Source organism: Dendropsophus ebraccatus, chromosome 1, assembly GCF_027789765.1.
Source record: "Dendropsophus ebraccatus isolate aDenEbr1 chromosome 1, aDenEbr1.pat, whole genome shotgun sequence".
Classification (NCBI taxonomy): domain Eukaryota; kingdom Metazoa; phylum Chordata; class Amphibia; order Anura; family Hylidae; genus Dendropsophus; species Dendropsophus ebraccatus.
The window spans coordinates 197,580,416-197,700,221 of record NC_091454.1 but is presented as its reverse complement, the minus strand read 5'-3'; the positions used below and the strand labels follow the sequence as shown (position 1 = coordinate 197,700,221).

General features: G+C 44.5%; 1 protein-coding gene and 1 long non-coding RNA gene across 4 annotated transcripts; one reads left to right on the top strand and one right to left on the bottom strand.

Moving 5' to 3' along the window:
* Positions 1–26,129: 26,129 nt before the first annotated feature.
* Positions 26,130–40,408, bottom strand: LOC138766529 (uncharacterized). 2 transcript variants are annotated; one of them, XR_011358723.1, is made up of 3 exons: positions 40,228–40,408; positions 26,529–26,657; positions 26,130–26,427 (listed from the first exon to the last, which is right to left on the bottom strand). It is a non-coding gene; the product is annotated as an uncharacterized lncRNA (long non-coding RNA). The 2 variants fall into 2 exon arrangements; XR_011358724.1 differs by lacking the exon at positions 40,228–40,408 and adding an exon at positions 27,009–27,044.
* A 9,366-nt stretch (positions 40,409–49,774) lies between these two features.
* Positions 49,775–95,220, top strand: ZMIZ2 (zinc finger MIZ-type containing 2). 2 transcript variants are annotated; one of them, XM_069944104.1, is made up of 19 exons: positions 49,775–49,865; positions 73,324–73,398; positions 73,817–73,931; positions 74,107–74,312; positions 76,704–76,893; positions 77,175–77,438; positions 78,501–78,674; positions 81,535–81,609; positions 83,461–83,632; positions 83,719–83,860; positions 84,245–84,455; positions 86,820–86,925; positions 87,033–87,190; positions 87,353–87,420; positions 88,354–88,422; positions 89,330–89,574; positions 91,152–91,330; positions 92,960–93,163; positions 93,438–95,220. In XM_069944104.1, exons 2-19 carry the CDS (start codon positions 73,349–73,351, stop codon positions 93,543–93,545), a joined length of 2,736 nt encoding a protein of 911 aa, XP_069800205.1. In that variant the 5' UTR covers positions 49,775–49,865; positions 73,324–73,348; the 3' UTR covers positions 93,546–95,220. The 2 variants fall into 2 exon arrangements, with proteins under 2 accessions (XP_069800205.1, XP_069800197.1); XM_069944096.1 differs by lacking the exon at positions 49,775–49,865 and adding an exon at positions 50,103–50,267.
* Positions 95,221–119,806: the final 24,586 nt, after the last annotated feature.

Genomic DNA, 119,806 nt, shown 5'->3' with positions numbered 1-119,806 from the left:
AACAGATTCCGACATACAGGGGGATGTCCATCCCGCTGCGAGTTTGTCTGGCCATAAAGTGTACTGGGCAGGCATCCGCAGCGGGTCTAGCTGCAAATTCACAGTGAGCAATCCGCTGCGGATCCTTTCCGTGTGAAGGCACCCCAACAAGCAGTAAGCTTACCCTACAGGTTCTTATGTCCGTTACTGATAAACAGCGCCACCCCTTTCCTCGGGTTGTGTGTGGTGTTACAGGTCAGCTCCATTCACTTCAATAAAGCTGAGCTGCAAAATCCAAACTAAGGACAGGAGAGGTGCTGCTTCTGGAAAAAGCAGCCCCTTTAAGAGTATCAGGGGTTGAAGCTCTGTTTGGGAGCTTGATTCTCTATAACAATTTATGAAATCACTAAATTTTGAACCTAAAAAAAAAAAAAAAAAAAGATTCATGTTGACTTGCATTATAGTTGACACTGCTGTAAGGTTCACTTTTGGCTGCTTTGTAGCTCTGCACTACAATTGCACGGCAGTAATCGGTGGGAGTGATCAATTTGGAGGCTGCTATATCCATCTCTTCTGCTTTTATTCTTTTTGCCCTTGTTCTGCTTGCATAGGTATAACCAGTATGAATACAAGTAGCAGCTAGTAGGTAAGTGGATCAGATGAGAATCGACCTTATCAATGGGAAGCTTTGACATCCTGTTTGGTGGGGATAGAGATGCGCGAACCTTGAGCATGCCCAGCTTGTTAGAGTATTCAGCATTTGAATACCAGTGGATAAAAAAGTAAGATGCAGCCTGAAGGCTGCCTGGAAAACATGGATATAGGATATAGGCTGTATCCTTGTTTTCCCAGACTCCCTAGGGCTGCATCCAACTTTTTTAGCCACCGGTATTCAAATGGTGCGTGCTTGGGCTTAACAAACCTGAGCTTGGTCGTGGTTCGCTCATCTCTAATGGAGAACTATTATATGCATTGGGCCCATTTTTCTTTAACATACTTGAAGCTTGTGTCCCGGGAAAGCTGCTTAGAGATGAATGAATGAATGTACGTAACGAATCCGATCTCAAACACCAGCAGACAATTCTTTGTTTAGAAAAAGTTTAGATTCCCAGGAAAGGTGTGGTTTGAATTTTTTAGGGCGTTAGAACATTTAGAAAGTAGAACTACTTTTTCTAGACAAAAAAGCTGATGATTACATTTAAAAAAAAATTTTTGTACAATGTAATTGTGTGTGCGAGCGCGTGAATTTCTGTTGAGTGCGCTTGAAAAAGCACCCCTTCTCTACCTGTTTTTTAGTGTTTGATCTTGCAGTGGCGCTAGACCCTATACTTTTGACATTGGGATATTAAAGGGGAAAATGTGGTTGCACCAGGTGCAGACTGGGCACGGAGTTGAACATTTTTGAACAACTGCACAAAAAGTTGTGAAACTTGCCCGGTTTGCGCTAGTGTTTCTTCATACCTCTGCAATGACTGTCGGACGAAAAATTGTTCTTGTCCTTTTCATACACATGAATGTTCGGGCTGGTTCCTGTGTTCTCAATGGGAAGGAGTAAGCTGTGGCCAGACTTCTCTTGCAGTAGATTATACCTCTGAGAACACAGGTTGGCCAGTGAAATTCTACCAATGTAATCTGTCGGAGATTTGGGTGACCCCTATACTTGACTTGACGGGTATAAAGTATATGGGGTCCTTGAAGGGGTTATCTGGCCCTAAAAAAACTTTTTATATAATACTGCCCTTATATAAAACAAAGCCAACATCTTATTCCTCTGGTGTCCCGCTGCAACATTTCCGGGTACCCCGCTGACTTTTGAGACTGATTTGTCTTGGCAGTGACAGTACTCTCAGCCAATCACTGGCCACTGAACTGGTCACACTGTTGGCTAAGTGGGCTGTCTTGAAAGTGCCAACTGCATCAATCAGCAGGGGACCTGGAGATGCCACAGAAGGACATTGTTAAGTTGGTGCTACTGTATTGACACTCTGTGTTTTGGAGCTCCCAACATCATTATGAATGATGACTCGGGGGGCTTCGAAGTCTGGCCCATAGCACATAATCCGTAATTACGGACCGTGTTTGGAAAGTTTAAATGATGTGTAAATCCACATTAGAGTAGGAAATTCCAGTGATCTGGCCCCTTGGAATGAGGCCTGACTATCCGTGCTGGACTAGCTGGGAGTCAGTATTTTAATAAAACTGCCGACAGTATGGGGTCTTTATGTGCAACGTTGGAGAGGGGGATGTCGGGAATCAATTTGAGAAACAAGTCGAGCACAGTCAAGGAAACTGCAGCCAAATACAAGGCTGGTGTGCAACTGATATGAGTGAATGCATAACTTGGTATTCCTCAGCACGGGTGGCTAGTCCCAGTGCCAGTCTTCTCTAAGGGAGACAGGTGCAGTACTAGCAAAAGCATAAAAAATTGTATAATTTAGTAGTGGAAAAACATGGTCAGATGAATCCAGTAGCATGATCTATGGACCCTCCCTGTCTGGTGTAAACAGTTTAGGCTGGTGGAGGTGGGGAAATGCTTTCTTGGCACACCCTAGATGCTTATACCTCCAGGTGGGGGTTTGGGACAGTAGGGAATTTTGGCTGCCCAAGTTTATCCCATCATGGCGGCTGCTCCCCCTGACAGACACTGTTAGCTTCACAATGTACAATGACACAAGGGTCATATACTCATGGACTGGTGCTAAGCTCTAAAGAGCTTCTCTGGGACAAGGTAGACTGGCCTATACAGAACATATCACTACCTTTATCTAATGTATCACGACTTAGGGGCTATAATGTCCACATATTCCTGTAGAGCAATATCAACATCTAGTGGATGCTATACCATGACGTGACATACTAAGCTTCTAAAGGAGGTCCTAACACGCTACCTGATGGAGGACTCTAATAAAGTGGCCATTCAGTGCATAAATAAAGTTATGTCTTTATACCGATTGCTCTTATGGAAGTAAGAAAACTTTCCCTTATATGCTTCAGGGTTCATCTATGGCTAAACAATAAGAACTTGTGGAACCAAGGCCGGGAGACTGACAAAGACGCAGTGGATCTTAGGCCTTATTCTCCCGTTGTGTGCAACGGAACCCCCGTTTGAATCTTTGCAGTACTGTACTGAATCAACTGCGCAGCTGTGTCAGTATTGTACTGTAAAGATTTAAACAGTTTTTAGAGCTCCCGGCATCGTAATGACACCTGTTCAGTTGCACACAATCCGTATATACGAACTATGCATGGAACATGGGAATAAGGCTTTAGTATGGCCATGCATGACATTTTTTCTAGAGAACATTGAACATTTTTTATTCCAGGTATTGAGGCTATTAAAGGGGTTATCCAGTGCTACAAAACATGGCCACTTTTGTCTCCAGTTTAGGGGTGGTTTGCAATTAAGCTCCATTTACTTCAATCCATCCAAACTCCATCCAATCTGGAGACAAGAATGGTGCAAAAGTGGCCATGTTTTTGTAGCACTGGATAACCCCTTTAAAGGGGTTATCCAGCGCTACAAAAACATGGCCACTTTTCCCCCTACTGTTGTCTTCAGGTCAGGTGCGGTTTGCAATCAAGCGCCATTTACTTCAATGGAACTGAGTTTCAAAACCCCACCCAATCTGGAGACAAGAGAGGGGGAAAGTGGCCATGTTTTTGTAGCGCTGGATAATCCCTTTAAGGGTAGCTTCACACACACCGTATCGCAGCGGATTTTCTGCTGTGAATCTACAGCAGATCCACAGCTGATTTGATCTAAATAACTGAACACGGCATCAAATCTGGTGTGCGTGAAGGCACCCTAAAGGGGTTATCCAGTGCTACAAAAACATGGCTACTTTGTTTTAGAGACAACACGACTCTCGTCTCCAGTTCAGATGCGGATTGCAATTGAGCTCCATTCACTTCAATAGAACTAAGCAGCAAAACCCCGCCCAAACTGGAGAGTGGGGCTATCTCTGGAAGGAAGTGGCCATGCTTTTGTAGCACTGGATAACCTCTTTCATTCTAAGCGAGCCGCGTCATACAGGGCAGGGAATTCCCTCCCACTGGGGGCGGGCCGGCCGACCTCCAGTTCTTGAGCATTGGCCGGTACCGCTGGATCAAATGGCGCCGTGCACAGGAATCGGGCGGCGGTTTCCTCGTGCCGGCGCCGATCGATCCGTGGGTTCAGGTTAAAGAGGATGTACCGGGTGGTACATCCTCTTTAAGGCTATGCTCCTGCTCATTTTTTGGGGCTGAAAAAACCAGAGCCATTTTCCAATTGGGCAGAAGAGGCGGCCCATGACTTATAAGGGGCCCCTCTGCTCTCTAAACTGACTGTAAAACACCGACTGACAAAGGAGCGACGATCAATTCTCTCCTGTGTCTATCTCTTGTAAGAATGGGGCCACAGACTGTCTTCCCACACCACTGCACTTACTAGAGGCTGCGCTATCCCTTTGATGAGAGTCTGGCGGACCCACCGCGTGATTACACCATCATAATTATTGTGCATGTCTGTGTTGAGTGGGGCCTCAATAGCAGTATTGGCTAGCTAGGGGTGGTCCAGGGGAAGGAGTAGGGTGGCTGGGGAGACGCAAGGTTGGGGGGGATTGGCCAGTGGGGGGCAGTTTATAGCCCTGTTTTCTTGGAACATTAACATCCATAAATAAACCATTATTTTTTGGTATATAAACTTCCCCAAAAGATGTCTTTTGCACTCAGGGTGGGGCTACAAGGTAATTCCCAGTGGTGTGACCAGGAATTAACGTGTTCACTACCTCTGTCATGTAACTGCGTCACTCACAGAACTCACACACGGATGGATAATTTGCCACTGCAGGATCATGGTCACGGCCACCTGTGAGTTGCAGCGTCACCCCATTCACTTGTGTGAGTAATGGAGCCGCACAACTGTATGTAACGTAATCTGTACCTAGCCTAAGGGTGCCTTCACACGTACCGTATCGCTGCGTATTTATCACCGTGTTTGGTGCGATTTTTACATGCGAGTTGTGATTTTCATGTGAAAATCAAAACTCGCATGTAAAAATCGCACCAAACCCGCAGCGTTAAATACGCAACGATACGGTACGTGTGAAGCTACCCTAAAGGAAAGACTGAGACGTCTAGTATTTATAGCAAATCTACCATTTCCTACCCTAAGTGATTTTTTTCCCCTGTTCCTGCACTTGGCGTTAGTATTCATGTGACAGCATGGTGGCTGAGTGGTTAGCACTGTAGCTGTGCAGCGCTGGGGTCCTTGGTTCAAATCCCACCAAAGGCAACTTCTGCAAAGAGTTTGTATGTTCTCTCCGTGTTTGCGTGGGTTTCCTCCGGGTAGTCTGGGTTCTCTCACACCCAAAACATACAGACATCAAAAATTCACTTCGGAAATTATACATTCACTTTAATAATTGCAAGTAAAAACCTGAACGTGTGAACACACCCTTAGAACTTGCAGTCATCGCGATATTCAGCTGTATACAAATACCGTAAAATTCTTAGGACTTTTCAGTATATACTCTGTAAACTTTTTCGCTTCACACTGCAAACTAGCAACAAATTCCAGAATCTTGGAGTCTGGCCAGGATTATTCCTAGTTGTGTTGTATCATTGTGATTATTCGCTCTAGCATTGACTTACTTTGTCTAGACTATCTGGCCATTAGGTGGCGCTAACGCATAACAAAGTGCAGATGTGTTGGTCAAACCTAGGTTACCGCAGTGATATCAGGAGGGGAGGGTGGTTGCACAAGAGCTGTCAGAGGGCGCCGCAGACTGTTTTATGCCAGTACTTAATAGCAGGGGAGACCACACGCACTTTAAAGAGCAAACAACCTGAACTGCTGCTGGCTGGCTAGGGAAGACAGCAATAATAATAACCGCCTTTATACAGCGCCAACATATTCCATAGCACTTTACAGAATTCTACAACCTCATACAAAGCCCCCAAGCAATGAAATGAAACATCACATGACTGCGTATTCAATTGGCGACCAGTGAATCGTGAGCACAAACATTAACTAGCGCTAGGTAATTGGGTACAAATGTGAATGCCACTCGAGACGAGAGCTATTACGGCATGTCAGGCATAATAAGTGGAAGTGACAAGCTCTATCAGAGTCGTGTCTGTTCTTTTCCTGTCCGCCTCCCGGGGAAATGTTCTGTATCAAGCCTCAGGTTAATTGTTTCAATGCTCTCGGTAATGGAGTGTGGCTTCGCATCCTTCTAATGGGTGATGCGGCAGCGGAAAGGGTTAAAATGTTATCCTGCTGACGGTTTCTATGGAAACAGCTGGCATTGCAGAGTGCCAAAAGGAGGGGCAGGTGGCGCGCCCTCTCTGGCACGGTGTGCCCCTGCTTTTCTATGTATCTCCCTATCAATGTTTTTCCTCCATTTTTCATTGTTCTTGAGCCGTGGCTCTTCTCCTCCCTTCCCCTTCCTCGCTTCTCTCCCTCTCCACCCTTCCTCTCCATTCCAGGTTCTGCAACTCCCACCGCCCCATTGTTCGCAATCTTTCCTCCTGTCTCTTATTATCTTCTCCCCAAGTTCCCCCCCCCCCCTCCTTACCACCCTGCGTGTTTCTCCGCCACCCCTGCATCTTCCTCTGCCTGTCTCACCCTACAGCATGTTAAGTTTGATTTTTTTTGATTGTCAGGTGATCTCATGCATTAACCTGTTCATTGCCACCAGCTCTCCCATCTATATATATATATATATATATATATATATATATATATATATATATATATATATATATCCCCTTGCATCCTGTGCTGTATACCTGCTGTCCCTCACACCCGCTATATAACTCCCCACATCCATTAACCCCTACAAGGCCACGGCCTGATCAATGCCACCGTCCATTATCCTCAATGATTATGTGCCCTTCGGATAATTGTCTGGCGTCTCTACGACTAGCGCCTTTCCAGCGTGTTACCGATGCCCTTCTTTTTTTTTTTTTCCTTTCTAACCTTGGCGGGCACGGTTACATTAACATTGTGATTACACGGGCACCGCGTCACACTAAGTTACATTTTAATTACTGATCCATTGGAGATGCCAGCAGGTAAACCAGTCATTACGTTGTAAAACGGTGCAGGCAGACTCCATTACATAGTAATTATAAGATGCCCAGACAATGGGGCCCCTTAAACTGGCATCAGTCAGACTGCTCCCATTTAGCGGCTCCCTCCCATTAGGAAGCTGCATTACTGTCTGTATCCATGGCAACCCAAGTCTGTCAAAGCATGGAAGGGGGTGAGGGGGCGGGAGGCAGCTAGATCTGGCAATGACTCTTCATTAGCTCTGTAATCCCATGCTTCCTTCATCTCCCTGCTCTCACCTCCCCAGCCATCTATCCGATATACACCTCACCGCCACCTAATGCAAACATTGTACCCAGAGGTTGTGACCATACAGTGATTGCTGGCCTGCCTCAAAAAAAGCCTCAAGGAAAGAGGGAATCCTCTAAATTAGATGCCTGCACCCTTTAAGTGGTGCCTGAAGAGCAGTATACAGCTCGCCATATATACTTCACCACCTTAGTATTCTATATGCACTGGCAGAGATGGCGCCTTCAGTCCTTTTATTCACCTTGGTTATCAGTTTCTGGCGAAGCCTACGTAGGCCGCCGCCCAGCTTTTCCAGACTCCTAAAAGGAGCAGATATGGTAGTATAACTTGGCACATCTTCTGTTCTCTAAACTGGGTGACTGTCACAGTGATGGTCATTGCAGATCTGCCAAGTTTTACTACTATTTTTGTGCCATTCAGGAGTCTGGGAAAGCTAAGTGGCGACCTATGGCTGTCATTACCTGTGCCCGTCACTAAGGGCACAGGTAGTGGTAGACATAGGAATGTCACATAGCTTTCCCAGACTCCTTAAGGGAGCAGATTTAGTAGTATAACTCAGCGGATCTGTAAACACCACTAAGGGTGCAGATACTGATAGCTATAGGAATGTCATCCAGCTTTCCCAGACTCCTGAAGGGAGCAGATTTAGTAGTATAACTCAGCGGATCTGTAAACACCACTAAGGGTGCAGATACTGATAGCTATAGGAATGTCATCCAGCTTTCCCAGACTCCTGAAGGGAGCAGATATAGTAGTATAACTTGGCAGATCTGTAAATACCACTAAGGGCGCAGGTAATCATAGCTATAGGAATGTCTTCCAGCTTTCCCAGACTCCTGAAGGGAGCAGATATAGTAGTATAACTTGGCAGATCTGTAAATACCACTAAGGGCGCAGGTAATCATAGCTATAGGAATGTCTTCCAGCTTTCCCAGACTCCTGAAGGGAGCAGATATAGTAGTATAACTTGGCAGATCTGTAAATACCACTAAGGTCGCAGGTAATCATAGCTATAGGAATGTCATCCAGCTTTCCTAAACTCCTGAAGGGAGCAGATATAGTAGTATAACTTGGCAGATCTGTAAATGCCACTAAGGGCGCAGATACTGATAGCTATTGGAATGTCATCCAGCTTTCCCAGACTCCTGAAGGGAGCAGATGTAGCAGTATAATTCGGCAGGTACTGATAGCTATAGGAATGTCATCCAGCTTTCATGCAACCTGATATGAGAAATCTGCATGCTACATACAGTACATATGATGATGTGCACTAGTATATAGTACACGGATACAATGCATTCCACATACCAGCTTTATATCTATCCTCATCTATCTCCAGCGTCTGTCCACCCTGCTGATGCAATGGCAGGGAGATATCTAGTAAGTGTATCACAGGTAGCTATGTAGTGATTAATGGATGAACAAGCGGAGAGTTTTTGTGTCTGTTACATATAGCGAGGAGAAATATTTTCTATTGTCAGATTGTATTACTGGGTCTATACTAAAGCAAGTGTTACTGATCACTAAAATGAACAGGAAGAAGAGCACAGCTAAGTGCTTCTCTCCCTTATACAGTTCCTACCAGAGGACAATGTCTGAAAGTCACTGTCCTTACACTTAATATGTGCCAGCGAGTACACTTAAAAGTAAAGTAACTAGACTGACTAGACCAGTTAGTCCGCGCTTACAGGCAAAGAGCCATGACTAGTCACGGGCAGCTCCATACCCAGATGACTAGTTGCTGCCCATCTCTCGTCCTCGCACGGCGGAATAAAACATCTTTTTCCCTGCTATAAAGCTACAGCCGCAGATGTGGCTGGCAGGTTTGGGGAGATGCACAGCAGAGCTGAGGGGATCATATCGGCACAATCAGGCTGTTTTCTTCGCTTTAAAGGTCCTTATACACCTTAGAGTAATGTTGGTGGTATCTGCTGCAGGTTCAGCAATCGATCTAGGGCAGTAATGTCAAACTCTGGCCCGTGGTGCCATTATTTTTGGCCCGCCATGCTTTTCCATTGCTGTTTTAAAGGGGCTATCCAGCGCTACAAAAACATGGCCACTTTCTTCCAGAGACAGCCTCACTCTTGTCTCCAGCTTGGGCGGGGTTTTGCTGCTCAGTTTCATTGAAGTGAATGGAGCTTAATTGCAAAATGTTTTTGTAGCACTGGATAACCCCTTTAAATCTTGCCTTCCTGACGTCACAGCAGATTATAATATGGGTGGTCCGGATGGCCACATAGACCACCCATATTAAAATCTCTTAGGCCGCAGGCTACTATATAAGAGACTAGTTTAGGAACTGGCATCTATATAAGACACTATTGGGGAGGGCTGGCTACTTTATAAGACTATTGGAGAGGACTGCCCACTATATAAAACTATTGGGGAGGGCTGGCTACTAAATAAGAGACTACTTTAGGGATTGTTTATTACATAAGAGACTATTGGGAGGGCTGGCTACTATATAAGAGACGATTTGGAGGGCTGGCTACTATATAAAACACTATTGGGAGGGGGCTACTATATTGGGCACTATCGGGAGGGCTGGCTACTATATTGGGCACTACTAGGTGTGCTGGCTACTATATGGGTCACTATTGGAAGGGCCAGCTACTATATGGGTCACTTTTGGGAGGGCTGGCCACTATATGGGTCACTATTGGAGGGCTGGCTACTATGTGGGGCTCTAATAGTAGGCCTGGCTAGTATGTGGGGCACTATTGGGAGGGGGGCTACTACATGGGGCACAATTATGGGATTACCTACCACATGAGGAATATAATGGGTAACTACCATGTGGGGACAATTACTTTAGGATAGGCAGTGCACTTTTCATTAAATATCAAGACTGGCCCGCGACTTTGTCCAATTTTTTAATTTTGGCCCACTGTGTAATTTCAGTCTGACACCACTGAACTAGGGTGTATGGGGCTGTCTAGAACTACCACTGACAGATGATGTTGTCTGTGATTTTCCAACTTTGTTCAGGAAGAGATAAGCCACAGCGAGGGCTGAATTTTCCTGTGTATGGGGAGGATGGGCGACAGGTGGGAGACATAACTGATCATTTGGCCGCCAGTTATTGAAGGTATATGGCCATCCAGTTTCCCTGCCAAAAAGTACTCCCATTAAGAAAGCCCCATCCAGAAAATGCTCCCATTGATTCTAATGGAGCCCCATCACAGAGGGGAGGGGGTTTCGTCACGCTGGGGGTCAGTGGGCCAGCCCCAAGTGCTTCTTGGTAATACACTGGGGCCGTGCACTGGAACCGGGCAGCGGTTCAAAAAAGGACTGTGGCACCGACCTGTTCACGTAAAGAGGGGGGGGGGGGGGGGGAAGAAGTGTACATTCGCTTTAACTTTTTCATTGAATTAGCTGCCACAACTTCTTCTAGCAGAGAGATAGTGTCACTGCTCTTACAGTAAAGAATCCCCATCTGTGATGACAGTGAAACCTCCTTTACATGTAGAGCAGAGTTGGGGAAACTATATCCTTGGATGTTCTTCTCCTTCACTGGATCCGCCACCATCCAGTAGTGAAGTGAGATTAGCCTGTCCTGTTATACTGCCCCCCTCTGGTGTGTCCCTGGTTTGCAGTGACTGTCTGCATCATAACCATACAGGAGAGAGCACAGGTGGAGTAAATGCCCCGCAGTAGGGGAGCAGGCATTTCTTGTTACCAGATCACAGAATAGCGGTTTTATAAGTAGCGTGAGGCTTAAGAGGCCGACAGTGAAGGTTTTTCTCATAAATAAATACGTGTTGGATCTTCGGAGAAAAGGGAAAAAAAAAAAAGGAAAACAGCAGCGCATTGGAAAATTTCCAGTGGGCGAGAGTCAGAGGGGACTGAAAATGTGCATGTAAATGGCAAATGGATGAGTCACCGCAATGATTCCTTGTACGCAGGTGGAGACACAGTCAGAGAGTAGATTACATCAGAAATCTGTGCCTGGAAGCCCACGTGATACTGGAAAAACCAAGTGCGTGGAATTATTCTGATAACCATTGTGCTCAGGCCGGGGCCTTACTTACCATTTGCTTCCTATATATATATATATATATATATATATATATATATATATAATATTTTTACCAATTAGCTCAGTGGAAGATGAAGGGGAGAATTGTGCACACAATGGCGGCAATTTACATCAATTTGCAAACCATTTTTAGTTACCTCCAACCTCAATGAAGTAAAGTGATCATAACTAGCTGCAATGGATCCAACCCCTCCTCATAGAATTCCAGTGCGTTCTGAAGGTATTTGCATCCCTTCCCTCCTTCCACATTCTGTTACATTACAGAATTATTTTTAAAGGGATACTCCAGAGAAAAAAATAACAAAATCAACTGGTGTCAGAAAATTATACAGATTTGTAAATAAAAATATCCATTCTTCCTGTACTTATCAGCTTCTGTATGTCCTGACACAGTGCTCTCTGCTGACACCTCTGTCCCTGACAGGAACTGTCCAGAGCAGGAGATGTTTTCTATAGGGATTTGCTACTGTTCCAGACAGTTCCTTACATGGACAGAGGTGGCAGCAGAGAGCACTGTTTTAGACTGGAAAGAATACACCACATCCTGCAGGACATACAGCAGCTGATAAATACTGGAAGTCATTTATAAATCTGTATAACTTTCTAAAAACCAGTCAATTTAAAAACCTTTTTTTTTCCCCCACAGTATCCCTTTAAACAAAGAATATTTCTCTGCACGATACACAGTACTAGGGTATGATACTACAAGCCTGGCGCCGCCATGTTTATGGATTTTTTCCTATTTCTCTGTAGATCCCCTTTAGCTCTGACATGCTGGATGATGAGTGTCGATTTGCAGCTATTTTCAGGTCTTGTTTGATCGAGTTCAAGTCCGGACTCTGGCTGGGCCGCTTAAGGACACTGACAGATTTGTCCCAATGTCACTCCTGCATCGTCTTGGCTGTGAGCTTAGAGTTGTTGTCTTGTTAGAAGGTAACAGGAACAAGTGACACCATACTTAAATTAGGTTAGGTGTAAACACATGTTGGTGTGTGATTCTGTGGTGTGTGCTCGACCGGCCACTTGCTAGATGGTATTGTGTGACTCCGCTACTGTGGTGGTTGGTCGGTGGAGTATAATGGTAGGCTGTCGTGACGCCAGTGCTGCTCCAGCACACAGGTATGAGGCACACCTGCTTTTAGTTCTTTGTTGTTGGCTATACCCTTTCCCTAATGGTCAGTGACCTGCCGGGTTGTGATGGGTCCCTTGGGCGCTTATCACGGTGGTCCGGAGTGGAGTTATGACCCACCCGGACTGTCGGTACCGCTACCCACAGAAAGGGGAGATGACCCAAGGATGGTGTAGGTGCTTGTGTAATAACCACTGAGCCCCGGTAAAAATATATAAACTCTTTTTTACTGAAGGAATACTTTAGCGTACAAGCAGACAATAATCTTTTGACTTGACTGGACTAGATCTGCGTTGAGAACTGTAGAGGTAGAATAGCGGTGCTGACTTGGCCGCGTGCTGAGAAGGTAGATTTAGTTCAGAGAAGTGGGGAGGAGTAGGTTGTGAGAGTCCCAACCTTAATTAGTAATGTGCTCTGACGGAACTTTAGAAGAAATAGAAGTAGAATACTTGAGAATACTTGAAAGAAGAATACTTGTGCCCGTGTTTCGACCTCTGACGCTATACCACCTTTTGCCCTGCAGTGTCAAGTGGCCCGTCCTAACAAGGTGACACAAGCCCCAGTCCTTGTTATCTGAGTTGAGCAAGGTGTCCAAAGTAACCTGGTTTCACCAGTGTTGTGAAACAGAGTACGTAGGCTTGTAGCAACTTTGCTCTATCCGGATCAGTTCCTCTAGCTGGTAGGATAATGTCCTGCACCTTTAGAGATGTTCACAGCGTGGGTTGGAGTGATCCCTGACTTGTCCTCTCTTGAGTTGTTTAGCACTGTCTAGTAAAGATAAATGTTGCTTTAAAGAAAAGAGTCTCTGTATCTCCCATGAGCGTCTTTACACTACCACACTCCAGACTAAACTACTCTGGACTGGCTACGTGTGTCTACACTTCCTCTTCCCATGTGACAACTTCCTACAGGGTGTGTAACAGCTCCTGTGAGCGGTGGAGAAAAGAGTGCAAAGAGAGAAGAGGATAGAGATAGGTGAAAGGGAAGAATAGCTCTCATTGGTGCGCAGATAACAAACAAACAATAACCCCTTGTTCACTACAGCTGTGCAATATACTAATACAAGTATACATACTAGCGACACCTAGTGGAAAAACGTAAACATAACTTCATTTCCACTTGACTTTGAGTTCAGGCTTTTGCGAGGGATGTTCAAAGTTTAGTATTAAAGGGGTTATCGGGTGCTACAAAAACATGGCCACTTTCTTTCACAGACAACACAACTTTTGTCTCCAGTTCAGGTGCGGTTTGCGATTAAGCTCCATTCACTTCAATGGAACTGAACAGCAAAAACCCGCCCAAGCTGGAGACAAGAGTGGTGCTGTCTCTGGAAGCAAGTGGCCATGTTTTTGTAGTGCTGGATAACCGCTTTAAAATATTTCAATTTTCACGTTGTTCACTAGAAAATCCACAATTAGTTAACACATCCTTGTTTCTGTACTTGTCGGCTTTGCTGTGTAGAATAGGACATAATCTGCAGATGGTGGAAGATGTAAAGTGTACATCACAGTGTAGACTTTGCAATTGCAGCTGACCCCAGTGGTTAAGGTGGTGGTGGAGACATCCCATGAGTAACTCACCAAGATGTGGGACATTTCTATGACTCTACAAACATGCAGCACTAGTTGCTTGTGCACGCAGGTCTAAACTGTGACACATACGACACATACACTTTAATATGTCACTGTCATTTTAGAAAAAAAAAATGTGGTGTAAAGGGGTACTTCACAAAAATATTCTTTCAGATCAACTGATGCCAGAAAGTGCCAGAGATTTGTAATTTACTTCTATAAAAAAAATCTCAAGTCTTCTAGTACTTATCAGCTGCTCTATGTCCCACAGGAAGTGGTATTTTTTCCAGTCTGAAGAGCAGGAGAGATTTTCTTTGGGGAATTGTTGCTGCTCTGGACAGTTTCTGACATGGACAGAGGTAGCAGCAGAGAGCACTGTATCAGAATGGAAAGAACACACCACTTCCTGCAGGACATACAGCAGCTGATAAATACTGGAAGACAAGACTTTTTATTAAAAGTAAATTACAAATCTCTGCCACTTGTTGGAACCAGTTGATTTTAAAGATTTTTTTTTTTGTGAACTACCCCTTTAAGCTGATGTGGTCCGTAATGCTTGTTATCTATTAGTAACAACTTTGCCGGGGTATCCTAAACCATTATAATAAAAACAGGTCACTCTATTAAATAAGGTATAATAGTCTTTTAGGCTATGTTCTCACTTTGGGAACATATTGGTGGAAGGCGGCAGTCTCGTAATGTAGACGATAATAATCATGATTTTTTGCAGCCGTCTATATTACGAGACAGCCTCCTTCCACTAATATGGTCCCGAAAGGGGGAAAATAGCCTAAAATGGTTGTTTTAACCAACTTTCTTCCAAGTTAATTCCCGATGTATTTGTACATCACTTCATTTACCAAAAAGGACTCCTTTCTCCAGAGAAAAAAAATATTCTTAATCCTAGGCCACTTTGTGTCTCACTTCCCTTCAACCTGTTGTCCACTGCTTGTTGTTAGGGGAACTCTGTCTCTTGCAACAGAGAGACCAGGACATTTTTTCATGTTTTTTCTGATATATATATATATATATATATATATATATATATATATATATATGACTTTTAGTTTGTCTATGTGTGACTTTTATGTGTTTCATATGATGTGATTCAATAAAAATTCTTTTACTTTTTCTCATATGCCCATCTTTGGTCCATTTCTGGTCCCAGGTTTAAATGGGCAATAATCAAATGACAAATAAAAAGTCGTTCCTTTGTTGTTAATAGCATCTTTTAAGCTGACCTTTTGTCGTTAATCGTTTGCAAATTTTTTAGTGTATGTACACAAAAAAAGTTGAATGTGATTGTTACCACAACTATCGCGGTGTGTATTGTGGTGAGCAATTTCTAGCTCTCGTTTAGTGATCATTTATCGTTGATTGGAGAACATGAAAATCGATTTGTCTAATAGGACCCTAAATACTTTCTATGTATAACTATTACCTCCTAAATGTCATCCCCATCCCCTTTAGTCAACAGGTGTAAATCGCTTGGACCAGGGCTGATGTTAATCGTGCCTTGCACTATATACTGTACTCAGTACATCAATGACCCTCTTCTCCCCTTCCTATATTACTGCGCTAAAATCATCTGCCAGAACGTTCTTATCCTGTATCTTTAGTGTATCTTTACCAGCAGTATGTCGTGTCCTGGCATGGCAAAGAAGAGTAAGGGCTGTCCTGTGATTGGTTAGAGAAGTAAGGATAAGGAAGACCCTGTGTGAGTACTACTGGCAAAATCAAACGCTCTGGTCCTACCTGCTAAAATCGAGCGAATAAGAAGTTGCTGTACACCACAGGGGGGACTCTCAGCAGCTCAATAACAAAAGTAAGAGCCCAAAAATTGCCTTGTTACTGCTGTAAGGGGTTAATGCTACAAATCCGTGCAGGTTTTATACATTTTTTTGAAAGTACAAGTGAGGAATTAGAGGGGGTCTTCTGCTGTTCAGGATGCTCATCTTGTTCAGTTATAAAGAGTGACTCTAGCTTGGGAGGACGTGTACTGTGCTATGTTACACAGACAACCGTAAAGGTAATCGAGAGTGAGTGTGCGTGATGATCGTTTAATGTAAAGAGGTGAATCAACCGAATGATCAGCAATAACGGCTGATGATCGTGTCAGTAATCGTTTATACCTACATAAAAGTTATCGCTGTTCATGAGGACCTTGTGACACAAACATGTCTGATCTATAGCCGATATGTGATCGTATTAAATAGGTAAATTATCAATTCAAAAATATATATATTTCTCTGTAATCACTATAAGGCCCCGTTCACACTACGGAATTGGCGCAGAGATTCCGGGTGGAATTCCTCAGCGAGGACTGGGTGCCAAATCCTGCCTTCTATCAGTCACAATGGGCGGGCCCATCCGCTCTCTACGCCTCTCGGCTCAAAGAATTGATTCAGCAGCAGGGGATCAGGGAGGTGAGTATCACTTCTTTTTTAGTGGCCCAGTTGTCAGTGCTGTTACCTTGTAGTTCTGGAGTCCTAAATTTACATCCCACCAAGATCAACATCTGCATAGAGTTTGTATGTTCTCCCAGTAGTTTCTTCCTATTCTACAAAACATACAGGTAGATGAATAATAGAAACATTGGGTGGCTATGTGCTCTGTGTTGTGGCTAGTTACAAGTATGCTTGTTTGGATGACTGGGAATCTAGCCCTCATCCTGTAGCATAGCTATAACTTTTCAAGGTCTGAATGCTAATGTATATAATAAATATATAATAGCTAGTTATTTCCAGCTATGTTATCCGTGAGCGGTAATGTGGCTTTTAATTCAAACTAAAGCTATGTTCATACAGCATATAGTCAACGGCCGTTGTCGCTTTGAAAATTTCATTGAAATCAATGCACAACGGGCTTAAATAATTGACATAGCAAACAACTGCCGTTTTTCAAAACATTGTGTGAACAATGGCCGTTGTTTGCATTGATTTCAATGCAACCCATTTTACTATGGAAAGAACGGCCGTTCTTTTCATAAAAAGTATGTTGTGTGAACATAGCTTACAAATGTATATGAGCAATGCAATTTTCAGCAACATGACATGTTTTTGTAGATATTATTTAGCTTGTTTTCTCAGTAAGACGCTGATGGCATAATGCCAGTATACCGTGCAGGGGTCCAACCAATAGATAAAGTAGCGGAGCGTTTTCAGCACTGCTCATATTTCTGTAGGAACCTTATACTTTATGGCATTCTGCTACCAAAGTGTTATATTACATTACTGTGTGCATTCTTCCTGTACTATGACATCATATCTGTGCTGTGACATCACTGTGTACATTATTCCTGCACTGTGACATCCAAAGCAAAAATGGATATCAGCAGCACCCTAGTCCACCATATTATTTAAAAGGGATTATCCAGGATTAGCTGCTATCTTCCAGAAACAGCACCACTCCTGCCCTCAGTTTGTGTGTGGTATTACAACTCATCTCCATTCACTTCAATGGAACTGCAATACCACGCACAGACTGAGGACAAAGGTGGTGCTGTTTCTAGAAGAAAGCAGCTATGACTTTCTAATCCTGGATAACCCCTTTTGAAACTTGCTGCCCTCTTAGGCCATGTGCAGACTATGTATTAGCTCTGAAAAGTTCATCCCGGCCGGTTTCTTTTCATCCACAGCATACTATGGAGCTTGCGGCCGCAGCCACTCGCTCTATAGTGTGCACTGACATGGGTTTCTGACATGTCAGTTGTTTGCGGTGCCGCTAGGGATCCCGGACGGAGCATATACTATGTGTATACGCTCCGGCCGGGATCCCATAGACAGGAAGGTAACGTATATTTTTGTAATAATCATGGCCGTTGTACAACGGCTGTGGTTTTACGAAAATATACGTTGTGTGAACATAGCCTAACAATTCTTTTCCGACATGTCATACTTCTATCCCTCTCTGGCGAAGCTGGATGACAGCCAGTTTAGCTGCCTCTATGGATCCAACATAGATTGTCACCCAGCTTTCCCAGCCTCCTGAATGTCTAAGCTATCCCCGTATAATGGTGAGTATACGGTATACACTGCGGCCAGTAACGGTTAATGGTGTCACAGCTGAACTGATAATGCAGACGTCTTGCAGGGAAATGATGACGCCTTCGATTAGGTCGGGAAGGAGTTTTTGTCTGTGGGAGGTTTTGGCCGCTCCTCTCCCACAGCGAAGGACCAGACACAAAATGTGACATTCCTGGCTGGTGAATGGGTTCAGGGCAGGACACGACTGCCACTCTCATCCAGATAGAGTCTGGATCCACCCTTACACAAGTGCAGCAAACAGATCTTGATATAGGAATGTTCTGTCTCCCGTGTACGTGCCTTTCTTTATTACAGCATAGAGTTGGAGTCAAATGTTCAGGTCTGATCAGGTTTTTTTCCACTGAACTTTATTCAGGAATCCATCATCTAAAAAAGAAAAATCTCAGAACGCCGCCATATAAAGCTGAATTGTACTACCATAGTGTGCCTTAGACTCTGGGCTGCCATCAGTCCTGGTTTAGGAGAGGGCTCGGCATTCACAATTTACTTTTTATTCACTTTTTTGCAGCCATTTGTGTTATGTATTCAGAGCTGAGGTGTTGTAGCTGTGTTCTAGCCCCCAGGCCATAGGAATACATTTACTAGTGCTACTTCCCTATGCACTTTGCTATAGCAATAGTGGAAGGAGAGGTAGCTTATACTTAGCCGCACATTAATATAATAACACTATATATAAAGGTATACAGCATGATGACATCATTTATTATAGACATGCTAGAGGCGTAAAATGAAGCTCCTGGGCCTCAATGCAAAATCCGTAACGGCCCCCTCCTGTCATGTGCTATTTATAATACTGGTGTGGTAAGGGGCCTATTGGCCCCCTAAGGCTTCAGGGCCTTGGTATGAATGCAATCTCTGCACTCCCTATAGCAATACCCCTGAACAGGGCCCAAGCTCTTTAAGCTGTATCTATGGTGAACGAAAACATTCTAAATTAGTTATTTTGTCTCCATTAGGCTTTGTTCACTTTGACGTTATGGCTTTCCCTATTTAAAGGGTTTTTCTGGACATTTAAAGGAAGCATTTTTTTTACTCATTGAAGTCAGATACAGAACCAGACATGTTCTTATTTTTTTCTATTTTCTGATTGTATTTTTTAAAATTCATATTCATTTTTTAATTAACTAATTTTATAGGGGCAGCCATCTTGCCTGAGCTGTTTTAGCAGCATTTACAGTGTTACGGCTTGAATATAAACACGATAGTCTGGAGCTGTGGAGCCGACCATATTCAGTGTAATATGAGAGTTTTCTAGGCATGCACTGTGACCTGTGCAGAAGTCATTTCAAGTCGGGGAGGCTGAGCTCAGAACAGCAGCCATTGTGCATAGTGGTAGTTTCTCTATTATTTATGCATTGGTGTCACCTGTCACTGTAATTTTCTCTGTGATGATACAGAAGATACTGCTGGAAAGGGATCTGTACAGGACAAGAAGTATCAGCTTTAAGTCATCAAAATGGAAACTACAAGACTCCAGGATTATTTTATAATATAGATTATAAAATCTATAAAATGGAAAATTAGAAATAACATCAACATAAAAATATACGTATAGGGGGAGATTTATCAAACATGGTGTAAAGTGAAACTGGCTCAGTTGCCCCTAGCAACCAATGAAATTCCACCTTTCATTTTCAAATGAGTCTTTGAGCAATGAAAAGTGGAATCTGATTGGTTGCTAGGGGCAACTGAGCCAGTTTCACTTTACACCATGTTTGATAAATCTCCCCCATAGTATAAAAACTTGATTTAAACAACAGTTTATTTTCTGATGACACATTGCCTTTAGTATTGATGACCTCTTGTTAGGATAACATTCACTTTAATGAAACATATGGTGATGTGCCTTGTAAATAATTAGGAGGTCGCTGCATTTGCCTGAGCGCCAAGGCCCCTTCAGCTGATTGAGTCAGACCCACTTACAGATAGGTTGTAATGTTAAAGGGGAACTCATTTATTTATTTTCTATTAAAAGTACATTAAGGCTGGCTTCACACTACATATATTTCAGTCAGTATTGTGGTCCTCATATTGCAACCAAAACCAGGAGTGGATTGAAAACACAGAAAGGCTCTGTTCACACAATGTTGAAATTGAGTGGATGGCCGCCATTTAATGGCAAATATTTGCTGTTATTTTAAAACAACGGCTGTTATATTGAAATAATGGCAGTTTTTTACTGTTAAATGGGGGCCATCCACTCAATTTCACCATTGTGTGAACAGATCCTTTCTGTGTTTTTAATCCACTCCTGGTTTTGGTTGCAATATGAGGACCACAATACTGACTGAAATATACGTAGCATGAACCCAGCCTAAAAGTTATATAGATGTGTCTATACACTGTATTACCGTATCTGTGCGGTTCTGCCACACTGGTAGCTGATAGAAATCCAGGAAGTGAAGAAAAATGGCCCCTGTGCAAATCCACATTGTCTCCTGCTCCTTCTGCTATCACATTGTGTGTGTTTGCTGAGATCAGGCTGATGATGCAGACAGGGGGCAGGGCATGATGTCACAGGAGGCGGGGCTGGATCCCCCAATCACCTGAGTGATTCACCATCTCTGACAGGCCAGAAACAGGTGCTGCTAGGACTGTGGACTGTGATAAACAGCTGAGGGAAAGCATTGCATTCTGGAACCAGTACTGCATTCTGGGAACTGCTCAACCAGGAAGTACAGAAACACAATCAGAACAAACCCCCAAACAAATGGATTTTTGATAGTTTCAAAACTGGGGTAGATATGTAAGTAATGCTATATGCTCCTGCAGAAGTTTCATTTTTTTTAACCTCTACCTGGAGTTCCCCTTTAATGTTTTGTTATGGAACCATTGATTGTTTGTCTACAAGGCTTACATACTTCTTACTATCAAGGGGTAAACAAAAACCTTATGGAATAGTACCGTTACATCAGAATTATCACCCCTCCAAAGTCACACACTGGGAATGAGTAACAAGCAATTCTTCTCCTTTAATTCTATTAAAGAGGAATGCAATTTGCATAGAAGTTATGCCTCCACCATTATAGCTATATCATATAGACATGTAAGCTCTTTTTCCTGTGTATTATACTTTGTTAATTTTTTTTTTTGTAGTTGTCATTTTGTAGACCTTACACAACCTGATGACCAGGATTATTATGTTACCTAACTGTGAATGTTACAGGGGAAAGTGGAGCTTATGGCTGCACTATCACTTATCACGAGAGTATGGCACACAAGCGCTGTGTCTGAAGAGGAGGGCAGCACAGCCTGGAACTGCAGCAGATGTCATGGCACAAGGTGGCGGTGCTGGAACGCAGTTAAGCTGTGATGTCACACTTCCAGTGGCAGAGCCCCTTAAAGTGTAAAATAATAAACCCTATCCATACCTGTCCGCGTTCCCGATGCTCTCCTCGCTTCTGCCCTCAGCCGACAGCCACAGCTGGAACTTCTGAGCTGGTCTCTGAAGTGACAGGCTGCTCAGCCAATCACTGGCAACCGTCACCTCAGAGACCAGCTCAGAAGTGCCAGTGGCGGCTGCGGGGAGCGGGCAGAAGCTAGAAGAACATCGGCGAGTGTATACATGTATGTATAAGGTGAATTTATTTATTACTTGGAGCAATAATCTGCTGAATCGGCCTGATTTGGTGGATTATCACTGTGTAATAGGCCCCCTACACTGTCAGGTTATGTTCAGACTGTGTAAGAGACCGGCTGTTCCGTGACCCAGCCAGGTCACGGAACGGCCGGTCTCTGAAAAGATCATCCCGGCTGATACTGCAGTACTGGCCGGATGATCTTTGCAGCCTCAGAGCTCTGATGCGGCCGCATCAGTGTGCGCCCACATCATAACTCCGCACAGCACACTATGAAGCAAGATGCCGGAGCCATTTGCTCCATAGTGTGCACTGACAGGGTTTTCTGTGGCCGCAGAAAACGGACATGTCAGTTTTCTACGGTACCACGAGAGATCCCGGCCGGAGGGTATACAATGTGTATACGCTGTGGTCGGGATTCTATAGACTAGGCAACGTATCTTTTCGTGAACAATGGCCCTACTTTTACGAAAAGATCCGTTGTGTGAACATAGCCTAAGATAGTAGGTTGAACTTGATGGATTTATGTCTTTTTCTACCATTATAGTAGGAAATATTCTAAGACTTGATCTACAGAAGACTTTCTTTCCCACTAGGTGTAACAGCCATTCCATTATACTGGAGATCTGACTGGTAGGTAAGGAATATATAATAAAGATGGTGAATGTAATCCAGGATCTGGGGTCTACAGTTCCCAATGGCATATAGGTCAACTGGTGGTCCTGAATTCTATGGGTTGTATGGAAGAATAAATACTCTAGTTTATGATATTTAAGGAGGGGCTTTTAAGTCAAAGTTATATTATTCAGATTCTTGATTGGCTGGTAAAATCATCCAATACTTTGCACAATCTGCTAATCCAGCATCCTGCTGGACTAACAGACTTTTACTATTAATATATGTCTTAACGACTCCCTTGGATTTTTCTCATGGGAAAGCATTTAACGTGAGCTCCGCTTTCCTTTCATGGAAAATACAGCGGACTTGTGATTCCCGTTTTGTAGCTCCTGCCTTGTGCGTCCACGCTGCTTTTCTCCGTAGATCAGGGAAGGAGTTAATCTTTGCCTCCTCCTATTAATATGCAGTTTGTGCCAGAAAGAAGTACGAGAACACAGTGTTCTGAGCTCTTACTAGCCCACATTGACACAGCCCCCCTATACTCACACACACTGTTTCTAAATACACTGGGTCCCCTGAAAAACAAGAATATCATGCATGCCATTACTTCCTGACTATACAGGACTGATCTGCAGACTGGTATATATCTATATACAAGGAGTGATGAGGGTCATAGTCGAATACGGTAAAATTCCTGTAGTCTGCCATAGGACGTCTGCAATGCCCAGTGATGCAGTATCCACAAAATAGTCCCATGATCACTAGATGGAATTTTCACGTTCCAAAGCTGGAAGCATTTAAAGCATTATAGGTCATTGGAAGGAAAAGTGTATAAACCTCCAGTGCACCCACCAGATAATGGCCCTGGGTAGGATTATGAATGGGGGTCGCCATGTAGGAAGATGTGTAGCGTTCTTTGGTGGGATGGTTCTACAACATACAAAAATATTCATCACCAGTGGAGAATTCTAGGATCTTGAGGCCCCTAAATACAGGTCAATTTGCTTGTCTGAGAATGTAGGAAAACAGCAAAAACAAACAGTAAAACAAAAAAATCCTTATTAGGGGAACAATATCATTTATAAATGCCAGATGTAGCAACATGTTCATTTCCAATATGCTTTGCTACCAAGTGTATGGCTACTGCAAGAAGCAACAATGACGGCCAACCTGGAGGAGATGGTTTATAATGGCAGCAAAAACTCTTAGGATAGAATATTCATTGGATCTTCATCCATGATGATTGCATGCATCGTTAATACGGACAATATGGCCCCTTATATTTCTTACAGGGTTGTCCAAGATTAGAAAAAAATGGGTCTAGTTTTTTTTCTGGAAACAGCCTTATATCCTGGCTGTGGGCTGTGTCTGGTATCACACTTCATCCTCACCCACCTAAGTGGTTTTCATTTAATTTTAAACGTTTTAAAAATGTGATAGCCTACGTGATTCCTAACCTATTTGTAAATAACATAATTTATCAAAAATGACTCCTTACCCCAAAACGAAAGCTTTACAACTAGATTTCTTTGAAATCCACTATCCACTCTCTGTTGCTAGGGGATTTCTGTCTCTAGTAACAGGCAGACCCAGAAAAAAAAACACAAAAAGTAAGGGACAGGGGTTAACTACCATTTGAGAGAGTGAGGCTTCTTTCTAATCTTTGACCACCCATATAAAGGTCAGGGCAGCTGACTCCGTGTGTAAATTCCATCTTATGTAACCCCTTCATTGTTGCAGCTGTTTCTTGCATTTGTGCTTACACAACACCTTGCAAACCCACTGAACCAGTAACCCCCTCTCCCTCCGCATGTCATCTATATAACTGTTCTGTGTAAATCATTCCCACACGTCCCCACTGTCATAGCACAACAGTAAGGACTCATTGTTTTACTGTGCTGTGATTGGCTAAACAACTAAAGGAGGCAGTACCTGTGTTTGTACTACTGACAAACAGCCCAACTTTGATCCCACACCCTGGAAATGGAATGTAGAGAATGAGAAATATCTGTGCACCATGGGAGGGAAAGTGAGGAAGCAACTGGCACTACTTCACAATGAGCACTACCCTGCAATGCATTAAAATCAATGGAAACATTGCCTTGAAACATAGCTCGTACTGGATTTCCCAGTGTGGGGATCCTACCAGGCGTATGGCAAGGTGGTTGTAAGTCAGATAGCCTCTTTTAGTATGTATAAATAGCTTACCCAAGAATGATCAGGTTTAGCACACGTCCAGATGGATGGCTACAGTAAAGTAATGTATTGTATTATGCAATATTGAAAGTCTAAATCCAGTCTTCGGGTTTAGCTGTGGAAGACTTTAGCTGCGGGCAGAGACAATGTTTATTCAATTACTTACATGCATTACACTTGGTGTATATAGGGATCAATGCACACATTGTGCCTGAATGAAAACTGAACCCGCCTGCAATATATCAAGTGCTTAGATAACTACAATTTGTTATATTATAGGGATTGTGCCATTAGGACAACCCCTGTCTATATGTTCTATGTCCATAAACTATACAGATGTAAAGAAAAAAGTCCCGTATCTATGTCTATGGGTTGTCTTTTTTTAAGTAAATGGTCTATCATTTTCTATGGCTGTTTGATTATCCAGAATGTCCGATAACTCAATACCTTTCAGGTCCTGTTAAAGGGAAAGTTCACTTCTAACACCTAGATCCATTCCCCTGGGCACCTGAAGTGTTAACGTATGGTAGTAAGATGTCTGAGTGCTGCGGACAGATGCAGACGTGCTTGTTTTCTTAGCTGTGTTGTCTGTGTATGCAGTTCTCAGGACCAGCTATTTACTTGATCCCTATGTATGCAGTTAGTCCTGTAAGCTTTTAACACTTCACACGCTGGAGTTTATTTGGCTATGGGGCCAAAAAGTGAAACTCCTCAAAGTACAGGAAACCAATATAAAAATAAAATCATAATTAAAATGGGTCCCATCATTACTAAATATTATACACTCACATGATTAAGATTGAGGCTGCGGGTACGTGGAGGTGTGATGCCTCATAGCTGGCAGAGCTGGCCCATGCATAGCTTCATGGAAAATGTGATAGGAAACACCACAATGTTACCTCCTTAACTATGACCGTGCTCCCATTAGTTTCCATGATACCAGGTAGGGTGAGTAAGATTATGACTGGAGCTTCAAATCCTAATTTCTCCAAAAATAAGGAAGGAAGAACAAGGAGGAACAAGAGAGCAACAGGTTTTTTAAAAAATATTTTTAAAAATATTTTTAATTTATTTATTTCTTACACTTTATAAATCCCCCTAAGGGACTTATTTATGCAATCATATAGCTGATCCGACTGATCGGAGGTAAATATTACTGCTCCACCTGTCAGGTAAAGTGATCAGTCAGTGACAGGTACTGCTCCTGTCACTGAGTCCCTTAAATGCTGCGAACGCTACAGATTGTGGTGTTTAAGAGGTTAATGGCAGACGGCTGTGTGATCGCGGCTGCCTGTTTTTATGCACCACTTTTGGGACATTAATGTGTGTGGGGCTGATCACACTGAAGCAGCCCTGCACACAAGCAGCATTGCTGACGTGAAGTGGTTAATGTCACAAAGAGCTGTCTTAGTCAAGCAAAGTGCAGCAAATGACTTCTGACACTAGGACTCAACATTAGGAAACGACGGTAAACTTTACGGTACCCAGCCGCGACGAGGCGTGCATGCGCGAAACGGCTGTCGCTGGTGTGCATTCGTTTGTTTGTCCTCCCTTACCTATACGTGTTTCAGTTATGAATTCATTGTGATTTCTACAATAAAGTAAGAAGACAACAATTGCTGGTGAGTGCTGCTTCTCTTTATTATGATTTTGATACTTTGGTTGGACTGCTACTGTTATACCTGAGCACCATTTGTGTCATGATTGATTTATCCTCCTCAGGAGTTGTGGATACAACCCCCCCCTTGTATATTGGACAGAGTGGTAGTGCCAAACCAGAACTTTCTTGTTGTTTTTCAACTGTAAACTTTACTTGATTGTCTCTGTGTAGCAATACAGACAAAAACCTCAGAGGTAACACAGGCTGTAAAATGCATGACTTGCAGTAGACAGTAGAGATATGGTCACAGTTCCCTTTAGAAATCCCACCTGAAGGGTATACACAGAAAAGATTATTCTGACGTGAAAGCTTTAGGTACTAACTCTACTGACTGATGAAATTTGGTTAAGCAAGAGAGTTAATCTGTTACCTTTCTCGCAGCCAATTTTCTCTGTCCGGAACAGGAACAGATGCTTGAACAGAACTTTCTTTACAGTGTGGACTGTAGGAAGTCTTGGGCGACACCTCTTAATTCCACACAATGAGGCCCATATCCGATCTGTAACAATGAGAGCAAATGAAACAAATTTTAGAATAACTTGCTAGCAGCAGGCTGACTGGTATTGAATTAGGTTCAGGGGCCCCATGTGGTAAAATCTTCTCTTCCATTCAGACCTCACTTTCCCACACTTACTGTAATGCTATAGCTTGTTACATGCTTTAGCAGGTTTGCAGTAAATTGGAAACTTCTGCAGGCCTAAGGCTTGGAAACCAACTGAAGTCTACTTAGCTGCAAAGCCAGCAGACACCTCCTTACACTTATCTGGCCAGAGACAGACTCCCTGGAATGTTCCATCCCTCCAGAGAGTGGGGGCTGGACTTTTAACTTCTTGTAGTTATAAGTTCTAACCTGTAAAGCCGACCTGGGATACTCCTCAATCAGAGCTCACTTGGCAAGGAAGCTGCCAGAGAAAGTGTCATATGACCATATCTTTACTTCCTTACATGTGACCAATACACAGCAATGTTATTTCTTGCACTGACAGTATGCTTCAATGTATTCTGTCTAGCATAAAGTAGGTGGGGCACTGCAAATATATTTTCAAGTTCTGAGTCAATCGGGGACCATTGTTCATTAGCGCCATTATTTAATGGAGAGGATCTCCTTGTCAGTAAGAATTTGGGTGAAACAGACAACAATGCAGTGGTTTGCATTCAAGATACTCACATACACCCAAAGAGATCTAACCTGAGGTTGAAGAGGATGTTAACCAAATAGAAGCCCCCACTGAGAATATATACCAGATATACCAGCACTGATATACTCATCAAAAATTGGCAGGACTAGACTGCTCTGCTGGCAGATTATGTCTCCCTGAACGATAGGATCGGGCAGTTGAAATCCAACATGCTCAACCCTTCCCTTTACCAACATCAGGGGAGGCCACACTACATGTTAGACTGTCGGCTAAACCCACGGAAGGCGGTGGTCTCTGCCAGCCATAAGGGGGTACTCTGGGTGGGAGGGAGCAAGAGGGGGTGGATGAAATTCACAACGTCCACTTACCACCCCGATTCTATTGCTGGCGCCCGCATCACGCTGCTCCATTTCCCTGGTCCCCGGCTGCTTCCAGGTCTGAGACAGGGCTTGAGACGTGAAATTTCAAGCCCGCTCAGCCATTCAGTGGCAGAGGTGGGCCCGGAGTACCCCTTTAAAAAGGTAAGTATAGTAGATTTTATTTTATTTTAAACAACCCCTTTAATCTTGTTCAGTCGAGGTAGATGCTCTATATTGTAAACCATTACTCCAAAACTAATATTCTGCACCCATCAATGCCAAGACAGTAATGACAGGCTGAGCCGACATTTCCTATGTGTCCAGATAGAGAACACAAAGGTCTGAGCTGCAGGACCAGCATCATTCGCATCCAGCATCAGGTAAGATATATATTTAAAATGTTTTATTAAGCCCCTATAAGGGGAATAACTGGGACGTGGTTTCCATAGTGTTCGGCTCATATTCCAAATGCATATATGAAGACAAAACCGATAATTTACCCAATCGTTTAACAATTTTGAAGCAACGATTTGGTGTTTATAAAGATCAGCCTTTAGACGAAGAGAAAAATCGCTAGAAAAATCATTATTGCGATCGTTTTTAAGATCGCTTAAGTCTATGTCACACATAGGGTGAATCTTTAAAAGACTGTTTACACGAAGCGATCTGCGAATTTTTAGCGAATGACCTACAACAATTTGAGAAGATGTTGGAAGATCACAATGAACAATTTCTAACTCGTCGCTTGATCGTTCGCTGTGTTTACACGAGCTGATTATCGCTCAAATGCGATTGTTATAGTAAAAATTTGAACGGTAATCGTTCTGTGTAAATGCATCATAAGTTGTGCTGTGGAAGCCACATCTACATGGCCTAAAGATTCAAGTTGGCCTAATGCCAGCTGTTATCTATTAGATATGGTCCATATATAGCAACCAGTATCACTTACCACTCTGTGCCACAGGGTCTTCTTTACCTCTGGATGCCTTGACCCTAGCCTCTAGTAAAGAACATTGTAGAGCAAGTAATTGAAAGGGTCTAAATTTAATTTAGAAGTCTGATCTGGGGCCTAATCTCTTTAGAGGTCTCGTCTGTGGTCTGAATTAGAGGGGTTATCCAGTGCTACAAAAACATGGCCACTTACTTTCAAAGACAACACGACTGTTGTCTCCAGTTCAGGTGCGGTTTGCAATTAAGCTCCATTCACTTCAATGGAACTGAGCAGCAAAACCCGCCTAAGCTGGAGACAAGAGTGGGGCTGTCTCTGGAAGAAAGTGGCCATGTTTTTGTAGCGCTGGATAACCCCTTTAAATATGTTGTCCAGGATAAAACAACTGATCCACAGAATAGTTGATCGGCAAGGTGCCGGGATCACTACACTACACAGGGAATGGAGCCAACTGCTTCTGCCTTCATTCTTACTGTGGTCGAACAGCTCCGAAATAGGCTCTCAATTGTTTTGTCCCAGACAACCCCTTTAATGTTGGGATCCTGCCTATGATCTTAGTTTATCCAGGGGTCTGGATTAATCTCGGAGTCTGAACTTATTGGACCTACATGACAACATAGTGTTTCTCTGGGGACTAATATGGTGGCGCAGTATATCTATGGGGCATTGCAGTTTGGAGATGCTGGACTGTTGTACTTTATTTTACATGGGTGGCCTCATCCTAACTTTAACATGACGTTCTAGGGGGGAAGGGGTGCAATCAAAAGTTTGCTACGGTGCTCAGCAATTTGTAGCTATGCCCATTCTACTAATAGGGGTGTTAGGGGGGCTCTGGGTTCCAGATGTGGATTGAATTATTTACCTACACCAACCCTATTCCACTTATATACACTACATTCACTATTTAAAGTGTAAACCAGGTCTTCCAAAAATGATCTCATAGGTTCGTTAATGGAAGTAAATTCCACTTACACAACGAAGTCCAAACAATTCCTAATTACGAGGGATAATTATCCACGGGATTATACATTTTCATTGCATAACCTTCTACCTGAGGTGACAACTTGTGTTCCATAAAAATACTAATGATGTGCACCGGCCGCCCGATCCCTCCGGTAGAGTTGGATGTTCTACTAATGACACATGACTCACAGAGGATTGTGTTAATATTTTCCTAATTATTTGGCTTGTGGTGGTTTTTAGCCTGTTCATGACCCGGGCTGTACTAAACATCATATTTTAGATCTCGACTATAGTACTTAACTTTCCTGGTCTGTGTGTCAGTTTACATTGACACGAGCCCCGGTCTCAGTGCTCTGTGAGTCGAAGGAAGCAGAAAAGACTAAAGAAGTAAGACAGCAGAATAACACTTACACAGCAGGAGAATAAATTGGTCCTTAAAATAAACTTCATCAGCCTGGCACTGTGACTCGTCTGAGCGAAACCTCCCATGATCCCTCGGCAATAGGCGGCCCCCGTGTTAAGCAGAGACAACATATTGAGCCAATGCGTGTAGATTATATGTGAACATATTGCCGCCACATGTATCCCAGTGCTGGTGGAAGGGCTATGGGCTGACTTTGTGGCACCGTTCTCTTTACGCCAACATCTTTACACAAAGGGTTGGAGAAGGAGCCTTGGGAGCGTCATGAGTAATATAGAGTAAGATAAAGACTCTGATACACGGTTATTTCTGGCACATTACACCTTGTTCCACGGGGCTCAATCTATTTTTGGAGGGTGGAAGGAAACTGAAAAACCTGGAGAAAGCTTGGGCCAACATGGGGAGAACTAACTTAATGATCATGTTCTCCTTGGCTGGATATAGACTCAGAACCCCAGTTCTGCAAGCAATGGTGCCAACAACATAAGCATGGGGGTCTATCTTATAAGGCTTGAGACAGCTGTGCCAATGTACAGCACCATCACCATTTGTACCTGCATCTTGTGCACAAGATATGGGGGTTACTACCCAATTGCGTAACAGGGGTCTATAACAAAATTTATAATGGGATCCCATTCCACCTGGGTTGAACCACTTACAGCAGTATGTTCAGAAAGGCTTATGCTTTAGTCTCGCTAATACATGGGGTTAAAGCTGTCCGATAGCTATCTTTTCCAGTTACACATGGATGATTGGCTTGGTGGAGTGTCTATTGCTGCGTTTACACGTAACGATTATTGTGCAAATTTGCGCGATAACACTCGAACGATAATCGTACGTGTAAATGCAGCGAACGATCAAACGACGAACGAGAAATCGTTCATTTTGAATGTGTTCGAACATGTTCTCAAATCATCGTTTGTCGTTCGCATAAAATTCACATATTGTTCCGTGTAAACAGTCGTTCGCCGATTTAACCAATGCGTGAGATAGGCTTAAGCGATCGCACATGATTTTCCGTACGATATAATGTACCGTCTAAACGCTGATCGTTATGGCAAAAAAAATTGTTACTCCGACATCGTTAATCGTATGATCGGGCCAATTATCGTTTCGTGTAAACGCAGCATTAGTCTATTAAATAGGCAGAGGGAAGAAAGATGCAGCCAGACTCTTCTGGCGTCAGCCTACTTCCTGAGAAGAAAAAGATTGGGCAGCTGAAAGCCAACTGCCTCATTCTTAAAGGAGAAGTCCAGTATAGCGGGAAAAAAGATTCAACTGCAGGGCATGGGGGGAACATAACAAACTATTTCAACTCACCTCTCCAGTGCCAGATTGCCACTCCGCAACCCCTGCCAGGCTCTGGGATTGCCAGCAGAGCCAGCATCACAACCTGGATGATGGACAGCCCACTCAGTCAGTCAGTGACTGGGGTGGGACACCACTCCAGTCACGGATTGGCTGAGCAGGCTGTCCATTAGCTGAGATGAGCATTTTCTTCCGAGTCGTGATGCCAGGTGTCCCGGAGTTGGTCACTCGGCGTATCACGGGCACGGGAATAGGTAAGAAATACTGCTGGCAGTCACATATTGGAAATGGATGGACTTTTCCTTTAAATTTGCTGTTATCTACCATTAAGGGGAACAAAGAGGTGCCTATACTTATTAGATGGTTGGCTGGTCCTGACAAAATTGTTTGATTCAGCCCACATTTATATGTGTTTTGCAAGTTTTAGAGACCTATTATATGGTCCAATATGGGGCCATGGAAAGACGCAAGCGAGCACCAGTCAGCAATATCAGTGCTCGGATGCAGTGCCTTCAGACATGGTCAAGCAAAAAACAAAAATGGAGGACAAGGCACTACTACATCAGTAAAGTGGGGTGCTCAACCCAATATGACATGAAGAAAACCATATAGATCAACAAACAAAGGAAAAGCCATGTCACACATACAGGGGTGGCACATCCCCAAAGAAAATGATGAAATAAACTGTATGTGAAAATGAAAAAATGATACAGATTTTATTAGTACACAAAAACTACAAAGTGCAAGACATACATGATAAAATCAATTAAAACCACAACATAACCAGGACATACCGACATGTATAGGTATGGTGAATCCCCCCTATGGCTAAATGGTATTGACTCACAACAAAAAATAATGTAATAATGTCAGAGTATAAACAATAATGTCTGTATGAATGACTGAACTCTATGGACACAAAACAAAGGATAATAACAAAAGAATAAAGCAAAATATGAGAGCCTAATAAGTAAATCAAATATCACCATGGTCAATCGTGATTCTGGCCCACACAAATGATCACTGTATTGTTTGTGGGGCCATGTAAATATATTGCTGTGGTGGGACGCACATCCCATTTATACAGGGAGATGTGTGGCCAATAGTGTTATATTTTAGCATGGCAAAAAAGATGTGATCAGCAAACAAGAGTTTTTCCGCTTCCCAGCTGATCGCTGACACTTTCATGCTGGCCGATTATCATCTGAAAGAGTGTTTCTAGCAACGCTAATTGGGGGAGATTTATCAAACATGGTGTAAAGAGAAACTGGCTCAGTTGCCCCTAGCAACCAATCAGATTCCACCTTTCATTCCTCACAGACTCTTTGGAAAATGAAAGGTGGAATCTGATTGGTTGCTAGGGGCAACTGAGCCAGTTTCACTTTACGCCATGTTTGATAAATCTCACCCATAGCCTTTAATTGGCCTGTGTAAAAGGGGCTTTAGGCACACAGTAAAGTCATACTACAGTGATATCATGGTACATGGTTAATACTCATAATAATGTACAGAGAAAATGCACACAGAGCCATAGAGAGAGAATATCTACAATACTGTCAGAGCATAAGGATAGTGCACACAATGAAATCACAGTATATTACCATAATGCACACAGCAATGTCACAGTACAACTATACAAAGAATAGCTGTGTCACCCTATTAAGATAATAGGCATGCAGTACAGGAATAATCTACTCAATGATGTTGAAACAGAGGTTATGTAAACAGTCATGTCCCATGCAAGTATAATGCAAATGTAATGTCACAGTACAAGAATAAAATGGTGATGTCACGATTTAAAGGGGTACTCCAGCAAAAATGTTTGCTGATGTTTTCTTTCCAATCAACTGATGCCAGAGATTTGAAATTCTATAAAAAAAAATCTACAGTATTTATCAGCTGCTGTATGTCCTTAAGGAAGTGGTGTAGTCTTTCCAGTCTGGATATCAGGGTATTTGCTACTGCTCTGGACAGTTCCTGACATGGACAGAGGTGGAGAGCACTGTGTCAGACTGGAAAAAATACACCACTTCCTGCAGGAGATACAGCAGCTGATAAGTACTGGAAGACTGGAGATTTGTTAATAGAAGTAAATTATAAATAACATTTTCTGACACCAGTTGATTTGAATTGTTTTTTTTCCCCCCTGCTGGCGAACCACTTTAAAGAATAATACAAGAAGTGACCCCACAGAGAAGGGACCATACACACAGCATAGGTAATCATCTCCATAAAAACTTACAATATGTTTTGTTCCCTTTTTCCTTAAGTTTTGACCTGACAGACAATTATTTCCTCTTGAGTTCTAGCACCAGCTCAGTGGCACAGCTATGGGGAGCCATTGTGCCCCCACTTATGCTAATATGCTCATGGGCTGGTGGAAGGATATGATGGTGTTTAAATAGGATGTACCATCAGGTACACTCTCTTTAAAATTACACATGAATCAAATGGTGTCGGTGCCGCGGCCCGGTTCCCGAGTACGGCGCCGTTCTATTCATGGTTACCAAGGGGTTAAACACTGGAGGCAGGCCGGCCCACCCCTAGTGGAAACCCCTGCCCCTCCATGATGCCGCTCCATTGATTCGCCGGCCAGCCCACCTCCAGTGCTTCACCCCCGTCCCGGTAACCATGCGGCACTGTACGTGGAAACTGGGGGCTGCAGTTCACAAAAAGGACCGTGGCACCGGCTTCCCCGTACCGGCGCCATTCGATTTATGTGTAATTTGATGGTACATCAATGATGATCCAGTGTGGAGCCCTCAGATTCTGTGATCGCTACACCAATTATATTTTTATTCTCCGATCTGGTAGCAAACCAGTCCTGGGGAATCCTGTAGCAAACCTGAACTTTAACATTATGGGTTTGAAATTTTAGAATTTTATATAAAAGAGATTTCATTCTAAAAATTCTTACAAATAAGAAATTTTCCATAAACCTATGTGATTTGTGGCAGCACCTTTAGGCTTCTTTAGGCTTGACGGCTTCATATGGACAAAATCCGTCGACATATTAACATATATTAGTTAAGTATGAGTGCCAAAGTAATGGAGAAGTGAAGTTAGCGACAACTCTCGGATGCGGTAAAAATCAACTGTTTTATTTAGGTTAAGACACAAGGCACACATACGTTCCATAGAGTTAGACCAATGGTCATCCAGATGATGCGCAGTAGTGTGAAACAACCGTCCCTCGAATGGTCGGTTGCGATTTTTAATGATTAGCGATTAACGATAAACAATCGCAAGCTAGATTGTTTATCAGTAACCTTAAATCGTTCACCGTATTACACAGAACGATAGTCGTTAGTGAACGAATGCGGAATTACAGCGAACACATATGGAATTACTGAACGATAAGCGAATGATTAACAATGATTTTAGGGTCAGATCTAAATCAGTGATCAACGACACACAAACGATTTTTCGATAGTTGTCTGCAATTACACAGGACAATTGTTGTTTAAATGTGAACGATATTGTGATTTTCCGTGCGATAATCCCCCCGTGTAATAGGGCTCTAACTTTATGGAGCGCATGTTTGTGCCTCGTGTCTTGACTTAAATTAAACAGTTGATTTTTAATGCATTGGAGAGTTGCCACTGTCCTCATGGTGCGTTTACACAGAAGGATTATTGTTCGAATAACGATCGCATTTGAGCGATAATCGGCTCAAGTAAAGACAGCGAGCAATCAAACGACGAACGAGAAATCGTTCATTGTGATCTTTCAACATGTTCTCAAATCGTTGTTGGTTGTTCGCTGAAAATTCGCAGATTGCTTCGTCTAAACGGTCTTTGACAGATTCATCCTATGTGTGAGATGGGCTTAAGCCATCTTAAAACGATCGCAATAATGTTTTTTTCAACGATTTTTCACTTTGTCTAAATGCTGATCGTTACAAAAATTTAATCGTTGCTTTAAAATCGATAAACGATCGATTGGGCAAATTATCGCTCTGTGTAAATGGACCATTAGTATTTGCTTCAAAGTATGAGGTGGTCATCATAACTGTCGGACAAACAACCAGTAAGCCATCTTTCTCGGCCACTTGTCCTTCCCATACACAGGAATGTCCCTGTATTCTCTATGGGGAAGTGAGCTCTGACTTCGGCTTATCTCTCCCAGAACAAAGTAGTGAGTGGTGTTTTTCCATCACGGCCGAGCCTACCTCTACTGACATCATCTGTATGTGGTCAGTCAGGAGACCCCTACACACCGTATGGCTATGTTCCCATGTAGTATTAGACCAGCCGGAACGGCCGGACCCTGAAAAGATCATCCCAGCCGGCACTGCAGTACCCGCCAGATGATATTTTACGCTGCAGAGTTCTGATGCGGGCGCATCTGTGCGCGCCCGCATGAGAACTCCCCACAGCACATTATGAGGCGTGCGGCCGCAGCCGCTCGCTTCAAACAGAGGTTTCTGATATGTCAGTTTTCTACGGCGCCGCAAGAGATCCCGGCCGGAGCGTCTACTATGTGTAGATGCTCCGGCTGGCATCCCATAGAAGATAAGACAGCGAGTCCTTTCGCATAAAGTACGGCCGTTGTTGCCGATTGCAACAACGGACGTACTTTTACGAAAAGATACGCTGTGGGAACATAGCCTATATCAGCAAGGCGAATGACCTTTACAGCAGAAATCAGTATACCTGTTTTTATTGTATAGGATAACAAAGTCTGCTGTGCTTTAATACACAGAGGCATCCCGCAACAATAACATATATTTTTTCTGTTATCAGGGGAGCATGTGGATAAACAGTGGCATGTATTTCTCCTTTGAGAGTAGAATAGATATATTGTATACCCAGCGTCGGTGCAGGATTGTATGGGTTCCTTTCCCTGTACAGCTTTTATCTCTGGAATGTAGTCTGGTGGAATTTCCATCCCCAGCTGTTTTCTTCCTGATGTGAAGGAAAGGCTGATCCTCTCTCTAGTGAGTCCGAAGCATCCCACTACTGCGTATTACCACACAACTAAAGGTACGTTGCCAATGTTGATGCGGATTTGGCACAATACATTGCAAAGCTTAAAATCTGCAGTGAAAATTTGTAGAAACAATTGGCATGCAACGGATTTAGGCTATACTGTTACAGTATACGACCTAAAATGACCTGTCCAGGCAGGCATCAAGGATCCATGATTCAGGTAGCATGAAAGTGATGACAGGTTCCCTTTAAAATGTCATCCCCTTTGCTGCTACTGCTCCTTCAGCTATGTGTGGATATAGGCTAATACACCACAGGTGTTACTATTATATACACCCTTCAGAAAAGTCTGTACTTATTGTATAGAGGTGGTGATGAAAGTAGTACTAAAGTTTCACCACTAGATGTCGCTGTATTAGAGATGTGTATCCAAATGCTGCACAGCTGAACTGTGTAAAGGTTTATTGTTTGCTTGTATGTCACATGGGTCTGCGAACCAATAGGAATCTGTTCTTCTTCTCTCCTATCATATCTCTCTTTACTTCTTCTGTTTGTACTCTTCACCCACTCACATCGCACATTAGTTACGCTGAGGAAGGAAGTCACATGGGTGTAGGAGGTGCATGAGTCTTTCGTGTTGGACATTGTAGAGGAAGGACCAAACTACACAGCTCTCTACAGTGGTCAACTCCAGGCCCTGGCCCTCTGCCAGGTCCCCTCCTTAGGTCAATCTTAGCTAGAACTTCGCATGCGTAGGACGCAAGACAACACATCGTTTTTCTTCTCAGTAACGCTACCCAACACTATGCAGTGTTAGGCCCCTAACAAGAGAGGACAAGTCAGAGACACCCTCAACACACGCCGTGGACTAGGAGAGTCACAGAGCAGGACAGTATCCACAGACAACAGTAAGCTAGGAACTGATCCGGATAAAGAATAGTTGCTAAAGCCCAGGAACTCTATCTCGCAGCACGGTTGTCAGCAGGAAATCCTCAGCATTCCGCTCATCCCAGGTAACAAGGTCTGGGGCCTGTGTCATCCTCTAGGACGGTTCAGCCAAATCTAGTGGGCATCAGGTGGTGTGAAGACAAGTCATCAGGTGGTGTGAAGAAAAGTCAATACAGAGGCACAAGTATTCTTCTTCTTCTAAGTATTCTTATACCTCATCCTCCAACATCCCGGCAGAGCACAGTACTACTTGGGTTGGGACTCTCATGACATCCTCCTCTCTGCTACTCTGCTTCTTTGAATTTCTCAGCACGCTACGCAGGCAGCACAACTGTATGCCCTATTGTATTCTTATCACAGGCTCAGTTGTTGTAGTTGTCAAGTATTTGTCTACAAGTGTTTTACCAAGAGGAACATCATAATTGTGTAATCTGCTGCCAGCACATGCTTTTCTAGTAAACCAGGCTTATTTATGATAACAAGACTCTGTGATCATTCGCCTTGCACTGACACAGTATATACCGTAACCTTGGGACACTTCCCCTTTCTGTGGGTGGCGGTTCCAATAGTCCGGGAGGGTCACTACACCACTCTGGTCATCAGTGATTACACTAACCCAAGGGACCGTAGCAGCCCAGCAGGACACTGACCACAGGGGAAAAAGGTACAACCGGCCTCATAAAATAAAAGCAGGTGTGCCATCACCCCTGTGTGCCCACCGGGCATTGGCGTCACGAATTAACACCTCGAGGTCTGGCTGTATCTCAGCCAACCACCACCGGAGTGGCGTCACACTTCGCCATCTAAGTGACTAGCCAATCATCCGACTCAACATCTACCGGGGGCTTACACCACACATCTCCACCATGGCTTCCGAAAATAATACCTAATCCATGCTGCTGATGAGGATGTTGGGAGTTGTGAGTGCTGATGAGGATGTTGTGGACCTGTCAGGCTGGAGACCTGGGCAGAAACCACCCTCACCCATCATAAAACTTCAGATACTTACCCACTCCTCCCGGTGATGTTCTGGATGCCGGTCCCGTTGCTGAGAAATCGGCACTGATCATCTTCAAGCTCATTAATGAGAATGAGCATAGGGGAGTCTGATGTCCACAGGAAATCACTGCGCAGTAATGTCCTATGGATGTCAGACTCATCTCTGCTCATAAGCATGATAAGCGCAAAGATGAACAGCGGCGATTTCTCAGCAATGGGACCGACATCCAGAACATCAGCGGGAGGAGTGGGTAAGTATCCAAAGCTTTAGGAAGGGGTAGGGTGGGATGTGTTCCCCCGGTCTCCAGCCTGACGGGTTCCCTTTAAGGTGCAGCTGCATACTGCAGAAATAGTGAAGTTTGTTCTCTAGTAGAAAATTCAATGAATTTTCGCAGCGATCCCTCAGTGGGAAATCCATGCAAATATGCTAATATTCTAAAGTTAAAAATGTCAATGTCAATCTGAGGGTTTTTCTTTTTTTTAATTAACTGGTGTCAAAAAGTTATATTGTAAATTATTTCTGTTTTAAAAATCTCAATTCTTTCAGTACTTATCAGCTGCTGTATGTCCTGCAGGAAGTGACGTTTTTTTATGCATTCTGTCACAGTGCTTTCTGTTGCCACCTCTGTCCATGACAGGAAACTGTCCAGAGCAGGAGAGATTTTCTATGGGGATTTGCTACTTCCTTCAGGACATACAGCAGCTGATACGTACTGGAAGACTTGAGATTTTTAAACAGAAATAATTTACAAATCTGTATAACTTTCTGCTAAAAAAAAATCCATTGTGGTAAATCAGCACTGAATCAATCACGTGTGACCCTAACCTTGTTGTGGTATACTGTCCGTATATACCTATACAGTTCTGTATATATATATGTACCTTGTGTTAGCATAGTGTCAGCATGGGGACACAGGGGCTGGCACAGTCAGGAGTAAGCTGGATCTCCTCACTTACAGGAGGCGGAGAGTTTAAAGGTCACCCAAGGTCGCAGCTCACATGGGCAGGAGAAGTCAATATAGTTATTGTGTGTCTGGCTCCCTGTGTGCACCATAGCCTGACAATGACGATACAGAGGATGATGGACTGAACACGAGTAGCACATTTTCCTGAGCGGTCACATATCCGGGACGCAGCACAGAAGGGATCATACACTTGATCTCATGAACTCGTGTCAACTCCGGCTGATCCCGCTTTAGCAGGATTTGCCCTTTCATCGCACATGGAGAACATTCCCTGCACTTTCCTTATCGCTCGCTTACAAATTAGATTTTTATGCTGCAAATTTGCTGACTGATCAAAAGCGAAATTGTAGAAGTCAATGGGGCCGATCCCCCCGCAATGACGCCCAGCGTGCAGCCTTTTAACAGAGCCTAGATTAATCTTTAAAGGGACGTTGTAAAGATCTGATATATTACTAGTTCATACATTAATATTTAGAAACGGAAAATCTGCAGATTTATTGCTCCACCTCGCTGCCGCTACCGCCACACACATACATCTAAGGAAAATACAGCGCTAAGATAACAGTCACAACCTGAGTGCTCTCAAGACTATCAGTGGTTGTTGCTCCAGAGGCGCTTGCTCCAATGTCCTCAGAAGTGCTGTTTTTTTTTTTGTTTTTTTTTTTAAATCAACTGGTTTCAGAAAGTTATACAGATTTGTAAATTACTTCTTTTAAAAAATCTCAAGTGTGCCATATTACTTATCAGCTGCTGAATGTCCTACAAGAAGTGATATATCTTTCCAGTCTGACACAGTGCTCTCTGCTGCCACCTCTGTACATGTCAGGAACTGTCCAGAGCAGGAGAGGTTTTCTATGGGGATTTGCTACTGCTCTGGACAGTTCCTGACATGGACAGAGGTGGCAGCAGAGAGCATTGTGTCAGACTGGAGAATACCACTTCCTGCGGGACCTACAGCAGCTGATAAGTACTGGAAGACTTTACATTATTTAAGGGACAACTACGTTATCCCCCCCAGTAATTATAACACATTACAAAATTATATAACTGCCCCCCACCCTCCGGAAGTATTAAAACGCATACGTGCCTTTTTACTGTCGACCACGGCCGGCACCATCTTGTATCAATGACGTCTTCACAGCGGGACAGCCCCACTGTGAGACATCAGCTGATTGGATGAGCAAGCTGTCAGTCATCTGACGATGCTGGCCTAAGAAGGATGAAGTGCTGGGGAGAAGATGCCACCGACAGGAGCTCCGGGGACCCGCGAACCTGGGAATTTCAAACAGAGACCGACCCCGGAGGTGAGTATAGACATAGCATTTGCATTTTTTTTTTTCAAATTCCCACTGGAATTGTCCTTTAATAGAAGTAATTTACAAATCTGTATAATTTTCTGACGCTTGTTGAGTAAAAAAACAACAAAAAAAACAACTTTCAGATTGACATTTTTAACTTTCTTCTTCTCCTAGTACAGTGCATCTTACAATATAATAGTAGTCATACAATATGTCAATTGTCTTCACTAAAGGGCCTATTCCACCGGACGATTATCGTTCAGATTATCGTTAAATCGTTCGAATCTAAACGATAATCGTTCGGTTGAAATGCAGTTAACGATTAACGACCGAACGAAAAATCATTGATCGCTTTATAAGACCTGGACCTATTTTTATCGTTGCTCGTTCGCAAATCGTTCACATTGATTAAGACGTCATGCGCAGTAGATACGAACGCAGTAGCGAAGAAATAGCGAAGAAGAAACGATCGCAAATACGATCATAAGTAACGATTATCGTTCCATGGAAATGAGTAAACGTTTTCAGGCCTTTCGCAATAGCGGTCGTTTGAGATTGTTAATCGTTAACGATTATGCGAACGATAATCGTCTTGTGGAATAGGGCCCTTAGGCGATAACACCAGGGGCCTCATAGTAACAAATTCGTATACATTCATGATTATACCTGGTTTTCCTAATGTACAGGAATAACGTACACAGTGATGTCATGATAATGGAACAATTCACATTCTGATGTCACAGTATAAGAATAAAGCACACAATGATGTCACAGTACAGAAATAATGCAGGCGGGGATATCACAATGGTGGGATATATCACACTCTAGTATCACATTGTAATAATGTAGTAATGTTTTATCACATGCATAAATGCACAGGTATAGCACACGCATAAAAAAGATCACGATGGAAAGTGTGACATCACAGCGCAATAAAGAAAAAAAATAATGATGTCACTACGCAGGTACCATAAAGACATCATTACAGGTCAGGAATAATGGAAAAAGTAACACTCCTGTCCATCAGCCATAGTCATCAGTAAGGGTACTATTACACCAAGCGTTTTTTTGACGACTAACAATAAACAATCTTAAACGACCGCTACGGCAAACGACCCAAAATCGTTCACCCAATTACACGGAATGATGATCGTTATTTATTATCGCTCTTGTGGTCGTTTAGTCGTCGCTATTGCGTACCTTTTAGCTATGACTTCTTAGTCCACCGAACGATGTGCAAACGATCAAACGATAAAAATAGGTCCAGATCCTATTAAACGATCAACGATTTCTCGTTGGTCGTTTAATCGTTGCCTGCTATTACACGAAACCATTATCGTTCAAATTTGAACGATCTAACGATTTTTTGAACGATAATCTTCTTGTGGAATAGGGCCCTAAGTGCACCTTATGTCTCAGAGCAGATGGGCCCCTTGGCTCCACAGCAGATGCTATGCCTGGTAGCTATGCCCATGATCTGTGCACCACCTCTTTCTAACCTGCAGATGTCACTCTTGAGTCTGCTGGATATGTGGAGTTCAGACTAATGACCAAATTCTTAATGTAATTAAACTTGTCTTCAGGATAAAATTGTGATTTTACCCAAATGATAACGGGCAGCTTTTATGTTTTGATAACAATCCACGTAATGTCGGGATGGACTGGTGCATTCTAGGCCAATCATATTGGGTTATTATGACGGATGCAAAATATCTGACAGCCTCTTATCTTTTACATGCATGCACAAAAAAGTCAAAAATTTACATACATGATAGTGGTGGAGTTCAGTCATTGTTTGGCTAACGCCTGCCGATAGTTTGGTCCCTGTATACTGAACATTTCTGCAGTTTTTTCAAATAATTCCTATTTACTAAAAAACTGTCCTTGCCTAATCCTGCTCACAGAGATAGTGGTTTAGTGCAATGCGCCTAGTCTTTGGGCAAAACACACTGGTGCAAAGCTCAATCCTTTTGTTCTCTGGGATGTAAACTGCTGCTGGAGGAGTCTGGCAGTGGCTTATTGACCATTTCTCTATTCAGGATACATGAGAGAGCTAAGTGTGTATGGAGAGATGTCTGTATGTTTGAATTAGAATCCGGGTACATACAGGTGTGCCTGCGTCCAATTCACCTTAGACGAAAATTTAAAGTGTGACCGGAGCCGCACTTTACATTGTCTGCACTGTCAGTTTTGTGCGGCCACAAAGAATCCCAGTCGGAGTGTATACACGCCAACATTTCATTGAAATGTATTTTTTCATTTAATAACGGCCGGTGTTACAATCTGCAGGTGTTGTTTGAACATGTGACTCTCCATCTATTGCAGAACTACAACTCTCAGCATGCCATTCCCCATCTATACAGTAGTACTCACATCCGGGTATCTGGACATCCGATTAATTTAGGGGGGAATCAACAGTCTTAATAGATTATTCATAGGATTAAGGGGTTCTCAGGACCACAGCCATGAAGATAGGGTGTGCCCAGAAACACCCTAATGGAGCCCAGCAAAAGTCCTGCATGAGCAGAGGCAGCTCATTTCCTGGGTGCACATAATAATGAAACACACCTATGCACACCTAGGAACAGGATTATTCTTACGTGTCTTCTGTGTTCCTTACAAGTTTATTATTGTTGGATTTAGGTGTACGTGTTTTTCCATTGGTGCAATGATAAGTCCCGTTAAAGGGGTACTCCGGTGCAAATGTTTTTCTTTCAAATCAACTTATGTCGGAAAGTTATATAAATTTTTTATTGACTTCTGTTTAAAAATCTTTAGTCTTCCAGTACTTATCAGCTGCTGTATGACCTGCAGGAAGTTGTATATTCTCTCCAGTCTGACACACTGCTCTCTGCTGCCACCTTTGTCTGTGTCAGGAACTGACCAGAGCAGCAGCAAATCCCCATAGAAAACATCTCCTGCATAGTTCTTGTCATGGACAGAGGTGGCAGCAGAGAGCACTGTGTCAGACTGGAAAGAATACACCACTTCCTGCAGGACACCCAGCAGCTGATAAGTACTGGAAGACTTGAAGTTTTTAAAAAGAAGTAAATTACAAATCTATATAACTTTCTGATACCAGTTGAAGAAAAATAATATATATACATTTTCGCTGGAGTTCCCCTTTAAAGCATCAGCAGACATATACATAGTGATAGTATACCAGCTCCGTTTACACAGTGCCCAATGCAGATGGTGCACCAGCTTAGTAAAATGAAGTTACTAGTGCTCCAAGGCAGCAGAACAAATCACCGCTCATAATACATGAGAATGGCTGCTAGGTAGTAGCAGAAGACAAATGAGCCTGGCATGTCAGCAGAGCGTGCCCACCAGATGCCAGTCCATCACCGCCAGCTTCATTGCAGATCAGCTTACTGTACTATTCACTCAGAAATATTGCATTGTCCCGCTCATAGAGTAAATGGATGTGCGCACATTACCATAACTCACATGACGTCGTATAGTTCCTGGCACTTTGTATGAGTTACTGATATAGATGTTCATATTGTTGCCAACAGAAAAAAATAAAAAAAATTCCGCTAAGTGTCAGGCACTAGAGTTATAGGAACAGCGCCACCTGCAGGGAATGCTGTGTGCAAAATCAGGGCAAAAAAATACATAAAGGGGAGATTTATCAAACATGGTGTAAAGTGAAACTGGCTCAGTTGCCCCTAGCAACCAATCAGATTCCACCTTTCATTTACCAAAGAGTCTGTGAGGAATGAAAGGTGGAATCTGATTGGTTGCTAGGGGCAACTGAGCCAGTTTCACTTTACACCATGTTTGATAAATCTCCTCCAAAATGCTCACTGCCCCCATGATGGGTACCATGCTAAGGACAATGTGAACCAGCTTCAGGCCTCAAGCCTTGTATATGACTTTACATTGTCATGAATAGCTGTCCTAGGCCACAGAAATGCCAGGGTGACATATCTGTGGTTGTGGTGTAACGCGTCTGCCACAAGGGTTTTCTCTTATACAGGGTTAGGGGCACTAAATCTCCTCAGCTCAAAGGGATCTGGAGGGCAATGAGATGAAAATCGGACATGATATACTGTGTTAATGGATTATTAATTTTTTTTTTTATTCAAAAAGTCACCTATAGGTGGCGCTGTAACTATGCAAATCACACTACAAATATTCACTACGTCACCCTTGGTTTTCAACCATGCTCCCCATTCACAAAACCACGTTTTCCACCACTTAAAGGGGAACTCAACATAAGGAAAATTTGTTTTCTATTAAAAGTACATTAAAAGTTATATAGATGTGTCTATACAATGTATTACCGTATCTGTGCGGTTCTTTCACACTGGTAGCTGATAGAAATCCAGGAAGTGAAAAAAAATGGCCTCTGTGCCAATCCACATTGTCTCCTGCTCCTTCTGCTCTCCCACCTTAGGAGACAAATCTTCCATGCCTCTGTCTCACATTGTGTGTGTTTGCTGAGGACAGGCTGATGATGCAGACAGGGGGCAGGGTGTGATGTCACAGGAGGCGTGGCTGGATCCCCCAATCCCCTGAGTCATTCACCATCTCTGACTGGCCAGAAGAAGGTGCAGCAAGGACTGTGGACTGTGATGAACAGCTGAGGGAAAGCATTGCATGCTGGAACCAGTACTGCATTCTTGGAACTGCTCAACCAGGAAGTACAGAAACACAATACAGCAAAAAACCCAAAACAAATAGATTTTTGGTGGTTTCAAAACTGGGATAGATAGGTAAGTAATGTGTTATGCTTCTACAGAAGTTTTATTTTTTTAACCTTTACCTGGAGTTCCCCTTTAAAGGGGTTATCCAGCGCTACAAAAACATGGCCACTTTCTTCCAGAGACAGGGTTTTGCTGCTCAGTTCCTTTAAAGTGAATGGAGCATAAAGGGGTTATCCAGCGCTACAAAAACATGGCCACTTTTCTCCCTCTCTCCCTCCAGATTGGGTGGGGTTTAAAACTCAGTTCCATTGAAGTAAATGGAGCTTAATTGCAAACCACACCTGAACTGGAGACAAGAGAGCGGGGAAAGTGGCCATGTTCTTGTAGCACTGGATAACCCCTTTAACAGCATGTCAATAAATGCTGTCCAGGTGGCGGCGTGTCACACGGTTCTTGTAGAGACCCCATAACCAGAAGTCACACGGGGTGAGATCAGGTGAGCGAGGAGGAGGTTACGCTGTTTGGAAAGAACAGCTGATCACCTGTGGATCTGGGAAAGCTTCAGTTTATGCAAATATAATACAGTTACTACTACAGCGCCACCTAATGGTGACTTTTGGACCTTTTTTATTTATTTTTTTTATAACGGTGACCACGTCATCTAAAGACTAGCGTTTAGCAGAACAAACATAGTCACTAGTAGATTACATTTGGTTTATTAAAGCCGATGGATATACTGTGGTATATATCAGAATATCTTATTGACATATACCAGCAGCGTAAACCCAATGGGCGATGTGAGTGGCGTCTTAGAATGAGTACTCCGGCACAATGTAACAAGCTCTATGTCAGTGAGCAATGGAAATTACCTCCAGTGACAGACACAACCACAGATGTCTCCTGTGACAAATACCCTCATAACAATATGTGCCAGCCACCGATGCCTCCTGTGCCACTCCCATGCATTTCTGTCTGGTTTAGGGAAAAAGAAAACATCTTCCAATACCCTATGCAAGAATTCTGAGATATAAGGGGCCCTCATCCTTAAAGGGGTATTCCACTCAAACATAACTTTTCATATGTTGCTGCCCATGGTGAGTAGTAAGCCTTGATGCAGTAATATGTGCAGGGAAAAAAGCACTTTATGTGCATTTCCCGTAATAAGTGTATATTGGGGATTTGTATAACTTTTTTTTTTTTTTTTGGGGGGGGGGGGGGGGGGTAATACAATAGTTTAGTAAAAATTTTCACCAGACTTTTCCTTTAAGAAATAAATATATGACCACTGAGACCCAGCACTTGAGAGTGGGTGGTCGTCATGCATGCGCACTGCTTCTCCATTCACTTTCTTACCTTCTTTCCATTTCTTACTTTCATCTTGGGCACAGTTTCCGTGTAGTTAGTAGTTATATCCATAGGCTACTATGGCCGTTTGGAGCACTGGGGGCGGGACTACTGCCCCCAAAGCAGCGGTCCGCCCCCACTGGATCGATGTATTGGGCATACTACCCCCGCCCCCAGTGATCCAAATCGCCATAGTAGCCTATGGATATAACTACTTACTACACTGAAACTGTGCCGAGGATGAAGGTAAGAGACCTACCTTCATCCCCAGCGTTTTGTACACAAAATGGACATATCAGCAAGTTGGATTCGTCTAACCTGATGAGTTTCCATTTAAGACTAGGTTTAACATTTTATGAGGCGAAAATACGGCTGTATGTTACATTTTATTTATGCCTCTAATTATTAAAATCCTGCCTCAAAAAATATTGTGTGAACATAGCCTAAAAGTTATCACCTATTCACAGCTCATCAGGGAGCCCTACTGATCATGAGAATGGAGGCCAATCGTCCCCTTAGTGAATGTGGAGCCAGCGCACGTACCTGGTCACCAGTCCATTCACAGTCTATGAGACTTCCATACATAGCAAGCTTAGCTCTCAGCAATGTATGGAATTCCCATAGCGGAGGATCATCGTGATCAGTCCTGGGACTGTTGGGAGTCCTAGCGGTCAGACCCCCGCAGATCAGCCAGTTATCCCCTATCCTGGGAGCTGCTAATCTTTGCTTCTCCATTATCACTCCATGTAATAAAGACAACGATCATCCGATGATCGTTGTCATTGGCTGATCATTGTTATAGGTTAGAACCTATGTTTAATAGCGGTGCACGGCCGGCGACTAACTATCTACATTACCTATCCACGGTCCAGGGCTGCTGCTGCGGTCCGCTTCTCCCCGGGTCCCGCGCGCTCTAGCTTCACAGCGGCCTGTCAGCTGACAGGTCGCTCAGCCAATCACAGGCCGGGACCACCGCAGCTTGTGATTGGCTGAGCGGCCTGTCAGTTGACAGGCCGCTCTGAAGCTAGAGTGCGCGGGACCCGGGGAGCAGCGGACCGCAGCAGCAGCCCTGGAACGTGGTAGGTAAAGTATACTGTTTAAGCAGTATCGGGCCGTGTATACTGTTGTTAAACGATTATCGGGCCGTGTAATAGGCCCAGTAAACGAGTGGCGATCTATACAGGTATTATCGGGCCCCCATCGGCCTTTGTAATACCACCCTTAGGGCCCTATTACACGGGACGATTATCGTGCGAAAAATCGTTATATTGTTCAAATTTAAACGATAATCGTTCTGTGTAATTGCAGGCAACCATCAAAAAAAGTTTGCATGTCGTTTATCGTTGATTTAGATCTGAACCTAAAATTATCGTTAATCGTTCGCTGTAATTCCACATTCGTTCGCTCAAGTTCCACATTTTTTCGCTCAGTGTAATTGCACATTGTTCATTGTTTTTCTGGGATCAGAAGGGCTAAACGATCATAGTAACGAGCGCAATAACCATTGTAGTAACGATCATAACTAACGACCATCGTTCTGTATAATATGGCGAACGATTTCAGGTTAACAATAAACAATCTCGTTTGCGATTGTTTATCGTTATGCTGCGTTTACACGAATGGATTATCGTTTGAATTTTTGCAATAACGATCACATTTGAGCAATAATCGTTTCGTGTAAACACAGCAAACGATCAAGCGATGAGCGAGAAATCGTTCATTTTGATCTTTCAACATGTTCTCAAATCCTGGTTCGTTGTTTGCTAACAATTCGCAGGTCGCTTAGTGTAACCAGTCTTTCACCGAGTCACCCTATGTGAAAGATGGGCTTAAGCGATCTTAAAAACTATCGCAATAACGATTTTTCTTAGGGCCCTATTCCACCGGACGATTATCGTTCAGATTATTGTTAAATCTTTAGAATCTAAACGATAATTGTTTGGTTAAAATGCAGTTAACGATTAATGACCGAACGAGAAAGAGTTGATCGCTTTATAAGACCTAAACCTATTTTTATCGTTGCTCGTTCGCAAAACGTTCGCAAATTGTTCACATTGAATAAGACGTTGTTGGTCGTTCGCAGTAGATACGAACGCTACAGCGAAGAAAAAACGATCTCAAATACGATCATAAGTAACGATTATCGTTCCATGGAAATGAGTGAACGTTTTCGGGTCTTTCGCAATAACGGTTGTTTGAGATCGTTAACGATAATGCGAACGATAATCGTCCGGTGAAATAGGGCCCTTAGGAATTTTCTAGCGATTTTTCTAATGATTTATTCGTCTAAACGCTAATCGTTATAAAAACCAAATTGTTGCTTTAAAATCGTTAAATGATCGATTGGGCGAATTATCGCTTTGTCTAAACGCACCATAATGGTCCTTTTACACGGAACGATTATCGTTCGTTTTTGCACGATAACGATCGCATTTGAGCGATAATCGTTCCGTGTAAAAGCTGTGAACGGTCAAGCGACGAGCGAGTAATGGTTCATTTTGATCTTTCAACATGTTCTCAAATCGTCGTTGATTGTTCGCAAAAAATTAGCAGATCGCAAACAGTCTTTCAACGATTTTACCTATGTGTGAGATGGGCTAAAACGATCGCATATCGATTTTTCCGTACGATGTATCGTTCCGTCTAAATGCTGATCGTTATAAAAAAACATTGTTCATTCAAAATCGTTAATCGTGTGAATTATCGCTCCGCAAAAAAGTACCATTAGTCGCTCCCATAGCGTGTTCAATAGGAATTGTGTAATGCATCATTTGACCTGTGGTGGCGCTGCAGGGTATTGAACAACTTGCACAGGGTTCTCCCTACAGCAGAGGTAGGGAACCTTGGCTCTCCAGCTGTTGCAAAACTACAACTCCCATCATGCCTGGACAGCCAAAGGCTGTCCATGCATGATGGGAGTTGTAGTTTTGCAACAGCTGGAGAGCCAAGGTTCCCTACCCCTGCTCCAACCTTATGGATCTCCAAGTGGATGCAAAACTACAACTCCCATGATGCACTCACAATCTGCATGGACTCTATATAAGATACCAGCTATCCCTGCACCCCAGTCATGTAAGATGAGAAGTTATTTTGGCGCCTGAATAGCCCGGTCTCCCCCTCACACTCAGGGAGAGGAGGAATGTTCCCAGCTCACAGTCCTGCCCGGACGCTGAGGGGTTAAGCTTTCCGTCTAGTGATACAATGTAGCACCCATCCCCCCCGAAGCACGTTAGTGCGCTCGACCTGATCGGCGCTTGACTGCTTCTGCCTGGCGCGGTCTGGCGAGGGAGAGAGGCCGGGGAGAGTGGGCGTGGTTATGGCGGAGGGGGCGTGGCCTGGACACTGTAGGAGAAGGAGGAAGCTTGTGAATATTAATGAGCAGCATTGTGCAATTGGAGATGAGACGCTGAGGACGGGGAGCGGAGAAGGAGGTGGGTGACAGGCGGCAGCATGGGGCGCACGGGCTCCGCTCGCCTTCAGCTCCTCATTGTCACTTGATTGCTCTGTCTATCTATCCAGCAGGCTGGCACTTCCCTCTGCCCCTCCCCCACTCATCCTCCCTGCTCTGCACCCTCTCACTGCATGCACTGCACCTTCCTCACTTCCCTGTGCACTGCATGCTCTGCACCTTCTCGGCACTCACCTTCTCCTCTTCTTCTTCCTCCTCTTCTCCTCCTTTGTGCCCTTCTGTCTGGTGCCAGGACTTACCCCCCCCCCCCCTCAGCTCTTCCCTGGGTTATTTTGGGGCACAGCCCCCCCCCCAGCTCATATCCCTGGGTAGCATGGGGAGGTGAGACTGTATCCCTGTAGCCTGATACAGCTTCCTGGGCAAGGTAAGTGGCATGTGTGTGTGGTGCCAGTCTGGTGGTCCTCTTGTGGTGATGCAGAGAGATGGATGATCATATGGTGCCATTCATCTGATTGTTCCCCCAGCGGCGTGTAACCTCTTCGTATTATGTCTTACGTCTTGGTCGGCTGTGGACTGGAAGGATACGGTGGGGGGCACCTGTCCTTGGTCTTGAAGGGTATGGTTGGCCACTTACATGGTGGATGGTTGGGTCAGATGGTCCCACCAGCCTGTGGTTTAGGATGTGTATGGTTGGCCACAGTGTGAAGGACATGGTCAGAGCTCGTGGCTACTACAAGGCATGATCCGGTGATGGGTATGGGCATGATCAGATGTAGGGTAGCATTGGGGTATCTGGCTCCAGTACCTGGTCTGATGTTGGATATGAGGTCGCCGATGGTCTGGTCACTTAGCATGGTCACTGAAAGATGTTAGTTCTACAGTGCTTGGTCCCCAGATGGGTATGGTGGGACACTTGGTTATGGGCATCATTAGATGTAGAGTAGCACTAGAGATCTAGAGCCTGGTCAGATGATAGGTATGGGGCTTGTGGTATGATCACCTAGAGGATGTTAGTTCTATACTGCATGGTCCCCCAATGGGTATGGAGGGACACTTGGTTATGGGCGTCATCAGATGTAGGGTAGCACTGGAGTATCTGGCTCTAGAGCCTGGTCAGATAATAGATATGGGGCTTGTGGTTGGATCACCTAGCATGATCACCTTAAGGAGGGTAGTTGTACAGTGCTTGGTCCCCAGATGGGCAGGGTTGAGGCATTTGATTATAGATATAGTCTGGGTGGCTGTAGGGTATCGCTCCGGTGACTGTTCCGATAATGGGCATGGGACAGTCACCTGTGGATTTGGTCCCATAGCTATCATGCATGGTAAGTTAAAGGATACTGGTTCTTCAGTGCGTGGTCCATGGTTGGGGCATTTGGTTATGGGCTTAGCGGTTTAGTCACAATAATAGGGTTGGCTTAGAAAGTCTGATGGGTCAGGGTTATTCACCTGGCTTCTACAGTCTATGGTCCAATGAAGAATCTTATAGATGTATAGTCAGCTGAAGGTTGTTGGTTCTACAGTATATGGTCCAGTATATAGTTGGGGCATTTGGTGGCTATGAGGATGGACAGCTGGCTGTGGAGTTCAGTTGATCTAGTAAGGTTGGCTCTGTGAGATGCCTTGTAGGGTTGGAATAAGTTACTTAGCTTCTACAGTGCATCATGTTGGTATATGCTGGACATGGTTGGGTTTGGTGGGCTGAAAGATGTTGGTTGTACAGTGGATGTGGACACTTGGTTGCGTGGTATGGTCATCCACAGCCGGGGTATCTGGCTATGCAGTGTATGGTCAGAAGAATCATGTGGGTACTATAGGTTCTGGTTAGATTCTATTCTAGTTGGGTCATGTACATTACGAGAGTTGGAGAATCGGCTATTAGCCCACATGTGACGCCACCCCTGGTTATGTATTGTGCCTGGTATATCCATGATTTATTTAGAGATCGGTTAGGATGTATCCATTTATTCATATGCATTAGGAGAACTACCATTGTGTGAGTTAAACATGCATAGAGTCCATGGGATGCCGACGTAGTGTCATTGTGGCCTCTGTTGGACTGGTATATATTGGAATCCTGTATGTAATATTATAGTCCTCTACACTTTTCCATACAGTGTAAACCAGACGACTCTAGACATTGGATGCTACTGATGCCTACATTGTGGTATAGGTTGGAGGCATCCATCATGGGGAAAGCTACCTGATCTATGCTTCTGGTGCAGACGAATAGAACTAGATATTTTTACTGTTCTGTTTCTTGCACCAACAAAGTCTGTACTGCGATGCAGCCACTAGATTCTGCAGCTTGCATGCAGGGTATGGGATTTCCAAAGGTGATATCGAATTACAAGTTATTATTGGTTGATGCAGAAGCGGCAGATTGCTGGGGGTGTCGCTGCTGTTGGAGGTAGGAGATTGGATGACGACGTGAACCATAGCTGCTGGTTCTGGGACTTCTTCGCTAGTACAGTGGTCCTTAGTTGGTGTGTTCCCTCTATCTTTATTTCCCTTTGGTTGACCACTATAATCACCGCATCACTTTATATTGGAAGATAGATGGCCGTCTTGTGCTCCTTGCACTGCTACTCTCTTAGCATAACAAAGAGTCGGCCAGGTAGGGCCCCAACCCGACAGATGCTGAAGTACAGTCGGAAGTTATGGCAACCATACCACCCTCTGACTCCCCCATTAACATGCGCATATCTGTGTTTTTCAATGGGGAGCAGAGAAAGCAGCAGCAGCAGACACCTCTGGCAATGGCTTACCTCCCGCAGACGAAGAGACGGAAATACAGCAGATGCTGGGGACGGCCGTGCTGCTCTCATACATATTTTATTGCTCAGATGAATTTTAATCTAATGGGTATGGCCAGCTGATGGCAGATCCTATCAAAACCATGAGGGGCTGCCGACTGTAATGTATAAGACTGTGGGCACGTCAATGGAACCAACTTCTGGTTTGGAGGAAAGTCTTGACTTGGGCTTCGAGGACATGGCAGAGATGGCCTGTGTAGTGTCTCATTTATTATTTATTTTTTTTCACCATAAATTCCTTAGAAACTATAGGGGGAGGGGGTATAGATTTCCATATTATGACTCAGGGCTTGTACGGAGTCATATTACGTATGTGTGACGGTTCCAGCAACTTGCGTCAGTGCTGTCACTTGTTCATGAATGTTGAGTACTGTTCCCGTATGAGACACGAGTGTCCGATGTGACTGCACAATATGGAGTCACGTTTAGTGCACTAAAACCTTATGCGTCTTTGTGATATAATACATATACATTGAGCACTGTTTTACCGTTTTCTGTAGTTTGGCAGGTTGGCTACTTTCCTATGTCTTATATGTGTGTCTCGTTCTTGTGAACACCACGGTTGGCATATGAGTATATATAATTTCTTCTACTTCTTAGCTTAAAGAGTCAAGAAGTATGAAGTATAATAAAAAAATTTCTTCTTTGGGATCATGTATTGGGAAACAGCAGGCAATAGGTGATAGATATGTGCCGATTTTGGTGGGACCTTCTAAGCATCTCATGTGTATGGTGGCATCTCGGCTCTCACCAAACAGGTGACGTTAGGGAATAGAAGAATCGGACATGTTGAGTTTCTACTACCTGGTAGGCCACTGCCGGAGGAGTCTGATAGCAGCTTTCTTGGAGCATGCGCATGCTCAGCTCTGGTAAGGGGGAATCGGGAGAGAGGGATTTGGGATGTATGGCCAAGTTAAAGGGGTACTCTATCTGAGCCTATAGGGGATAAAATGTTTAATGGTAGGGTCCAACCACCGAGACCCTCATCAATCGTAAAAACAGAGTGCTGAACTACGAAATGTTTTGCGGGCCAATAGAATTTTTGTGGTTCCAGCCTCTGTTCTTGTGACCCCCAGCGATCAGCATGTTATTCCCATCTATAAGATGAGACAAATGTGTAAATTTACCCTTGTAACTGTGGAGTGGGGTACTGTATAACAGTGATAGGGAAACTTGAGACCTCCAGCTGTTGCAAAACTACAATTCCCATCATGCGTGATGGGAATTGGCATGGGGTTTTGCAACAGCTGAAGGCCTCAGGGTTCCCCATCCTTGCTCTAGAAGGTTCTCGGTCCTGCAAGGGTTGTGTTGCCCCCTGGATTACATCACTGGTTTTCCTAGGTGCAGGTGTTGGACAGTACTGGTGGAAGCTTGTAGCCATAGAGGATATGTGACTTCCCCGTATTACTAGGAAAGAGAGCCGCCGCTGCTTTCAGTCTGTGACCTTTGTGATCCTTGCTTTTCCCTGTTACGCTTACCTTACGTTAGCCAAAGGGCAGGTCGTGTCATCCCTGAAATACAGGTGATCAATGGAGGCTTGTTTAGTTTGACGTCCGCAACTAGCTGTTCCAAAACTACAGCTCTCATCATGGTCAGGGCATGATGGGAGCTGTAGTTTTAGAGACGCTGGAGAGCCATTGGTTGACTTTCTGCCAGGACCCTTGTTCTGCTAGGTGTGTCAGTCACTACAGCTTTGCCCTAGGCCGACATGGCTAACAACAGCGAAAAACAGATAACCATCACCTTTTATACCAAACAGAGAGAAGAGATTTTGGGTGGAGCATCTCTTATGTGAATTGTAGATAGTAGAGCGCCCTTCTGCCCTGTATCATGAACCATCTTCAGTTACCTCATAAAAATTGCACAATCTGGTCTGTGTGCCAAACTACCTGCCCGGGCCACATGAGGACATCTGTGACTGGCTTCCGCCATGACCTACTTTAATTTATAAACCCACTGGTCCGAGACGCCACAATTAAACTGTATTATAGTTTCCATTAGGGTTGTTCAGTTTCTTTGCTTTAGCTCGTAGCTGAGATCTAGGATGCTGTTTTCTGGGATGCTCACACTTATATCAACTCAGTTGTCTTTAGATTTGTACGCCATATTGTGGTTGCTAGCTGTCACCTTGAGGTTGCTCGGCGCAGGCTATGCTGTTTTGCATTTGAAAATCCTAGTTGGACCCATCTTTTTCTTTTGGGAGCATGAAACCGAGCATCCGACCAGAGCTGTCATCATGATTTAGCATTTTCCAGACTGTAAACTCACGTGCTCTTATAGCTGCTCTTCTTTTTGCCACTTCTCGTGCATAATAATTGATCTGATGGGTTGAAGTGGGCATTTTCTTGTTAACAGATGATGCCAATGCTCTGCCCCCACCACAACAGTAGATTATAAGCTCATCCATTTACACAATTCTCATATCCGTATGTAGCTCCAGCCTAAGGCCCTATTCTCATTAGTCTTCCAGATTTTCCCAGGCTTGGGATTCTGGTGTTGCCACCCTATAGTGGCAGTGCCTGTGGCTATGGCATCTTGTTAGCTCTTTTAACAATGACTCAGTATGGAGTCTTAGGCCTCCCTAATGGGCTAGTTTTATAGAGTAATTGGTTGCCTATGACTTGAAATCCAGTGTGCCAGCCTGTAAACCTTTTACTGGCACCTGTATACCATAATTTTATTATATAATTTTTTACATCTTTTTCTGTGAAAGGTTTCTTTCTATTCAGGAATGGAAAAACATAGTTGGTTTCTTAAGGGCGTATTACACGGCATAATATAAAGGGGAAGCAAGCAACAAACTGTCAGGTCAGTGCTTGCTTACCCCTCATTCCCCGCACTATTACTCGGACACAGACAGCGAGCGAGAGGGGCTGCTCGGACGATCCTTAGATCGTCCTGGCTTCCCATTGAAGTCAGCGGTGGTCTACACGGAGCGAAGTGCAGCAGAACGTCACTGCACTGCAGCAGTGACCTTATAAAGGTGAAAAAAGTTTTATTATGCTGCCCGAGGCCGGGAACTAGCCATCTGAGCCGGGACCCGCCAGTGACTAGTCGTAGCTCTCTGCCTGTTAGCGCACAGTGTGGGGATGATTGACAGGCAGAAAGACCCATTATTGGTTGACTGCCAAGTATCTTTACTTTGTATATTGCAAAATTATTTTAGAAAGTGGTGACTGTTCTTTTTGGATCTCCAATATGAACATGAAGCCTCTGCTGGACCTCCAGTTTTATCATGGAGTCCTGCTTTGTAATCGTGTAAAGACTAACCATAGCATGCTCCATCGGATGTTGTATGTAGGGAAGCATTCTCCGCTACAGCCGGCGGAGGATAGTGTCGTACATATGGCATCCCGTGAAGCCTGCCATGACCTATGCCCTGCTCTACAGGCCGTGTGATTCAGTGGCAGGTAATGACAGACTTATTTACAATTAGAACATTGTATCCTCAGTCAGATTGTGACCTGACTTACTTTCCACAGGATTTGTCATCCATTACACCGTGTTCATAGTTTGACTGGTTTGGGTGTTGGTCATCAACTGTGTTTCTTGGAAAGCCTTCCACCTTCAGATTATTAGACCAGCCACATCCCAATGTACTCTCTGGTGTCCTGTGTACTATCTGGAGAGGGTGATAACTCTCTGTACTCCCGGGGCCGAGAAGATTAGTCTTGTATGATGTGTGTCACCTCTCTTCTCTAAATGTGAATGGGCCATACGGTATTCTCCTCTGTCATATTGATCTCCCATTAGGTCAGGACTGTAGAAATCCCAGGAGACATTTAGTACATCGAAATGTGTTCTTAGTGCCTGTTTGGGTTCCTTTCTATTGACCTGTATCAGGATTTCTATTGACTTTCTACCAAAGAAGGAATATTGGCTTCTGAATGAGTCATCTGGCTCCAAAAATTATTTGTCTTTTGTCCATCTTTGTACTTAGCCTCCCATATATATTGAACATATGTTGGACGAACTCAATGTCTTCAGAAGCCCACTTTTTAAAGTGTATGATGACCGCTTGTCTTGTCCCTGACGAATGATATCTGGGACAGGCAGTGGTCAGCCAAACAACATCCAATGGGTATGGATACCTTTTAGGACTCCTGGTTTGGTTGATAGAATAGTTGTCCACCATTGAGATGGAAATGACAGTCATATGTCATAGATTGTTTATTGATGGCTTAAAAAGTCGTCCCCTTTACCAAAGACTTTGCGATAGAGATATGGTAGGTTATAGGTTTTTGTTTTTACCATGCCGATAGCATTTGGAACCAAGTTCTGTATGTTTCCTGGTCTGTTGTACAATACACATTACACTCCTTTTGGATGATTGACTCTTCCATTACTATTTGGAAGAGAGAAGAATCCATTTGTTGGCTTTCAAGTTCCCAATCCTGTTCGTTCTCGGTAAGATAAGCCACACACCAGTAGTGTCTGGCAGCAATTTCCTCTTCTTTCCTCATTGAAAACACATGCACGCTCTGCACAGCAGAGTATACATGAGATTATCGATTGTTTAGCTGTCCTGGTAGTCATGATGGTCACCTTGAATGGAAATGACTCAACTAATAGGAGGAGAAGCTTTGCAGTGTGTATAGAGATCACACAACTTCTCTTGTTTGGTGAAGGATTGAGTAACGTCTGTCCGGATAAATAGTAACTACTGATAAGTGCATACAATACTCGTCTGGTTCAAGGAATTCTTGCATGGTGGTCCCAGATATTTATGGCATGGATTCTCCTGTGTTATACTGACTATATAGGGGAAAAAAATTCCAAATAGATATTGGGCTATTACGTCCAGCTACCTTGTTTCTATATGATAAGGTAGGTTCTTATCTATATAGGAATAAGCTGTATGCTAACTTAGTGGAGAAGTTTATGATTTATAACAGAGGTGCAGTGTAAATATGTCACATTATAAGTCTAGAAAGAAGGGGGGGGGTCCGATTTGCCCACCCCACAGCATGTTAAGGTCCCCAAGTAGGTTGATGGTTGACAATAGTTGTTTAAATGATCACTTGATGAACAGTCATTTTGCCAATTCGGCAAAACACGTTTATAAGGCACCAGCCATAGCTTCCATGCTGCCTGATCCATGACTCATTAGGGTGGTCCCCAGTGGCTTCTCCATGCTTTAAGGCAGTCAGAAGCCATCAGAGACCGCCCTGATGAGTCATGGTTCAGGCAGCATCCAAGTGACGATGGGTTACCTTTTAAGGGCCCTATTACACGAAACGATTATCTGCCGTATTCGGCTGTTACGGCCTAAAATCGTCTAGTGTCATAGAAGACAACAATCAGCCAACTTGAACGATGTCGGCTGATCGTTGTCTGTCGTTTATCTTTCAACATATTGAAAGACAAACGACTAACATAGCAGCGATATGCTGCTGTCGCTCCGTGGAATAGGAGCAGCGGCAGCAGAACGCTGCTATCCTCTATGGGCTGCCCAGACCATCACCTGGGCAGCTCCCCGTGGACCCCCTGCACTTACCCGGGGTATGAAGAGCAAGCGAGTGCTGACAGCGATCATTTGCTTCTCTCCATCTCCCCATGTAATAGGGGCTTAAGTCTATATTGACCTTTATGGTTGTTCAGATTGGCTGCACATGACCAGTGACACCAGGTGAAAGATGGTAGATCTTACTGGGACCTTTCTAAGAACATTATTTTCTGGGTAAAACCATTGTTGAATTTTACGCTTTTGATTGTGTTGAAATCTCTGGGCTTTCTCCTGACCAGTGTCCTCCCAAGGTCAAGAGGCCTCCATGCAGTGGTCTAACTTAGAGATGAGCACAACTCGAGCATACTCGATTACAATCATTGGGCATTTGAATACCGGTGGCTGAAGTTGGATGCAGCCCTAGGGAGCCATAGGCTGTATCCATGATATCCTCGACTAGTGCTGCTTCAACTTCAGCCACTGATATTCAAATAGCGAACTTGCATGCTTGAGTTGCACTCATCTCTTGTCATAACCTATGTCATATATTCTGAGATATATAGTGGAAGCAATAGATAGAGATGCATAAGGTTGAGCAGCACTTAGGACTTCTCAATGCAAACTTTCACTGTTAGAAAGAAAGAACTTCCAGTTCTGGGCAAGTAAATTTTTGTGGGAATTGGAACCTGAGCATAGCCTGGAGTTACTTGTCCTTTTGGTGTCACAAGACTGTTAGAGAACAGCTAAATGATGGGAATATGCAGCATTTACTGGCCACAAAACACCTTGTCTGCATTGCCTTGTGGCTATTTGCGTAGCCTCAGCCGCTGAAGAATGAACTCTAGTTACCTGCTTGCTTACCTCATCTATAGTAATGGTAATTACCGCTTGTTTGCTGCCTGGTAGAGGACTCTTTTAGAACATGACGTCTTCTATTACAGACGGCTATTTTTCTTCTTGGTGGCGGTTTCCATAAGTCTAGAGATGTACGGATTATGTTCTTGTTTAATGTTGAGTCTCCGTTTTTTGCCAATGTTCCCATTTTGAGTGTTTTCCTGATGCCTCCATGTGGCCGGGGAGGAGGTGGCTGAAAGAAAAGACTTCTACTCACCTCCCCGGTTCCATCGGCGGCTCCCGCATCGCGGTGCTCCGGTGCCCGGTTCCCGGCCGCTTCCGGGTGTCTGACGCGGGCCCGAGACGTGACGTCTCAGGTCCGCTCAGCCACTCAGTGAAGGAGGCGGGATCCCTTTCTTTCAGCCACTTCCTCCCCGGCCAGAGCTAAAAATAGCCCCCATGCTGGAATACCCCTTTAAAGGGATTGTCCGGCTTACTACCTGTATGGGAGTAGTAATATTTCAGAACATTATATGACATTTTTCACCAAGTTTCCCTTTAGGCTCCATATCTAATTCTCATTTATCCCTAAGCTTGTAGGTAGAGTCTAGTTATACAGTATACATACACAGATGGAAGGCTGGGTGAGAGAAATTCTGTTCTTCTATATCTCTATACTACACACTAATTGTAGCAGCAGCATGGAGGACATTACAGAGCAGTACTAAGCTTACTGGAGCTTTCAGCAGTTACCTTGGTGTCTCACTCTGCAGCTCCAGCTCCTTCCTCCCCCTCCATAGACTTATATAGGCAGCTATAACCTGATACTTCTGTGAGCTGGACTTTCCGCAATTTTTTTTTTCTTCCCTTTTTTTAAGTGAGGAGTTTGAGGGCAAAACATTTTTCTCTGTTAAGATATATTACAGTTTATTGTATTCACTTTTGGTTTCTTGAATGAACATATTCCATTAGAGGAAAAAGACAAGCATGGCTACCACCTCATTAGTCCAAGTGGAAAACCTTTCCAGACTAGGTGACACTTGAAGCCTGCTTCCTGCAAACTGCAACCTGACCTGCACATTAGTATTTAGGGGTTTATGTTATCCTTTTTTTGTTATTACTATTATGCCTATTACATAAATGTCTATGGCCTTAGGTGAGCAGGCATGTTATGTTTGTGGTTTCATAGTATTACCACTTAGCTTTATAAAGCACATATAAAAGACGCATTCTTCAGGCCTTAAAAGGGAAACGCTGCTGCTGGGAATAAAAATAACCTACACCAAGAGTCCCTTCTATATCACGGCGAGGACTGCGTGGATTTTGTTGTCTTCAGGGAAATAATGTGGGCAGTCATCGGGCTCCATTTAGCTCCAGATTGTGAGATAGAAGGGGTCTTATTCATGTGAATTCCATTTGCTTGGAAACTCTATAGCTGTTCTTTTTGCTCCCTATATGGGTTGATGTTTTGTATCGCAAAGTAGGAGGGTTTGCACGCACTTTGCCCTGCGGCTCCTATATAAACCAAGGAATACCCTTGTGTGCCCTCCACCTCCCTATTCTCATACTTGTGGAATGTAGGAAGACACTCGACATCACATCTTAACCCATCACAAAAGAATAGATCAGCTACGTCGTACCAGAGTGAATCTGAGCTTTATTTCCTTTTGATGCATTTTTTACGTTCCCAAAAGATGAGCCAATGATGTTGTGCAGCTGGAATGGCGTTCCTAATTCTCCTGGGAGGGCTCTAGTTCCCCGCCAGTAACCACTGGCTCTAATTGGTACACAAGGAGTTAAAGCAACGTTGGTGACGTATGTCCTAAGGGTGAGCACCGTGAACTTCCACATTTGTGACAAGGAAGTCCTATGAGCTCATCATTTTGGAATATGAGGGATTTCCAGATTGGGTAAAAAACCTAGTGATGCGAGTCACTAATGTCTCTGCTAAGGTTGTATATTTTTTTTAATGTAAACCTACTATTGTATATGGTAGGACCAAACCTTTACCCAATGGCCGATGTTTGGAGTGGCAATTAGGTGGAAAAAAGCTGGGTGCCCCATGGTACTGCTTATATAATCCCCTCCTTTTCGTTATTGTTCTTCAAGCTCTTGCTCTCTTGCCTGATGAAGTACACGGCACAGCAGAGCTCTCAAACTATTCCAGTTTGGTAATGTTCTCTGAGCCCGAACGCTTGGCATTTGATTCCCCTTGGCTGCAGAAGTTGGGTGCCAGGAAAACATGGATAAAGCCTATGGCGGGGAATCAAATGCCGAGCATCCGGGTTCGGAGACCGCTGCTCAACCCAAACAGTTTGACTGGTCCGCTCAACACTACATGACACCAATAGGTACCCTGGTATTTGATGCGTGTAATGTCTTGTTTTAATCAAACCATTGGACAGTTCAATTCTTACGCATGGAAATAATTGTTGAAAAGAGACACCAGTGGAATTCGACCTAACTTCTTCAACTGAGGTGGATTATACCTAGACCAAGTTTATTGTTACTGTCAAAATGGAGGTCTCTTCAGAGAGTTTGGCAGCTCCACGTTGGGTGACTCCAGTGCGCTTTAGTCAACAATCTTGGACTAATAAAGTTGTTAGTCACAACGGAAACCCCAGTTGATCTCATTGTAACTAGTGAGGTCCATTGGGTTGATGTTGGACATACAACAGATCCACTAGTGTTTTTGTTTTTTTGCTTTTATTTGTTTTTCCCCCATGACTGGGCAGAACAGTGCAAAAGACAAAGCAGATGTGAACCCATCCTTAGTCATACAGGCCTACGAGAGTACTTGGCTCATGAAACACAACTCTGTGTAGAGTCATTGGTCATTGATGGGCACCATTTACATTGAATACCCCAATTGCACTGAGTATAATACACTAGAAGAACTGGTTTTGCTCCCCCCCCCCCCCTAAGGATTGCTGATCTATATTATGTATTTGACCACCTATTGGAGGGCTTAAGACCCCACCATATGTACCATGCCTAAGGGCTTCTGACCAGCAGTTTGGCATCTGCTGATCTCCAATTTCTTTCTGATCTTGTAGCATTGTCATGCTTTATATCTCTTTAACCTGATATACAATACATATATGTGTAAGCCGGTAGTTGCTGGGGTGGCCGGCTTGTTGACAGCAGGTTTATGACCGGTTATAAAATCAGATCAGCAGGAAGCCAACTGCGGAGACCGCCCCACCCCCACACTTTAAGAAGGTGGAGTTCCTGTTCCCCTGCTTTCACAGGAGAGGTGGCAGTACATGTGTGGTCCTTTTTATGTCTGTAATAACTTTTTTTTTTTTTTTTTTTGCTTGGATCCTTATTTTTCAGTCCCTATAAAACAAAAAAATGATTTACCTTCTACAAGCGTGGTTGTCACCCAACTGCAAATTTGGCTAATTTTAAAGCGCTGTATAAAGTATATTCTCTAAAATAGTACTTTGCCAGCCTGGACTCTTGAAAAACTGGGTGTTGCAAGTTAGTGATTAAAAAACAGAAGGGGAAGACTTGAAGATTTGTTCTATCGGTGACTTTTGCAGAGTATTGGATCTGACCATAGTGAGAGTGCACACAGCCTGCAGAGAACTTATGGGGTGGGGGGGGTTACCAAAAAGGAAAAGGAAACCACAAGTTCTTCAGACAAGGGAAGATGTACCATCTGTGATCTTAGTCTCTTAACAATGACACCATAGTGTCATCATTACCCTCTACTGGAGTCAAAGAGAAGCCATATTGTGATATATGGCATGATTTTGGCCCCTGGTCACACTAATACCAATCTGAGCATCATGGGAGTTGTAGTTTTGGAACAGGTTGTGGTACACTGCTCGAGGGCCCTCGCTCAGGGATTGTTGTCCTTATTATTGGTACAGCATGTGAATGGCCGCCCCCACACGATGTATCATACACCCTGGGCGTTGATGTACTCATCATACAAAATGTCCTGCCGCAGAGGACGTTCCGCTGCTCTGAGCCACGAGCTATGGCTTCCTCCTGTGCCCATGTCACCATGCGATGATGGACTACCTCCATCTAACTCCCTTTTTCCTTCATTATGTTACACGTCTGCCCTGTGGCACTGGCCGACCATGAAGCTTATCATCCCGCTCCTGTAGTGCCTGCCTGTGTGACACAGATAGGGCTGAGGCGGGGGAGGTGTGACAGGAGAGCAACCTCAGGCACAGGCTTCTTCGCACAGCAGGTTGGACGGGGAGGGGGGCAGGGAAAGAATTGGCAGAAGTCTTGTGGATTTAAATAATTGGGAGAATTCCAAGTATCTTGTGTGACGAGAGAATTGTTCAAGGAGGGATAGATAGGGGGGACAAAGGAGGGAAACTGGGCCCAGATAAGACTGGCCTGTAGAGGAGAGGAGATTTGGACTTGGATAGAAGAGGGCATTATGGGACTGAGGTGGTGGTAGGGGGTAAATGACCATTAAAAAAAGTCCTATTAGAGGGTCATATCTTAAAAAAAATACCTTTATAACAATTCCATAATATGGTTGATTCCATATATGACGCAATTAGGGTGTTTAAAAAATAAAAAAAAATTATAAATGACCCCTTGCAGGGAAATTTAAACTTTAATCTGTCAGCAGACTACAGACTGCTGCCTAATCTTTACTATACAGGCTGCCATAAAACGGTTCATGGTTAACTGACGATGCACAGACTAAGGGTGGTATTACACGGGCCGATGGGGGCCCGATAATACCTGTAAACGAGCAGCGATCTGCTAGATCGTTGCTCGTTTACTTTGCCTAATACATGGCCCGATAATCGTTAAACAAGGGCTGCAGGGACATCGTTACCCATATCCTTGCAGCCTTTGTTTAAACTGTATACATACCTAATCCATGGTCCAAGGTTCCTCTTCTTCTTAACTTCTCCCCGGGTCCGCGCACTTCAGCTTCACAGCGGCTTGTCTCTGCTGACAGGCCGCTCGGCCAATCACTGGCTGCGGCGGTTCCGGCCTGTGATTGGCCGAGGGGCCTGTCAGCTGACACAGGCCGCTGAGAAGCCGGAGCGCACGGGACCCGGTAAGAAGCTCTGAGGAAGAGGAACCCTGGACCATGGATTAGGTATGTATTCTTCTTTGCTAATCGTCAGCGACGGCCGCGCACCGCTATTACACGTAGCGGTGCACGGTCGGCGCCCGACAATTATAGGTCTGAACTTATATCAACGATCAGCCGATGACAACGATCATCGGCTGATCGTTGTCTTTAGTACACGGAACGATAATCGGCCGATTATCGTTCCGTGTAATAGTACCCTAAGGTTACTATTACACAAAGCGATTTTTCATTGATAAACTATCTCAAAAGACCGCTATTGCGAACGACCTAAAATCTTGTGCCCAATTACAGGGAACGATGATCGTTCTTGTGGTCGTCTTGTCGTCGCTATTGCTTTTGTTGCTACTGTGAACGACCGAACGACGTCTTATTTCATGCGAACGATCAACGATAAAAAAAGGTCCAAACTCTATCAAATGACTAACGATTTCTCGTTGGTCGTTTAATCGTTGTTTGCTATTACAGTAAGCGATTGTCGGTCAAATCTGAACGATCTAACGATTTTTCGAACAATATCGTCTCATATAATAAGACCCTAAAGGGCTTACCTTGGCAAAGAATAAACTTTCAAATTGACAGCTAGTGTAACTGACTGATTTTACTAGTCAACTGTGGTCAGTACAATGAAATTCAGATGTGTGGCGGTATACATGAGCATAGAGTTCTACAGGACTATGAGTTACCCACAGTCTTGGGGCTCTTTTGTATACACTTTGCCAGTGTGACCATGGGATATTTACTACTTCTATTATGTTGTATAATATTACCATTCCCAGCTCTCATCCTGGTGCCCAGGTATTTTTAGGATTATTATGTATGCCACCATCTGTATAGGACTCCTTTGGTTTCCTCCCACGTAAACTACTAGTTTTGGGTGAGTAGTCCTCCGTGTGTGAGTAGTCTGTGTACGTGTGTGCGTGTGTTGGCGCCGCTTGCCAGCTCTGCTGTGGCAGGAACCGATGAGAACAGATTAAAATAATATTTACTTAGCACTAATGCGTTAGATCTATCTGTACGATCAATGATTGTGTCCTCGGAGAGCATGTGATCACATAGCACGGGTAAAGCCTGTGCGTCGCTATGTAGTATGTGAACTTATACTGTAGGTACATTGTTTTTTAGATGTACAAATGCTAATATGCCAAGTGTGATTCAGTGGGCTTCCATTGTACCCACTGGATTGCACCCCCACTATAGAGGCAAAGTTGGCAGTCCCAATGATCTCCACTATCATATGTATGGAAGTGTCCCGACTACTCCCTCAAAGTCAGGAGAAAGAATGATCGGACATGTTGAATTTCTTGTTCTCAAGGGACATAAGCCAGTGTCAGAGGTGTCTGGCAGTAACATACTTCCTCCATTGAGAACACATGCATGCTGGTCCAGGAGGAGTACGGTATGCATCGTTAATGGAAAGAGGGGGATGATGGCCTACAGCTATCAGGTATATGGCCACCTCACTGTGTAAAGGCTTAAAGGGATTGTCCAGTCTTATGTAAATGAGGTGTATTCATTGTATAATGAAGTTATGCAACCTTTTTAATCTCTTCCTCAACAACTTGAAGATCTCTGCATGTTTCAAGTGAATAGAAACACTCATGTTCACATCCAAAGGCTGTGTTACCTGTTTTGATCGCGGGAGTTTTGGCAAGCGTAAAGGGGTCTACCCCAACAGAATTCAGAGTTTATAGTAGGGTACATAAAAGCGTTCTCTGGCAGTTGCTTATCTCCCTGAGAACAAAATTGTGCAACTGAAATCCAACATGGCTGACTTTTATCTGTTCCCACGTAATCTTTTAGGGGAAAGTCAGGAGGCTTCTATACACGTTAGTCAGCTGTTTGGTCCCGCCAAAATGGGGTTGGCCAATTTTTCTCTATCGTGTATGGGGCCTTAAGAGTTTATGCAGATGGTGAGGGATGTAAAAGTGGTGTTCACAATTCCACTACAATAGGGAATAACCAGCAGATTGGTAGTGGTCTGACTGCTGGGACCACCACTGAACCTGAGAATGCTGGTAAACTGTGCCCCTGAATGAACTGGGCGGGCTGCACATACACTACTCCTTTTATTCTCTATGTGACTTTCGAACATTGTAGAGTACCATAGACAGTGAATGGTTCGGGGGTACGTGCTCGTCTTTTAACATGTTCTCTGCTGAAATTTTGTACTATTTTACGTAAAGCTACATACACACACATACTCTGAAATGCATTTCTGCCGAAACCTTCTTTTCCATAGCATGCTTGCTTGCTTGCTTGCTTGTAGCCCTATGTAAGACTACAGATCGTTAATAACCCATCAAATGAGGAACTCCACTTATGAGGACAGTTCCTGACATGGACAGAGGTAGCAGCAGAGAGCACTGTGTCAGACTGGAAAGAATACCCCACTTCCTGCAGGACATACAGCAGCTGATGAGTATGGGACTTGAGATTTTTTAAATAGAATTAAATATTTATTTTTTTGGAGTACCCCTTTAAGGTTGCTAGCACACACAAGGATCAAAATGTTCTTGGGGTGAATACGAGAAAGATTTTCACAGACTAAACGTTGCGTTAACAAAACGATTGATTGTCCAACCATCCACCTATTTCCATCTCATGTGTATGGCCGTCTTTAGGTTGTGCATGAATCGCGTATCTATTCTGAGGAAGTGTTTTTGAACATTCTAGCTAGAAGAAGCACCTAGATCTAGCCCGACACCCACACTAGAACAAGTCATGACATCACATCGGGGTCATATGTCCATGAGTCACATGAGCTTCACTGCGAGTTGAGTGGTTGTGACAGTGCACAACCCTAAGCCGAGTGCAGTCACCGCACAGAGTGTCGGAGAAGTAAACAAGTCATGGTGCGATCAATGTGATTTTTAGTCTTTACTTCTGTAAAGTGGTAAAAACTTCAAGTCCATGGAAGTAATAGACGTGCGGAGTAACAATCACACCTTAGATGATGATGATGATAGCACCAACAGGTTCCGCAGCACTTACCTAAATATTTCAGTATCTCCAGATTAGTAAAGTGACAGGGAACCTTCGGTCCTCCAGCTGTTGCAAAACTACAACTCCCATCATGCCTGGACAGCCTTCGGCTGTCCAGGCATGATGGGAATTGTAGTTTTGCAACAGCTGGAGGGCCGAAGGTTCCCCGTCCCCAATTTAGATACCAAATACAGAAAAAGAGCCCTGACGTATGCAGAACCAGCTATTCGTAGACCATCCACCACCATAGTATTACATTAATGTGAATGGGAGAGGAGGGTTATTATTATTCAGCTACAAATTAATGCCTTATTATTGTAGTGTTTTATAACCATGCCCTTCTGTTGCCAGTCCTGGGTACCAGGATGGCATGAGGTGGCGTGGTGGCGATGTGTGAAGCAGCGGTATGGATACCGCTCTGGACGTGTAGGGTATGGCGCGGGGATGCTGCGGCACAGAAGAAACACAATGTGGATTGCAGCATTCTTTTTAGGAAGCATTTGGTTTATGTGTGAAGTGCAGGGAGGGGTAGCGAGGGATGGAGGGGCACCGTGCTTTGAAGGAGGGGGGCCTCATACATTTTTGTGTTTGGGTTGGACAGAGAGATCCTGGTGAGAGAGAACAAGACAGAACCCGATGTTCCAGGGACATGACGGGAGAAGAGGAGGAGGAGGAGGGAGGGAAGGAGGGAGGGAGTGGGGAGCATCGTGAGGATTTGTGTAGAGATGCCAGCCGTACATACTGCAATACACTTATTAACTCTGTCCTGTGTGTTTATAGACGTCTGCTCCATTGTCTGGGCCAATACTTCGAGACTGTTCTTAGAATTCTTAATTCGCTCATTGGTCCTTTTATTTCCTGGAAATAGAGATAATTGTTTCTATCACGTGATCCCAGTTCTATTATTATTTAGTCATCTGTTCTGGAGTGGGCATACACGGATGGATCTGATGTGATCGGTATTGGGGGGGCTTAATGATCATGTGTGGTTGACACTACTTATAGGCCCTGTAATTCCAAAATTATTGCCGATTGTCTCATATGTCTGACGTTTTTGAACATCTAGATGCAGGATTGTAAGAAATAAGGATAAGAGCCAATAGCCCTTCCATTAGGGGGCGCTAGGCTCTGTTCACATCTGCGTCATCTGTTCTGCAGACTCCATCAAAAATTTCCAACAAAATAGTGAAGCTTGATGTGCTATTTGGATAGCTAATATGGCAGGTACTATGATGCTAACATGACCCATTTAAAGAGGATGAAAAAGAAAAGAGACTCTTTCTTTTAGAAATGGCGCCACCTATGTTCATGGAATGCATCGGGTGTTATGCTTTAGTCCCCGTCAGGTCAATGAGGCGCCCTCAATCAAAGCTGGTAATGTTTCTCAAAGGGGTTATCCGAAGATTATAACTTATAACGGATTCACAGGATAGGTTATGAGTATCAGTGAGGTGGTGCTCAGACTACTGGGACCCCCATGTATTACAAGAAAGGGGGTCGTCTCCCCCAAGTGAGTTGTAGGGTGTAAGCTTGGCCTTAGTTATACAACGCTAATATTAGTGCCATGTTCCTCCCAGGCGTTGCTATGTTATGGCTTGGCTCTTGAGGATGGCCATGTTTATTGTACGCCTGTCCATATCGACCATGGGGGATCTATAACAATTGGGTATCTATGAAGAATCCCTTTTGAGGTTCTGTCTTCAGCAGACGCGTCCTCATACCGAATAGGGCACTGTCTTACGATGAGGTATATATGTCCATAGGCCGGAGGACGATTCTGCTGATCCAACTGGGTTTCTAAGCGAAGGAAAATCTTGCAGACAAACGTACTATAAGTCAATAAATATTCATCTGACGGGAAGTGTCTGTCTATGCCGACATTGATACCCACCACACATCAAATACAGGGAACAGCAGGGAAAAGCTAATCCATAAAAGTGATTGATCTCCAAGTAGCGGAGCGCTTGTGCACACCAGCACTAAGGAAGATGGATCTCCGGGGAAGGTGGAGGAGAAGTGGAGCATGTCCAGCTCCTCCATGAAGGTCCATCTTCATTAATACTCTTGTCTTCATAATGATCAGTGATCTATCTATCCCTCTATCAAAAATACAATGAAAGTGGGGGGAGGTATGGGCTACATATACATTTCAGGCCTGTAAGGTCTTATCTCTTCTTGATTTGTCTGGTTCAATATTGTTCCCTGTTATCAGCCATTTCAGGTAGTAGTGTTCATCAATAGGATGACTGAAAGGATGTCCAGAAAAGAGTCTGCTTCCATGATCACTCTCATTCTTTATCATCAGTTTTGAGCACCTAAACATGTAACTATCACTTCTACAAATTTATAGTGATAGGAAATGTCAGATATACAGACTTCAGGAAATTCTTCTAGACTTATTGTGTAAATCTGTATACAGCACTGTTGCCCCTTCTTTTTAGTGATTGGTGGGGGTCTTGGCACCGAACTTCAGGATGGTGTATGACCACCTTTATGAATATTAGTAGATTGGTAAATCTTCGGCTGACCAGGCAGTGACAGAATAATTGTGTAGATGCCCCGAATTGACATGCTTCTGTAGAGTAATGGTTACCATGTTTTCCTATGACACGAAAAAGTCCCGGGAACTAACTAGAGACGTGGAAGTTCCCTGTGTTTTTCGGAATAATAGTGTTGTGGCATATGTTGGCTCTACATTAATGAAGATTATTAATAATGGGGTTCTTCATGACATTAATAGTCCATCAATATCAGAGCGGTGTGGTGTGGCTCCCTGCTCCCCCCCCAATGATTAGTTGATTTGAAGGGGCAAAAGACCCCCATACTCCTTTAACAACTGATAGTCTGGCCATCAGTTATATCTCCCGCTGCCCATCCTCCCCATACACTGGAACATTCGGCATGGCTGTGTTCTCTATGGGAAGGGGTAAGCTGCAGCGAGAGAGCTCCAACTGCTGGTTTTCCATCATGGCCAACCCCTATCTCCACCAACATCATGGTCGTGGTGGTACATGTTGTTATACTGGCGGCTGAATCCACCGCCAGTGGCTGGTTCGACTGACTTTGGTCTAAGGTGTATGAGGACCTTAAGACATTTGTGCAAGTATCCTCTTGATCTTTTATCTGCACAGGTCACCTATGTTTGGTAGCACCTGTACCTTGTATTGTAGCTAATCCCATTTGTTTCGGTGCGGTGTACTGAACTTACAAAGCTGTGTCTGTTAAAGGGATTTTCCAGGCAAGACAAAAATGTGCTTCAGGGTTGTGGATGGTATAAAAAAAATAAACGTGCTATTCTCAAATCCTCCGATTTACCCCACACAGCTGATCCTCCTGGTCGCCTGCTGGCCTCCGCTTCCTCCAGGTTCTATGTCATCTTGACCCCACAGAACCAATAACGGACTCTGATAAGGATTGTCAGGAGTACCAGAATTCAACCCCCAACCATCCAGCCTGATATTGATGGCCTGCGCTAAGAATAAGCCATCAATATAAAATTCTCAGAAATCCCTTGTAAAGATTGATGGTCATTTGTAACCAGCAGCTATTGTAATGCTGCAGTAATATTGGCGAAGTATCTTGTGTGATTTATAGATGTGGATGCTATCTAAAGACATTCACACGTTTATGCGGCCAACATATAAGTCTAGAGGTAAGGAAATTGCGTATTTGTCAGTCCGTAACCTCATATAATTAAGTTAGGTTTGAGCTTTCTTTAGAGCTTTTTCATTATAGAACATTTTTCAGGGCCCCAGATCACATTTCACCTGTGTAATATATATCCCCTGGTTCTTCTCCGCCATTGCTCAGCTAAACACTTCTCAATCCGGTTTCCTTGAGGAATTGAAGAGGAAAGATTTCTGCCTGAAATTCCTCTCATTTTCTGCTCTGATAGAATTCCGAGTGGAATTCAAGCAGAATTTAAGCCCCATTGACTTCTATAGGATTCCTCTTGCTGAATCCGCCCAAAGAATTGTCATGTCAATTCTTTGTCCGGAACGCGGATTCTGGGCGGAATCGGGACGGAAATTTTCGCAGTGTGTACTAATGCGCAGAAATACAATAGAGCCGAGACTGCTCATTTTTTACGGACAAAATTTCAAGCGAATTCTGCGCATTTTGGCACGGAATACCCTCGAAATTCTGTGAGAATTGCTCAAAATGCTCATACCCTTAGGCACTTTCAAGTTTCCACCATTAGTGAGTGACAACATTCTGGCCCCATGTTTTAATGGTGGTGCAGAAAAAAGAAGGGCTGGTGGCGTATATCGCTAATCAAACACTGAAGTTTTCTAAATTTTCCATGTGGGTACCCCAAACTTAGTGCTAGCACTGTCTGTACCTACGAATCTAGTCGTCTGTGGTAAAGGGCCATGAAGGGCAGATATATCCCTTGGCGCCTTCCATTGCAGCTGGTTGGTGTTATCTCTTGTTCCATACACTGGATTACCGTGCCCACAGCTGCTTAGGCAATAGATAACCGTATCAGGCTCCGACTGATAATACGAGAAAGTGACAAAGTTGTAAGACGGAGAAATGTTTCAGAAGTTATTGCTGTGGTATCCATCAATAAAATGATCTACGTCAGAGCTTTGGGCTTGTTTATATAGGTAAAAGGTGGTTTCCCTATCAACAGAAGGTGGCAAGCCATCGACCTGTGTATTAGTGTGTATCCTATATACTTGTGCTAGAAGCTGTTGTTGGCTAAATGCTATTTTACCATGGATCAGACCATAAGATTTCCTACATTTTTCTGCAAGGAGTCATCCCTTTTGGGTTCTTTGTGCTTAAAGGGGTTCCAGTCAATAGACCAGGAATGGGAAACCTTTGGCCCCCCAGCTGTTGCAAAACTACAATTCCCATCAGGCATGATGGGAATTGTAGTTTTGCAACAGCTGGAGGGCCAATGGTTCCCCATCCCTGTCATAGTCAATAGTGGACACTATTTTCTTGAGCAGAAAAATAAAACTATGCCAATATTTATACTGTCCCATATACGACTACTCATTTAGTCTCCATTGGGTGAATGGGGAGGCTATGGATGCATATAACGCATATGCCACAAGCTTTGTATGCACAGTGCGAACATGGCCTAACTTGCAGGGTCAGGCACATTGAACGGTTCCTTGTTAGAAAGCCACAGCTATGTATGGGTAGTTCACCACCATGTGGTTTTAGTAAATTCCTGTCACTAATATGTAATGGCTGACCACTACAGTGTAAAAATGCAGCCGTGTGCCCCCTCAAAACAGGTCGGAACAGAGGCCTTCAAGCTTGCTGCTTCCTGACAGTAAATCACAATCTATACGCATTTTCCATCCCAGAGACATGAGGCAGGATATACCCCATGACTCACAGATGACACCCATGTCTAGTGAACTAATGTTTCCAAGAATGTTCTGTCACAAAATGGCTGCAATGAGTGAGTGGGCAATGAGCGACCGTAACCACAGACTGTTCTCTTCTGCTGGGAAGAGGACCTCCTCCGATATGTCACTGGATAGTTACATGTCTCCTTTTCCTCAGTGTCTGATACATTGACCCTTGTGAGGACAAGGATTGTGACACCTGTCACCTCAGGCTTCTTGTCCTCCATGCCTGATTTCACCTTCCAGCTCTGCACTTTGCTTACTCCCACCCGCTATGCGTTGTTTTCCGTTCCCTCCTCTGCTTGCTTCCTTCCTGCTCCCCCTCTTCCTGAGCACGCCCTGCACTGTCACCCTAGTACTAAGAGGTACCCCGCGTTTATTATGTCAGCTGTCTCCTCCCGCCCACATCGCCCGGAATTTCCTTCTTGTGGTCTTCGTCGTCTTTGAACACCTGCACTGTGGCTGCTCATATTTACTGTAAAGAAAAAAAATAATGGTAACCAGTAGCCAATACTGGGCACGCCATTTAGTGGTTTCCTTATCTGTTTTACCATGATGGAGACACCATTGTAGTTGGCTGTCCATGTGGTGAGGTCATGTCTTTTCTGCGCCGGTGGTCAATGGATTGGTTGCCCTTGGCAGCACCAGGGTTAATCAAGGGTTGACTATATAACAGTGCCAAGTGTCGGCATAGTGCCAGCTTCCACGTCCTGTGTACAGAATGCACAATCATGTGACCAGAGGGAAGGCCGGGGGCAGATGAGCAGAACGTTAACCCCTTGCTGTAGGAAAATGCTTAGCAATGCAACATCTATAATACATGCTGCATAGAGATCTAAGAAAGGAAAAGCCGCCGAGTCTTGCAGGGCAGTGTAAAGGTGCACAATGACAAGCCTCGGGGGAAATAGACATAATAGATGACTGAGGTTTTCTTTCTTCTCTCTCCGCAGCCGCTGACAAAACAGTCGCCTGCAAATGAATTCAATGAACCCCATGAAACCATCTCATCCAGGCACAGGACACAGGTAAGCGCCACAGTGCTGCCATCCCCGTGCGTCAGTGTCATCCACCATCATAGCCCTTTTATTGTGTTGCCCTTTTAAATGGATCGGAAAGAAATTTGTTTAACCCTTTGTGCCTGTATGATCATGCTTGTTCAAAAAAAAGCAAATGTTCTTTTATCTCTCTTCGTTCTCTTTTTGTATTTTTTTTTTTTTTTTTTCGGCATGCTATCATTTATTATTTTTTTTTCTTTTTCCCTCGCACATTTTTTTCTTGTACCGATCCGCCTTTGGACGTTGTCGGTCCCTGAATTATTCAGTGCAAGGAATTTTCAAGTATCTGCATAATCTCTTATTTCTGTGCCTGCTGTATCCGATGTATCTAAACATTCTCATATGGTTCGTGCACACGCCGATAACTCCCGCCTCTGTCCCTAAACAGTGATGGTTCATTTGCATACGACTCTGTTCCCTGGCAACCAAACACCAATCAGCCTGCAGGATCGCTCTCCGTAGTAACCACCGTCTGGGGTTTGAGCAACACGTCGCAGAGCCAGGTAACACATGACGTCACCTTAGGCACTCCCCTGTTATAGATCCGGCCAGCATTGCTGCGCTTAACCCTTTCCGTATAGCTGCCTTTGCACGTCTACTTATCTTATGCTATCACTTTAATTATTATTACTAATACTAGTGATACTTATATTGCTCATCTTATATTTATTTCTTTAGGAGGTTCTTGGAAATCCCATGGTGCCCAGCGGTGGCCCCACAGGTGGCGGAGTCATGCCAGGTCTGGCGGGCAATGGTGGGGGAATGGGAAGCCCGCAATTCATTAGCCAGCAAGGATTTCCAGAAAGTGGTGCTGGGAAAGGTTATCTTCCGCAAAACATGTATGGACGTGGGGGATATCCAGGCGGCTCCGCCTATACGAACAGGTAAGTGTTCCCATACACGTGTGACATTAGTTCTATACATATGAACGTTGCCCTCATTTGTTCTATATGACAAAAGGAGACGTAATCCACTGCAGGGTTCTAGTGGCTGTGGCTTATTTCTCTGAGAACAAAAGGATAGGGCAGTTGAAAGGCAACATGCCTGATCCATCTCTTCTCCCCCAACATCATCTTTTGGGAGAGAAGTCTGAGGCCTCCATACACTTCAGATGACTGGCCGGTCTCACTGACTCTCTTCTGATGTATAAGAGGGGCCTTGATGGGGTTATCCAGGATTAGGAAAACATGGCTGATTTGTTCCAGAAACAGTACCTCTCCTGTCCTCAGGGTGTAGGTTTTGCAGCTCAGTTCCATTGAAGTGAATGGAGCTGGATTGTAATACCACCCACAGCCTGAGGACAGAGGTGGTGCTGTCTTTGGAAATAAGTAGCTGTACTTTTTCTAATCCTGGACAAGCCCTTTTAACATACATACACACTTGCATTTAAGCAACTTTAAAGGAATTCTTTCCTGAATTTAGCTATGTAGACTTGCTGGGAGTTGTAGTTTTTAGCATCGGCTGGAGATTTACAGACTTTAGATTTCTAAATGATGACTATAGATAGGAACCTGACTTTGGCTCCTCTATGAGTATGCGTTTTACAGCTATGGCCGTGATGCTCAGCACTTAGCAACAGGTAGCCTCAGAGGACTCGCACAGTGTCCTCAACACTAGAGTCGAGGCGGATGTCGCCGTGAGGACTGCAATCCACATACACTCTGCAATGATGAGTTCATCCATGGCTGTGGTCATTTTTATAGGAACAGTCCGTACTTCTCCGGGTTTTTTTTTTAACATTCAATATTTATTGAAATTTCAAGTTTTGGTTAACAGGAAAAGAAAAAAAAAAAAGGGGGGGGGGGGAATGTACTTCTCCGTTTTTAATTGTCCAGGCTCGGTTTTTTTGTGGTCTTCTCAGTGAAACTGGTTAAAGGAGGAGTTCTACAAACTTTTTTCTTCTTTCAAATCAACTAATGCCAGAAATTTAGAATTTACTTCTATTAAAAATCTCAGTCTTCCAGTACTTATCAGCTGCTGTATGTTCTGCAGGAAGTGGTGTATTCATTCCAGTCTGGAGAGCAGGAAAGGTTTTCTATGTGGATTTGCTACTGCTCTGGACAGTTCCTGACATGGATAGAGTTGGCAGCAGAGAGCACTGTCTGACTTTCTACAGGACATACAGCAGCTGATAAGTACTGGAAGACTTGAGATTTTATTTACTAGAAGTAAATTACAAATCTCTGGCACTTGCTGGGACCAGTTGATTTGAAGGAAAGAATTTTTAGCTGAAAGGCTGGTACCACAGGACTCATTTGATGGAGTGAAAGCATGATACTCAGTGCGGTATCTAGCACTCTCCAAAGGATAAAATGGCATGAAAAGTGCATATAAATAAACCCACACTGACACGTTTCTGACTGGTGTCCTTGTTTACTGCATAATGTGTCGCGCATTACCAGTTACATAATGCATTATGCACTGAACAAGTGTATACAAGTTGTATGCCTTGCCTTTAAAGGGGTTATCCGGGATTAGAAAAACATGGCTATATTCTTCCAAAAAACAGCACCACCCCTGTTCTCAGGTTGTGTGTGGTATTACAGTTCAGCTCCGTTTACTTCAGTGGAACTGAGCTGCAAAACCTGATCCAAACAAGGACAAGAGTGGCGCTATTTCATGAAGAAAACAAGTTTTTCTAGTCCTGGATAACCCCTTTAATGTATCCTAAATAGTTTTTACTATTTGGGGAGTGCTGGATACAGAACGGTCTTCGCTGCAGTTTCCTATTGGTCTGCTTTGCTGACTGACGGTCTTTCCTTGCACCCCACATATACACGGCAGGTAAGAAATTATCCACAAATTATCAGCTGTTCTGATGTCTTAAAGAGGTTATCCAGGATTAGAGTAAGCACAGCTCCTTTTTTTTTTACCGCAGAAACAGCACCACCCCTGTCTTCAGGCTGGGTGCGGTATTACAAATAAGCTCCATTCACTTCACTGGAACGGAGCTGCAGAAGCCACACTGAAATGGAGGACAAAGTGGCACTGTTTCTGGAAGAAAGCGGCCATTTTTGTCTGAGTCTGGACAACCCTTTTAAGAGCAGGACTAGTGCCATATGTTAGGGCTTGAACATATATCTCTGCAGCTAATTAAAAAAACAGACTACTGCTCCCAGCATGCCCTGGTTGCCACATTTTGGAGATGGCTGTGCTCGCCGATTGTTTTTTGTTTTTTTGAAAAGTGAAAGTAAGGCTCATTACTAACATTGTATGCTGCTCCCTCTGTCTTCTAGTAATTTTTTATTTACATTTTTTCCCCCCCCAACCTGCAGCTACCCTGGCGGCCCCACAGCCGGTGGTGGAATGGGCATGGCCCAGCATACGGGACGTGGCCCCACAGAGGCCTTCACACAGGCAGCAGCCGCAGCAGCAGTGGCAGCTGCTACCGCCACAGCGACTGCGACAGCAACAGTGGCTGCACTGCAGGAAAAACAGACCCAGGAGATGAATCAGTATGGTGGGGTGAGTCAAATCACTGGTATAGTACAAGAGTCACATGCAGTATTAGTCACATGTCATTGATTCTTAAAGGGGAAATTCAGATCCTCTGTCATATGCATGTGAGCAGATCACATAGTTGAAGCCTATAAAAGCCATGAAAAATCTATATAGCGGCATTGGTACTCATCTATATAGCGGCATGGTTACTCATCTCATAGAGGACAATTTCATGTATTACTAGTATTTAGTGACCACCATTCTTTTTCCAGTACATAATGTAATGTCTCTCTTCTCTATTAAAGGTGGGGCCAACTCATAATTACGGTAGTCAGTTCATGCCTCACTCTGGTCCCCGAGGACCCTCCATCCAGGGTGGGATGACATCTGGCGGGATGGGATCAGTTATGGGACCTGGAGGAATGGCCCAAATGGGTATGAATTCTGCAAGAGCGCCAAGTATGAATCCAGTGTATACTGGGCAGAGGATACCACCCCATGGCTACCCTGGGCAGCTTCAAGGCCAGCAGATGCCACGTCAGGGAGTAAAGAGAACCTACTCCAATGAGGTGAGTCTGGCTTTAAAGGGTTTTCCGATTTAATATTACTGTGTATGGGGGACAAGCATGAGAACACAGGAATGTCCGACCTCTGGGCCCCCCAGGGATCTGTGGAGAGGTGCCCTGACGTATACTTTTTTTTTATATGTTTTAAGTTTATTTGTATACATGTGACATGGAGACTATTTAAGGAGTAGTCTGAATTGTACATCCCCAAGCATGTGCTCTTAAGGTGGCCCTACATCTTCTATAGCTCTCAGTGCAAATTTACCTCTGCCAGTCTTGCCATACACGCTTGAACGTTCATGTGTCCTTTACACCTCCCAATATTCCATTATGTCTGTGCTCGCTTCCCCCTCGTTCCCTGCTCGCTGCAATGTGCTACTACACGCGTAGACAGGGAGTGTGGAGCACCGGGAAGAATCGGCCGATTGCCCCATTGGAGTCAGTGGTGGTCTGCTGTTGCCGCTCCTATTACAACATGTTGAAAGGTCATGATCAGCCGACAAGATGCATGTCGACTGATCGTTTCCTTTCAACGTGCGCTATTATGCTGAGCGATTAGCGGCCTGAAGGTCGGTAATCGGCCAAGTAAGGCCAATAATCGTTGAGTGTAATAGAGCCTTAAGCCTCTGCTTACTCCTTTGGTGAAGGCTTATCTCTCCGATAATAAAAAAAAAAAAAAAAAAAAAAGATCAGGGCAAATCTTTATCTTCTGCGACATAAGACCCCCTTATACTGTAGGAAGTCGGCCGATCCTGCTGATATGAGTGGTTTTGGATGACTTTTCCTAAAGTGTATGCTGTTGGGATCTCCCACATGTAAGCTAATATGTGTGGGGATGGACATAAGGAGCCCTCATGTCCTCCTAATGGCGCTATATAACTGCATATAAGACTCTCTTACCGATGTTTAGCGTGAACCCTCACTACATCTGCAGTTGTTTCTTACCTGTCATTAAAATGGATGAAATTCATGGCCAGACCTTTACAGGGCGGCAGATGCCTCTGTTATTAGTGCACATTAACCTTCTGTACCATCACAAGTAATAATCTGTGTTCCTTTTTATAGGGCTACGCACCTCAGCAGTACATTCAAGGAGGCCAGTATCCACCCCACGGGGGTCAGTATGCACCATCTGCTCCTCAACAATCTGCCCCCTCCCCTTCCTATCCTGGGCATCGTGTACAGCAGAATATGTCGCAGTACATGTCCCAGGCGGGCCCTGGTGGCCATTTTTATAAGGTAAATGTGCATTGCTGTACCTTTTTTTTTTTTTTTTATCTTTCTGCATGGAGTGTCTGGTTTTACACTTTGTAATCTGTTTAACGTATATTGGGGAAAAGCTTCAGATGTATTTGTAAAAGGGGATATCTAGGATTACAAAAAACTACTTTCTTGCAAAAACAGCGCCACCCTGTCCTCAGGTTGTGTGTGGTATTACAATTCATCTCCATTGACCTTAATGGGACTAAGCTGCAAAACCCACACCCAAACTAAGGGCCGGAAAGGCGCTGTTTCTGGAAGAAATCGGCCATGTTTGTCTAAGCCTGGATGACCCCTTTAAACGGTGGCTGTAATGCCCATCACCCATAGACGTAAGGTCTTTTTTACATGGAGCAATCAGCCAAACAAACATATGCAGGAACATTGCTTCCTGGTTATTGCCCTGAATAAAAAGCCAATTTGTCGGCTGATCGCGTCCTTTGTGTGGCCCTAAGAATCATTTCTTGGCAGCGCACCTGGGGATATGCTGTCAATCATAATGGAAGTGAAGGTCTGCATGACTGACTGTTTATATACAGCCTTCACTCACAATAATTGGTCTGTGTAAAGGATCCTGTTAATAAGTGCCCATTGACTTTTACATAGTCTATCAGTGCTCGTATCGGGCAGATGTCTGTACATGTAAAAGGCCCCTAAGGGGCCTTTTACACAGGCCGATTATCGACAGAGCGATGCTAGAAACGTTCCATCAACTAATAACTGGCCTGTGTAAAAGTGTCGGTAAGGAGCAGGAAAATGCCCAATCCTCGGCCAATCACATCTTTTGCGCGGGACCAAAATATATCACTATGGCTGCACATCTCCCTATGTAAACTGTAAACAAGGGATGTACAACTGACAGCAGTATATGTAAATGACGCCACGAACGATACAGGGATCCTTTGTGCGGCCTAGCAAATGAGCACTGATCTCACTGACTTGCGTTCTTTCCTTCCATAGCCGACCCCATATCGGGCCATCTAAAAGGACCTTTATGGGGGTACTTCAGCAAAAAAAAAAAAAAATAAATAAATTCTTATACATCAACTGGTTTCAGAAAGGTATATACAGTCTGACACAGTGCTCTTTGCTGCCAACACTGTCCAGAGCAGGAGAGGCTTTCTATGGGATTTGCTACTGCTCTGGACAGTTCCTGACACAGACAGAAGTGGCAGCAGAGAGCACTGTGTCACACTGGAAATAATACACCCCTTCCTGCAGAACATACAGCAGCTGATAAGTACAGAAATACTTAAGATTTTTAAATAGTAGTAAATTACAAATCTGTATAACTTTCTGAAATCAGTTGATTTGAAAGAAATTTTTTTTGTCCTGAGTACCTCTTAAATACAGGATTTTTTTTAAAAAGAGTACCTGTCATGAAATAGTGTCAGAAGTTTTACATGTTTGGGGTTTGAGTGTTCAGACCGCAACTGATCAGAAGAACGAGCCGGAATAATTCTGCACTCAACGTATTCTCTTACTCCTGTGTGCTATGTGATCCGGATGGCCACATAATGTAGATTAGAAAATGAGTTGGGAGTTACAGTCACTCTGTATGGCGAGGACCCTGTTGTCAGACTGTATAGTATGAGCCGTCCCTTGTAACCTGGCTGCATATTTATTATGCCAAGTCATACAAGAAACAACATGCACTTATAGCCTACTGGATAAAGTTGTGCAACCTGAACACGATAGTTTCCGTGCTCCTTATCAGTTCCTTCAAGGACACCTGCGTCTCATAGGGCATCATGTACATAGGCCTCTATGGGAAGGAGCCGAGCTGGTTAATGAAAATAGGAAGTGGCCCTTGGAACACAAGTAATACATTTATTATTAGCATCGTGCTTCCTACAGTGGAAAGTTTTTCTGTGTAGCGTCTTACAGAAGCCATTGTTACTTGTTCGCTGCTCAGATTTGGTAGGACCTGACCAGAGGTTGGTAAACGTGTACATTGCTCTCCTTCATGTTGCCATCCTTAAATCCCCAAAGTGCTGCTGGCACTTAAAGATAATATGGGCGATCAGGTGATTTAAAGGGGTTGTCAAGGATTGGCAATGCATAGCTGCTTGCTTTAAAAAAAAAAAAAAAACAGTGCCACACCTGCTCTAAGGTTGTGTTTGATATTACAACTTCTCCATTCACTTTAATAGAACAGAGGTGTAATACCATAAACAAACTGAGGGCAATAGTGGCGCCGTTTCTGGGAAAAAAAATCAGCAATTTATTTTTTTTGAATCCTGAATATCGCCTTTAGGATACATGTTAGACATCGGTGAGTTGATCTATTATCTAACGTGTATAGTGACTTTCTGATTCTACCCTGATGGCTGAGAAGAGAAGGAGCAGACATGTTGGGTTTATACTACTGAATCGTTTTGTTCTGGGGGAGATTAGCTGCCATCAGAGGTATTTTCTGGCAGCAGTGTTCTCCCCATACAGAACATATGCACATTCCAGTACTTATCAGCTGCTGTATGTCCTACAGGAAGTGGTGTTTTCTTATCAGTCTGACAATGTTCTCTGCTGCCAGCTCTGTCAGGAACTGTCCAGAGCAGGAAATGTTATCTATGGGGATTCTCTCCTGCTCTGGACAGTTCCTGACATGGACAGAGGTGGCAGCAGAGAGCACTCTGTCAGACTGGAAAGAATACACCACTTCCTGCAGGACATACAGCAGCTAATAAGTACTGGAAATCTGTTTAACATTTTGGCATCTGTTTATTTCAAAATATTCTCTGGAGTACCCCTTTGAAATTATGAAGAGATTTTCTACACTGGATTGTACGTACCATTCTCTATTAAGATCTCACCATTTGCCTTCTCCTTTATTTTCCAGCTCACAGATCAATACAATGGACAGAGCAATAACTTCAATGGTGGAAACTTTGCCTATAATCAGACAATGAGCGGGGTAAGCTGAAAGCATTACTGTGGGAAATGCAGATTAGAGTGGACCTGTCTCTTTATATCTTCTGACATGTCAAAAGTTTGATCTGTTGAGCTCTGGGTGATCAGACAACCCCCCCCCCCCCCAGGGGAGGGCAGGACCCAGGGATGATAAAAGCTGGAGGGCAATTAAATAAAATGGGGGAGATTTATCAAACATGGCGTAAAGTAGGACTGGCTCAGTTGCCCCTAGCAACCAATCAGATTCCACTTTTCTTTCCTCAGATTGTTTGGAAACTGAAATGTGGAATCTGATTGGTTGCTAGGGGCAACTGAGTCAGTTTCACTTTACACCATGTTTGATAAATCTCCCCTAATATGTGTGTGTATATATAGCAAATGTTCTACATATACCTCAGGCAGCACAATAATAGAAAATAAGTATGCTTATATAAAGTGCCAGTGCATCAATGTACGAGACAGATAATAAATAGGAAATATGTAGAGATGAGCGCAACTCTAGCATGGCCGTGTCTGTCCGAACCCAGAGGTCTCTTCTTATGATAACTGGTGGCTGAAGAAGTTTGATGCGGCCCTAGGGAGTGCGGGAAAACATGGATACAGCTATAGGCCTAGAGCTGTATCCATGTTTTCCAGGCAGCCTTAGGGTTGCATTCAACTTCTTCAGCCACCGGTAATCAAACGTTGATACTTCCAGGTTCGGATGAATACGGCCATGCTAGAGTTGCACCCATCTCTACAAATATGTAAACCGGTTTATATGCCTCTGGACTGAGACCCCCACCTCAGACTTCTTTACAAGTTTTTCTCATTGCCAAACTTGCAGGGAGCTGACCGATCCAGACCCTGACCAATCAAATTATGACATGTTTCTACGACATACAAAAATAGAAACAAACTGCCCCTTGCAGGTCGCTGCATCGGTTTTCTGTTTGTGTCTGTATGTTAGTCACGGCAATGTTAGTGGAGTGACTGCTATTTGTTTGCCTTTTATGTTTCTACGACATGTCAAAAGTTTTTTAAAGTGACTATACATCCCTCACGGGAGGGTACTGTGTGTGTACATGTTCTGTCCTCCTCGGGCAAGACCTAAGTAGACAGATAACTATGAATATATCCCATGTCCAAAGCATAGATTGTCAGCAGATAAAGCCCCCCTGGTCCATCTAGTCTGCCCTTTTAATATAATAATATATTATCTTAGGATAGATATATATTTATCCCAGGCAAGTTTACATTCAGGTATTGTAGATTTACCTACCACATCTGCTGGAAGTTTGTTCCAAGCATCTACTACTCTTCCAGTAAAGTCCTGTATTCTCACGCTGCTTCTGATCTTTCCACCTATAACCTCTCGCTATGTCCTCTTGTTCTTGAGTTCATTTTTTATTCAAACCTCCTGAACCTTATTTAGTCCTAGAACATATATAAAGGTTTCAGCATGCCCCCCCCCCCCTCTTTCTATTTTTCCTCCAGACTACACAGATTTAGATTCTTAAAGGGGTATTCCAGGTAAAATTGACACAGGATAGGGGAAAATAGGAAATCACAGGGGGTCTGACCCCTGCACCCCCCGTGATCTCCATATCGGACCCCGCCAGAATATCTCTTCAAGTCTTTTTCACTTAGATTCCTTAGGTCTACATGTGAGTTGTAGTAATGTAGCATTGTTGCGGTGACTCTCGGGCTAGCCTATGATGCTGAGGTGCATTGATGTGCCCCATAGCCACAGTGCCTGTAGTCATTGTATTTGACAGTATGTTAGGAACTCGGAGCATGTCTGGGATGTCACTGAAATCATACAGCAGCTACATTTATGCATGACTGAAGGTCAAGCATTTGCTTTGTCTTACAGCCGGGGCGTCCCATGCCTGGATATCCCAGTTCTCCCTTACCAGGTAATCCTACACCGCCCATGACCCCCGGAAGCAGCGCACCTCCCTATATGTCACCAGGTCAAGACGTCAAGTCCCCGTTTCTGCCTGACGTCAAACCTTCACACAACGCTTTGCACCAGTCTCCCACAGGTGAGTCCTGATCTATGTGAAGAAATCCTAGTACTATTATGCCCTTCTAGGATGGGGATAAGGTTGCTCTGAATCTCTACCCGTAGGTGCCTCTAATGATGAGCTGAGACTGACCTTCCCGGTACGGGATGGGATCGTTCTTGAACCGTTCAGATTGCAGCACAACCTGGCAGTCAGTAACCACGTGTATCACCTGCGGGAATCAGTCTATAAGACTCTTATGATGAGGTATGGTTACCGCATGCAGTGTGCTTGATGTGAGAGTCCCCCTTTAATGTACCATGTAGGCTGTTCACACTCTCTATTACAGTGTAAGGCCCCGTTCCCACTGAGCAAAGCTAGCGGAATTCCGCGACGGAATTGTCCGCCGCGGAATGCCGTTAGCCTCCCGCTCATAATGGGACTCTATGGGAGGCGCGCGCTCCTGCCCTGTCCGCGCTGAAGAATGAACATGTTCATTCTTCAGCGCGTACAGAGCAGGAGCGCGCGCCTCCCATAGAGTCCCATTATGAGCGGGAGGCTAACGGCATTCCGCGGCGGACAATTCCGTCGCGGAATTCCGCTAGCTTTGCTCAGTGGGAACGGGGCCTAACATTGTTCTCTTGCTCTCAGGCCCGATCTTGAGCTGCAGTTTAAGTGTTACCACCACGAGGATCGACAGATGAACACAAACTGGCCTTGTTCTGTACAAGTCAGCGTGAACTCCACACCTCTGAGCATCGAGCGGGGTGATAACAAAACTTCCCATAAACCCCTTTACCTGAAGCAAGTGTGCCAGCCTGGCCGGAACAGCATCCAGATCACAGTCAGTGCCTGCTGCTGTGTAAGTACACTGTAGCAAGAGGGAATGGATGGGAGAAGAGGGCTGTAAGAATGAGGGCCTAACTAATTCTACAATGACACCTTGGTTATCTTGCACAGACTACATAACATTAATCTAAAGCTGGTTTTACATAATGGCCGCATATAGCCCAGTGCCTCAACCCAACCATAGATATCCAGACGACCCTATGCTGCTAGTTAGATCTGTGGACGGAACGGAGCCTTTAGCGGGTGCAAAAATGTGTCCATAGTATGTTTATGTGAAACTAGGAAAGTGGGTGTGATGCCCTGATGGGAGTAGTCACAATCTGTGTACGTCACTGACACTATAAAACACTTGGAATGTCCATAGTTTGTGTCTGGTATTAGAGGGAATGTTTAAATGTTTTTATGTTTTAATTATTTATTTATTTTTAATTTTTGGTGAAATTTTTTCAAATTTTTCTCTGCATTTATGATTTTTGTCGGTAGTGATAAGAGGAGTCTGCTGTAAAGTGATCTATACAGCATTGCAGTGTCATGTAACACCAGTAGGTGTTCATAGGTAACAGAGCAAACTAAAAGATTGCTTACATTCATCTCAAGGGGACAGACTATTGTCGTCTATGTCCATTGATTCTTGCTGTAAATCATGATACTAAACGTTGTTAAAGAGAATCTTGTCAGCACCTGGGCTGGTCCCAAGGTGCTGACAGTGTAGTGAAGGTGTATGTCCCTTGTTGTTTGTGTGTGTGGTACCTTTCTTTTAGCCAACGGTGCAGTAGATTTTTCTTATTCTTGCCCATAACTTGTAGTGGCGAGGTATTCGTGCCACGCTTAGGCACACCTCACCACCACTTTCTCCTCCCTGTTTGATTGCGACCCGGCTTCCTGATGACGTTGCTGGAAGGGCCGCACGCCGACTTGCCAGTATGCTTAAGGTGCCCTGGGTCTGTCGGGTATTGCACGCTCCTGCGTCCCGAATGTCTTATGAGTTGTAGTGCAGATGAGTGGCGCAACTGTGGGCACTGGCTTCAGCCCATTGGCATGTCTCCATGCTACAGTGCATGCGCGATTCGGGATGCAGGAGCGTGCAATACCCGACAGACCCAGGGCACATGCGCATACTGGCAAGTCGGTGCACAGCCCTTGCCAGCAACGTCATCGGGAAGCAGGAGGCCGGGCCACAATCAAACCGGGAGGGACTGGCACCAAACAGGGAGGAGAAAGTGGTGGTGACGCGTGCCTAACACCTCACCACTACAACTTACGGGCAAGAATAAGAAAAATCTACTGCACCGCTGGCTACTAGAAAGGTACCACACATAACAAGGGACATACACCTTCACTACATTGTCAGCACCTCTGGACCAGCCCAGGTGCTGACAGATTCCCTTTAAGAACAGCCCAGGAAATATGGCTGCCCCCCATAACAATGTACAAAAAGTGAAAAAAAAATTAGTCAGAAAATAAAACCATACTTTAATTCTTATCTGGTTCTAAGTATCTAACTCTAATCCGTAAAAGACAATTTAGGTGACACATTCCCTTTAAGGGTAGCTTCACACGTACTGTATCGCTGCGTTTTTATCGCTGCGTGTTTGGTGCGATTTTTACAATGTGGGTTTTGATTTTTTACATGAAAATCATGTGAAAATCAAAACTTGCATGTAAAAATCGCACCAAATACGCAGCGATACGATACGTGTAAAGGCACCCTAAAGCTCCTGTGATTAGTGCTGAGCTGCAGTACCACACACAACCTCTGGACAGGGATGGTGCTGCAGAAGGCAGGTGGAATTGATCCAGTAACTGCACCTGTAGTAAGATGGCACTTGTTCAATGGTGTTTCCTGTCCCCCATCCTACGCAGCACTGGATGGTGGTTTTCTGAGGCCTCTGTATTAGGGAGTTATATGTACATTCAGTAAAAGGACTGGATAAACCGCCTCAAAACAACCGGACACACTCTGAAGACTCCAACGCGGAGCTGTCTCACCGGCCCACTCCCATCATTAAAGGATTAGGCTCCAACCTGGAAATTAGGGAGAGTTCAAGAGGTTTTACAACAATCAGAATGGTGTTTAGCTGCTGAGTCTGCTCTCCCGTGGGACCTGCCTGGTGTCTTGCACTCCTCGCCATGGCTGCTAGCACGGGTAGGTGCCTGTTTCAAGCAGGTTCCAACCTGTCTCCACTGAATTTCTTTCCTCAAGCAACATGGCAGCTCTACTAGGTCAGGGAATAATATATTAATTTTATTGGTCGTGAGAATGACCTGCGTGTGATGGGTGTGGGGATGCTGCAAACCCCCTAGACCTGGATATGTGATTGTGACAAGATGGAAGGGAAGGATGTGATTGAGTTGTTTTTTTTTTCCCCCCTTATAGTCTCATCTTTTTGTGCTACAACTGGTTCACCGCCCATCTGTGAGGTCCGTCCTGCAGGGTCTGATAAAGAAGAGGCTGCTCCCCGCAGAACATTGCATCACTAAAAGTAATATCATGTCTCCATATGTGTCTTGTCATTCCTCTTCGCTCCTGTCCTCTTCCCCATCCTGTTTCACCCTCCTTTGTTCACTTTGTATTGTAAATTTTTTACAGTTAAAAGAAATTTCAGCAATGGCAGCATCCCCGGGACTCCTGGTCCCAATGGGGAGGATGGCGTGGAGCAGACTGCTATCAAGGTGTCCCTTAAATGTCCCATCACCTTCCGAAGAATTCAGCTTCCTGCCAGGGGCCATGACTGTAGACACATCCAGGTAATAAGGCGGGACTGAATATTCCTTTTTTCTTTTTGTTCACTTGCTTATAGCTGCTCACCACCCAGATTCATGTGTCTCTCCTGTAAACATAAGCTACAGCCATTTTGTCTCTGTATGTTGCAATTTATTAACATGCCATTTATCGACTTTGCTCTGCAGTGTTTTGATCTGGAATCGTACCTGCAGCTCAACTGTGAACGTGGGACCTGGAGATGCCCTGTGTGCAAGTAAGACTTGGCCGTACCCATTACATCCCAATGCCAGGCTCTTGTCAAACAAAAGAATTGGGGGATGTTAGAATCCAACAGATCTCAAGAGCAATAAAATTCATTTATTGACGGCATCTATAATATGCTATCATCATATAAAGGCATGACTGGACCACCAGGCTACCCTGTGTGGTTATGGCCATGTTACATGTATTTTGTAGTCACAGCCGTCTTATAGATTTGAGTCATTGGGCAGTGTCAACTGAAAATAATTAATAGGAAATGTTCAGAGGTAGTCGTATTAGTTATTTTTAGAGCGTCCTTGGTTCCAGGGCGCTGTACGTATGATAAAGGGTTGATATACATAAAATTGTAAATGACATACTGATAAAGGGGAGAGGGACCGGGGGGCTTATGGTCTACAAGGGAGGGAGGGGAACAGTAGGAGTATGCACTGCATAGATTGTTAAATGTGCTAGATTAAAAAAAAAAAAAAAATTAAACAAATCTGTTACTGCTGAAGTTTTAGGCCTAAGTGTAAAGGCACATTGAGAATTACATATTAGTTGGTTGTAGTACCCACTCACAGACAGTAGATGGTGCTCTATAATCAGAAGTGATTTTTACACATTCTGTAAAGGTGTTATCCGAGAGATAAAAGTAGGAAAGTAGCTGCATAAAATTTACATAAGATAAAATAACAATAGTCGGGAAAAAAAGTATGTGTGTATATGTGTATATATATATATATATTCATTTATATTACTTTTTACTGGATATTGTTTTTTATTATGTCATTTTATGTAGCTATTTTCGTTTTTGTTTGTGTGGGATATTATAATACAATGAAGGGAAGAAAAATCTCCAATATCCTGAAGTAGAGACTGCAACAATATTTTAAATTGCTGATAAATACTTGTGAATGATGTGAATGATATCTCTTTTTTGCAGTAAAACCGCCCTGTTAGAGGGATTAGAAGTTGACCAGTATATGCTGGGAACCTTGCTGTATATCCAGAAGTGAGTACATGTGTTTGTGATTAAACATGTCTACAGTTATGGACTGTACAAAGAGACTCTGTCAGTAGGTTTATGGTGTCCTATGTCAGGGTAGCATAAACTATCGACAGAGAAGCTGAACAGAATGGTGTATCACTTATATTGTTCTGTGCAGCTGATTCAGAGAGATCCTCCTGAATAACATGGACAATAAGTAGTCCTCTATATTATGTGCATGAGCCCAGTAGTCCTGGATATTCATGAGAAGCAGAAACTCCGCCCACCAGCTGCTGATTGGCAGTTATCTATCAATGCTGAGTATAGGCAGTCAGCTGTCAATCAGCAGCTGGAGGGCGGGGGAGGGGTGCGGCAAGAATCCTATTCTCCTGCATATTAGGAGAACGGCTGAACAGAATGATGTAAGTAATACACAGATCTGTGCAGCATTTATATCACTAGTTTATACTCCCCTCATTTAAGGTGGAATAAACCTAGTGACAGATTCCCTTTAAAGCCCTTTTACACCAGGATTTGGCCCTCCATTGTGTGTGTATGTTTGCAAGCTGTCAAAATCTGCTGCAGGCATATACCTGTATGCCTGCATAGAAAGCCATTGGTCCTATTTATTTCAAAGAAGTGGACTTGGTTGGTTAATGTCTAAGTTTGGCTCATTTTCTGCACGTAGATGAGTTTTTACTCTATAAATAATGCTTTTGAGTAAAAATGTGTACTTGTAAAAAATAATCTGAAAGTAGTTACTAGCTGACTACAACTACGCTGTGGCTCTCCATGCAGCTATACATCAGCAGACTACTCTGTGAAAGGCTGGAGTCGTGATGTGAACAAGCTCTTATTTGTAGCGGATTCTGTATAAAAATACACTAAATTTGGGCCTCTTCATAAAACATTATCGTGTTCCCTTTCCTAGCTCTGACTATGAAGAGATTACAATTGATCCTTCCTGTTGCTGGAAGCCAGTCCCTGTGAAGCCAGACACCCACGTGAAGGAAGAGGCAGATGGACCAGTACTCAAGCGCTGTCGAAGTCTGAGCCCAGCACACATGGTTATGCCAAATGTTATGGAAATGATCGCTGCTCTGGGACCAAATTCTTCTCCTTTCAATAGTATGCAGTCAGGTGGTGGAGTGCGGCCAGACTACAGCGGCCAGCAGGGTGGGTACTAAGATGACTCCATGCAGTACTGGGAACACGTCATGGGTTTTTGTTCTTTTGCTTGAAATGATTTTTCTGTAGAAAAACTTTAGCAAATCTATTGCTTGGCTTCCAAATTTGTGACACATAGGATGAAATTATAAGGACATTTAAAGCCTCTGAAGTATACATTATCAGCGTGCTATTAAAGGGGTTAGCCAGCTAATTTCTTGCAAAAAAATGTCACCACCGCTGTCCTCAGGTTGTCTTGTAGTATTACAATTCAGCTTCATTCACTTAAATGAAGCGGAGCTGCCAACCCTACAGCCAAACTAAGGACGGGAGAGGGACTGTTTCTGGAAGAAATCAGCCATCTTTTTCTAAGACTGAAGAACCACTTTAAGTTACTGCAAGCAGAGATCTTGAAAACGGTGAAATTCTAAGTACAGTGGTACCTCGGTTCTCCAAAGTGCTTGGAACTCAAACAGAATTATCAAGTAAAGTTTGCTTTGGTTCTTAAACTCTTGCTAGGTTCTTAAACACTTTTCGGGCACCCAGTCTTGAAGTACAGTAATACATTGGTATTGAAGGGAAAGTTTACCTAGAAGTAACGTTCAGAATTCAAACTTTTCTCGGTGTCTAAATGCTTTTGTGAGCATGGATGGTGGGTTGTACCTGGTGAGTTTAGCACTAGTGAGGCTTCACATACAGTACAGTACTGTATAAGACTGCTGGAGTGCATATACAGTACAGTAGTAGTACAGGCAGTGCACCACCATCTCCCATGCTTTACAGTATTGTATTAGATTGCTGGAGTGCATATACAGTACAGTAGTAGTACAGGCAGTGCACCACCATCTCCTATCTTTTACAGTGCTGGGATGGGGGGGACCCTATACAGTAAAGGATGAGTGAGGAGTTAGTGACTACTGTACTGTAATTTCTGGTTTTGTTGAATGTTTCTTGTGTATAATGTCCTGTATAGTATATAGTGCTGTTCTGTAATGTCCTGTACAGTATATAGTGCTGCTCTGTCCTGTACAGTATATAGTGCTGTTCTGTAATGTGCTATACAGTATATAGCGCTGCTCTGTAATGTACTGTACAGTATATAGTGCTGCTCTGTAATGCCCTGTACAGTATATAGTGCACAGTATTGTAGTGATTACACTGGACACTTATCAATGTAATATATGGGTACTGTAGGTACTTATTGGTTGGAACCAATTAAACACATTTACATTATTTCCTATGGGAAAACACTGCTCTGTTTTCAAACTGCCCCCTGAACCAAGTTCGAGAACCGAGGTACCACTGTATATTGGAAATTTGCACAACTTTTTGTCATTCAATGACTAAGCTTTACATAGTAACATAGTTAATAAGGTTGAAAGAAGACAAGAGTCCATCAGGTTCAACCTAGGGAAATAGTACTGTGTTAATGCAGGGGAAAGCAAAAACCCCTATGAGGCAGACGACAACCGCCCCATTGCATCACATGAAACTAGAACACCCCTTCCCCCCCCCCCCCCCCCCCCCCCATGATGATGATGATGTTGTTAACAGTGCAGTTCTCATGCATTCATTTTCCCTTCTAGGCCCAGCTTTCCAGAGTCAAGGGGGATTTCCTGAAGGCGGCTTCCCATCCTCTAACCCCAGCACGCCTACGATGAATGACTTCACCCCCAATGGTCCACCACCCATCTCCTATCAGTCTGACATTCCAAACTCTATGATGAACCAGGAAAAGAGCGGAGGTCCACCCTTAACTGGGCAGGTGAGGGAAACATTGTGGGAAATAGCTGCAAACGTGCCCTTTATAAAAGTTGGTGCATGGGAAGTTATGGTGTCCTGTACAAGACAATGCACGTGCAGGCAGCCAGATGGGAGCAAGCTGTGATCATTACAGGAGCTGAACCTCCCCTCTGTTCTCCATCGGACCCCTCTTCTGATGTCTTTGTAGACGCCGCTGTGCTATAGACCTAGTGGGGCAACCATTGTACAGCAGGCAGAAAGAAAAAAAGAGACCTTTTAAGTGGAAGCTGGGTTACTGATACTCTTATGGTAGCAGGTCTTGATTCTCTACATCATGGATGATCAGCTAGGCTGAGGGAATCTGGTCTGACCTGATATTGCTTCTGTAATGGCCACACCTTGGGCTACTATTAGACTAGGTAATTTTTAGTTTCCACAGATAAACTATTGCAAGCGAGCGCTTTTGGAAATTACCTGAAATCATTTACCATAAAACACGGAATGATAGTCGTTAGTTACGATTTGAATTACAATAGTTTGTGTACTCTAGTATACGAACAGTCGTAATTACAAACGAATGACTTGTACATACATCAAAGATTTGTGAACGTTTAACAGTGATTATATGGTCCGCTCAAAAGATGCGATCAACCACACACAACCAGATTTTGGTTGGTCGTTTGATCACTGCCTGCATACACGCAAAGATTGTCGTTTGAATTCGAACTGTATTACGATTTTTTGAACAGTAATCTTTCCATCTGATAGGGCCTTTTTAGTGTCCATTGAAATGTATGACCCACCCTGTAATGCATGGACATGCTGTGCCTTCCTGAGTGGTTCAGTTATGTTTCCATTGTAACTGGGGCCGTGCAGTTACAGGGGAGATCAGTCCTGCCATGGCGATTGTACAAGGCCTAGTTAGACGAGCAGCCTCTTATTACCAGTAGTCTGGTGATCACATGACTAATTTAGTGGTTTTTCACTGCTTCTGTCCTCCATTTAGGATTGGAATACAACATTCCCACCGCCTAATTACACGGACAGTCATTCTGTAAATTAACAACGGCGCAGGTCTTAAGGATATGAACTCCCTCTATATACATAGTGCAGGCCTTACTTAAAGGGGTTGGCCACTTTATAGTAAAATTGTTCTGTCTACAGTATTAGTAAGTGTACTCACTGTATATACTGACAGCAGCTTCCTGTGTACCTCATAGAGCTAGTATCCGACTCCCCTCCTCCAGGCTGTGCTGCTCTGTGGTGAGTCTATTAATAAGATGGCTGACATGGAGGAGGATGTGACCATGCCCCACCCCCAGTGTCCTCCATAGGCATATACAGGCTCAGTGGTGGACCCTGGGGGGGCGCGGCACGGTCACTTGCTCTTCCATGTCAGCCATCTTATGGACAGACTGGCCACAAAGCAGGACAGCTCAGCCTGGAGGAAGGGAGTCTGAGTTTAACTGTATGAGATACACAGGGAGCTGCTGTCAGTATATACAGTAAGTACAATTACTATTACTGTACACTGAACTATTTTATGATAAAGTGGCCAACCCTTTTAATGGCTTTTGAAAAACAGGGTTTATGAAACCAACATACTACTTACCCTATTGCTGTAACTAATAATTCTTTTTCCACTTTCTAGGTTCCTCCTACAGGGCGAATAGAAGCCTCACACAATCCCTCCCAATCACTTCATACCTCCAGTCTGAACAATCAATCGCCGCAGCAGCAGCAACTTCACCATCGGAATCAGCAGCGGCAAACTTTGGCTCAGCCTGGGAACGATCTGACATTTAACCCTTCAGTGGGGATTCCAGCAGGCGATGTGACAGAACCCTCTCTTGATGTAAGTTTTTTCTACTTTTTGTTTTCTAAAAAAAAAAAAAAAAAATTATTTAATTTTTTATTATAATTATTTGAATCTATGTTATATCTCAGGGGTGCCAAACTTGCGGCCCTTCAGCTGTTCCAAAACTACAATTCCCATCATGCCTGGACAGCTAAAGCTTTGACTGTCCAGGCCTGATGGGAATTGTAGTTTTGCTACAGTTAGAGGGCCGCAAGTTTGAAACCTGTTGTCTCCTATTGTGAGTTCTAATCCCCTCATATCTACTTTCCAGCTTCTCCCCGAACTGACAAATCCAGATGAGTTGCTCTCGTACCTCGGCCCCCCAGACCTTCCAAGCAGCGGAAACGATGACCTCCTTTCCTTATTCGAGAATAACTGAATCAAGATTTTATTGTTGATGATTTTTTAAAAAAATGTTTTTTTTTTTTTCATTTTCGTTCACGCCCAAGTTTTAACAAAACGGATGATGGGGAGTAGTGCTGAGCACAAGACTTGATCTGGATACAGACAATTCACCTCCGCAGATGAATACAGACTCTTCAGATCATTGCACTATGGTAAACCTGCAACGCTGCTCCAGAAGCTTTAGAGAAACTCTCTGCAGATAAAGGATTTGTTACTTTTTGTGAATAGAAAACATTGACTATGTTAAAGGTAATCTGCAGATCTCCATTTCAAAGAAACCAGCAATGTTCCTCTTGTTAATACCTCCGCTACCAGGCAAAGGTGCCACTCGTATGACAGCTTTGTCTGCGGACTTGTGTATATGCCGTCTTTCTTTTTCCTTTTAATTTGCTACAAAGCAACCTGAGAAGTAGAACAAGAGTATGTTGCAGGGCTGGTAGCCCATTTTATCCTATGTGGACCCCCCCAATGCGTGGGAGACAGAAGCTAAGAGCACAACGCAGGTGTGTGTACAAGACTACACACTTTTTTTTCTTCTTTTTTTTTCTCCCCTCCTCTTTTTGTAATGTAAAAAACAAACAATACATACATTGTGTGTATACATGTATATTATTGCTGGTCCATTAGTCATAACTCATTCCTTTTGTGGGGTGGGAGGGTGGTTTGGTTATAATGGACGCTGTAAGATCCTGGTGCCACACTTCATTATATTTCCTACAACCTCAGCCGTAGTCTGAGGTGACTTTGCTACGTATATCTATATAATTATACAGGAAGTTACCCCCTGTAGTAATGTGTCCTTGTCGTTGTATGTTATTTCCAATATTAAAGCTTCAGTAGCCCGGGCAGCACCACCCACTGTACATGCAATAAACAAGGGCCTGCAGCCTTGCACCACCTGCATTATTCGCTCTGCAGCAGAGCGGGAATCTGTGTACAGTATATAAATATATATTTATATATATGTTTTGTGTGATAATATCACATGACTGAGGGAAGGATGCAGCACGTACATAAACTTCTGCACAGCTGGGGGAGGGGGGGCAGTCGCTTGGAGAAAGGGACATGACCAACTTTGCATGTGATCAACTTCAGATCCTAAGGATGGTGAGCTCTAAAAAGACAGATTTTTATGCACCCTGATGTGACGGATGATCCGACTGCCCCCCCTTTCACCCAACTGTGCATAGGGCACGAGTGCACTGCAGACCAATAGGCAGTGATTTGCATCGAGCATCTACAATGCTGCAGAGGCCCACGCCGATCAGCCATAGTTATGTTTTTATTTATTATTTTAGTTTATTCTGGATTAAAAGCTAAAAAAAAAAAATCCTGCAAATTGTCTTTTTAAATAAATAAGCCATGAAGGAGTCCGAGCGAGGTACGGCAATGAAGCTAAAATAAAAGGGACCATCGGTTTTTGAGGAAGTCTGCTGCCTTGCTCCTAAGTGATTGAAGTACAAATCTATTGCAAAGCCAAAAAAAAAAAAAAATTCTTTCCAGACACAGGCAGACAGGCCAGGGATATATCATGCTGGTGAGTGTGGTTAAATGTCGGGTTTCTATTTAAATATCTAGGGTTTGTGCTATGTGCTGGAAAAATGTGCGTTTTGCATAAATAAAAATATATATATCTCTATATATTGAAATCATGGTCTCGTGTGGTTGTATATTATATGCACCGAATGTTGTTTTTTTTTTTTTTTTTTTGTGCAATGGATAGAGATGAGCAAACTTGCACAAACCCAAGTGATCTGCATCTGAATACTGTATTCGTGTTTTCCAGTCAGGACTGTATCCACCTTTTCCAGGCAGCAGGATGGGGTTTGTGCAAACCTTAAAGGGGAACTCCAGATAGTGAAAATTTTATAATCAAAGTTTCATAGATGTGTCTATATAATGCATTACCATATCTGTGCTTGATCATAATATGTGCGTTGAGATGAGAAGAAAAAAAATTTACGTCAAAAAGTTCTTTATTCTAATATCTGTGTTACAGGTAGAGGATACAGTGTGATGTGTGGTGTTACAGGTAGTAACTGTTGTGTCATAGGTACAGAATACAGCGCTGTGTGGTGTTACTGTGTGGTGGTACAGCACGCTGTATTCTCTACCTGTAACACCACACAGCACGCTGTATTCTCTACCTGTAACACCACACAGCACGCTGTATTCTCTACCTGTAACACCACACAGCACGCTGTATTCTCTACCTGTAACACCACACAGCACGCTGTATTCTCTACCTGTAACACCGCACAGCACTCTGTATTCTCTACCTATAACACCACACAGCGCTGTATTCTCTACCTGTAACACCACACTGCACACTGTATTCTCTACCTGTAACACCACACAGCACTCTGTATTCTCTACCTGTAACACCACACAGCACGCTGTATTCTCTACCTGTAACACCACACAGCACGCTGTAATCTCTACCTGTAACACCACACAGTACGCTGTATTCTCTACCTGTAACACCACACAGCACGCTGTAATCTCTACCTGTAACACCACACAGTGCACTGTATTCTCTACCTGTAACACCACACAGCACGCTGTATTCTCTACCTGTAACACCACACAGTGCACTGTATTCTCTACCTGTAACACCACACAGCACGCTGTATTCTCTACCTGTAACACCACACAGCACGCTGTATTCTCTACCTGTAACACCGCACAGCACGTCGTATTCTCTTCCTGTAACAGCGCACTGTAATCTCTACCTGTAACACCACACAGCACGCTGTAATCTCTACCTGTAACACCACACAGCACACTGTATTCTCTACCTGTAACACCACACAGCACACTGTATTCTCTACCTGTAACACCGCACAGCACACTGTGGCCGCGACAACAACCAATCTCATCCCCCCAATGATCTTAGTTATATCCTTTCCTGTTGGTACTGTAGGTAGGGCATAACTTGTCAGGATGAGAAAAACCCTTTAAGTTAAATTGGGACATGTGAATATGTAGATGCCTATTGATGTAACTTGGTGCAATGCCATCCAAGCTACATTGTTGTCCATCTTAAATGGAACAGATGTGTACTGCTGCTGCGAAATGTATGGTGTTTGCGAGTATGTAGTGCCTGCTGCCAATGTAAACAATGGAGGGACTGTAGTATTCGCACATGTGTAGCAGCCCCTTCAATTAGGCAACTGGCAGGGAACAAAGAGGCTGGATAACCCCATATAACTCCATGTAGCCACTAAGGTTCAAGCTGCATTCTTTGTTGTTTCATTAATTTTTAGAAACTTTCAGCCCACCCATGACATGCAGTTTGCACCCTACTCCTAGACTTTTTCTTGGTGGGGGGTCCATCCCATAATACATGCTGGATATGAGATCTGAATGTCCAGGATGCTGCTGCCTTCACTAGCATGTATCAGCACAGCTTCATTTCGGATTTCTTCTCCAACTGAGAGATCCCTTGTGCTGACAGACACTAATGCTGACACTTCTCCCCCTACCTCTCCTGCAGTATCTTCTAAGGGTATACTGCTCCTGAGGGGTGTGCGTGAGGAACATTATTACTAAATAGAGGACAGTAGGGGGCATTATTACTATATGGGGCACAGAAGGGGACATTATTACTATATGGGGGGGGCACAGAAGTGGACATCATTTCTTTATGGGGGCACAGAAGGGGATAATACTATATGGGGGTGCAAAATAGGGGGCATTATTACTATGTGGGCACAACAGAGCACTTTATTATGCAGGGTGTACAGAAGTCTGCATATTATTTGGGGTTGCACAGCAGAGGACATTATTACTATATGGAGAGCACAACAGGAGGCACTATTACTATGTGGGGGGAACAGCGGGATCCTACATACACATACTCATTTTAGTACACATGACATCAAACAGCAGAATTACTACTGTATGGGACCCTATAGGTAGGAAAAAAGGAAAGAAAGTTGCTGGAAAAGCCCAAGGTTTTTTTTTTCTGGCAGGTTCTGAAAGAATACGCCACCTGTGAGTCACTGTATTTTGTAGATTTGGTAGGGGTGCCCCAAGTGGAAAAGGTCCCCCCTTGCTGCTGGTAGTCGTAAAGCTGACACAAATGATGCTACTTACTGATCGCACATTGCTTCTGGCTATATGAAGGAGTTACACAGACTCTACAACAGGACCTTAATATGACATTTTTAATCAAGGTTGAAGGAAACAAATAAGCAAAAAAGTAATCTAATGCAAATGTATTCATAGTCTTTAATAAAGGATTGTATAAAGGCCTGTCTGGTGTACTGCAGTCAATTTCAGGCTCGTTCATAGTAGCAGATGGCAGAAGCCTTCGTGATGCACCCAAGTCCATATAGGGCCAAGGCTCAGACAGAGCTTTTTCTATGTTTATATAGATCTGTCACGGATAAAAAGGGAATCCACATACTGCCAACGCTTCTGCTGTTACCGCTCTTTCTCCTGCAGTAAATGATGGAGAATGTAGTAGCACCATCTAATGTGCTATGTTTAACCAGTGGCACTGAGTCATGACTATAAAGTCTAAAGAGGGCCATTCACTTAAGATCCACTGAACAGTTGGTGTCTATGGCCAGCCTTACTCCCAGATTCATTATGTCATGTAGCTGAGGGCCGTCCAGCTGTTACAAAACTACAGTTCCCATCATATCTGGACATCTAAAGGATTGGAGTTTTGCAACAGCTGCAGGGCTGATGGTTTGACCCCTGTGACCCACAGATACTGGGGGAGATCGTCCAAGAGGTCTATTGAGAACAAGGGAGACATCAAACAAATATTTGTTTGACATATATATACATATACAGTGGTGCCTTGGATTGCTTGTAATCCAAATCTACTCTTATACCAAAGCAAATTTTCCCATAAGAAATCATAGAAATGCAGACAATTGGTTCCACACCCCCAAAATAATGATTTATTATTCTGAGTAACGTGTAAAACAGATGAAACAAACATTCAGAAACAGCAGAATATGTGATATTATAAGTTACTGTACAGTAATAGAGAGGATGGGAAACACAAGGGCGGACAGACTGCAGGGAGCATATAGGAATGAGCAGGGCAGATGTGGGCACATACATACAGCGCTCTCTGTCCGGGGAGAGAGGGGTTACAGCTATGGAGAGATTAACTCCACAGTCCTGTCCCCTGATGTAAGCCCCAGCCTGAAGTGGATCTGCTATGATTTGAAAGGTGAGGGCGACTTTCTGGGTCAGAGTACAGGGCTGTAGACCCCGCTATACAGACCATTCTCTTCCCCCACTCGCCCTCCCACCCAGTACAGGGAGCTCTTAAACCAAAGCAATGCTCTTAAACCAAGTCACAATTTTGAAAAACTGAGCTCTTAAACCAAAACGCTCTTAAACCAAGGTACTCTTACACACACACAGTGGTACCTTGGTTTATATATCTATCTATCTATCACATACGGTATATTATAGTTGCAATTTGGCTGTTAAAAAAACAAACAAAAACAACCGATAGGTTACAGCTGTCTGGGACTTGCATTAAAGGGGTACTCCAACAAACATAAATTTCTTTCAAATCAACTAGTGTCGGAAAGTTGTATATATTTGTGATTTACGTCTATTGAAAAATCTCAAGTCTTCACGTAAACATCAGCTGCTGTATGACCTGCAGGAAGTAGTGTATTGTTGCCAATCTGACACAGTGCTCTCTGTTGCCACCTCTGTCCATGTCAGGAACCGTCCAGAGCAGGAGAGGTTTTCTATGGGGATTTGCTGCTGCTCTGGACAGTTCCTGACATGGACAGAGGTGGCAGCAGAGTGCACTGTGTCAGACTGGAAAGAATGCCCCACTTCCAGCGGCGCATACAGCAGATGATAAGTACTGGAAGACTTAAGATTTTTAAATAGAATTTTAAGGTCAATGCTGGCATAGACATGCATACAACCTGCAACCAAAAAGCCATCCATCAATGTTTGATTTTGTACAACTACCATGTTACGGTCACACCATGTCACAAGCCACATTGTGACCAAATGGACTGTCATTAGCTGCAATATCAACATGGTCTGCCTACGGGTAAAATGTTCCAAATTAATTGAATTTATTTTGCATGCACAATATTGGTCGGCTTGTGGTTGGGAGAGGATGGTGAAAGGAAGATAAATGTCCCTATAAGTGGATTTTTTTTTAATTTTTTTTATTTTTGGTGTTCGTGATAAAGAGGTTAGTGTTGCTATAGTTCTTGGTCCATATAATGTACAATGCCATGTTTGCAGCATTGCGATACATAGCTTTTACCCTTCGCGCCCTGGATACAGAGTGAGGGATACTAATGTGTATCTGAAAATAGCCTGGCTTCATCTGGTTGTGTGAGCGGAGATGTGCAGTGATTTGCAGCTTGAGTAAATAGGTCAGGACAGTCAGCAGGGAATACAGATGCCACGGGGAGGTGGAAGCAGGATACGCAGGGGCTCCCGACTATATCAGCTCCCAGAGCTCAGGCTTCCAGCATGTTCAGGGAGTATGGATGATTATATCATAGAAAGAGCAGTGAGCAGATGGCTTACATATCTGAACTGCAGGAGCTTGGGTGGATGGCATGTAATAGAACCAGACGCTATTTACTATTCGTTTTGTGTATATATATATATATATATATATATATATATATATATATATATATATATAGATATATATATATAGCGCCAACATACTCCATGGCTCTGCACGTTTCCAGGCTCGGTTCACACATACCTAGTTGACGCTCAGCTACTACGGGTTTCAAGATGTTTCACCTGTAAAAATTGCAGCAATATGCATGTGGATTTTCCACTTTACTACCTAGCATTAAGCTGACCATACACATAAGGTAGCTGCTGGCTAAGTGCTTGTTAGCTGACAACCATCTGTCCTGAATCTTTATACACATGCACGCCCAACACTACTGAGTGTGCATACATTGCAAATTAGGAAAGGGGAAAAAGTTGATGATATACAGTTTTTGTAATGGCTTATCTCCCAAAGAACAAAAGGATTGGGCAGTTTAAGTCCAACATGCTCGAACCTTCTCTCCCCTGGTTGGCGGAGGGGGTGTGGGGGGGGGGGGGGGGGAGAAGGATCGAGCATGGAAAAACTCCATAATGCTCTTCAGCTTTTTCTTAAAAATACAAAACTTTATTTCTCATTCATCCTAAAAATAGCCGACGTGTTTCGGCTGGGCAGGACGCTGACAACGGCACCATGCTTGAACCATGCCACTAAGAGGACACTGGTCACATACAGATCCAGTGTACCGCTTTCCTGCACATCCCTTTTGGAAAATATTGACCAACGGGGAGAAGAGCCATGATTAAGGACCTTTGAGTCCGAAATGCGTCGGCTGTTTTTAAGATGAATAAGAAATAAAGTTTGGTATTTTTAAGAAAAAGCTGAAGAGCATTATGGAGTTTTTCCATTAGAATAATGATCCCTTGGAGTCCTGAGGAGTCTCTTTGTGCTTTTCCAATTATTGATGGGACTATTTATAAACAAGATGGAGGTGCTGACAGCAATTTGAGTGGTTTGTAGGTTTCCTTATCATTTTTTGTTGCGAAAAATGATAAATGATGCAGACCCAGAGTCCACGCCCCCCGTTCCCCCCCCCCCCTCCACGCCCCACTGGCAAAGATGGCGTAAAATGGCCTGATGCTAATATTTTATTAGCAAAACGGCCATTTGCAAATAAATTAATTCGCCTCTGGCCATTTTACGCCAAAAAATACAACTTTTTACTTTGATAACTTTCCCCCATAGTGTCTCTTTGGGAGCAAAAATTAACATAAGGCACTGTCTTATTTTCAGGGAAACACAATATATAAGGTCTTCCTTCCTCTCGACGTAATCTCAGCTCTGCTAATACAACCTATATCCTGTACAGTCCGAGTGTGCCTTCCCATGTTTACAGTGATCTGTCATTACAGCAGATATACAGTTATATACACCATATATAGTTTACATACCAATATAGCATGCCTGTCAGCACGCTCTGAGAGGATAAATGACAGGCAGAGAGGTCCTTTACTGGTCGGGCTGACAGGCAGAGTGCGGTGACTAGATACAAGTGGGGACCCAGATGACTACTTCCCCGTCGCTGCCTGTCACGCGTCCAGGGGATTAAAGTCCTTTTTTTCGGGGAATACAGCTACTGCTGCAGCCGCGGCCAGTACGTGCTGTGGCTGCTGCAGGAGCTGTATACAGGAGTTCAGGGAACCATATCGGGCTGATTGGTTCCCTTTAAATATCTACTAATGATGAGTATGATGTCTGTATTCATGATTATGGTCAGAATTCTCAGTTAATAAGAGGAGGTGGCAGCTACGTTCATCTGGAGAGAAGCTCCAAGGAGTATATCTTATTCTGGAGTGGCCCAGCGATGGGGAGCATCTACAAGCACTGTATAAGTCTACATACTAACCTACTATCTGAAAAGCCAGATATACTTTGCATTAATGTGTCAAAGTAAAATCCACATAAATATCAGGTCCCAAGATCCTCCAAGCATCACACTGCTTCTGTTGGTAGGGTGTTCTTTTCCTTGTAAGATTTATTGTGCCATCTGTAAACAAACTGTTGCTTCACATTGCCAGAAAGCTCCAATTTTGTTTCATCTGTCCAGAGAACATCTTCCCAGAAGAATTGTGGTTTCTTAAGGTGCTCTTTGGCAAAAGTCAGACGTTCCTTTTTATCTTTCCTTCAGCAATGGTTCCTTCCATGCCCTTCTCCCATAAAGCTCTGCTTGGTTTAGTGTATGGCATTCGCTACTTATTGAAACCCTGACCCCACACTGTTCCAGGTTGGCCTTCAGGTCTTTGGATGTTTGGCGTGGTGTTTTTCCCACCATTCTCACCAACCTTCCTAGACATCTCTTGTCAATTTTCCTCTTTCCCCTAAGTCCAGGGAGGTTCTTGACAATTCCACGCTTGGCAAACTTCTTAATAACATTGTTGAAACTGGGATCTCAAGGCCTGCGTTCTTACAGCCACTTTCTGCTTTTCTGGCCATGACGCTTGGCTCAGGGGCGTAACTAGAAATGGCTGGGCCCCATAGCAAACTTTTGATTGGGGCCCCCCCCTCCCTCGATCAATCGACCACTACGCCATCAACACACTCAGCTCTACACAGGTTCTGTACACCAAATACATTACAGTGCAGTTATATCAGGTGACTCACAGGGGACGTCTTCTCTGATCAGAGTTCTTCCCTTTTCATTTTCTTCTCCATCCGTCCTGGGCCATTATGAGAACTTCTCCGAGCCACGAATCCACAGAATCTGCCAGACAAACATATTAGGCTCCTTATACTGGCATCATCCTCATCTCTATACACACTGCACATCTGTATTGGCCCCTTTACACCCTCATTTAGTTGGTAGCCCTAACACTATGTGAGCCCCTTATAGTATATGCCCCTCTGTGTATTCTCCCTTACAGATGCCCCCGTGTTAGCCCCTTATAAATGACCCCCCTGTGCTTTCCATCCCCCTCATAGATGGTCCCCCATGTTGCCCCCCCCTTAAAGATTCCCCTCATGTTGTCCCCCTATAGATGCCCCTTATGTTCTCTCCCTAAAGATGGCCCCCTGTATAATCCCCCTATAGATGGCCCCTTGTAATATCCCCCATAGATGCCCCCCTTTATTATCACCCATAGATGCCCCCCCCTGTATTATCCCCCATAGATGCCACCCCCTGTATTATCCCCCATAGATGCCACCCCCTGTATTATCCCCCATAGATGCCCCCCCTGTATTATCCCCCATAGATGCCACCCCCCTGTATTATCCCCCATAGATGCCCCCCCCTGTATTATCCCCCATAGATGCCCCCCCCCTGTATTATCCCCCATAGATGCCCCCCCCTGTATTATCCCCCATAGATGCCACCCCCTCTGTATTATCCCCCAGAGATGCCACCCCCCTGTATTATCCCCCATAGATGGCCCCCTGTATTATCCCCCATAGATGCCACCCCCCTGTATATCCCCATAGATGCCCCCCCTGTATATCCCCCATAGATGCCCCCCCCTGTATATCCCCCATAGATGGCCCCCTGTGTTATCCCCCATAGATGCCACCCCCTGTATTATCCCCCATAGATGCCCCCCCTGTATTATCCCCCAAAGATGCCACCCCCCTGTATATCCCCCATAGATGGCCCCCTGTATTATCCCCCATAGATGGCCCCCTGTATTATCCCCCATAGATGCCACCCCCCTGTATATCCCCATAAATGCCCCCCCCTGTATATCCCCCATAGATACCCCCCCGTATATCCCCATAGATGGCCCCCTGTATTATCCCCCATAGATGCCACCCCCCTGTATATCCCCATAGATGCCCCCCCCTGTATATCCCCCATAGATGCCACCCCCTGTATATCCCCATAGATGGCCCCCTGTATTATCCCCCATAGATGCCACCCCCCTGTATATCCCCCATAGATGCCCCCCCTGTATATCCCCCATAGATGCCCCCCTTTATTATCCCCCCATAGATGCCACCCCCCTGTATATCCCCCATAGATGCCACCCCCCTGTATATCCCCCATAGATGCCCCCCTTTATTATCCCCCCATAGATGCCCCCCCTGCAAAGCAGATAAAAAAAAAACAACACAACTCACCTAACTCCCCCGTCGGCTGTCTTCTCTGCTTCTCCCCAGGTGGCTTCCTGGGGGGTGTCCCGGGGATTCCAAAGCAACACTGGTACCGGAGTCGGCATCCGCCCGGGCTGGTACTTCCGGGTCACGGAGCGTTTGTGCCGGAAGTACAGGCCGGGGGGCGGACTCTGAACTCTCTGGTACCTGTGCTGCCGGGGATAGGACTGGATGACAAGGGGGGGGCCCCTCGCGCCTCCCGTCCTATTTCCGGCAGCACAGGTACCAGAGAGCTCAGAGTCCGCCCCCCGGCCTGTACTTCCGGCACAAACGCTCCGTGACCCGGAAGTACTAGCCCGGGCGGATGCTGAGTCCGTTACCAGTGCTGCCCCCAGGTACCAGGACACCCCCGGACCCCAAACCGCTGCAGCACCCGGGAGGCCTGCTCGGCCGCCGGGTGCTGCAGACTATGTCAGCTCCGGGGGCCCGCGCCACGGGCCCCCTGATGCGGCGGGGCCCCGTAGCAGCCGCTACGGCTGCTACGGCGGTAGTTCCGCCCCTGGCTTGGCTCCATTTACGACTTTTCTCCTGCTCCATCAGTACCATAGCCGCCAATGCAAGACTATTCTTTAAACCAGAATCTGGGAATTTTCCTGCATCTATTCCATCCCTCCTGAGGCTAAAAACACTAGTCAAGTTAATGCCAAATAAATTGAAGTTTAAAGAATCCATAACTCAGACCAAACTAGGATTTTTTAAATTCTGGACAGAAGTCATTTTTGTAACTTTTTATGAAATTTTCATGAAATTGGTTGCATTCGATGCGGTCATGTTTATTTTTTTTAAAGCTTAAAGGGGCTCATCAAGTTACAACCATTCATTTAGCAAACTTGCCTCATTCTCCTGATATGCAGCTCTATCCCTCTGATTGTTGACAGCTTGTCGTCTAGGTTACCGACCACCACTCTGCTCTAAAATAAGTGGTCAGCCTGATATATACACTACTCAAATAAAGGGAACACAAAAAGGCCACAACCTAGATCTCAATAAATGAAATATTCCAGTTGCAAATCTTTACTGATTACATAGTAGAATTCCTTGAGAACAATAAAACAAAAATGATCAATGTAAATGAAAATAAATATCCAATGGTGGTCGGGATTAATACCTCATGGAGGTCTGGATGTGGAATAATACTCAAAATCAAATTACAGGCTGATCCAACTTCAGTGGAAATGCCTCAAGACAAGGAAATGAGGCCCAGTATTGTGTGTGGCCTCCCGTGTCTGTATGACCTCTCCCCAACGGCTGGGCATGCTCCTGATGAGGTGGCAGATGGTCTCCTAAAGGGGTTTCTCCTCCCAGACCTGGACTAAAGCATTCGCCAACTCCTGGACAGTCTGTGGTGAAACGTGATGTTGGTGGATGGAGTGAGACACGATGTCCCAGACGTGCTCAATCGGATTCAGGTCTGGGGAACGCACGGCCAGTCAATAGCTTCAATGTCTTTATCATACAGGAACTACTGACACTCTTCAGACATATGAGGTCTAGCACTGTCATGCATCAGAAGGAACCCAGGGCCAACCGCATCAGCATATGGTCTCACAACGGGTCGGAAGATCTTGGTACCGAACAGCAGTCAGGCTACCTCTGGCGAGCACAAAAAATGCCTCCCCACACCAATACTGACCCACTGCCAAACCGGTCATGCTGAAGGATGTTACAGGCAGCAGAACGGCATCTCCAGACTCTCTCACATGTGCTCATTGTGAACCTGCTCTCAACCGTGAAGAGCACAAGTCAAATCTTGGTGTTTTCACCCTGTACAATGTTGGGCTGTAAGCACTACACTGACTTGTGGACGTTGGGCAGTCATAACATCCTCATGGAGCCTGTTTCTGACAGATTGAGCAGACACATGGATATTTGTGGACTGATGGTGGTCATTTTGCAGGGCTCTGGCACTTCTCCTTGCACAAAGAAGGAGGTAGTGGTCCTGCTGCTGAGTTGATGCCCTCCTATGGCCCCCTCACATCTACTGGTGTACTGGCCTGATTCTATGGGTGAAAAGGTCTCTTCCAATATTTAGCTATTAAGCACCTAGCTGCTGTGAGGAAGTGGATCGACAATTTGAGCACATTACGTCCAAGTTTCTTAGAAGCTTCATTGCTAGGTGCCTATCATTTCTACCTGTTGTCTGTTCCGTTTACACAACAGCAGGATTCACAATCAGTGTTGCTTCATAGCTTAAAAGGTTGATTTCACATTTACATTGTGTTGTTTAAGTGTTCCCATTACTTTTGTGAGATATATATACACACACACACACTCTATAAGTATGCACACTATAGCTATATATACACCAGCCAGACAACTGCTTTTAGAGCAGAGTGGTGGACGAAGCAACAAGCTGTCAACAATGGAAGGGAAAGAGCAGCATATAGGGAGAAGGAGGCAAGTTTGCTAAATGAAAGTATTTGCAAAAATATTTTTGCTCCTTTAACCCGTTGACCACTTTATAGTAAAAATCATCAGGGTACAGAATACCTCCCAACTGTCCCGCATTCCGCGGGACAGTCCCATTTTCGGGGTGCTGTTCCGCGGCCCCGGAATGGCCCCCCCGTGTCCCGCACTATATGTGGCCCCACCGAAAAAACAATAAACCAGTACCTCACCTGTCCGCCGGTCCCAGCAGCTCCTCTCCCGGCAGAGCGCGCACTCCCGTCATCCTCCGGGGCGGGCAGCGGGAGACAGAGACACTGACTGTGCCGGAAGTAATTCATGACAGAGGCTGCAGGTCACTTCCGGTACAGTCAGTGTCTGTATACCCCGCTGCCCGCCCCGGAGGATGGCAGGAGTGCGCGCTCTGCCGGGAGAGGAGCTGCTGGGACCAGCGGACAGGTGAGTTACTGGTTTATTGTTTTTTTCGGTGGGGCCACACTAATGGGGGCATTGGCTACTATGTGGGTACTATATGGGGGCATTGGCTACTATGTGGGCACTATATGGGGGCATTGGCTACTAAGTGGGGCACTATATGAGGGACATTGGCTACTATGTGGGGCATATTTGGGGGTATTGGCTACTACGTGGGCACTATATGGGGGATTGGCTACTATGTGGGGCACTATATGGGGGGATTGGATACTATGTGGGGCACTATATGAGGGATTGGCTACTATGTGGGGCACTATATGGGGGATTGGCTACTATGTGGGGCACTATATGGGGGGATTGGATACTATGTGGGGCACTATATGGGGGCCAGTGGCATAGCCACCGTGGTCGCGGGGGTCGCCGCCGCGACCGGGCCCGCCACAAGGGGGGCCCGCGGGGCCCCCCGATCAATCACTCTTGTGACCGCAAGCATTGTTTTGCTTGCGGTCACAAGAGTCTGGCTCCGTCTTTCCCACGGCTGCTGCGCGGCTGCCGGGGGTGTCGCGTCTTATCCCCGGCAGCGCGCGCATCCCAGAACTCCCTGCGCGCCTTGGGCCCTGACTTCCGGTTTCCGGCGCGCAGGGAGTTCTGGGATGCGCGCGCTGCCGGGGATAAGACGCGACACCCCCGGCAGCCGCGCAGCAGCCGGGGACAGACCGAAGGAGTGAGGATCAACGTGGGAGCGCGATGTCAGGTGAGTTAAGTTTTGTTTTTTTTATCAGCCTGTACGGGTGGGGGGAAAGGATGGGGGCATCTATGAGGGTGGGGGGAAAGGAGGGGGGCATCTATGAGGGTGGGGGGAAAGGAGGGGGGCATCTATGAGGGTGGGGGAAAAGAGGGGGCCATCTATGAGGGTGGGGGGAAAGGAGGGGGGCATCTATGAGGGTGGGGGGGAAGGAGGGGGGCATCTATGAGGGTGGGGGGGAAGAGGGGGGCATTTATGAGGGTGGGGGGAAAGAGGGGGACCATCTATGAGGGTGGGGGGAAAGAGGGGGGCCATCTATGAGGGTGGGGGGAAAGAGGGGCCATCTATGAGGGTGGGGGGAAGGAGGGGGCCATCTATGAGGGTGGGGGGAAAGAGGAGCCATCTATGAGGGTGGGGGGAAAGAGGGGCCATCTATGAGGGTGGGGGGAAAGAGGGGCCATCTATGAGGGTGGGGGGGGGGAAAGGGGACCATCTATAAGGGAGGGAGGAAGGGGACCATCTATAAAGGGGGGGAAAGGGGACCATCTATAAGGGAGGGAGGAAGGGGGACCATCTATAAAGGGGGGGAAAGGGGACCATCTATAAGGGAGGGGGGGAAAGGGGACCATCTATAAGGGAGGGGGGGAGGGGGCATCTATAAGGGGGGGGGAGGGGACCATCTATAAGGGAGGGAGGGGGAGGGGACCATCTATAAGGGAGGGTGGGGGGAGAGGGGACCATCTATAAGGGAGGGTGGGGGGAGAGGGGACCATCTATAAGGGAGGGGGTAGAGGGGGCCATCTATTTGGGGGGGGCAACATAGGGGGAGAGGGAATACACAGAGGGGGGCATATATTATTAGGAGGTCACATAGAGTCAGGGCTACCCACTAAATGAGGGTGTAAAGGGGACAGTACAGATGTGTAGAGAGATGGAGATGGTGTCAGAGTGTGGAGCCTAATATGTCTGTCTGGCAGATTCTGTGGATTCGTGGCTCGGAGAAGTTCTCATAACGGCCTAGGACGGATGGAGAAGAAGATGAAAAGGAAAGAACTCCGATCAGAAAAGACGTCTCCTGTGAGTCACCTGATATAACTGCACTGTAATGTATATGGTGTATAGAGCCTGTGTAGAGCTGGGGCCACCTCTATATGACTGGATGAGGTGATTTAGTATACTGGATTTGGTCAGTAACAATATGGTGGTGATGGTAGTGGTTGTGGTGTGGCGGTAATGTTTGCTTCCTATATACTGGTATTACTGGTAATATTGGTCTCAGTATACAGGATTTGGTCGGTAACAGTATGGCGGTAATAGGTAATATCTGTCTTGGTGTGTGTGTGTGTGTGTATATATATATATATATATATATATATATATATATACAGTGGTACCTTGGTTTAAGAGTAACTTCGTTTAAGAGCGTTTTGGTTTAAGAGCTCACAGTTTTTCAAAATTGTGACTTGGTTTAAGAGCATTGCTTTGGTTTAAGAACTTCCTGTATTGGGTGGGAGCGCGAGTGGAGAAGGGGCATGGCCTGCATAGCGGGGTCTACAGCACTGTACTCTAAACACCTTCCAAATCATAGCAGATCCCCTTCAGGCTGGGGCTTACATCAGGGGACAGGACTGTGGAGGTAATCTCTCCATAGCTGTAACCCCTCTCTCCCCGGACAGAGAGTGCTGCATGTATGTGCCCACATCTGTACTGCTCATTCCTTCCTGCTCCCTGCAGTCTCTGTCAGCCCTTGTGTTTCCCATCCTCTCCATTACTGTACAGTACAGAATAATAAATATATTTGGGGTGTGGAACCAATTGTCTGCATTTACATGATTTCTTATAGGAAAATTTGCTTTGGTTTAAGAGTGGATTTGGATTACAAGCACGGTCCTGGAACGAATTATGCTCATAATCCAAGGCACCACTGTGTGTGTGTGTGTATATATAAATATATATATATACATAGTAGCCAATGCCCCCATCAGGGGCGTAGCTAATGTCTCCTGGGCCCTGGTGCGAGAGGCCAACTTGGCCCCCCCCCCTCCTTTCACGACCAAGTGATGCTATTGGTATGTGTGTGTGTGTGTGTGTGTGTGTGTATATATATATATATATATATATATATATATATATATATATATACACACACACACACACACACATACCAATAGCATCACTTGGTCGTGAAAGGAGGGGGGGGGGGCCAAGTTGGCCTCTCGCACCAGGGCCCAGGAGACATTAGCTACGCCCCTGATGGGGGCATTGGCTACTATGTGGGGCACTATATGGGGGCATTGGCTACTATGTGGGGCACTATATGGGGGATTGGCTACTATGTGGGGCACTATACGGGGGGCATTGGCTACTATGTGGGGCGCATTGGCTACTATGTGGGCACTATATGGGGGCATTGGCTACTATGTGGGGCACCATATGGGGGCATTGGCTACTATGTGGGGCATATTTGAGGGCATTGGCTACTATGTGGGCACTATATGGGGGATTGGCTACTATGTGGGGCACTATGTGGGGGATTGGCTACTATGTGGGGCACTATATGGGGGATTGGCTACTATGTGGGGCACTATATGGGGGCATTGGCTATTATGTGTGGCACTATATGAGGCATTGGCTACTATGTGGGCACTATATGGGGGCATTGGCTACTATGTGGGGCACTATATGGGGGGCATTGGCTACTATGTGGGCACTATATGGGGGCATTGGCTACTATGTGGGGCACCATATGGGGGCATTGGCTACTATGTGGGGCATATTTGAGGGCATTGGCTACTATGTGGGCACTATATGGGGGATTGGCTACTATGTGGGGCACTATGTGGGGGATTGGCTACTATGTGGGGCACTATATGGGGGATTGGCTACTATGTGGGGCACTATATGGGGGCATTGGCTATTATGTGTGGCACTATATGAGGCATTGGCTACTATGTGGGCACTATATGGGGGCATTGGCTACTATGTGGGGCACTATATGGGGGGCATTGGCTACTATGTGGGCACTATATGGGGGCATTGGCTACTATGTGGGGCACCATATGGGGGCATTGGCTACTATGTGGGGCATATTTGAGGGCATTGGCTACTATGTGGGCACTATATGGGGGATTGGCTACTATGTGGGGCATTATATGGGGGATTGGCTACTATGTGGGGCACTATATGGGGGATTGGCTACTATGTGGGGCACTATATGGGGGCATTGGCTATTATGTGTGTCACTATATGGGGGCATTGGCTACTATGTGGGGCACTATATGGGGGCATTGGCTACTATGTGGGGCATATATGGGGGCATTGGCTACTATGTGGGCACTATATCGGGGCATTGGCTACTATGTGGGGCACTATATGGGGGATTGGCTACTATGGGGGCATTGGCTACTATGTGGGGCACTATATGGGGACATTGGCTACTATGTGGGGCACTATATGGGGGCATTGGCTACTATGTGGGGTACTATATGGGGGCATTGGATACTATGTGGGGCACTATATGGGGGCATAGGCTACTATGTGGGGCACTATATGGGGGATTGGCTACTATGTGGGGCACTATATGGGGACATTGGCTACTATGTGGCGCACTATATGGGGGCATTGGCTACTATGTGGGGCACTATATGGGGCATTGGATACTATGTGGGGCACTATAGGGGGCATTGGATACTATGTGGGGCACTATAGGGGGGCATTGGATACTATGTGAGGCACTATGTGGATGATTGGATACTATGTGGGGCACTATGTGGGGGATTGGATACTATGTGTGGCACTATTGGGGGGATTGGATACTATATAGGGCATTTTTGGGGGATTGGATACTATATAGGGCACTATTCAGTCAGCAGCATGTGGTGACTGTAGAGAAGTGGCTATGGAGGGTTGCAATGGGGGCGTGGCTATGGAGGGTTGCAATGGGGGCGTGGCTATGGAGGGTTGCAATGGGGGCGTGGCTATGGAGGGTTGCAATGGGGGCGTGGCTATGGAGGGTCGCTATGGGGGTGTGGCTATGGAGGGTCGCTATGGGGGTGTGGCTATGGAGGGTCGCTATGGGGGCGTGGCTATGGGGACCGCGGCGCACATGTCCCTCTTTGCTCTTTGCAAAAGTTGGGAGGTATGGTGTACAGTATTACTAAGCGTACTCATACCCTTTACTGACAGCAGATCCCTGTGTACCTTATAAAGCTACTATCATCTTCCCCCCCCTCCAGGCTGTGCTGCCCTGCTCTGTGACGTATCTGTCCATAAAATGGCCGACATAGAGGCGCATGTGACTATGCCACGCCCACCAGTGTCCACTATAGACATATACAGTGTCAGTGAAACACACTAGGGGGTGGGGCATGGTCACATGCTCCTCTATGTCGGCCATCTTATGGACAGACTCACCACACAGTAGGAGAGCACATACTCAGTACTTTTCCATGTATCATAAAGTTTACAGGCAGTCACAAAGATTTCCAGGTTTGAGAAAGGAAACCATTTTTTCTGTCACTGATCAAGTCCTGCGCAGCTTAAGCAAAGTCTAGTCTCCCCGGCACAAAGCCCAGGAGGAGGAGGATCAGGGATCCCTCCTGCAATACTTATCCTCTCAATAATAATGTCCGCCAGAAGCAGTCACAATATCATCATAGCATTTTTTAAAGGTTCTACAGCTCTCAGTGTAAGCTACTATGCTTGTATTAAAATACAGTACAGTACTGCATGTCAGACAGGATGGTATAAGTGTGCATAGTGTATAATCTTCTAACCATCACCTACACCAGGGATGGGGAACGTTTGGCCCTCCAGTTATTGCAAAACCACAATTTCCATCATGCCTGGACAGCCAAAGCGTTGCTTTGGCTGTCCAGGCATGATGGGAATTGTAGTTTTACAACAGCTGGAGGGCTGAAAGTTTCCCATCCCTGGTGTGCATAGTATGTAGGAAGAACAGTGCTCATTGCAGACATTTCCTCTTCCTTCCTCTACTATTTTATTTGTATGGCGGTGTCCTGCCTTTTTCCCGAGAGCTGAAGTCCGAAGAAAAAAAAAAAAAAAGGATCAGGCATTTGGATTTAAAAGGGTTGTCCAGTGAAAATCTTTTTCTTTCATATCAACTGGTGACAGATAGTTATACAGATTTGTAATTTACTTCTATTAAAAAATCTCAAGTCTTCCTATACTTATCAGCTGCTGTATGTCATGCAGGATTTAGGAAATTTTGTTTTATTTACATTCAGACACAGTGCTCTCTGCTGACATCTCTGGCCGAGACAGGAACTGTCCAGAGCAGGAGAGGTTTTCTATGGGGATTTATAGAAAACTGAGACAGAGTTCCTGTCTTGGCCAGACATGTCAGTAGAGAGCACTGTGTCAGACTGAAAATAAAACAACACTTCCTGCAGGACATACAGCAGCTGATACGTATGGGAAGACATGAGATTTTTTTTGATAGAAGTAAATTACAAATCTGTATAACTTTATGATATCAGTTGATTTGAAAGAAAAAGATTTTCGCTGGATAACGCCTTTAAACATGCCTATTCCTTTTGTTTTCATGGGAGGTACACCCTGCCAAAGGTGTCAGGCAGGAGCTTTCTCCCTTCCTTCAGAACAGGACAGAACTGCTGATCAGTGGGGATCTGATTCAATGACCCATAGGATGAAGGTGAAGTGCTTAGCCAGTACACCATTCATGGTCTATGGGGTTTCCAACCATTGCCAAGCTCTGTCCCACAGAGACTGACTGGAGTGCTGGCGGAGCACTCTATAAGGCTACACTCACACATTCTATGGTTTTTCAGGAACGTATATGATGTCTGAAATCCTCCGCAATCCGCAAAAAAATTAATCCGTAATAGATCGGTAATCAATATTTTTTGTGGATCAGCAAATAAGGGGAAGGCAATGGTTAAATAAGTAAGAATGGATTAAAATATTTGCCTATCAGTAGTTTAATCTGCAAAAATTACGGACGCTCCCAAAGACTTCTATGGGACAATCTGTGCTGCGATTACAGTCCGTCCTAGAGCTTGTCAGTATTTTTTGCAGATTGCGGATCCATAAATATAGTGTGAAATCAATGTGCCCTAAATTTGTCTGTAACTGAGGATCCGCAATTACGGATAAAACTACAAAACGCGTGAATGTATCCTTAGGCCGGGTTCACGCTACGTAAAAAACACGGCCGTAATTCATAAAACCGGTCGTAATTGCGCAAACAACAGCCGTTATTTCAGAAATAACAGATGTTGTTTGAGCAATTACGTCCGGTTTTATGAATTGTGGGCGTGTTTTTTAAGTAGTGTGAACCCGGCCTTAATCTGTAGATTATGGTGGTCCCAGTGCTCAGATCCCTAACAATAGGCATGTTGGTGGACAGGGGATAACATGGTGAGATGGAATTGGGAATACCCCTTTAAGGCAGTGCACTCGTTTTCATTGCTAGATATAAGATATAGTAATTTAAAGGGGTCTGTCCTAGAGATAGACCCCCTGTCGCATGCTAAATATGGAACAGGACCTGCATGAAAACTAAAATAGATTAGTATAGGATCTCATAGCTCAGTTATTATGTTACACTCGAAAGCATAGCTGTGGTTCTATGTAGTTGCAGTAAACTGGGAATAAAATCAGAGGCCTTTACAGCTGACATGAAATTACACATGTACTAATATGAGCATGTCTATTCTTAGCTCTGGTATATTCATTGCCAGAGATGTCACTACACAATATAGCTTCTCCCCATGGTTTCCTGTATGTGAGCATATGGCGCACACGCTGCTACTGGTGAATATACAGCGTGCCCAGTTATCAACTATGCAATGGAGCAGGTGCCACAGGGCACATGAGAACAGACTATCCCAGGTAAAAGAAATAGTTACATACATGCGTGGACTCTGTATGATAGCACATGGTTTCTATAGTGGACCCTGTATGATGACACGTCTCCTATGGTGTATCCTGTATGGTATCACGTCTCCTATGTTGGATCCTGTATGGTGTCACATCTCCTACGGTAGATGCTGTATGAGGCCACATAGCTCCTATGGTGGACCCTGTATAATGGCATACGTCTCCTATGGTGGACCCTGTATGATGGCACGCATCTCCTATGATGTATGGAGTATGACGCCACACATCTCCTATAGTAAACCCTGTATGATGGCATACATTTCCTATAGTGGACCCTGTATGATGCCAAATGTGTTCTATGGTGGATCCTGTATGATGTCACACATCTCCTATGGTGGACCCATATGATGGCATACATCTCCTATGGTGGACCCTGCATGATGGCACACATCTCCTTATGGTGGACCCTGCATGATGGCACATGTCTCCTATGGTGGATCTGTATGATAACATGTCTCCTATGAGGGATCAGTATGATGGCATACATCTCCCATGGTAGACTCTGTATGATGGCACACATCCCCTATGGTCGATCCATATGATGGCACACATCTTCCATGGTGGATCCTGTATGATGCCACACATCTCCTATGGTGGATCCGTATAATGGCATACATCTCCTATAGTGGATCCTGTATGATGGCACACATCTCCTTATGGTGGACTCTGTATGATGGCACACATCTCCTTATGGTGGACTCTGTATGATGGCACACATCTCCTTATGGTGGACTCTGTATGATGGCACACATCTCCTTATGGTGGACTCTGTATGATGGCACACATCTCCTTATGGTGGACTCTGTATGATGGCACACATCTCCTTATGGTGGACTCTGTATGATGGCACACATCTCCTTATGGTGGACTCTGTATGATGGCACACATCTCCTATAGTGGATCCTGTATGATGGCACACATCTCCTTATGGTGGACCCTGTATGATGGCACACATCTTCCATGGTGGATCCTGTATGATGCCACACATCTCCTATGGTGTATCCGTATGATGGCACACATCTCCTATGGTGGATCCGTATAATGGCATACATCTCCTATAGTGGATCCTGTATGATGGCACACATCTCCTTATGCTGGACCCTGTATGATGGCACACATCTCCTTATGCTGGACCCTGTATGATGGCACACATCTCCTTATGCTGGACCCTGTATGATGGCACACATCTCCTATGGTGGACCCTGTATGATGGCACACATCTCCTATGGTGGACCCTGTATGATGGCACACATCATTAGGGGCTAGATTATGTAGTATAAGTTTTTGTCTAATGTCACAAAACAGACCAGACTATTGTACGAAACAATGTAGAAATACAAGTTTACCTTACATGACTAAATGTCATTTTACAAAAAACCTCATTCACCCATGCCAGTCAACACTCACAGATGTAAACCAATGCAGCAACAAACTGAAACAGCTGTACAAAGCAACTAATAAGGCCCCTGTTTCCACTTGATAGAATGCTGACGTCCATTGTTTAACCATTTTTATGCATTAGTTTATCTAGGTGAGCCTCTTTGCAGCAGAGGTTGCTCCAGGCTTAGGCCATCATAATGCATCTAAAACCACATCTCCAGTTCCTTACCGATAGTTTAACCTATTCCTGACCTCACATTGTGCCTTCTTCTGGTCTGTAAAATAAAAGTCCTTTTACACAGGACGATTATGGGCCAGGAGTGTTACAAGAAACAATCCTGCCCAAGAGCGTTACTAGAAACAATCCTGCCCAAGAGCCTTACAAGAAACAATCCTGCCCAGGAGCGTTACTAGAAACAATCCTGCCCAGGAGCGTTACTAGAAACAATCCTGCCCAAGAGTGTTACTAGAAACAATCCTGCCCAGGAGCGTTACTAGAAAAATCCTGCCCAGGAGCGTTACTAGAAACAATCCTGCCCAGGAGCGTTACTAGAAAAATCCTGCCCAGGAGCGTTACTAGAAACAATCCTGCCCAGGAGCGTTACTAGAAAAATCCTGCCCAGGAGCGTTACTAGAAACAATCCTGCCCAGGAGCGAGCGTTACTAGAAAAATCCTGCCCAGGAGCGTTACTAGAAACAATCCTGCCCAGGAGCGTTACTAGAAACAATCCTGCCCAAGAGCGTTACTAGAAACAATCCTGCCCAAGAGCGTTACTAGAAACAATCCTGCCCAAGAGTGTTACTAGAAACAATCCTGCCCAGGAGCGAGCGTTACTAGAAAAATCCTGCCCAGGAGCGTTACTAGAAACAATCCTGCCCAGGAGCGTTACTAGAAACAATCCTGCCCAAGAGCGTTACTAGAAACAATCCTGCCCAAGAGCGTTACTAGAAACAATCCTGCCCAAGAGCGTTACTAGAAACAATCCTGCCCAAGAGCGTTACTAGAAACAATCCTGCCCAAGAGCGTTACTAGAAACAATCCTGCCCAGGAGCGTTACTGGAAACAATCTGCCCAGGAGCATTACTAGAAACAATCCTGCCCAAGAGCGTTACTAGAAACAATCCTGCCCAAGAGCGTTACTAGAAACAATCCTGCCCAGGAGCGTTACTAGAAACAATCCTGCCCAAGAGCGTTACTAGAAACAATCCTGCCCAAGAGCGTTACTAGAAACAATCCTGCCCAAGAGCGTTACTAGAAACAATCCTGCCCAAGAGCGTTACTAGAAAAATCCTGCCCAGGAGCGTTACTAGAAACAATCCTGGCCAGGAGCGTTACTAGAAACAATCCTGCCCAGGAGCGTTACTAGAAAAATCCTGCCCAGGAGCATTACTAGAAACAATCCTGCCCAGGAGCGTTACTAGAAAAATCCTGCCCAGGAGCGTTACTAGAAACAATCCTGCCCAAGAGCGTTACTAGAAACAATCCTGCCCAGGAGCGTTACTAGAAACAATCCTTCCCAGGAGCCAGCGTTACTAGAAACAATCCTGCCCAGGAGCGTTACTAGAAAAATCCTGCCCAGGAGCGTTACTAGAAACAATCCTGCCCAGGAGCGTTACTAGAAACAATCCTGCCCAAGAGCGTTACTAGAAACAATCCTGCCCAGGAGCGTTACTAGAAAAATCCTGCCCAAGAGCGTTACTAGAAACAATCCTGCCCAGGAGCGTTACTAGAAACAATCCTGCCCAGGAGCGTTACTAGAAACAATCCTGCCCAAGAGCGTTACTAGAAACAATTCTGCCCAAGAGCGTTACTAGAAACAATCCTGCCCAAGAGCGTTACTAGAAACAATCCTGCCCAAGAGCGTTACTAGAAACAATCCTGCCCAGGAGCGAGCGTTACTAGAAAAATCCTGCCCAGGAGCGTTACTAGAAACAATCCTGCCCAGGAGCGTTACTAGAAACAATCCTGCCCAAGAGCGTTACTAGAAACAATCCTGCCCAAGAGCGTTACTAGAAACAATCCTGCCCAAGAGCGTTACTAGAAACAATCCTGCCCAAGAGCGTTACTAGAAACAATCCTGCCCAGGAGCGTTACTGGAAACAATCTGCCCAGGAGCATTACTAGAAACAATCCTGCCCAAGAGCGTTACTAGAAACAATCCCGCCCAAGAGCGTTACTAGAAACAATCCTGCCCAGGAGCGTTACTAGAAACAATCCTGCCCAAGAGCGTTACTAGAAACAATCCTGCCCAAGAGCGTTACTAGAAACAATCCTGCCCAAGAGCGTTACTAGAAACAATCCTGCCCAAGAGCGTTACTAGAAAAATCCTGCCCAGGAGCGTTACTAGAAAAATCCTGCCCAGGAGCGTTACTAGAAACAATCCTGCCCAGGAGCATTACTAGAAACAATCCTGCCCAGGAGCGTTACTAGAAACAATCCTGCCCAGGAGCGTTACTAGAAACAATCCTGCCCAAGAGCGTTACTAGAAACAATCCTGCCCAGGAGCGTTACTAGAAAAATCCTGCCCAGGAGCGTTACTAGAAACAATCCTGCCCAAGAGCGTTACTGGAAACAATCCTGCCCAGGAGCGTTACTGGAAACAATCCTGCCCAGGAGCGTTACTAGAAACAATCCTGCGGCCGATAATCGTTCCGTAAAAAAATGACACAGAACAGCAAAGGAGCGAGAAAATGCCCCAGAGGAGGCAGGTCCTGTAGAAAGCGTCTGGAGGGGAAAGTTGGAGAGAGGATGCTGGATGACAGCACCAGCTCACTAGGTAAGTATGTACTGCGGTGTGTTTGGCAAACTGACATCATGAATATATGTACAGTGGTTTGCAATAAATTAGAATATCGACAAAGTTTTTTTTTTCCAGTAATTCAATTCAAAAAGTGCCTTCATATATTCCAGAGTCATTACATACAGAGTGAACTTTTTCAAGCGTTTATTTCTGTTAAAGTTAATGATTATGGATAACAGCCAAGAAAAACCCAAAATTAGAATATTATATAAAACTGAAAAAAAAAATGTTTTTAACACAAAAATGTTGACCAAATGAAAAGTCTGTACAGTAAGTGCCCTCAATACTTGGTCGGGGCACCTTTTGCATGAATGACGGCATCAATGCTGCAATGTGGCATGGAGGCGATCAGCTGATGGCACTGCGGAGATGTTATTGATGCCCAGGTTGTTTTGATAGCGGCCTTCAGCTCATCTGCATTGTTGGCTCTGGTGTCTTTCATCTTCCTCTTGACAATACCCCATAAATTCTCTATGGGGTTAAGGTCTGGCGAGTTTGCCGGTCAATCAAGCACAGTGATGCTGTGGTTAGTAAACCAGGGATTGGTACTTTTGGCAGTGTGGACAGGTGGCAAATCCTGCTGGAAGATGAAAATTCCATCTCCAAAAATCTTTTCAGCACAAGGAAGCATTAAGTGCTCTAAAATTTCCTGGTAGACGGCAGCGTTGACTTTGGTATTGATGAAACACAGTGAACCTACACCAGCAGATGATATGGCTCCCCAAACCATCACTGATTGTGGAAAGTTCACACTAGACCTCAAGCAGCTTGGATTGTGTACAGCCTCTCCACTCTTCCTCCAGACTCTGGGACCTTGACTTGGACCACTGATCAACAGTCCAGTTCTTCTTTTCCTTGGCCCAGATAAGACGCTTCTGGCATTGTTTATTGGTCAGGAGAGGCTTGAC

Bases quoted from the DNA above. Each gene is read 5' to 3' on its own strand.
- ZMIZ2 (XM_069944104.1), top strand. From the start codon at position 73,349: ATGAATTCAATGAACCCCATGAAACCATCTCATCCAGGCACAGGACAC. The intron at 87,421-88,353 runs GTAAGACTTGGC...TCTTTTTTGCAG, and splicing joins TGGAGATGCCCTGTGTGCAA to TAAAACCGCCCTGTTAGAGG. The intron at 88,423-89,329 runs GTGAGTACATGT...TCCCTTTCCTAG, and splicing joins ACCTTGCTGTATATCCAGAA to CTCTGACTATGAAGAGATTA.